Here is a 143,257-nt window from a genome sequence, read left to right on the forward strand (position 1 = left end):
AAAGTGAGGTCTCCAGCATGGTTCTGTGTTTTTTATTGCAGCACCTAGTTGCCTAGGAGTAGAGCAAATGACTGTTACATTCTCCAGAAGGCTGGAATTTTGCCATGTAGAAGTCGTAAAATGAGAAAAGGTAGCTGAGGAGTTAACTTTTAAGTTAAGCTTAAAAGTTTACTGGTAAGCTGTGGAATCTGCTGTGGGCAGAAGCAAGGATGGGCCTGATAGCAGGTGCTTGGGACAGTGAAAAGGTGGAGATCAATGGATGGAGGGTGTAGTGAGATGGAATGGTGGTTGGACTTGAGGGGCCAGAGGGGTGAGTTGGAAAGATTGGTGGATGGTTACAGCATGTAATGCCTGAAATGGATGGGTTAAAGCTATTAGTAATAACAAAGTCTGTGTCTGGGCTGAGTTAGTGTGGAGGGCAACATCATTGAAGAAGACCTCAGGACCTGAGAGTCCTGGGTCTTGGAAAATGACTTAGGATAAAAAAATCAGCAAGAATTATGATGAGGCAGTGGTAGGGATAGTGACAGTGAGACAAGGCCTCAAGTTCTCAAGGAATGAGGGGAAATGCCCTGGGGCCACAGGACATTGTGACCAGATGGTCTAGTCTGAGGATATGAATTTCTAAGCAGTGGGGATTTATGGAGGAAGGAGAGAGAATGGTTTGGGTGTGGCAATGAGGCGCAGGAGGTCACCCACCACTTCCCCTTCAGGCCCCTTGGTACAAGGGGAATGGAACAGAAAACAAACCCAACCTAAGGAAGCTATTATGGGAGAACATTCTCAGAAAGGAGCCAAATTTTAGGTAAAGAGAAAACAGGAAGCAAATAGTCAAAAAGACTGGTGGTCTTAGTCTCTTTCTATGCCAAACATTCAGCTGGGCACAAAAGAGTAAAATGTCCTGTCCTCAGAGACAGAGTAAACAAGATTGAAAAGTCAAATATATACTCTATTAGTGCTAAATATTAGGAAAAAAAATAAAGCACTGGAGAAAGATGGAAGTGTCAGTAATTGGGAACTAAAACTATAATAGATGGCCAAGAAAGGCTCCCTGAGAGGGTGACATTGGGTATTGACTTGAAGGATATGGAAAGCTGACCAGATATCTGGTAGCAAAAAGAACAGCAAGTGCAAAGGCCCTGAGGTGGGAGGATATGCAGAATATCTGAGGAAAACAGGGAGTCCAGTGTGGTGGTAGCAGGTGGAGGGAGGGGGCATCATGGCAGGAGATGAGGTCAAAGGGGGAAACAGAGGGGTGGGCAGATCATGTAGAGCCCTATAGGTATAGGTAGAGCTTGGCCTCTACTCTGAGAGAGATGGGGAGCCACTGAAGGGTTTGGGACAAAGGAGAGATGTGAATTGCATTTCGATGAGAAGATTCTGGCTGCTGTATGGAGGACAAAATGGTGGGGCAAGGACTGATATAAGGAGACTCGTTAAGAAAGTTTTGCGAAAATCCAGCCAAGATTTGATGGTGGCTTGAACCAAGGCAGTCATTGGGCCATGGCCTCAGGAGCCCCGACAGCCAGTACATCCTTCCTAAGAGAAAGCAGGCAGGGTGTGAGGACCTGCGTGCAGTAAGAGGGGCACAGGTATGTTGTGGAAGTTCCTCTGATTTCTTCCGGTTCTTACTGAGTAAGGAAGCAAACTGCACGTGAGGTGGGAGAGAACATATCACGCCTTTGCAGGCACAAGAGGAGGGTGGGAGAGGAGAGAGACTAGAGCATTGGCTCTTAAATCTGAGCACGCACATCAGGCTGGACAATTGCTAATGCAGACTGCTGCCATGCCCCCCTCCCTCCCCAGGTTTCTGATTCAGTAGGTGGGGGGTGGGGCCTGACAACTGCATTTCTGACGCTGTCCGTCCAGGAACCACTTTGAGAACCACCAGCCGATAGTACAGTGGGCTAACCTGGCAGAATGGAGTGTCACTTGTGCTTAATGATGGTGGCTTCACTGAAGGCCACCAGCACAGCTGTTTTCTTGTCCAGTCACGCTCAGCTGCACTGGAGCTGGCACGGAACAGACAGGTGGGTTTAACCAGGGTTGAGGTTTAGCCAAGCGGATGCTACGAATCATAAGAAAGGCAATGGGGTTAAGGGTAGATCCAATGGAGTGGTTTGACAGATTGAGTTTGGGGCTGAAGGTGGACAATGTGGAAAGAGAGGACATGAGTCATTGGAGAGGGGGCAGGATCCCGGCCTTCAAGGATCACCCGGGGCTGAGTCCTAGAGGGAGTGAACTAGAAGCTGAGGTTATAGATGGAGCCAGACCCTAGCATGGGGTGGCCAAGGCAAGGTGATTGGAAGACAGAAGGCCATGGAATGAGAGTGTTGGAAAGTACATGTGTCTGTTGGGAATTGAAAACAGCAAGACTTAAAACAGGACCTGGTCAGAGAGCATGACGGGGAGCCAGGAGCTAAAATCCTTAAGCAATGAGATGGTGACCTGCTGGCCGGGAGGTGACTGAATGGGAGAGGTGACAAGAGCTGCGCTCCCATGACAGGAGGTTCAAAGCCAGAAGGTTTTACAGGAACGACGGTGGAGAAAGGTCTAGCAGTGACAAAGGGGAGCAAGGAGGAGCCCCCCACCTCCAGGCCCATGGAGCAGAGGCAGGAATGGCAGCACCACCACTTGAGAGAGACAGCGGCTGGGGAAGCTGAGTGCTTGGCAGAACCGGGGTCTGAGTCCTGGTTCTGGAGGCACAAATTAGAAACAGCTGGGGAAGGGCGCCTGGGATGTTCAGTCAGTGAAGCACCCAACTTTGGCTCAGGTCATGATCTCACAGTTCCTGCGTTTGAGCCCCGCATTGGGCTCCGCACTGACAGTGCAGAGCCAGCTTCAGATCCTCTGTCCCTCCCTCTCTGCCCCACCACTGCTCTCTTTGTCTCAAAAATAAATAAACATTCAAACTAAAAAACTGGAGGGGCGCCTGGGTGGCTCAGTCGGTTAAGCGTCTGACTTCGACTCAGGTCATGATCTCACGGTTTGTGGGTTCAGCCCCATGTCCGGCTCTGCTGACAGATCAGAGCCTGGAGCCTATTCCCTCTCCCTTCCCCTTCCCTGCTTGTGCTCTGTCTCTCTCTTTCAAAAACAAATAAACATTAAATTTTTTTTATAAAATAATAGAAGTAATAATAACAAATAAGTAACTGGGGAACCAGGATACCATACTACTGCCTGCACCCCACCGTCAGAGATTTTAATTTAATTAGTCTGGTGGGGTGCCTGGACTCTGGTGTGTTTCCAAGCACTGGAAGTGATTTGAATGTCCAGCCCAGGAATGACACCCAGAAGGTGAAGGAGACACTAAGGAGTCTGATGATATGGGGGGCTTTGCCCATGGCTGGGTGGGGTCCCTGTGGGCGATGGGGAGAAAATGAGGGGGCACTGGCAGGAGGATCTGAGTCTGGGGGAGGGAGGAAAGGCCTGGGCTGAAGAGGGCTCAAATCCCCAACATGGTCGTGAGGCAGATTGTGATGGCAGTGGTGAGGCTGTGAGTGGTAGGGACAGGTACGGATGGGCTCTTGCCTGGAGCCCAGCGATGTCAGTGGCCCCTTCTTTACCAGCAGTGGAGGCCTGGAGGCTGGGGGGACCGGCAGTTCTAACAGAACGTCTGCAGCTCTGGGGGCCTGCTTCCCTTCAGGCTTCCTCCTCCCCACATCCGATCCCTCAGTAGGCACTAGTGAGGCAGAGTATGCCTGTGGAGCCAGATGGTCTCAGTCCGGTCTCCTGCCCGGGTGACCTTAGGCAAATCACTCAATCTTTCTGTGCCTCAGTTTTCCTATCTATAAAATGGGACTAAGAATAATACCCATCTTCCTAGGATTTTGTGAACGTTTAGTTAATATATAGGGGGTTGCTAGAAGAACGTGGGACAAACAGTAGGCCCTATTTATGTTTGCCATTGTTCTTTGTAAAACATATCCCAAATCTTCTATTTCTCTCTATCCCCATCATTACTACACTAGTCCGAGCCACCGTCATGGCTGGGCGTCCCATTTTTACTCCCTCCCCACCAACCTACTCTCTCACAAAACTGCAGATCAATCCACGTCACTCCTTTGCTTAAAACCTTCCCATGACCTCTGCTCCATGGCATTTAGAATGATGTTCCTGGATTATGATGTCCCTCACCATCTGGCCTCCTCTCCACTCATTTCCTCACCTGCTAAATTCCTAGTTCACTCTCCTTTCTCTTCTTTATCATGCCAACCACACTCCTGCTTCAGGCCTCTGCACCAGCTGTTCCCTCCATTCCAGATTATTCTTTCCCCTAGACCATGCATGGCTGAATTCTTCTTGTCCCCAGGTCTTAGCTGAGGCTTTCCATGCCTCTGATTACTTACTTTGTTCGTGTCTATTTTAATTCTCTGCGTGGCTCTCACTACCTTCTTGTATTTTTTCTTTCTTCTTCTTTTTTAATGTCCATTCTACTTTGAGTTTCCCTTAAAGCAGAGTGAGACAAGGATTTGACTGTGGATTGGTTATTTGGAAGACATTGCCAGAATGGGGGTGAGGGTGCAGGTTGAGTATATATGCTGCTGAAGCGAGCACAGGGATGTGGGAAGAGACAGGAAGATGCAAAGTCAGCTAAGAGTGTTAGCCTTACTACTGTGGGGGAGGCACCTCTGGGAAGCTTGTAGAACACCTCATAGAGTTGTTCTGCTGAAACACGAGCATGGGAGGTGGAAACCTTTATCCACTGGCTCCCATTTCCCATTGGCTGAGGGCTGCATTTGGGGCATTAATTCCCTGACTTCCAGGTTGGGTTTACCTAAGGGCCAAGCTAATTCTGGCTGCCTGGCTGCTTTGGAGAAGGGTGGCAGCCAGAGGCCAGTCAGCACTTCCCAACACAGCTATGGCTAAATGCAGAGGTATCACGGGCTCTGGTATCTGCTGCCTGACCCATGTCCCCTTCTAGAGGGTAAGCTCTTAGTGAGGGGAGACTATCCTTTCTGTTCACTCTTGTATCCCAAGAGCCCAGCACAGTGCCAGACAGTCAGTATTTGTAAATACTAGTTGAAGGAATTTAATTCATCATTTCTTCAATCCAGGGGTAGTTACTATTGTTATCTGCATGTTTTTATTTATTTATTTTTTTAAGTAAGCTCTATGCCCAACATGGGGCTTGAACTCACAACCCTGATATGAACAGTCACATGCTCTACAGACTGAGCCAGCCAGGCGCCCATCCCTTTTTTTTTTTTTTTAAGACAGGATTCTTATGTATGTATGTATTTTTTTTTATTTTTTTAATGTGTATTTATTTTTGAGAGACAGAGAGAGAGAGAGAGAGAGAGAGAGAGACAGAGCACAAGTTGGGGAGGGGCAGAGAGAGAGAGGGAGACACAGAATCTGAAGTAGGCTCCAGGCTCTGAGCTCTCAGCACAGAGCCTGACACAGGGCTTGAACTCATCAACCATAAGATCATGACCTGAGCTGAAATTGAATGCTTAACCAACTGAGCCACCCAGGTGCCCCTGTATGTGTATATTTAAAGTAAGTTCTAGCCCCCAGCCATGTACCCCATTATCCGCATTTTTAGGTGAGAAAAGTAAAGGGCAATCTTATATACTGGGGTCACTCAGTTTACCTGTGTTACAGCTGGAATCTCAACCCAGGCAAATCTGACTTTAGACCCTAAGGTTTGAACTGCAAGCACTTCATCAGTAGTTACTTCATCTCCAGTTACTGAAGAATATTCTTAGTCTTGATCATCAAATTTCATATTGGCAGTATAATGTTATTAGGTACGTTTTACAGATTGCCTTGCTTATATGGCATAATGGCTTTCATGTTGTGTGAGGGTGTGATTTAGAGGATTAATAAGAATGAAAAATGCAAATGATTCAAAGGCCTTGGAGGGTAAGAGAAATACTTGCAACTGGCCAGGTTTGATCTACGAGTGGGTGGGGGGTTTCCTGGCAGGAACTGGAGATGTGTGCTCCATTTAAAGGGAGCCTCTATGGTGGCCCACATTTGGTGCTTTACAGTAGGGCTCAGCAAACCTTTTGTGTAAAAGACCCAATATTAAATAGGCTTTGTGAGCCATATAATCTCTGTGGCAGCTACCTACCTCTGCCATTGTGGCACAAAAATAGCCACAGAGAATATATAAACAAATGGGTGTGGCTGTGTTCCAATAAAACTTTATTTACAAAAACAAGTGACAGGCCAGATTTGGCCCTTGGGCCATAGTTTCCTGAACCCTGCCTTGTAGGACTGTAATTCAAATCTTCTGATTTTTCAAGAGAAATGGAATTGGGAATTTACGTGACATTTCCCAATTCTAAAAATATCATATAGACTGCCAGTTTGCATTCACTAATTTAGTGGCTTGCCATATTGCCTCAGAAGTTTGTGTACTTCTGTTCAGGAAATAAGACCTAATATCAACAATCATAACACATGTGGCACGTGAAAAATACTGTGACTCAAAAGAGAGAAAATTTCCTTTGGGTCGGGAAATGGTTGCTAAGACTTGAAGGAGGAGGTGGTGCTTAACCAGGGTTTAAAAGTTAGGTAATATTTTTCCATGTAAAATTTATACTGTGGGAGCATTCCCAGCGAAGGCAATGGTATGAGCAAAAATATTTGGAGTACCACAAATATTTGTTTTGACAGAGAGCAGTAGGCAACAAGGCTGGAGAGCAGAGGAGAGATCAAGAACTGCCAAGGAGGTGGGGGTCCAGTCTATAGACCTTGAGTAGAGTTCACAACTGCCTTCTGGGAAGGTTCACATCACCAGTGCCCATTTAAGATTGGAGACTGAACACAAAAACAGACACTCAGATCAATGGAACAGAACAAGGAACCCAGAAATGGACCCACAAATGTATGGCCAACTAATCTTTGACAAAGCAGGAAAGAATATCCAATGGAATAAAGACAGTCTCTTCAGCAAGTGTTGCTGGGAAAATTGGACAGTGACATGCAGAAGAATGAACCAGGACCACTTTCTTACACCATACACAAAAATAAACTCAAAATGGATGAAAGACCTAAATGTAAGACAGGAAGCCATCAAAATCCTCAAGGAGAAAGCAGGCAAAAACCTCTTTGACCTTGGCTGCAGCAACTTCTTACTCAACACGTCTCCAGAGGCAAAGGAAACAAAAGCAAAAATGAACTATTGGGACCTCTCCAAAATAAAAAGCTTCTGCACAGCAAAGGAAACAATCAGCAAAACTAAAAGGCAACCAACAGAATAGGAGAAGATATTTGCAAACGACATATCAGATAAAGGGTTAGTATCCAAAATCTATAAAGAACTTATCAAAATCAACACCCATAAAACAAATAGTCCAGTGAAGAAATGGGCAAAATACATGAATAGACGCTTCTCCAAAGAAGACATCCAGATGGCCAACCGAAACATGAAAAAATGCTCAACATCACTCATCATCAGGGAAATACAAATCAAAACCACAATGAGATACCACCTCACACCTGTCAGAATGGCTAACATGAACAACTCAGGCAACAACAGATGGTGAGGAGGATGCAGAGAGAGAGGATCTCTTTTGCACTGCTGGTGAGAATGCAAACTGGTGCAGCCACTCTGGAAAACAGTAAGGAGGTTCCTCAAAAAATTAAAAATAGAACTACCCTACTACCCAGCAATTGCACTACTAGGTATTTATCCAAGGGCTACAGGCTTGCTGTTTCGAAGGGGCACATGCACCCCCATGTTTATAGCAGCACTATCAACAATAGCCAAAGTATGGAAAGAGCCCAAATGTCCATTGATGGATGAAGGGATAAAGAAGATGTGGTATATATACACAATGGAGTATTACTCGGCAATCAAAAAGAATAAGATCTTGCCATTTGCAACTTCGTGGATGGAACTAGAGGGCATCATGCTAAGCGCAATTAGTCAGTCAGAGAAAGACAAATATCATATGAGTTCACTCATATGAGGGCTTTAAGATACAAAACAGATGAAATAAGGGAAGGGAAGCAAAAATAATATAAAAACAGGGAGGGGAACAAAACACAAGAGACTCTTAAATATGGAGAATGAACAGAGGGCTACTGGAGGGGTTGTGGAAGGGGGGATGGGCTAAATGGGTAAGGAGCATTAAGGAATCTACTCCTGAAATCATTGTTGCACTATAAGCTAACTAACTTGGATGTAAATTAAATTAATTAATTAAAAAAAAAGATTGGAGCCTGAAGGGATCAAAAATGGAAGATCAATTAAGACACTGCTGTAGGCTGAATGTTTGTATCTGCCTCCACCCCCCCCCCCCGCCCCATTGATATGTTAAAGTCCCAGTCCACAACGTGATGTCTTTTGGATGTGGGGCCTTGGGGAAGTAACTGGGTCTATGAACGATGTCATAGAGATAGAGCCCCATGGTGGAACTGGTGCTCTTATAAGAAGATGAAAGAACCAGAGCTTTCTCTTTCTGCCAGGTGAAGATATAAAAAGAAAACGCTGTCTAAAAACCAGGAAGAGGACCCTCCTCAAGAACCCAACCATGCTGGTACCTTGGCCTCAGACTTCCAGCCTCCAGAACTGTGAAAAATAAATGTCTGCTGTCTGAGTCACCAAGCCTATGGTAATGGTGTTAGAGCAGCCCAAGCTAAGACAGAGAGTGTCGTAATAAGCAGTAAAGGTTTCTTGCAATGAGCTCTGAGCTTACAACCAAATTTCTAGCTCTAAACCTAGAATCATAGAATGCCAGAGCTGGAAGGGAGCTCAGAGGTCTAACCACGTCTACCCCCCATTGACAGGCAGGGAAACTATGACCTGAGAGATGTCACCTGCTGATGGTCATGAATCAAGCTAGGGCAGAGGTTGGCCATCAAGCTGGGAACCCAGGTGCATTTGAGCAGGTATGCCAAAACGTTTTGGAAGCGTATCTCTCAGGAAGGGAAAAGAGGTCTGACTGTATATGTCCTGTAAGTTATAAAAACCCAGTATAAAATTTAAAGACAGCAGGAAGAATATTTGCAACAAATTCAATAGATGAATTCTTGTTAGTTTTAATACACAGCCAGCTCTTCCTTTAGCAAAACTCGAGTATGCCAACAGAAAGAGGGATAAAGGACAGTTTGCAGAAAAAATACAAATGACAGAGGCACTTAGCTGGCTCCGTTGGTTGAATGTCTGACTTCAGCTCAGGTCATGATCTCACAGTTCATGGGTTCCAGCCCCGCACCGAGCTCTGAGCAGCTCAGATTCTGTGTCTCCCTCTCTCTGTCTGCCCCTCCCTGGCTCGTGCTCTGTCTCTCTGAAAAATAAAAATAAACATTAAAAAAATTTTTTAAAAAACTTAAAAAAATACAAATGACTGATAATCACATTTTTAAATTCTACTCTCATTGGAGAGCAGAGAGATGTGAACTAAAACAATGTATTCCATTTCATAATCAATTTGGGGGAAATCTAATATATTCTTCTTTCCTTGTTTTGTTTGATTAATGGTGACTCAGTTTTGGGGAAGGGCCAGGGAAGCAGTCACTTTTTAACGTTGTATTGACAGGAATGTGTTTTGGTAGACTCTTCCTGGAGGTTAATTTATTATCTATTTCAGAAGCCATAAAACTGTTCATACTCTTTATCACAGCAATTTCACCTCTAGGAATATATCCTCAAGATACAATTGGAGAAGTATAAACAAAGTATGTTTTTAGAAAAAATTTTTAAGTAGGCTTCCCACCCAGTGTGGGGCTTGAACTCACAACCCTGAGATCAAGACCTGAGCTGAGATCAAGAGTCAGATGCTTCACTGACTGAGCCACCCAGGTGCCCCTGTTTTTAGGATTTTTACCTCAGTGTTGTTTATAATACACAGAGAAAAAACAGAAGCAGTGCAAAAGTTACCAATAGCTGTTAGTCATAATCTAAAATATCCAACAATAAAAAACTGGTTAAATAAATATTTATCTGTATGATAACATACCATGTAGCCAATACAAATATTTTTGAAAGATGTCTTTTTTAAATATTTATTTATTTTTGATAGGGAAAGAGAGAGGGAGAGTGTGAGTGAGGAGGGGCAGAGAGAGAGAGACAGAGGATCCCAAGTAAGCCCCGCACTAACAGCAGAGAGCCGGATGCAGGGCTCAAACTCACAAACTGTGAGATCATGACCTGAGCTAAATTCGGACTCTTAACCAACTGAACCATGCAAGCACCCCTGAAAGATATTTTTAAGGTATCTCATGAGAAATGCTAACAAGGTAACCTGGGGCACAGGAGCAGGTCACAAAACTATGTATACATATGATTACAACTTAATGACGATATGGGAATTTTGCCTCACACCCATTCAGTGCCCTGTACTCACCAGACATCGTATCACTTGATCTTCATATAACTCTGTAAAGGAGGTGCTGTTATTATCCCCGTTTTGCCAATAAGGAATTGGGATTAACTGGCTGAGAGCAGCAACTGTAAAGAAGCGAGGCCAAGATCGAAGTCTGAAGCGGTGTCACTCAGAAGCCAGCCTTAACCCAGCCGGCAGGAGGTGGAGCTAGGGTGGGGGGAGGGCAATACATCAGAAACATCCCTGGTGAGAAGATTCAGATCTTTGTATGAGTAAATGAGCACTTTCGGTCTTCAGGGGCTCAGAATGAAAATCTTGGAGGTCTTCCTGATGTCCCTGTTTCACATCCCACATCGGGTCCCTTAGCAGGGCCTCCTAGTAGCCTTAACTTCGAAATATGCTCAGAATCTGGCCCCTTCTTACCTCCTCCAGCACTGCTACCTGGAGCCTCTGATCTGGTTTTCCTTGACCCCCACTGTCTATGTGCCCCCCACCACATGAAGAATGTCACTACGTTGATATCACATGGCTGCCTGGTTCTGGTAGGAGGGTGGCGTTCAGGATCTTTTTTTTTTTAATTTTTTTTTTCTTAATGTTTTTATTTATTTTTGAGACAGAGGGAGACAGAGCATGAGCAGGGAAGGGGCAGAGAGAGAGAGAGGGAGACACAGAATCGGAAGCAGGCTCCAGGCTCTGAGCCATCAGCACAGAGCCCAATGCGGGGCTCGAACTCACAGACTGTGAGATCATGACCTGAGCCGAAGTGGGACGCTCAGCCAACTGAGCCACCCAGGCGCCCTAGGATCTTAATAATATTTTAATCACGCTTAGGAGGAGAGTGATACTTCTGTGATCAAAAACATTTTTAAATAGAAGATGGCCCAGCCCCCTCTCCCACCCCCTAGCCTCAGGGCCCCCAGACTGCGCTGCTACCCTAATTCTTGGCCCTTCAGCTCAGGTCTCTGCACACCTGGAAGCTTCAGGAGCACCTCACAGAAGGTGACCTGCTGGCATCCCGCTGCTGGCAGTCAGGACCTTCCCATCTTGAAGGCCCCACCTGCAGGCCCCAACAAGCTTGTCTGGCTGCTTTTTACTGTCCTGGTCTCAGTTTCCTTCCTGTTCATTGTCTGTTGGAGGAGGGGGGTCTGGCAGGCTCAGGGGCTTTGAAGTCAATGGCTGCTTTTATTTCCTCCTGGAGACTGGCTTGTTCTTAGGGTCTTGCTCCATTGTTCCCCACAGACTCCAAGTCAGTCTGGGAGGTTCCTTACCACACACCTATCCCAGAGTCCACAAACTAGGGCTGATGCTGGGTGTGGCCACGCGGCAATTTTTTTTTAAGCCAGTGTTTTAAAATTAAGCAATATCTCAATTTCTTCCTTCTTTTGAAAAATCTAACAGTCTAGCAATAATAGGCCCAAATTCTGAAGCTGGGACCATCAGAGGGTGTTGAAAGGGCTTCTGGTTCTGGATGTGCCACAGGCTGTTGCTTCACGGCTGTCCTACCACTCTATCCTGCTCCCCTGTACCTCCCTGGCACCTGGGCCTTTGACCCTCAAAGAAAGAAATACTTCCCTATCCCTATCTTTTTCAAAGTGGGGGTGGGGCTGGGGCTGGGGGTGGGTGTAGACCAGGAGAGCTGTGAGGCTTTTCTTCACCTCAGCAAGCTTGTCTCACTTAAACGTTGTCTTCTGGATCTCATTATGTCCCTGGGTCTGTGCGCCCCCCACGATTTCATTCCATCTCCTCCTTTGATAGAAGAAACTGAGGCCCACGGAAAGAAGGCTGCTCACCAAGTCCCCACAGTGAGTTTACACAGTGCTTGCTTCAGGCTCTAAAGAGCAACACCCTAGGAATGTTCTAGCCTGTCGGTTGTTATTCTAGGAAGGTTCTAGCCTGTTGGTTGTTATTCTGAAGGGGAAACATTAGCGAGTAGTTTGTACTTCCCCGAATGTTTCTTCTTTTCAGTCACAACATCTTTTTTTTTTAAGTTTATTTTATTTATTTTGAGAGAGAGACAGTGGGGGAGGGGCAGAGAGTGAGAGGGAGAGAGAATGAATCCCAAGCAGGCTCCAAGCTGTGAGCGCAAAGCACAACACGGGGCTGGATCTCCAACCGTGAGAACATGACCTGAGCCAAAACCAAGAGTCGAACTCTTAACCGACTGAGCCACCAGGCGCCCCACATCACAGCAGTTTTAGGGAAAGAATAGTTCCTCCTTTGTACTAATAGGAACAATAAGGCTCAAAAAGCATACATGTCTACGGTCACACAGCTCTCTCGGTCTCGTATGAAAAATGGGGACAGTAACTCCTTACCAAATGAAGCCTGAGTCAGGTGATTCCTTCAGGCCCTGTTTGTGCTGCTATCCATATGCCCCTCATTTATAAATTAAATCAGCAAACCTGTATTGAGCACCTCCTTGAAATCAGGCACTGTGCTTACTGTCCTCAAGAAGCCCACACTGTGTGAGGGCAAATAGTAATGTTGGGGAGAAAGAGGGAAAACTTTCCCCCACGTGTTGCCCGTGGAGGGAGAGGGATGGGTTCAGATTAAGAGTGATATGGCACAGAATATCTCGGGGAGGAAACATGAATGGGTGTCTTAGTCCATTTGGGGTGCTCTAACAAAATACCACAGACTGAGCCACTGATAAGCAACAGGAGTACATTTCTCACAAGTTCTGGAGGCTGGGAACCCAAAGATAAAGATGGCATCAGCGTGGTCACGTTCTGTTGGGGGCCCTCTTCCTGGGTCATGGCCAGCTCCTTCTCGCTGTGTCTTCACACCGTGGAAGGGGCTAGGGATCTCCCTTGGGTCTCTCTCATAAAGCACAAATCCCACTCATGGGGGCTCCACCAACATGACCTAATCACCCCCAAAAACCCCTCACCTCCTGATGCCATCACTGTTGGGTGTTAGGGTTTCAACATACGAATTTGAGGGAGACACAAACATTCAGACCATAGTAGTAGGTTTCCTCTGAGTTCGACTTCAGAGGGGACAGAGGTGGGAACTGGGTCAGCTATACAATTTGCAGGGCCCCATGCAAAATGAAAATGGGGGGGTCCCCTGTTCAAAAAGCAGAGAAATGTGCTGTTAAAAGCGGTAAAATATAAAGGCTTTTCTTTTCTTTGTCCATCTCTCAACTTGTCATGGGTTTTCCTAGTTGCTATTTAATTTTCTAAATAAATAAATATTTTAAATATTAACATGAGTTTTACTGTTCATCTTTATATTGTGCGATGTCACTTTTCTTTTTTTAAAACACAATTTTTTTTTTTTTTGAGAGAAAGAGGGCACGAGTGAGCAAGGGGCAGAGAGATAGGGAGGGATAGAGAATTCCATGAGGGGCAGAGAGAAAGAGTGAGAGAGAGGGAGAGAGAAAGAACCCAACAAGGCTCTGCAGTGTGGAGCCTGAAGTGGGGCTAGAGCTCACCAGATGTGGGATTTGAACACACAAATCATGAGATCATGACCTGAGCCAAGTCGGATGCTTAACTGACTGAGCCACCCAGACTCCCCTTAAACATTTTTTTTAAGTTTATTTATTTTGAGAGAGAGAGCACAGGTGCAAGCAGGGGAGGGAGAGAGAGAGAGGGAGAGAGAATCCCAAGCAGTGTCCGTGCTGTCAGCACATACCCCAACTCAGGACTTGATCTCACAGACCCTGAGATCACGACCCGAGTCAAGATCAAAAGTAGGACGCTTAATTAACTGACTGAGCCACCCAAGTGCCCTGCAGTGTCACTTTTCAATGGAATAATAAGAGTATTAACTCATATGTAGGATCCCTGAAATTATACAATTCATGTTTCATGGCTCCTATGTGGATATGTATTTAGTTCATACACTAACAGTAGTAATGCCACAGGTAGTTAACTGCTCTTACTTCACTTCTTTTTCTTTTTTTTTAAGGTTTTTTTTTTTTAATTATTTATTTTGAGAGAGACAGAGACAGTGCAAGCAGTGGAGGGGCAGAGAGAGAGAGGGAGAATCCCAAGCAGGCTCTGCACTGCCAGCACAGAGCCAGATGTGGGGCTCGAACCCACAAACTGTGAGAACCCATGAACCTGAGCCGAAACCAAGAGTTGGGCGCTCAACCGACTGAGCCACTGAGGCAGCCCTTTATTTCACTTGTTTTTGTTTATTTCTGTTCTTTGTTTTTGTTGTTGTTGTTTTGTTTTCATTTTTTAATAAAAATTGTATATATTTCAGGTGCACAACATGATGTTTTAATATTTACATACACCGTGATACGAGGGAGGACAGCAAACTACTTAACATATTCATCTCCTCGCAGAGTTACCTTTTTTGTTTTTTTAGTTGTGAGTGCACCTGAGATCTATACTCTTCCCAAAGTTTTAGTACACACTATAGTACTACTGACTATAATCACAGAGCAGTACTTTAGATCTCTAGAATTTATCCATCCCACCTAACTGCAACTTTGTACCCTTTGACCAACATCTTCCCATTTTCCCCACCTCCCTGACCCTGTTCTACTCTCTGCTTCTCTGAATTGGATTTTTTTAGATTCCACACATAAATGATACCATGTCTTTATTTGTCCTTCTGTAACTGGCTTATTTTACTTTGCATAATGCTCTCCAAGTTTATCCATGTTGTTGCATACAGCAGGATCTCCTTTTTTAAGCCTCAATAATATTCCAGCGTGTGTATGTATTCACACACTATGATTTCTTTCTTTTCAAACATTTTTTTAAAGTTTATTTTTATTTATTTTGAGAGAGAGAGATAGAAAGCAAGTGGGGGAGGGACAGAGATCCAGGGAAGACAGAATCTCATTCAGGCTCTGCCCTATCAGGACAGAGCCCGATGCAGGACTTGAACTCACTAACCATGAGATCATGACCTCAGCCAAAATCAATAGTCAGACGCTTAACCAACTGAGCCACCCAGGTGCCTCTCTTCTTTTCTTTTCTTTTTTAAGTAGGCTCTGCGCCCAGCATGGAGCGTAATGCAGGACTTGAACTCACGACGCTGAGATCAAAACCTGAGCTGATATCAAGAGTCAGATGCTTAACCAGCTGAGCCACCCAGGTGCCCCCATATTATTACAATTTCTTTATCCATTCATCCATCCACAAACAGGTTGTTTCCATGTCTTGGCTGTTGTGAATAATGCTGCAATGAACTTCTTGATACGTGCACATCTTATCAATACTCTACCTTTGGCTTGTTGATGAGTAAGGAAGGGCAGAAAGGAAAAGGACAATGGGTGGCCCCATCCCTTCCTTTTCTTTGGTGTCAAGAAATGTGGTTGCCTAATATAAGGAAGCAACACCAGTAAGGATTTGAGAGGGATCCTTAGTCATTCATGTTTCTTAAAATGCCATTGCCTTCTGTTATAGGTTGTATCGTGACCCTCCAACACCCAGTATGACAGAATGTGACCTTATTTGGAAATAGGGTCATTCCAGATGTAGTTAAGATGAGACCATACTGGAGTCGGGTGGGCCCTCGATCCTGTATCACTGACCAGTGTCCTTTCAAGAAAACTGTGAAGGTGGAGGCTGAGAGTGCAGTTATGCAGCTACAGGGCAAGGGACACCACAGATCGATGGCCACCTCCAGAAGCTAGGAAGAGGCAAGGAAGAAGAAAGGATTCTACCCAGTGTCTCAGAGGGAGCTTGGCCATGCAGACACCTTGATTTCACACTTCTTGTCTCTAGAACTAGAGAGAATAAATTTCTGTTGCTTTAAGCCACCCAGTTTGTGCACTTTGTTACAGCAGCCCTAGGAAATGGATATACCTTCTTTCTGTGTTCAAACCAAGTTCTAGTTCAAGAGAAAAGCATGGCCCCTCAGGGTTGTCTCCAGGAACTCCCATGCCTCTTAGGTCCACTGGAATTCTGTGCGCCTGGGACATGGATAACATCAGATGCTAAGGGTGGCAAGGAACAGCAGTCTTGTTGGCTCATGCGCATGTTCCGCTGTCCCCTCAGACTTCATTTACAAACACATATTCAAAGATAAAATTCTTAAGCATTTCAAGTGGTGATGGTAGAGCGTTAAAACAAGCACAAGGCCATTCTGATCACAGGCCTGTGCAACTGCATAGATCACACACCCATGAACGGACCTCCATTGAGAGGGAGATCTATTTTTTACTTTTTGATCTCCTACCTTTCTTTTTTTAATTAAAAACAGTGATATGGGCCAGCTTTACAAATGTCCTAGGTTTTGAGTTCTGTTTGCAAAATGCTGCCTTTTTATTCTTCCTGCCTGCTTCTCAGACCTAATCTGTAGAGTTGTATCTCAAGAATTTCTAGTTAAGGATCATGAAGGATTTGGCCAACATCCTTCTGACTATGTAGAGCACCCAGCTAGAAACAGTTTGAAGGCGTTGGCTTGGTTTCTGGTTAAAGACCAAAGTGGTAAACAAAGCTTATGTCTCAAGGTTTATGGCCCAGATGGCTTCTTTCTGTTCCCATAAACAGAGCCAGCCTTCATGATTTGGGTCCTAAATGAAGCAATGCAAACCATTAAAACCCAATGGAAACACCACTCAAAGTATATACCTCATGAAAAACAGAGTGCTTGAAAAATTTATATCACTGACTCCTCTGCCACTGCAGGGCAGGGTAGTTATGGCAGCAAAGGTTGGAAACAACCTAAATGTCCAGGAGAAGAAGACCAGCTACATATCTCACAGTGGATCCATTCCCTGGGACATGGGATAACTGTGCAGCTCCATGGCCACGGCCATGAAACCAAAAGGAAATAACAAGGTGCAGAGGGATGTATACCATATGCTACCACCCATGTGAGAGGAAAAAGGCATAAATGTCTATGTTATTAAATGTACAGATCACTTCTAGAAGGAAACATAAGGCACGGGTTATACTTGGGGAGGAGAATGAGGCCTGGGACCAGGGGGAGAACACATACATTTCACCATAGTATATATTTGTGAAATGACACCTTGTATGATATGAAAACAAAAAGAGAGAGAGAAAGGGAGGTTAAACTGAGCATGTGATGATATTAGATTGATTTGTCCTCTGAGGAAGATTGGAAAGGTCAGAGAAGTTTTTTTTGCCCTCATTTTATATATGGGCCAGTTATCAGTAGATATGATGCTCTTGCCCTAAATCTTTGGTTTCTAGCCTGTGAGCTTCAGAAATTGGGGGTAGGAGGGGGTTCAGTGGTTCATAGTAAGCACTTGATAAAGGTTTGGTTTTGAATGAATGAATGAAGGAGTGAACAAATGAATACTTCTTGGCATGGGTGGGGTATAGGGGGTGGGAAAGGGAACTCAGTTGCACGGTTCCCCTGCTGGCCCCAGAAGAGGCTAAGGGCACTGACATCATTTCTACCTATGGACAGCGATGCACCACCAAAACCATCAGTGCAATGTATTTTTATTCTTCAGAGATACTAGGAAAACAAGAGTCTTTGAAATGATACACAAAGGACTGCAGACTATGAATGGTTTTTAGAATCTTTTGAAAATCACTCCTGGAGAAAAGCCAACTTTCTGCCTCCCTCTCTCTCTCACTTGTCAGAACTCCTGATAACTGAGGGGTGCCTGGGTGGTTCAGTCAGTTAAGTGTCTGACTCTTGATTTTGGCTCAGGTCACGATCTCACAGTTTGAGCCCTTCGTCAGGCTCTGCACTGACAATGTGGAACTTGCTGGAGATCCTCTCTCTCCCTCTCTCTGCCCTCCTGCACATGCATGCATGTATGCTCTCTCTCTCTCTCAAATAAATAAATTAATTAATTTAAAAAAAAAAAAGAACTGCTAACAACTGAGAGCTTAAGTTTTTAGGAAAAGAGAGACTCCAAATTAGTGAATAATAAAAGCCCTTCATGTACCCTGCATAGAAATATTATAATACTGCTATGAAAAATAAAGAACAGGGACACCTGGGTGGCTCAGTCAGTTAAGTGTTCAATTCTTGCTTTTGGCTCAGGTCATGATCTCACTTTTCTTGAGATCCAGCCCCACCTTGGGGTGTCTAACAGTGTGGAGTTTGCTTGGAATTCTCTCTCCCTCCCTCTATCTGCTCCTCCCCCCCTCAAAATAAATAAACAAGTAAACTTAAAAAAATAAAGAACAGCAACAACAACAAAAAGCAAAACAATACTGAGAGTCATTTTTTTTTAAACCTTATTTATTTTTGAGACAGAGAGACTGACAGAGTGAGAGCGGAGGAGGAACAGAAAGAGATGGAGGCAGAGAATCCGAAGCAGGCTCCAGGCTCTGAGCTGTCAGCACAGAGCCTGACGCAGGGCTCAAACTCACAAACTGCAAGCAAGGTCATGATCTGAGCTGAAGTCGGATGCTTAACTGACTGAGTCACCCAGGCACCCCTGTGAGTTGTTATTCAATGGAAGGCCACTCTAGTAATTTTATCATGTGATTTTATTTTAATAACATTTACTTTTTTTCTGATTATAAGAGTAATGCATGTTTCTTGTAGAAAAGTTAGAAATACAGATATCTTAGAATAAAAAGTAAAATAGAATTTTCCATAATCCTACCACTGATTGCATAGTTAATACTTTTATAAATATTCTTCAGTTTCTTTTGCATGTGTGTTTAACCAGTCCTGTTCTAATCATGATTTATTATTTAACCAGTACCTGTTCTAATAGTTCACTACAGTAAAAAAGCATTGTGATAAAACCCCCTGTAAAGAAATCATTATACTCATCTGCTTTTTTTTTTAAATAAATTTCCAGAAGGGTGCCTGAGTGGCTCAGTCAGTTGAACATATGACTCTTGGTCATTATCTCACAGTTCATGAGTTCAAACCCCACTTTAGGCTCTGTGCTGACAGCTCGGAGCCTGCTTGGGGTTCTCTGTCTCCCTCTCTCTCTGCCCCTCCCCGCTCACACTCTGTCTCTCTCTCTCAAAATAAATAAATAAGCTTAAAAATAATTAAAGGGGAGCCTGGGTGGCTCAGCTGGTTAAGCATCGACTTTGGCTCAGGTCTTGATCTCACAGTTCGTGGGTTCAGGCCCCACGTTGGCCTCTGCTGACAGCTCAGAGCCTGGAACCTGCTTCAGATTCTGCGTCTCCCTCTCTCTCTGTCCCTCCCCCACTCGTGCTCTGTCTCTCTCTGTCTCTCAAAAATAAATAAATGTTAAAAAAATTTAATTAAAAAATAAAATAAAATGAAATTTCAAAAGTGGAATAATTAGATCAAATGATATATTAAAAAATTTTAGTAAGACCATATTTTAGTAAGATAGGATTATATTCCCAACAACACCAAACATATACTTGTCCCAAACATATACTTGTCAACCTTGCATGTTATATTTTTACATATCATCTTTACACAGGGCCATGCTAATCTTCTCTGCATTGTTCCTATTTTAGTATATGTGCTGCCAAAGCAAGCACTCGCATGTTATGTACAGATTTTTTAAATTTTTATTTATTTTGAGAAAGAGCATGAGTGAGGGAGGAACAGAGAGAGAGAGGGAGAGGGAGAGAATCCCAAGCAGATTCTACACGGTCAGCACAGAGCCTGACTTGGGGCTCGATTCCACAAACCATGAGATCATGACCTGAACCCAAATCAAGAGTCAGACGCTTTACCTACTGAGCTACCCAGGCCCCCCTCGCCTGCTGTATTTTTTTTTTAATTTTTTTCATGTTTATTTATTTTTGAGAGACAGAGACAGAGCACAAGTGGGGGAGGTGCTGAGGGAGGAAGACACAGAATCTGAAGCAGGCTCCAGGCTCTGAGCTGTCAGCACAGAGCCCGACATGGGGCTCAAACCCACAAACTGTGAGATTATGACCTGAGCCGAAGTTGGACGCTCAACCAACTGAGCCACCCAGGTGCCCCTATTTTATTTTATTTTATTTTATTTTATTTTATTTTATTTTATTTTATTTTATTTTATTTTATTTTATTTTATTTTTTAATTTTTGCCTGCTGTGTTTTTAAAAATCCTCAACAAAGATGTATCACAAAGTTTCTAAAAAAATTTTTTAATGTGTTTGTAGTGAGTACGAACATTAAAGATTTTCTTTCACATTTATTTATTTATTTTGAGAGAGAGAGAGATAGAGCACAAGTGGGGGAGGGGCAGAGAGAGGAGACACAGAATCCGAAGCAGGCGTCAGGCTCTGAGCTGTCAGCACAGAGCCCAACACAGGGCTTGAACCTGTAAACTGCGAGATCTTGACCTGAGCCGAAGTGGGATGCTTAACCAACTGAGCCACCCAGGCGCCCCAGCATGAACATTTTAAAAATGATACTAATCCTTTTGAATTCCTTCTTTCATGGCATACATGAAATTCTGAATTTTGATGTGTTTCATGTGGTAATCATTTATGAGAGGTTCAGATAGTAAGATCTACCTTTTGTCACATTTGTTAAAAACATTTTCTCCAATCTGTCATTTGTCTTTTTTGTGACATCTGATATATCTAACTCTTGCATATTTACTCGAATATATATACTCATCCTTGGCTTTCTTCCTGTGCTTCATATCTGGGCTTTCTCTTCTGAAATAATGCACCTATATTTTCTCTTAATTGTCTTGTATTTTGTTGTTGTTTGTAGTTCTTTGGGCTTGATAAAGCTAATTTATATAGGGACCCCTAAAACGGAGGCCACCCTAGTAGTCTGTGCCACATCACAAATCTAAACCTAAGTCATTCTGCATTTTTCTGGAAACACCTGGCAAGGAAACCTAATATACACCAATCACACATCTCCAAGTTAGCTTTAGCTAGTTTACCTTACCTTAGGAAATAGGACCTGCTAGCCTTATAAGGAAATCTCTAACCTCTTAATGAGTCATGCCTTGCTTCTGCATTACCTCTTCTAACATTCTATAAAACTTGTTCTTGCCCAAAATCCCTCTGGAAGAGGTCTCCACTGCTGGTGAGACACTGCACTCTCCCAATCCATGGACTGTGTTCCCTTGAATAAAGGACATCAGACTTGTTACTAAATTGTTTTGGTTTGTCATTTGGCAGGTATGTATGTATATAATATATATGTATATATAATATATAGTACATGTATATATATTATATATGTTTATTCATTTATTATAAATGTTTATTCATTTTTGAGAGAACATGCATGCATGAGCGGGGGAAGGGCAGAGAGGGTGGGGCAGACAGAGGATCTGAAGTGGTCAAGTCCAATGCGGGGGCTCAGACTCAGGAACGGTGAGATCATGACCTGAGCTGAACGCTCAACTGACTGAGTCACCCAGGCATCACTATTTTAGTTTTGTCATTTGACAGGTTCTTATATTTATTTGAATGATGACTGAAATAAATCTCTAGTTTTACTTTTACCCCCAAATTAACTAATTTCCTCAGCCTAATTTAATGAAGAATTTATCCTTTTCCACACAAAAGTGAAATGCCACATTTATCCTAAGATTGGATTTTAAGTATGTTGTATACGTTTCTAGACTTCAGTTATTCCACTGATGGTTATCCATCCACTCTTGTATTGACACCACACTATTATAATTATACCTTAGCAATATGTTTTTTTTAATTTATGTTTTATTGGGTTTTTTTTTAAATTAATCTTTACACTCGACGTGGGGCTTGAACTCATGAACCCAAGATCAAGAGTTGCATACTCTTCCGACTGAGCCAGCCAGGCACCCCAGGTTAGCAATATGTTTTAAGATTTGGTAATATAGGTCTATCTCCTCCATTTTTAAAATTTAAAATTCTTAGATTTTCTCATGGATATTCTTCCATTTGAATGTTACAGAAAGTGTTACATGTTATCTTTTCCAGCCTCATCTACCCACAATCATTAGAATTTTATTAAAGGACTAAATTTGGGTAAAGTTGGTATTTTCACCTTCTATTTCTTCAAGACTTTCTTATTATGTTTCAACTTTTATAATGTCTTCATTAAAAGCCTTTATTTCTCAGTAACTTTATTCCTAGGTATTTCACACTTTTACAAGAGTATATATACTGTATAATATACGTATTATACACTATATATATTTTACATTAAAATTGCTCTTAAACTTCAGTTGAAGCTTGTCAAAGCTGACTTTAAAATTTTTTTCCAGGTGGGTATGTGCTTTCAGGAAACCAGTCAGAAACTAAAGGCGCTTTAGTGGTGGCTATTTATTGAGTGTTCTTTTTATACCTGACATGGCAATTATCACTTCACACGAATTATCTTCTTTAATAATACAGTATCTTCAACAGGCTGGTGCAATTTTTATTCCCATTTTACACAAGAGGGTTCCCCGTCTTAGAACATGTGAGGAACTTGGCAAAAATTATCCAGTTTGTAGGTGGGTTTGAAACAAGTCTGCGAATCTCAAAAAGTATCACAAAAAAACCATCAGCCAAGAGGACAGCCCACTGTGGTGCCAATAGATCAGCTGATTAAAGGGAGTGCCTTTCCGAAAACAATCAGCTGAATTAAAAAGACAATGCTTTCCATCCACGGTACCGTTGGTTTTCCACCACTCCAAGACGCAGATCTACACTCTGCAGGAACACAATAAATACCAGTTGATTCACTGAGCCTCCTTTTGAATTCAGGACTCGTGGGTAACCAAGAGCGGCTTTTCTGGAGCGTTCGTGGGAATTGTCCGTTTAGAAATCTACCTCCCCATCTCGAGACGAGTTTTAAAAAAAAAGAAGAAGAAGAAGAAGAATTAAGAAAGAAAAAACAGGTGGAACCGACGTAAAATTGGCCACAGCAGCGCACGCGGGAGACAGAACTTTCTGGGGGCATCCTGCCCGCGCTCTTCACGCGTGGTGCGCGCAGGTGGCGCTGCGGTCCCTGAGCTCCCCGCGGAAGCCGGCGAGGAGCCCAGGAGGCCACCCAGAGCCTCCGCGAAGGTGAGAGGAAGCTTTCCACCCAAGCGGGGGAGGCGGGCGGGCAGGAAGCGGAGCCAGCGCCGGCGAAAGAAAGACTCCAATTCCCAGCCCCCCGCCCCACGGGGTGCGGGCCGCCGGCGCATGCGCGTGGCCCGGCCCCCAATTCCCCCAGCGAGGGAGGGAGGCCCCCGGCGGCCGGGAGGCTGCGAGCCGCGGCGGGACCCGAGCGCAAGCAGGGGCGCGGCGGCGACGAGGGCGAGCGGGGCTGCGGGGGCTAACGTCGAGAGCGTGGGGCGCCCCGCGCGCGCGCGCCGAGCCGCGTGCAGTCACCCGAGGGCACCGCCGGCTTGGCCCTGAGAGGGGCCTGGCACCCGCAGCCCCCCACGCCCGAAGAGGGATGCGTGAGTTTTCGCCCCGGCTCGAGGGCAGGATGTGGGAGCAGGACAAAGGCTGGGCGGCGGGGGAGGAGTTGGGGACGGCGAGCCGGTGGCCGCTGCCGGAGCTCCAGCCTTGGGTGAGCTAGCGGAGTCGGCAACTTTCTGCGCAACTTTTGCAAAAAGGAAGATAAAAATTCTGCAAGTTGTTGCAGAGTTCCAGGTGGCCCCGGCTCCCTCGAGCAGAGGGCAAGGGGGCACCGCACCCTTGGCTGGGACCGGAGGCGACCACCGGCTCCTCTCAGCGGGGTAGGAAGGGGCGCCCATTCGGGCCCTGGCCGGGGACGAGCGAGAATAGGGATGCCGCGGGTCCGAGCCGGGGAGGCGTGCTGCGGCTGCTCAAGTTGCCCGTGTCCACGCAGGGTGCGCCCTGAGAGCCCGGTAGCGTCGGATCTCTGTGCTGCATACCCGATGATGGATGAACCGTGGTGGGAAGGGCGCGTCGCCTCAGACGTCCACTGCACCCTGCGCGAGAAGGTCAGTTCCTCCCTGCCGCGGTTGTGTGGCTGGGTATTTAAAGTGCCTTTGGGTCTCGATTCGATGTCCTCCGGTCGTCCCTTGTAGGTACTGGATCTCCTGATGGCCTTGCTTTCTTCCTGCCCTTAGCCTTCTCCGGAAAATTGTGGGGGAGAAACTGGAGATTGGAAAGCTTTAACTGGTTTACTGGTTAGGAACTCAGAGATCGCGACTGTAGTCCTTAAAGCTATATTTCCCATAGTATTGCCACAAGAGATTATTTTAAATGGTACCTTTAAAAGAAACAATTATTGTGTATTCATTTTAATGTGAAATTTAAAAATGAAAATCTAGCAAGTTCTGCATAGGACAAATGATGCTGATTTCCCATTGATTGTAATGACCTAACAGTTCCTTTTAAGATAGTAGAAGTTGTGACTCAGTAGAAAGAAATGTTAGGTAAGCGAAAGTGTAAGGTATATAGAAGTTATGTCTCCCTCAAAAACAAAAACAAAAACAAAAACAAAAAAACCCCACAAGTCTCTAGGATGGAACTGAGTAAACTTTAAAAAAAAAACCAGTCTAAATGAGAGGCGACAAAACTGGGAGGCTGTGAGGAGAAAACAAACACTCCCCTGCCAGTTTGCCTCTGGGGGCAGCTGAAATGGGATCCCTGCCCTCCCCTCACCTCAAAGGAAGTGCTGATGGCCACTGAGGCAAGGGCCTGTGTGTCTTGCCTTCTGTCTTTGGGCTGAGACTGAGAAGGGTGGTTTGGGAAACAGGTGTGAAATAGAGGAGTATATTGGTTCTCTAGGGTTGCCTTGAGGAGAGGACTTAAAACAATAGGAATGTGTTCTCTCACAATTCTGGAGGCTACAAGTCCAAAGTCAAAGTGTTGGCAGAGTCATTCTGATCCCTGGCCTTTCTTGGCTTGTAGATGCCTCGTTCCAAACTCTGAGTTGGTTGTCACACAGCGTTCTATGTTTGTTTTTTCTCCTTATAAGGACACCAGTCATTGGAATAAGGTCTCCTTTAATACAGTATTTTAATTTAACTGATTACATCTGAAAAGACCCTATTTCCTAGGTGGACATGAATTTGGTGGGAAGGGGGTGGATACAATTCAACCCAATATAGGGAAGTAGAGGTCTTCCTAGTGGGGTACCTGGGTCCCTACACAGCAGGTAGTACATTTGCACCTAGTGTCTGTGGAGTTCTCCTTACAAAGTCACCAGATATTCAGGGTTGTTGTTTTTTGCCCCCTCATTAGGGAGTGGCTGTCTTCCAGCCAAATTAATATTTTTTTCTTTTGCCTGTACCTGTTAGTCTATCTCTGTCTTGTGTTGGTTACCCAGGCTGTAGCTTTTTTGGTCTTCTCCCTGGAGCAGAATGGCCAAGGTGCCACACATTCTGAGCATCTGGAGAAGAAATCTAGGTCTTAAAGTGTTAGAAGGCAGAGATAGTGGGTTGGTAGGCCAGGCAGTATAGTCCTGGTCCTTTTCTGGAGGTAGTGGCTAAATGAACTAGGAAGAACTGCCATGGAAATTGGGTTTCCTTGTTGATCATAAGATTGAGTGGTTATCAGTTCTCCTCATAGCTTGGGAGCAATGACTGGTATAATTTGTCCCTTTCTAGCAGGAAGGATTTCTGAAAGCAGTATAAACTCAACCAGCTCAGTTGGTTGATTCTCACCTGAGAATCCCCAGTCTTTTGTATGAGTGTTCTGAACACCCCTCCAGCCACTCAGAGGAGCAGGGGCGGGCGGTCCCCCATTAATTGTGCCTCACCCAAGCCATATCGCTCTTAGTTTCCTGTTGGGCTGCCTGCCTCAGAGGGAGAAGAGCTTTGTCGAGGCTTTACAGGATAGAAATGGAAAACTCAGGGGTTGATGCCTAGGGTCCTCTGTGACCTTGAAGCTGGTCTTATCAGGGCAATCCCAGGTTCCTTTGGTTTATAATGTAAATGCCCCCCCCCCATATTAACTATTTTCTTCCTTTATTTCCACTCTCTGTTCAAAGAAGCAGATGCTTTTTTTTTTTAATGTTTATTTTTTTGAGAGAGCTTGTATGTGAGCAGGGGAGGGGCAGAGAGAGAGGGGGACAGAAGATCCAAAGCGGGCTCTGTACTCACAGTGGATGACAGCCTGAAGCAGTGCTCGAACTTACAAACCTCAAGATCATGACCTGAGCCGAAACCAAGAGTTGGACGCTTAATCGACTGAGCCACCCAGGCGCCCCAGATGCTTCTTGAGACAATTTGGTTTTATGGAGAGTTTGCAGAGAAAAGTGAGGGCTAAGGGGAACCCAGCAGCCATACCAGCCTCACCTTTCTTAAGGAATGAGGGCTGGCCTTTCATTTTTCCCAGAGTAATTTTTTAGTCAACATCTATTCTAGTACTACATTTCTAACACTGTAGAACAATTTTGTGCGTGTCTGGCTCACAGTAGACACTGTTGTTTGTCAAATGTTCCCAGATAAACACAAAGCGTGTTTGTGTGTGTGCCGTTGAACTGTCATCATCGACCCGGGCGTGGTTATGCTCAGTTGACTGATGCAGGAAGCAAGGCTGGATCACCGAGCTAGTGGAAGCCCCACTTTGTCAGATGTGCCATTCCAGAATAGCATTACACTATAGTGTGTAAAATGTGACACTGTGGAAATGAACGGTGGTGTCAGATGCACACTAGTTATGGCGGTGAAACCCTGAGCTGCTTGTATGACCTCTCTAAACTTCTTTGAACCTGGCTTCCATCATCCATTCTTCCCACCACCACCAGAACTTAGATCATGTCAGTTCCCTGCTTAAAGACCTCCACTGTCATCCCATTGCTTTCAGTAAAATTCCCAGTTCTTACCTGTACCTGTAATATCTGACATAGTTGGGCCCCACCTGCTCTCATCTCTTGTCTCCTACATTGGCCTTCCCACATTGGCCTCCTTTCTCTTCCTTTAGTAAGTCGAGCTCATTTTGTGTCTCAGGGCCTTTGCACTGGCTGTTCCCTTTATTTGAAGTCTGCCTTTCCCTAATACTATTCCTCTGTGTCTATCAAAGCATCCTGTTTTGTTTCCTTTATAGTATTTACCAGCATCTGGAATTATTGCCTGTTTATTACCTTTTCCCCTACACTAGAATGTACGTTCTGCAAGAATAGTCCTGTGCCTGTCTTGTTCAGTGCCAGGTGTCCGTATCTAGAATGGAGCCTCCCTGATCTGAGTGGAGTGGTGAAAACAATGAATCTTCTTTAGTTTCCTTTTCTGTAACCTGGGGGGTGAATTTGATAGGAATGTTAGGAGTGATGAGAGGACCTAAGAACTGTGGTAGGCACATGACAGGAATTGTGCCCTCACACTTACCGATTGCTGAGTGGAAGCTGAATGCGAAACTGATAGTCCCTTTCACATAGCGTGTATGCAGAGTAAGGCTTGGGGTTTGTGACCACTTTGTGAACGCTTCACAAGTGTGACAGGTAGTCCTGATTAAGACAAGGATCATTGGGGCGCCTGGGTGGCGCAGTCGGTTAGGCGTCCGACTTCAGCCAGGTCACGATCTCGCGGTCCGGGAGTTCGAGCCCCGCATCGGGCTCTGGGCTGATGGCTCAGAGCCTGGAGCCTGTTTCCGATTCTGTGTCTCCCTCTCTCTCTGCCCCTCCCCCGTTCATGCTCTGTCTCTCTCTGTCCCAAAAATAAATAAACGTTGAAAAAAAAATTAAAAAAAAAAAAAAAAAAGACAAGGATCATTATCCCTTTGGGCCATTGGATGATGATGGGGTTGAGGCTGGGAGAGGCCTCAGTTTGCCAAAAGTCACGTACCTGGGACCCAGAAGCTAGGTGCCCTCGGCAAAATCTAAGCAGCCATGGAACCCTCCTTCCTTCCAGATCGCTCTAGAGAAGTGTCTCCCTCTGAGGCCACCTTTATCCCATGCTCAGACTTAAATTGCTCCCTTCATCATCTTTCCTGCCCTATTGCTTCTTCTAGAGCAAACTTGGAACCCCTTTCTCCAGCTACTTTCTGTTGGGGCGAAGGGCTGCCAGCCAGTACAGGGGAATCAGATTTCTTACTTGTAACACCTGTGCCCTTGAACTTCTTCATTGAACATGACGGAAGGAGAACATGATCACAGATGATCACTGTGGCCAGTGGGGACAGTGAGACTGTTGGTGATGTTTTCTGGTGACCAGGTATATGCCCTCATGAATATTCAGATTAAAGCCGAGAGCCTCCTTCCCCTCTCCCCCCCAAAAGGTGAATCCACCTTAAGTTTAAAATTAGCTTTAAAATAAAATTTTAAGCTTTAAAATTTAAGATCCCACGCTCTCAAAACCATGTGGACAAGCTCTACTTGTTTTGACCTGGTAGCTTTATCTTCCGGGGCTCCTGGGAGCCTGCATGCTAGAGGTTCCCTCCTTCATCCTGTTCACCTCCTCCTAGGATTGGGGTCATGTGGCACCTTGGGGGTCTCCTTGCCCTGCTCCAGATCTGCAGAGCAATCAGCTGCTTCCTGAAGCTTGCTTCCTTCCACACTTAGAGAACTTGAGCTGTGTGAGAACACATTTCTTGAACCAGTAGACTGATCAAGGACATTTTTACTGATTTGTGATTGAATGTATACAAAGATCTTCCTAAACACCACCAACAAAAGTGACATTTAGCGATGATAATGTTAGCGGCTACTATTTATTGAGCACTTCCTGATGCCCGCAGTGTGCCAAGCATGTCTCCATGTATTATCTCACTTCTCATATCTGCCCTAGTGCTGGGATTGACCCTGTTTTACAGATGGGAAACTACAAGACTCAGAGGGTATGAGTAACTCTGTTGAGAGCGAATAGATCATTGTATCAGAGCTTGACCGTAGATTCATTTGCAAAAACGTCGATTTTAACAAAGATTGGAAATACAAGGCAGGGGAGTCAAGGATCTTCCATCCGTGGCATTGTAGGCTCTGGCTTTAGTCGGTGTTACAATGACTCTGTAAGTTGGATTTTCTTTAAGCCACCCTGAGAAGCCAGGAGCCATGGGCTCTGGCCTTGCTTTGGGCATTGGAAGGGCTGATTGCCAGGCCAGAGCCTTCCTTATTTGGCTCTGGCACCTCACTTGTGTATGGTGGTTTTCACCTTGAAGTGATTTGGCCTTTGCTGTTGCCTCTCCCTGGGGTGGACATGATGGTGTTCTGACCTGCCAGGGCAGAGTAGAGACCCCTCTGGGCCGTCTTCTCTTGCCTGAACTCTGACAGCTGGACACGACAGAATCTCACCCCAGCTCGGTCTGCCACCCCTGGATTAAAGCCACATTGTTTTCTAATGGCTTCTAAAGCTTTCACATCCTTTTATTTTGCACTTCCAACATCAATATTTTTCCTTCTCGCTCTTCTTCCTGAATTCCTCAAATTTCTCCACTGCACGGTTGAACATTTGACTCTTCATAAAAAGTGTTGACCCAAGCCCATGCTCCACAATTTGACTAGGTCACCCCATAATTGGCTTTTCTATTCTCTTGCCCTCCTTTTGGGTTTCTGCACACTGAAGGGACAGTTCTTCCCAAATCATGAGATAAAACCAGATCTATCAATAAGAAAATGTTCTAGACACTGGTGACAGAACGTGTCTGCCCAGCTCAATTCCAGAAATGTGTCATTCAAGCCTCTCAAACCCCAAATGGCTGGTTTCGACAAGCCCTTGCCTACTGACAAGGCTGCCTTATGGTTGTGGTCTTCAAGGGAGACCCTAAGCAGCTGGCCCGCAGGGCCCCTTTCTGGAGGGAAGGGTGAGGCTTTTAGTATAAGGAGGGGTTTCCTACAGTCCCACTTGTAAGGGTGATCTGGGCTACCCCTGGGGTTGTATGCAGAAGACAGGAGATGGAGTGAGAAATGAGGTTGGGGGGCTGGATGAGACGTCATTCATGGTGGCATCCCGCTTTAAGACACCCAGATTCCAGTATCCCGACTTGTGTTCTATAGGAAGCTTGGGGACAAAAGTGAATCAGAACTGGATGTTTTCTCATGAGCCCCTCTGGTCTTAGACAACAGAAGTGCTCAGTGTGCCCACAGTGCTCACCTGAGACTTGGTCTCTGTGCACCTTATCTGTGGAAGATGCAAGTTATCTTGCAGGCTTCCTTTCATCTGCACCTCAGGATAGTGTGATCCCTGCCCCACCTGCCTCCCAGGTGTCCCAGGAGAAAATACATGGGTATGGGCCTTTGGGGCCTTGATTTTGAGGTGGAGAAGGGGGTTGGCAGGCACCCTGGTTGGCTGGGGAAGCGTATGCTAAGTAAGGAGAGGACATTTAAGGCCTTGAGCTGGCCCTGTGCCCTTGCCCTTGACTTCTTCTTTGTCTTTCTAAACCACACTGCCCCTTGGGTAAAGGGAGTACAGCCAATGATTGTCTGGAGTATCTGAGCACCTGGCAGAAAGAGGTGACACTGGGTCTGCTGTTTTCTCTCTTTTTGTTTTTTTAAAAGTTATTAAACACACACACAGACTGGGGTGGGTTGTTTTTGATTTTTTGTTTTCGTTTTCGTTTTGCTTGTTTGCTTAGGAAACTGCAAAAATAAATACAAGCAAAGAAAGTTAGTCTCACCATTTGGAAGTCATTTCTGTTGATATTTTGGTTTAGATTCTTCTGTTCCTTTGTGTGCATGTTATCATGATACAGTTTTATTTTGTTTTTGCTTTTTTTTTTTTTTTTTAGTAAAAGTGGAAAATACCTTGCCTCAAAACACTGTTCATTTCATGCATTTCTGTATCATTCTTCACCGAAATCCTGGCTATTGGACACCAGCAAAAAAAAAAAAAAAAAAAAAATTAGAAACAGGCAATTGTGCTTATTTAGAATAGGTAATATGAGAACATGGTAAAAAAAAAAAAAAACCAACTATATGAAAGGGTAGGTAGTAAATAGGCTTTCTTCCACCCTGTCTCATTCTGTGAGTTTTTCTCTCAAAGGTGCCACCAATTCCAGCTTCTTGTGAATCCTTCCAAAGTTGTTCCATGTGTAAACAAACACAAATATGGTGTGTGTTTGTGTGTTCGAACACAAGTAGTGTACTTTATACTGTGCTGTACCATTTGATTTTTTAATGTGTATATTTTAATAATTTAAATATTTTCTGTGAAACCAATGAACAGAAGCTCTGTGACCAGAAGGGATTTTTTTTTTTTTTTTGGCTTTTCTGTTCATGGTAATTATGAAGGTATATAGTAGATACTCAATACGTTTTTATTGAATGAATGGACGGACTATTTCTTTTTGGTCATTTTCTATCTAAATATATATTATGGTTCTATAACTTAATTTTTTCTTTCACTGTATATACCAAATAGCTTTCTACGTCATTAACTACTTTTCTACAGTATCATGCATCACGTTTTCTTGTGTGGATACACCAGGATTTGATTGGCTCATCTTCTTGTTGGATATTTAGGTGGAATGCTTATTCATTTTCTAAAACTGAGTTATAATCTAGAGTACAATGTACAGATCTTTTTTTTAAATTTTTTAATGTTTATTTATTTTTGAGAGAGCGTGCAAGCTGGGAAGGGGCAGAGAGAGGAGACACAGAATCGGGAGCAGGCTCCAGGCTCTGAGCTGTCAGCACAGAGCCCCATGCGAGGCTCGAACTCACAGACCGTAAGACCATGACCTGACCCGAAGCTGGACACTCAACTGACTGAGCCACCCAGATAGCTATACCTATGGTACAATGTACAGATCTTAAGTGTGCATACAGTTTACAGTGTATAGTGAGTTTTGATAAATGTGTGCATTCATGTAACTACCACCATGTTCAAGATACAGAATATTGCCAGAGCACCTAGCTGGCTCAGTTGGTGGAGCACGTGGCTCTTGATCTCTGGGTCATCAGTTTGAGCACCCCGCCCCCATTGGATAGAGAGAGAATGCTTAAATAAACAAATAAACGTAAAAAAAAATTTTTTTTTTTTACGTTTATTTACTTATTTTGAGAGGGAGAGAGAGTGAGCGAGCACATGCACAAGCAGGGGAGGGCCAGAGAGAGAGGAGAGAGAGAGAATCCTAAGCAGGCTCCATACCAGCAACACAGAGCCTGATGTGGGGCTTGAACCCACGAGCCATGAGATCTTGACCTGAGCCGAAATCAAGAGTCGCTTAACCGACCAAGCCACCCAATTGCCCCAATAAACTTAAAAACAGAATCTTAAGAAGAAAAGATGTACAACATTGCCATTGAGCTAGAAAGCTCCTCTGTGCCCCTCCTCAGTCACTCAGTCCATCCTGCTCCCAGCCCTAGGCAAGCCATCTACTGTTTGTCTCTCTGGATTGTATTTGTCTTTCCTAGAGTTTGATATACATAGAGTTACACATACGTACTCTTTTCTGTCTGCCTTTTTCTCCGTAGCATAATATGTTTGAGATGCATCCATGTTATAGCTATTAGGAGTTTATTCCTTTTTCTTGCTAAGTAATATTCCATTTGTTTATTTATACAACACAGCTCTTTCATCCATTTCTCCCTTGTCCTTTGAGGCATTTCTCGTGTACCATTTGATTTTTAAAAAAATTTTTCATATTTATTTATTTTTGAGAGACAGAGAGAAAGCACGAGTAGGGGAGGGGCAGAGAGATAGAGGGAGACACAGCATCTGAAGCAGACTCCAGGCTCTGAGCTGTCAGCACAGAGCTGGACACGGGGCTTGAACTCACAGACTGTGACATCATGACCTGAGCAGAAGTCAGACGCTCAACTGACTGAGCTTCCCAGGAGCCCCTCTCATGTACCATTTGATTTTCAATAGCGCTGTGGGGGGTGCCTGGGTGGCTCAGTTGGTTAAGTATCCGACTTTGGCTCAGGTCATGATCTCATGGTTTGTGAGTTCGAGCCCCACGTTGGGCTCTGTGCTGACAGCTCGGAGCCTGGAGCCTGCTTTGGATTCTGTGTCTTCCTCTCTCTCTGCCACTCCCCTGCTCATGCTCTGTGTGTCTGTCTCTCTCTCTCAAAAATAAATGTTTAAAAATTTTTTAAAATAAATAAATAATTAAAAGTATGGTCATGGGAATAAATTCCTAAAGTGAAATTGTTGGTCACAGGGTATAATTTTGAGAACTTTGCATATCACTGGTTAATTCCTGAAAGGTTGCACCTGTTTGCACTTCCACCAGTGGTGTGGGAGAGTGCCTGCTTCCCAGCAGCTTTGCTAAACCTAGGTATTACTGTTTTGAAAAAAATCAATGCCATTTAGTTAGGTCAAAATGGTGCCCCCTGGCTGTGTTTGAAAGGAATGGGAACCCAGAGTGGGAAAAGCACTGGAGGGGAATAAGGAGGGAACTCTGATACCTTCCCAGACCTGAGGGGCCCCATCTGCAGCAGGGAACCAGCCTGGGACCCATCTTGGGCTGGGTAAGGGCTGTTGAAGTGCCTTCTGCCCTGGCCAGAAAACTCCTAGTGCTCCCTCTTAGCCCCCTCAGTGTGTGCTGCCTCCTACCTCCAAGTGGCACTTACTTGGGACCTGACTCCTTCTGAGGCCAAATTTGAATTGTCCAGAGGCATTGGCTCCCTTAGAGGTCACTGGAGCAGGTAATGCCAGAGTCTGGACATCCTTTATGATAGAGAGATCCACACTGGTACCACGAGCTACTTATTCCAGTGACTTGGGTGGGTGGGTTGAGGGAACAAGAATGGGAAGGGATGGTCATTAGAATTGAAGCATCAGGAACTAGATTCAATTGCTGTACGGAAAAGTTGGAAAGAACCTAAATGCCCATCAGAAGGGAATTGGTTTCACTGTGGTTGGTCTAACACACTAAAATTTGTGGAGTCATTAGATGTGACATTGTGGAAGACGGCTTTGTGCTTGATGACAGTTGATTTTTCTGACCATTGCAAAAATCCCAGACAGCTCAGAGCATGTCTAATTCTTTGGAGTGTACCTCTGTTTTTTTCTTAACTTTTATGATAGAAATTTTTAAAGATACACAAAAGTAGGGAGAATAGTAAAATGAATCCCCATGTACTTTCCACTTAGCTTAGTACCTGTTTCATCTGTTCCCCAGACAACATGTGAGTTTACATATAAATATCTGCTAACAGGCTTTTTTTTAAGGTAACAACTTTGGGGATGCCTTGGTGGCTCAGTCGGTTAAGTGTCCAACTTTGGCTGAGGTCATGATCTCACGGGTTGTGGGTTCAAGCCCCGCATCAGTCTCAGTGCTGACAGCTTAGAGCCTGGAACCTGCTTTGGATTCTGTGTCTCCTTCTCTCTTTGCCCCTCCCTGACTCGAGTGCGCTCTCTCTCTCTCTCTCTCTCTCTCTCTCTCTCTCTCTCTCAAAAATAAACATTGAAAATTAAATGTAACAACTATGGCACTATCACACCTAACAAAATTAACGATTCATTAATGTCTACTATTGCCCAGTCCATATTAAGTTTCCCCATTTGTCTCAAAAATGGCTTTTATAGTTGGTTTATTCAAATCATCATCCTGATAAGGTCCATGTATTACATTTCTTAAAAATTACTCTTTAAGGGGTGCCTGGGTGGCTCAGTTGGTTGAGCATCCAGCTCCTGGTTTTGGTTCAGGTCATGATCTCGTGGTTCATGGGTTTGAGTCCTATATCAGGCTCTGTACTGACAGTGCAGAGTCTTCTTGGGATTCTCCCTCTCTCTCTCTCTCTTCTCTCTCTCTCTCTCTCTCTCTCTCTCTCTCTCTCTGCCCCTCCCTTGCTTGCTCTCTCTGTCTCTCAAAATGAATAAATAAACTTAAAATTTTTTTTAATTACTCTTAAGGTTTTAATTCTCTGATAGACTCCCTTCCCTGCACCCCTCTCCCTTCAAAGCATTTTTTCCCCATGACCTTGATTTTTGGAGAAACCAGGTCATTTGTTCTGATAAATGTCCCCTACCTTGATTTGGCCTGTTCCTTCCTAATGGTATCATTTAACTTGAGATCTCTGTTAACAATTTGGTTTATATACTTCCCTACTCTTGTGGGATTTTAGTGTGCTGTAACCTACTCTTTGTCTAGCTAGCTGTCAGCTCAAACATCGCTTCCTCAGAGAAGCCTTTCTTTACTCCCCTCCAGACAAGGTCGGGCCTGGGACCCTTGTTACATTCTCAGACCACCGTACATTATTGCTTCAGCACTCAGCATGATTTGTAATTCGACACTTATTAATGGGATTATCTGATTTAGAACCAGCCTCTCCCCTAGACAGCAGGCCCGAGAGGGCAGGCCAGGGCCGTGTCTCTTCAGCTCTGAGCAGAGTGACTGCTGCACATCACAGACACCTTATCTAGAGTCTGTGTCCTACAGCCCACACACTGCCTTCCTGGATTTCGCTGTTGAAACAGGCTTTTGGGGCAGGTAGCATGGCTCCCAGTAACTCCACCCTGCTGGTAGAGAAATGGCCTCTGAGAGCTTAAATGCTCAGCCAGGACTTCCCTATTAAGTGGGAGAGCTGGGGCTTTGAGACCGTGCGATCTGCTGTGCAGAGTGTGACTTAGGACGGGCAAAAGAATTGCAGCCAGCCTTGAAGTCAGTGATGGGGTAACACGAACTTCCCCTTGAGGGACGTGAGAAGGCGGGGGTTAGTGGGACAAGGCTGTTGGTTCTGAGTTGATAGATCTTGTTAGTCTCTCCTTTTGTGTTCATTTTCTGTTTTGAAATAATATCAAACATACAGGAGAGTTGCCAACACGGTTCACAATTGTGAACATTTCACACATTTGCCTTATCATTCTCTTCTTCCATCTTGATACTTTTTTTTTTTTCTGGAAGCAAGTTGCAGGCGTTATCCCTTAATACTTCAGGGCTTATTTTGTATGGTTACTTTTGAGATTGGCCATGAAGTGGTTTGTGGGAGAAGTGTTGTCAGACCACTAGGGATATCTTCCCAGTTGTCAGGAACCTCCCTGGAAGCCTGCTTTGGGAGGAAGGGATTTCAGCATTCTGGTGAGAAAGGAGGAAGCCCAGGGCCACAGGCAACCTTTCTAGACCATGAGTGGGGATGGCAGAATACTGGCTTATTTCCTTGGACCATCTCCATGGCCTTACTGGCAGACAGCCCCTTCAGTCAGCATTTACTGAGCCCCACGTATAACCTGTAGACCCATGGGAGGCTCTGCCAGGAGAGGCTGTGGACTCAACCACACCCTGGGGGCCTCAACATCAGTAACGATAGTCCACGTTAATGTACATTAATGGACACTTGCTTGATATACATTTCCTTCCATTATCAAAGTCCTCAGGCAGCCCCCCCAGAAGGTACTGTAATTATCCTCATTTTACAGGTGAGACTCAGGAGAATTTAGAGAGTTAAATGACTTACCTAAAGCCATGTAGCTACGAAGAGGGCAGAGCCAGGATTTGAAGGCAGGCAACCTGGCTCCAAAGCTCACACTGTGAACCACTGTACAGATGGTGACATCCCGTTGCCTAGAGACACGTGAAAAGCTTCAAAGAGGAGGTGCTGTTTGGGCTGTGTTCAAAGGATAAGCAGAAGCTTGCTAGGCAGAGAGAGGCGTGGAGGAAGTTCATCTCTCAGGGCACAGGGCAGTGAGTGATGGTCACACAGTGACTTGCAAAGGGCGGTCTAGTGAGTGGGGGAGGGGCAGGAGAGGGGTCAGGAGCATTGGCTCTGGGGATGTGGGTCTCCCAGATGTGTACACGTATCCTGCGAGCACGCACAGTGGTATGAGGAGGGAGTGCTGGATCACTGGGAAATGGCCTTGGCCTTGGAGACCTGTGTCTCCAGTGTTGGTGGTGGTCCAGAGAAATCACATCTGAACCAGGGCAGGAAGTGGAGAGATTTGAGAGTTTGAGGAAATAGAATCAAAGGACCAGTTAACAAAGGGGAGAAGGGTTTCAAGTTTCTTATGTTTTTCCATTGCTGAGCATGATGGGCCTTTGTCACAGTGAACATCATTCTTAGAAAACTCCTAGCATATGCTAGTTTCTGTGTCCTCTTTAAAGACTCCCACTGCCCACCAAGTTGATGTTTATTGGGTGCCTACAATAAGCCAGATAGTGTTAAATCCTTGATTCATATTATCTCATTGAGTATTCATGTTGCTTAAGAAAGAAAAGACAAGGAGGGACCCCTGGGTGGCTCTTGATTTTGGCTCAGGTCATGATTTCACGGTTCAAGTTTGAGTTCCACGTTGGGTTCGGTGCTGAGCATGGGGCCTGCTTAAGATTCTGTTTCTCTCTCCCTCTGTCCCTGTCCCCTGCTTTGCTCTCTCTCTCTCTCTCTCTCTCAAAAAAAAAAAAAAAAAAAAAAAAAAGACGAGTTAATTGTCCTGACCACTGACCACGGCACTAGTAGTTCCTGAACATCAGTGCATGTTCATTCTTGCATTCAACACCTATTTTTAGCAGCTGACCACATGCTAAGCACTGCCAGCTGCTGGGAATATAAGTGGTGAACAAAACAAAATTCTCTACCTTTATGGAGCATATAATGAAGCATCAGGCTCAGATGACGTGCACGTAAAGCACAGATGGATGCCCAGCTGTGTCTCCAGGAAGTCAGATACAGTAAGTCAGGAAATGGGGAATGCAGTAGACAGCTAGGGCTGCCTCAGACTGGGTGGCTGAAAACAGTAGAACTTTACTCTCTCACACTTTTGGAGTGCTCCTTGGCTTATTGCTGCATTCATGCATTCTCTGTCTCCATCTTGACCTCGTCTTCCTCCTGTATCTGCTTTTGCCTAGTCTTTCCCCTGTGTGTCTAGATGTCTCTCTTTTCTGTTCTTATAAGGATACCAGTCATTGGTTTAGGGCCCACCCTAATCCATTACAACTTTATTGTAAGTTGGTCTCATCTGTGAAGGCCCTGTTTCCAAAAGTCACATTCTGAGGTTCTGGGTAGGTAGGGGTTTGGGGGAGACATTATTCAACTCAGGACAGTGGGAAGCCTCCATTTTTCAGGGAATTCTCAGAAGATTCCAATGTCTGGGATCAAATGACCATAGTGGTAGACACCCTGGACTATATATCAGCAGGGGAATGGAGGTAGTGGTTGTGGTAGTGGTTACCTTACTGACCTGTTTCAGGCTGCATGGTAGGGTCAAGGTTCCCAGGAAAATCCCTCAGAAGGAATCTGGAAATTGGGAACGGGAAGAGTCGAGTGAAGAGCTGCTGGAGCCACAGCTTAGGAATGGTGACCCAGGAGGGAAGGGGGAAAGATCCAGGGGTTGGACCTGTTACAGAGAACCACCATGGAAGGGGGTGCATCATGACCCCTGTCCCTACATAAGAGAGCATGTGGGAGAATGAGGGGCACCCCCCATTGAGAAGATAAGGTGTGAGGGATGTGGTCAAATCAGGAAGTTGCTGAAATGAAGAATATGGGGGACAGTTTATAAAAAGACCATGAGTGTTGTCTTTGGGGGTGTTGGGAGGTCTCTGGGGCAGGACCATAGAGAGGCAGACACACATGCCTTTGGCCACAGTTGGATGCCAGCAGCTACAGCCAGACCTGTCACAGAGTATGCTCTGGACGCCAGTGGCTGTGGCTCCTGGGAACAAAGAGGCGTGTCCAGAGCTGGCCCTTTTCTGAGTTCAGGGGGCCAGTGAGAGATGTGGTGGCTGGAGATGACCTTTCTCTCTGCTGGAAGACAGGCCAGAGGTCAGCAGGAGGGGATGTCACTGGCATTGTTGGCTTTATGTGCTGCAAACCACCCTCTTGAGGGTGTCGAAATAGTGTTCTCGCAGCGATGTTGGTCCTTTACCGAAAATACCTTCTTGGGCTTTATGAAGCAATTGGGGCAGAGAGGGGAAGGAGGGTGATCCTTGAACTGTGCAGGGCCTCTGGGGTCAGAGGTGTGTACTTCTGAGGCCTCTGAAGAGCCAACTTACCCACCTCCCCTTTCTTTTTCCCTTTCAATTTGCAAGTCTCCGCTTCCTGTTGGTCACCTTGGTTACACATGATGTTTCTTCATGTCTTGCTACTCTTTGTTCTCAGGCAGACACCATCCCTCGAGCTGTTTCCCAACCAGCTGGCCCAGTGCCTGGAGGCCCAGCCTCCCTAGGGAGGCAGCAGTTGGCAGCACTGAGGATGAGCATGGCGGGAAGCACAAAGGAGACCAGTGTGGTTTTCCTTCAGCAGCTGGTGTGGGAGAGCAACTTGCCCCTGCTCTGCACCTTGGGCCACTTACAAAGTGGTTGTCACATTCAAAGCAGCACCACACCCCAGACCCAGCCAGTCCCTCTGATGTCCAAGTCCAGGATTTGCCACTAACCCACAGGGCGGCTTTGGCTATTGCACTTCTGTGCCTCATTTTTCTGGGCATCAGCCAGTGCTGGTGGTGCCACTGACTGTGCCCAGCTCAACAGGCTGAGTGCTGCGATGGAGAGCCCAGGTTGAGTTACAGCTGTCAGTAGGGCCATAGTACAGTGTGAGGGAGAAGTGGGGGCATGTGTGTGCAGAGAAGCTAGACTGGAGGCGCATCTACCAACACGTGCACATGCTCACACTTGTCTCTTGGTGGTGGCATTGCTGGTGAATTTAATTTTCTTTGTATTCATATATGTGTTTTCTAAAATTCCTACAGTAATAAAATATTTTATAACCTGTTAAGTATAACATTATTTTGGAAGGAAAACACAAACCTAAACTATCCCATAGAGTCTGCAAAGCAGTGTTATGAGCATGGAATCAGAAAGCCCAGATTCAGATCCATCACTTACAAACTGGGGGACCTTAAGCAAGTTATGTAGCTTCTCTGAGCTGTCCTTGTCCTGAGTACTGGGATGCCGATAATCCCCACCGTGTGGGCTTGTTGGAGGTGAGAGGACAGAATGCATGGAACATGGTATCTGGCAAAGGAAATACACAGAGTTTTAAAACCATATATATATATATATGCATGTATATAAAATGGAAGGTTGTATAAAGCTGTTCATCATAATGAGTGATTCCAGATACTCATGAAGACCAGACCAGAGAGGAAGTATAAGAACCTGGGGATGCTGAATTCTGTCTTTGCCTTGGTGTGGCAGTGACAGTAGACAGGTGCCTCAGTCTACACAGCAGTAGGTGGTTTCCAGGGAGGAACCAAGTCTGTGTTTACAGAGGACTGGGAATTGCCAAAATTGTAAATACATATGTAATATATTAAAATGTGTATATATATATATGTATATATGTGTATATATATATGTATATATGTATATGTGTATTGTACACATATATACACATATGTAATATATATATATATATATATATATATATATATATATATATATGAGACAGGGCAGTTGAAGGGATTTAATTTGGAGCCCGTCCATAGACCCCACAAGGCAGGGCACCCGGCTCTTGGCTGCCAGGGTGAGCTGGCATCTCTGTCGTCTTGTGCCTCTCCTAGGCTCTGAACACCATGGCTGTGTGGAAATTCTTACCAGGGCAATTCAACAGGTGAAAACTGTGGCTTTTCATCTCAGAGAGCTTTTCAGTAAACCTTTCAGCTTAGCATCATCAACTTGTTGGGAGTTGAGCCAGGGATTTTCTCTGGAGTCTCACCTTGCAGATGCATTGGAATTTAATGTCCCCAGCACACCAGTGCCCAGCTGCCAGCACCCTAAATCACCATCTCCCGGAACAAGCTCTCTGGGATGTTGTTCCTCTGCCCCCATCCCCCCTTAAAAAGGGATGGTGGTGATGGTCATCTGTGGATAAACAGATTTAACCTAGAGTTTCCTAAAACTATGTGCGTTTTTTTTCCTGAACAAATGTTTCAGGGATTCCAGTGAGCTGATATCTGATTCCTTTTTAGGAAGGAACAAAGTAGTATGCAGTATATAGTATGGCCCACAGATCCCTGTTCTTCAGGAGTATAAAATTGGGCCTGGGGTGTCATGGAACACACACTGGGAAACATTGCCTTTGAAATGACTGAGAGTAGAGTATGTAATTTAGAATTCTTGAAGTTCCCAGTCCCTTATAAAATACCACCTTTTTCCTCTGTGTTCAACCCCTGCTGCTATTGGGTAGACTGAGGCACCCCAAGGCAAGGACAGAGTTTTCTCTTTCCCCTAGAATTCAGCATCCCCAGGTTCTTACACCTCCTGGTCTTGGGGAGTATTTTGATTTGCACATTATGATAGTTTTATTCAACCTCTAAGATCCCGAGCAAACCATTTTTACTTCCCTTTTCATTTCAAGTATGTGCCATTCTCCAAATTCGAACGTTTTGTTAATTATTGAGTATTTCTTCTGTGTCAAGTATTGGAGTCACAGAGCTGAACAAGACAAACCCATCCCTTTTCTCATGATGTTTATCGTTGAGGAGTGAAGAAAGACACTCAAAGTGAATGGATGGATGGATGGATGGATGGATGGATGGATGGATGGATGGATAGATAGGTGGGGAAAAGTTCTAGGTGCTTGGGGAATATCTGAAAGGCATATGACCAGGAAGCACTGTTTTCAGAAGTGACTTTTAAGCTGAGATCTGAAGGAAGAATAGGTGAATGATGAGAAGTAAAACCATAAGGCAGTTAGAAAACAACACAGTACAAGACACCAAGTCTACAAAATGTAGACCTCCCTTCCTCCCTTCATATGAGAAAACAAGGGTGACCAGCTGAACTTTTACAGTGCACATGACCTTCAAACTCCTCTGAGGTTAGCCTCAAAATGCCGGCATAGCCTGTGTGTGAAGAGCACAAGCTGAATTTTCTCCCCCATCTGTCCTTCAGCAGTGACAAGCCAGGGTCCCTGCCCAGCAGTCCTGGCTGTGGGCTTGGGGCCTGTTTAACTGCACTTCAGCCTGGCCTCACCTGTTCTCCCAGGCACATCTGAGACCAGCCCAGGTGTAGAGTGTTTGCTACCTCTGCCAAGGGCAATGCCTCTGTGAGAAAGGGGAGAGCACTGGAGGAGCAGACACGTGCATGGAATCTTCAGAAGCCTGTCCACACAGCCTTGCCGCCACTCTGTGTATTCCAGTTTGGGCTTTGTAGGTGTTGTGAGTCACTTGTCTTCAGCCTTTTTCGGAAAGCTGTCCCTCTCAATAATCCTCTTTCTGCCTTGGAATCCCCAGACAGAGCTCTTGGTCAGCAAGGAGAGTGGTTCCTAAAGGACGCAAGCCTTTCTGGACATGTACCACCTTCCTTTCCTCTAGAATGGTGCCTCTGGTCACAGAACTGTCCCGCATCATGGTGGAATTTCCCACTCAGGGGGCAGTGTCCCCCGCATTGGTTACCCCAGGGAAGGATGCAGGGCTGGCTAAGGGAGACGGGGGTGGGACAGGGATGGCCACAGGCAGGGAGAAGCTTTCCTGCAGCTGGTGTTGGCTGAGGTGCATCTCCATTCATTTATTCAAACATTCATTCATTCATTCAGCAGATATTTTTTAGCCCTTACTGTGTGCCAGGTACCAGGGGTACAGCCCAGACCTGGAGAGAAAAATGACTCCCTCCCTCACAGAGATCACATTCTGCGGGGTGGAAGGAATAAACCCTTTATTGGACGGTCACTGCTCAGTGTAGGAACACACAGGCTGCTATGGGAGGGCAGTCGGGGAAGGCCTGTCTGGTGAGTGACCAGAACAGAGACCACAAGGATGAGAAATGGCCCAAATGCCAGAATGGGGATCTGGTGGAATCACGACACAACCTTATGATGACAAAATGCTAGGCAGCCATTGAAAATATGGTTTCTGATGCTGTCTTGAAGGGGGAGTTGGGCATACTTGTAGATTATGACTCCGTTTTGTAGAAGTTTGCACAGAGGAAAATATCTGAAGAATCCGTGTAAAGACGTGGCTCAGTCAGTTAAGTGTCTGACTCTTGATTTCAGCTCAGGTCATGATCTCACAGTTTGTGAGTTCAAGCCCCATATCAGGCTCTGAGCTGAGGGCAGAGCCTGCTTGGGATTTTTTGTCTTCCTCTCTCTTTATCCCCTCCCCCACTTGTGTGTGTGTGCACTCTCAAAAATAAATAAATAAACATTAAAAAAAGGAATCCATGTAAAACTTACTAGGACTTTTCATGAGAGATCATAAGTGATATTTGTTATTTTTTTCTACTTTAGAAAAGTTCTCAGTGAATATATCATTTATAATTAGTAAAACGGAAAAAGAAAAAAAGGTCACTACTTCTGGGTTGGACCTGGGTGGGGCCTTGCATCTTGTGAGGATGAAGTGGGATATTTAGCACAGTGCTGACATGGGGCATGTTATTATTAAAGGGCTGACTTTCTCAAAGACGTGACGTGAAGTTACCAGGGAATCCTTGGGGATACATTTTGAGCTGGGCCTTAATACAGTGGGTATCTAGTCCCTCCCTCTGTTTCTTTTCAGACTGGAAACACAGTATTGAAGTAATAAAATGTCTATACATTGAATATTTTTAAAATTTCAGTCTTTTTTTGAATATTACTTTTCAATTTATTTTTATTAAAGTGTAGTTGACATACGATGTTATTAGTTTCAGATGTACAGCATGGTAATTTGACAATTTTATACATTAAGCTGTGCTCACCATGATAAGTATTATTATCATCTGTCACCACACAATGCTATTACAGTATATTGACTGTATTCCCATGCTGTACTTTTCATCCCTGAAGCACTCTTTTTTTATGGGCATAACATTATATTAGTTTCAGGTGTACAACATAAGGATTCAATATTTGTACATTTTGGGAAATGATCGCCACAGTAAGTATAGTTAGCATTTGTCACTTCACATAGTTACATTTTTTTCTCATGATGAGAACTTTTAGGATTTATCTCTTAGCAACTTTCAAATGCAGAATACGATATTACTGTCTTCACCATGCTGTACATTATATCCTCAGGACTTATTTACTTTACAGTTGTAAGTTTGTACCTTTTCACTCCATTCACCCATTTCGCCCACCTCCCACCTCCTTGCCACTGGCAACCACCAATCTGTTCTCTGTGAGTTTGGTTTTTTTTTTTTATTTTATTTATTTATTTTTTTAAATTTTTTTTTCAACTTTTTTTATTTATTTTTGGGACAGAGAGAGACAGAGCATGAACGGGGGAGGGGCAGAGAGAGAGGGAGACACAGAATTGGAAACAGGCTCCAGGCTCTGAGCCATCAGCCCAGAGCCTGATGTGGGGCTCGAACTCAAGGACCGCGAGATCGTGACCTGGCTGAAGTCGGACGCTTAACCGACTGCTCCACCCAGGCGCCCCTGGTTTTTTTTTTTAACTTTGAATGTTTCTTTTTTAAAAAATTCAGTGTTGAAAGCATGAAAATAAAAATCACACAAGATCTCAGCCCTCCAAGATACTGCTATTAACATTTTGTTGTATATCTAATAGTTTCTTCTTGTCCATTGTTACTATTTTTTTAAAGCTTATGTATTTTGAGAGAGTGCAAGAGTGTGAGTGGGGGAGGGGCAGAGAAAGAGGAAGAGAGAGAATCCCAAGAGCAGGCTCTGCACTGTCAGCACAGAGCCCGACGTGGGGCTTGAACTCTTGAACTGTGAGATCATGACCTGAGCCAAAACCAAGAGGCTGACACTTAACCAACTGAGCCACCCACGCGCCCCTCCATTGTTATTACTTTTAAAAACCAAAATAGGGGCACCTGGGTGGCTCAGGAAGTTGGGCGTCTGACTTCGGCACAGGTCAAGATCTCGCGGTCAGTGGGTTCCAGCCCTGTGCTGGACAGCTCGGAGCCTGAAGCCTGGAGCCTGGAGCTTGGAGCCTTCTTCGGGTTCTGTGTCTTAGTCTCTCACTCTTGCCCCTCCCCTGCTCGTGCTCTGTCTCTCTCTCAAAAATAAACAAACATTAAAGATAATAATAAATAATAAAAACCAAAATAAACTTTGATAACAGAAGTGTTTTTTGGTAAGGTGGATTGCATTCCCTGCACCTGAACTCCGTCACGGCCGCTTGTCCCTGTGCCCCAGCCTGCTCATCTCTGGTTATGGCTGAGGAACTCGTGCTCTCTTGTCTGGCTCAGGTGATAAAGGGCCAGCAGCTTGTGAGGGAGAGTTTCTGGAAGCCTCTGCCTGTCCTGCTACCCCTCCTTTTCTGTGAACCTCCTCCCAGCCTTTCTGCTGTCCACAGAGATGTTGCCCCTGCCCTGCCGAGAGGAAGGTCACTCTGCCTGGCCCCGTTCCTGCCCTTCCTGCCCCTTTCCGCCCACACTGGCTGCTGAGTGCCTGCCAAGTGCCTGCCTAATCCGGGAGGGCTTTACAGGCCGCCCCTCGCAGGCTGCTCTTTTGTTTCTGGAATCCAGGCCCCTCACCAGGAGGGGTGGCTTCATGCACCCGGGCTGCTGTGGCCTTTAAGCTGACTTAGGTCAAAAGTGCCTGGGGAGGAATGCGGATCCCTAGAGCAAAGTCCTTGTAATGAAGGCCTTTTCCCCCTTAATTGGGTTACAGAAGGAATCAGCTGGGCTCTCAAACTAAACAGGGTAGGCATGCTGGCGTCCCACATTGTTGTTCATTTGCCAAGGAATCACCCTTCTCAGCGCCAGAAGCTGAGGCTGACTCCTCATTCCATTTGACTTCAGGGTTCTGTGGAGGACAAGGAGATGGGTAGGTTTCCTTCTCTGCAGAGGCCCCCAGGCCCAGCTATAAACCATCAGGTAGAAAGCTTCCCTCCACCCACCAAAGCATTCCATCCAACAGTTCCTCTGAGAGTCCAGAGAGCTTTTGACAGAGGCAGATAAGCTCAGTTTATCTGAAGTTTGATTGCCCAGCTTGAGGGAAAGGCCACTAATGCTTACTGATTGCTGTCAAGTGCCAAATATTTTACAGTTAGGGCAGTGTGACCCCCATTTTTCAAATGTGCCCCATTTTTCAAAAGTGCCTGGGGAGGAATGTGGATCCTTAGAGCAAAGCCCTTGTAATGAAGGCCTTTTCCCCCTTAATTGGGTTACAGAAGGAATCAGCTGGGCTGATGAGGGCCCAAATGAGGGCACTGGGGTTCCAAATTCACATGCCCAAGGTTAATAACTGGGGTGGACCTGAGATTCCACCCCAGAACTGCCTGACTTAACTATCTGTGCCAGACTGCTCCCCAATATGTGGGGAGAAGAGTGTATTTGATGCACCGTGGTACGTTACAGTATTCATTCTTTTTGTTTTTTAAAGGCTATGTTTTTAAAACAGTGTGAGGTTCACAGCAATATTGAACAGAAGGTACGGAGATGTTCCATGTACCAGCTGCCCCCGCATGCATGCACAGCCTCCCCCATATCCACATGCCCCACCAGAGGAGTACATTTGTTACAGTTGATGAACCTCATGACACATAAGTGTCACTTAAAGTCTTTTGTTTTTAATGTTTCTTTTTGAGAGAGAGAGGGAGGGGCAGAGAGAATCTCAAGCAGGCTCCGCACTGCCAGTGAAGAGCCTGATGCCAGGCTTGAACCCACAAACTATGAGATCATGACCTGAGCTGAAATCAAGAGGTGCTTAACTGACTGAGCCACCCAGGTGCCCCTGTCACTTAAAGTCTTTGGTTTACATTAGAGTTCAGCCTTGGTGTTGTACATTCTGTGGGTTTGGACAAATGTATAATGATGTGTATCCATCATTATAATATACGGAGTAGTTTCATTGCCCTAGAAAATCCTCTGTTTGGTCTGTTCTCTCCCTCCTCCACCCATCCCCTGGCAACCACTGATCTTTTAACCCTCTCCATAGTTTTGGCTTTTCCAGAATGTCATACAGTTGGAATCATATAGTATTTAGCCTTTTCAGATTGGATTCTTTCTCTGAGTAATGTGCATTTAAGTTTCTTTCTTGCCTTTAAAAAAATTTTTTTTTTAAGTTTTGTTTATTTTGAGAGAGAGAGAGCATTAATAGGGGAGGGCAGAGAGAAGGAGAGAGCGAGATTCCCAGGCAGGCTCCACAGAGTCCAATGTGGGGCTCAAACTCAGGAACCGATGAGGTCATGACCTGAGCTGGAGTCAGACACTTAACCAGTTGAGCCACCCAGGCGCCCCTCCTCCTTGCCTTTTCATGACTATCCATTCCTTTTTACTCCTGCAGATAGTTTTTGAGCACCTCCCTCTGGGCACTGGGCAAATGGTACAGGCAAAGTGGACTTGACCTCCATCCTCCGGAGCTAGCGTTTAGCAGGAAGACACATGTAAATAAGTACATACCTGGCCGTGAAGAATAGCATGCTAAGAGAACAAGGGGGCTTGATTTGGAATGATAAGGAGTCAGAGAAAACTTTGGAAGGGACATTTAAACCAATATCTGAGGAATGAGCAGAAATGGGGGTGAAGAGCATCGCAGATGGCTGTTCTACTTTCAGAATCCTGCCCACTTTTGACACTCAGCCTCTTCTGGGAAGCCCTATTTGCCAAATCCTTCTTGACCCGTACTGTTGCCTGTTCCAAAGGAACATAACTTTTTCTTTTTTTTTTTAATCTTTTTTTAACATTTATTCATTTTTGAGAGACAGTGACAGAGCGTGAGTGGGAGAGGGGCAGAGAGAGAGAAGGAGACACAGAATCTGAGCAGGCTCCAGGCTCTGAGCTGTCAGCACAGAGCCCAATGCAGGGCTCGAACTCACGAGCCGCGAGATCATGACCTGAGCCAAAGTCGGAAGCTCAACCCATCCAATGAGCCACCCAGGTGCCCCCTTCATAACTTTCTGTTTTATGCATGGATGACTTCCTTTGGGAATCTGCTCACGCCAGCGGACCCTTTCCTCAGGAAAGTATACAGAGGGAGCTCTCTTCTCCCAGTTGACACAGGAGAAAGTCCAGAAGGAGTTAAGCTTGGCCGAACTGAGCAATCAAGGAAGTCAGGACTCTGCATATCTGACCTGTTGTGTTTTGGGACTCTGAACTGCCTTGATGGGGGCAGTGCAGTCTGGGCCAAAGGTCACTTGTCTCATTTCCGGCAGCTGCTGCCTACTGAACACCAAGGATCTGTGACTGTGGTTGCGTCTTGTCAAGAGCCTCAGAGCCGGCTGTTTAGAGGAAATACCCAAGTAGCCTGCAGGCTTGTGGGGGCTGCCGGAGGGTGGAGGAGGAGGCTGCTTTTGCAGCTGCAGCCCCGCATTGGTTGCTGCTACCAGGTGTCTGGACATAGCCCTGGAGGAGCCTGGCTGCGAGATCTTCATGCGTAGCCACCCTACCAGTGTTTATGCCCTGCTCTAAGCCCTTCAGGGGCTCTCTGTTGCCCGCGGAGCAGGCTAGATGTCTTAGCAGGGCGCACAAGATGGGACTGCCCGCCGTCCTCACCTGCTTGTCTGGACACACCCTACCTGTTTGGCTGTTCAAGTGCCCCGATTCCCTGGATGGGACACCTGTGTAGCTTTGCCAATGCAGTTTTTCCTGCTGACCTTCCTCCCTTCCTGTATCTTCAACAGTCACTTCCTTCCAAATCCTGGCTGGATGGATCTCTCCTCCTTGAAGCCTCCACTGCTGCTCCCTACTGATGGGCTGAGGGCATTCTCCACTCACCACTGCAGTTCATTCCTCTTTCCTCCCCAGCTCTCCCCCTCCCTGCCTTTATTCCTTCCACAGCTAGTATTAGGTACCTGATGATGTTTGGACACCCCAGGGTGCTGAGAAAACAGGGATGAGCCAGAGCAGACCCAGACCCTGCCCTCAAGGAGTTTGAAATCCCACAGTGGCCCATAAATTCATCAGACAATGAAGATGAATAATACACAAGTCAAATCTTTTCTTTAAAAAAGTTAAACTGACAATAAAAGATTGTCTCTGTGATTTAAATGAAAAAAACCAGGGTGCCCCCCTGGCTCAGTTGGTGGAGCTTGCGACTCTTCATCTCGAGGTCATGAATTCGAGCCCCATGTTGGGTGTAGAGATTACTTTAAAAAAAAAAAAAAAGGTTGAGAAAAAGGTACATTGACAGTCTTGTGGTCTCAGATCCCTTGCAGGTTAAGTAAAGCCTGGGGTTTCAGGACTTTGTCAAACTCCAGTTTATGTGTAAACATGAGGGAGAGAGAGTACTTTGTTCACCTTGGAGCACCTTCCATGAGCAGAACCCTGGGGTTAGCACGAGAGATGTCCTGGGCTCAGAGCTCTGTGGGGGAACAAGCCAGAAGAGGAGAGATCCCAGCGTGAAATCTCAACGCAGGCTTCACTTTCACAGGGAAGGCCTTTCTCCCTTTGAGAAGATGGGGGCGTTCACTGCTCAGGGTTTTCCTTTGTAGTGTTTTGTCTTTGTTTTTGTTTTTTAAGGAGGCTCCATACTCAGTACGGAGCCCAACGCGGGGCTTGAACTCATGACCCTGAGATCAAGACCTGAGCTGACATCAAGAATCAGATGCTTAAGGGGCGCCTGGGTGGCTCAGTTGGTTAAGCGTCCAACTTCAGCTCAGGTCACGATCTCGCAGTCTGTGTGGTTAAGCGTCCAACTTCAGCTCAGGTCACGATCTCGCAGTCTGTGAGTTCGAGCCCCGCGTCAGGCTCTGGGCTGATGGCTCAGAGCCTGGAGCCTGCTTCCAATTCTGTGTCTCCCTCTCTCTCTGCCCCTTCCCCATTCATGCTCTGTCTCTCTCTGTCTCAAAAATAAATAAACATTAAAAAAAAAAGAAGAATCAGATGCTTAACCAACTGAGCCACCCAGGCACCCCTCCTTTGTAGTGTTGATCACCATTTGGAATTGTGTAATTGCCTTATTATTTGGTTCCCATCTCTTACTGGTCTAGAAACTCCATGAGAATGGTAAAAGGATAGCTTTATTGAAATATAATTCATATATCATAAAACTCACCCTTTGAAAGTATACAATTCAGTTGCCTTTAGCATATTAAGCATTGTGCAACCATCAACACTATCTAATTTCAGAATGTTTTCATGATCCCAAAAAGAAACCATTAGCAGTCACCCCCCCGCCCATTAACTTCCACCCATCCCTAGCTCCCAGCAACTACTAACATACTTTATGTTTGTATGGATTTGCCTATACTGGACATACCATATAAATGGGATCATACAATATGTGGCCTTTTATGACTAGCTTTTTTTCACTTAGCATAATGTTTTCAAGGGTCATTCATATTCTTTCCTTTTTATGGCCAAGTAATATTGCGTGGTGTATGGATACATTTTGTTTTTCCATTCATCAGTTGATGCACATTTGGGTTGTTTCCATTTGGAGACTGTTAGTGATGCAGGTTGGCTGCGTCCGAGGACCCAGAGGAAATCCTGCAGGACCAGCCAAGAGGGTCTTTGGCTTCTCACAGGATAGAAATTAAGCACAAGCCTTTGGGGCACCTGGGTGGCGCAGTCGGTTAAGCGTCCGACTTCAGCCAGGTCACGATCTCGTGGTCCGTGAGTTCGAGCCCCGCGTCGGGCTCTGGGCTGATGGCTCAGAGCCTGGAGCCTGTTTCCGATTCTGTGTCTCCCTCTCTCTCTGCCCCTCCCCCATTCATGCTCTGTCTCTCTCTGTCCCCCAAAAAATAAATAAATGTTGAAAAAAAAAATTTTTTTTAAAGAAATTAAGCACAAGCCGAGAGGAAGTGAGAACAGCATTTACTGAGGACATAAAGCAGATACAGACAGAGTGGGTGACTCAGAAAGGAAAGAGGTGTGAGTCTCATGTTTGCTTGGGGTCTGGGGTTTTCACTGAGGATATGGTCAATGCACGTGTCTTCTCAGGCATCCAGCAACAAAGAGAAGTGTTTAGGTGTCCTCCATCAGTCACTTATGCCCTGGAGCCAATGGTCTTGGTGAGTCAGTGGTCTTGGAAAGTGGTTCATGAGGACCCACCTCATCACTCCTTAGATGTTATCTGCTGCGCTGAATGACTCCAAAGAAATCATTAACTCCATACCCTTTATAAGGAGGACATACATTATCTGTACCATAAAGTGTGTGTAGAGTGGAGGTATAGGTCCTAGCAAGAATAGAGGCAACAAAAAAGTAGTCTTTCATGGGGTCCATTCAGTTTCCCTATCTTGTTATGAATAAAGCTGTTAGAAACATTCCTATACAAGTTTTTGTGTCTCCACGTTTTCATTTCTCTTGGGCATACAGCAAGGATTGGAATTGCTGGGTCATGTGCTTCCTCTGTGCTTCACGTTTTGAGGAACTACCAGAGTGTTCTCCACAGTGGCTGTACCATTTTACCTTCCCACCACCAGTGGATGAGAGTTCCAGTTTGTCACATCCTCACCAACACGTGTTTATTTTCTGATTTTGTTTTTCTAGTAGCAATTGTAATGGGTGTGAGGTGGTATCTCACTGTGGTTTTGATTTGCATTTCCCTAATAATTGAGTGTTGCGCATCTTTTCATGTGCTTATTGGCCATTTCCATGTCTTCTTTGCAGAAATATCTATTCAGTCCTTTGTCCATTTTGAACTACGTTGTCTTTTTATTGTTGAGTTTTGGGAATTCTTTACTCTGGATACAGCCTCTTACTGATACATGATTTCCAAACATTTTCTCCCGTTCTGTGGGTTGTCTTTTCACTTTCTTGATGTTGTCTTTTGAAGCACGAAGGTTTTACATTTTGAAGTCCAACTTAGATGATCTTGCTTCTAGTTCTGTTGCTTCTAGTCACATCAAAGAAACCATTGCCTAAGTGAAGATTTGCTCCTTTTGTAAGAGTTTGATGGTTTTAATCTTCCATTTAGATGTATGTCTATCTTATTCTAGGTTATATCCCCAGTGCCTAGAATAATGTCTGATGTATAGAAGGCACTCAATACTTACCGAGTTAAATGAATGAATTAATATATTTTGAATGAATAAATGAATGAATGAATGAACAGATATCTCTTGTCCCAGAGCTGTTGCTATCTCAGTAGAGCCACACTGAGAAAGTGGCTGAGAAAGTGGCATGATACAGACAAAGGGCTCCAGTCTGTTTTAATCTCACCCCCAGGGAACCTGCCTTTAGTAAGCTCTCACAGTTCCTTTTCTGCCAGTTCCCCCTTTCCCACTGTCCCTCAATTTTGCTTCTCTTTAGTTTCTCTACTTGACAAAATATAGCTACAGCATTTCCTAAATAAATCATATCTGGCCTACTTCGGTTAAATTGCAAATATAGCAGATATATAAGAAAATTTTTCCTGTCATTAAAAATCTTGGTTGGCTTGATATTTCTCTTGTTGGCTTATGTTGGAGAAATAAATTTGGATAACATGGCAGTGTACAAATTACAAAGTAAAAGTTGCCTCCTTGGGTGGAGGGAAATATGTTTGGAATTTACTTTTAGAAAAAAAATGTATGTGCATGCAGAGAGAGAAAATATAAAATGAAAACTGAGGAGCCTGGGTGAAGGGTATTTCAGGAGTTCTTTGTACTATTATTTTAACAGCTTTTTGTGTATTAAATATTTTTTAAATGTTTTGTTTTTTTTTTTTTAAAGAAAGAGAGAGAGAGTGCAGGGGAGGGGCAGAGAGAGAAGGAGAGAATCCCAAGCAGGCTCTGTACTACCATCACAGAGCCCGATGTGGGGCTCGAACTCATGAGCCGTGAGATCAAGACCTGATCCGAGATCAAGAGTCAGATGCTTAACCAACTGAGCCACTCAGATGCCCCATATATTAAATATTTTTTAAAATTCATCTCTCACAATCCCACCCAGAGAGGCAATTAGGCTGGGGTCCCTGAGAGGTCACTGTATGCTGGGTGTTTACATTCATTTTCTATTTAATCCTCCCCTCAGCTGTTGAGGAAGAGGCAAAGGTGAAGGCAGGGGACCATGCTGGCACGACTTGGTTGAGTAGTGCAACTGGAATTGGGATACGGGTCTCTGACCTCCAGGCCTATATTCTTTTATGGCTTATATATCTCAAATACTAATCCTCTCCCCAGGGAATGACTGGTGTCTTTGGTGCCGATTATCTCCTTCATGTGCCTCTGTCATCATATCCTTGACATTTCACGAGCCTGTGCTCACTGAGGGCAGATGGGAGATGGTCCAGGAGTTTCTGGAATAGAGGAGCTGCCATCCTAGGATTTGAAGGGTCTGGAGGGAATCACTGACCCTCACCAGCCAGCAGGCAGGCCCCTGTGTCTCGCTTTCCTGGGGCATCCGAGGCTCTCAGGAGGCAGCCCTGACCCCCCTTCTGTCCCTCCTGTCCTCCAGGAGCTGAAGCTGCCCGCCTTCCGAGCCCACTCCCCACTGTTGAAGAGCCGCCGGTTCTTTGTGGACATCCTGACCCTGCTGAGCAGCCACTGTCAGCTGTGCCCCTCGGCCCGGCACCTGGCTGTCTACCTGCTGGACCACTTCCTGGACCGCTACAACATCACCACCTCCAAGCAGCTGTATGCCGTGGCGGTCTCCTGCCTCCTGCTCGCAAGTATGTGGAAACCGCTGCTTCCCACCCACTCCCCGCCCTCCTTAGAGCCTGGGTGCTCCTGAGTCATTTTACATTTCTGAGGTCTTTGCACATCTTCTGTGTCCATCCTTTGCTGAATGCAAACTATAGTCATAATAATCAACACTTTCTTTAGCGTCTGTAATGTTCCAGGCTAAGTGATAAGGATTTTAGCATCTTGATTTTAATGCATCCACACCATGACCCAAGGAGACAGAGAGACAGATACTTGTAGTACCCCCATCTTACCGAGACATAGAGAGATTAAGAAGCTTGCCTTGGGTCATCTAGCTAGTATATAGCAGACACAGTTTGGGCCCAGAACTGCGTGGTGCCAGAACCTGTACTCTTAAGGCAGTGTCACCAGAGGCATAGGGCCTCTGAGTGTGCTATTAGGGGAATGTATGTTAGGGGAAACCCTAACAACCACTGTTCTTAGAGGTATGTAGAAATGTGACTGCTTGATTGGGGCCAACCAAGACCCATTGTGTTGTCACCAGGCCTGGACACCAGGCCTCAATCGTCCATTGAGGCCCAACAAAAAACACAGCATAGCTGTCTGTCTGTCTGCCTCAGTAGGGACTACCGCCTGACTATGCTGCTCAGGTCATGTGCTTAAAACACAGTTCTGTTATGCCATCCTGCTACTTAAAATTGCCCCCTGGTTTACCAACAATCTGAGGATAGGGATCGTCTATCAAGGTCCTGTCTGTCTGACCTCATACATTTCCCCTCTTCAGGCACTGAATCCCAGCTAAGTCCCCTCCTGTCACAGAACTTTGCCCATGCTGTCTCCTCTGCCTAGAAAGCTTCCCCACCCCACCTGTCTGGACCCAATTAAATGTCACTCAGGCCCCACATCCTTGAGAAAGCCTTCCCCCCCCCACACTCAGCAAATACACATTTCCATGGCATCATGCACTCTTAATTAACACCCACCCCTGCTACTAAACAGTAAGTTTTGGGGAGGGAAAGGAACCTAGTACATCATAAGACCTGAAAAAAATATTTGTGGAATAAAGGAAATGAATGAAGCTAGAGGTTCCTTCCGAGCTGGGCTTTCACACCTCTCCAAGGTGCCCTTAATGGAAAGGAGTGACGTGCCCCAAAGTGGCTAGCTACAATCATGACATTTCCTTGACATCTAGTATTTTCTTCTTACAATTCAGTCAGAGTTTACATTCCCCTCTACAATATGTTATCATCCTGTTTTATTATATCGGCCCCTCTCCAATCCTTGAGTCCCACTGATGCCACAAGAGGATGGTACCCATTTTCTCCTATGGCTCTGTCCTCGGCATGCTGCCCTGAACCCCTGTGGCCACGATCACCCAGTTCCAGAAGCACAGCTATAGAGTTTTAAACATTCTGTATTGTTTTCCACCATGGCACTTTCTACCTGTTATTCTAATCCCTTTGGCTGCTTTGGGTGTACAGTCTTCCAATTTGATTTTCTCTACCTTGGGCCAGCTGATTTCCTGTGTTCTACAGAGAAGTCAGTCTTGCTGGGTGGGAATCCAGTCTGCTTGCTACCTCAAAGTCCCAAAACAACATGTAGCTCTCTTCCGTCTTGGGAAGAGATGCAGGGCTTGCAAGATATCACTGTCAGCCGAGGGCAGAACGGGCATCACATTTCAGGCGGCCTAGGAGAAGTCCGCGCCATGGCCTTTGGCCTGCTGCTGTCTGTGATCTATGGGCTGCATCGAGGCCCCATGGGGGCAGGGGACTTAGATTTCCATGAGGCCATGGAGGCTGTCCTCCAGCGTCTGTCTGGGGAGCTGGGACGTGAGGCGCACACTGGAGACTCCTTTGTGCTGCCGCCGTCATGGCAGAGGGAAGAGGGCCTTTCAGACAGAGAGGCAGACACCCCCACCCACATGTCTGAGGACAGCAGCCAGCCTGGGGCAGCAGGAACGGATTTTTCAGGACACCTGCCATATGCTCAGAGGCCCAAAGAAAGAAAAGTTTCCATGACAGCCTGAAATCCTATTCATTGCTCCCTCCCCTCTCCCCAGGCTGACTATTAGCCACAAGGGGGTGGGGGGTGGTGGTCACCTTGCCTCAGGAAGTTTTGAGTTCTGCTAATTCTGTACCAGATAATTCCTAGATAAGAAGAGTAACATTTCTTGCACCCACCTGTCAGTTTTTCAGTTTTTAGAGCTGTTTCCAGATAAGAGCCTTTGCACAGATGGAACCTTCTCACCTACCTGCAGCCCCTCTGCCCCCATAGATCAAGGGTCAGTCAAGGGTCCATATCTTGGTCAGACCAGTGGAAGTCAAGGGTCAGACCAATGGAAGGAGGTGGAAAAGCAAGAGCTTATAGGTTGTTCCATGGTGGACTTGGTCTTCCTATGATTGAGTTAACTGTTCATGTAACCTACACGGGATAGAATCCTACCATAAATATAATCTAGATATAAGTATACTGTAAATATAGTAGAGCCACTGTCTTCTTTAATCTTTCATCTTTTACAGCTTCCCAGCCCCTCTTTTTGTTGTTGTTATAGCTGTTTAATTAAAAGGATAATTTGGCAGCATGGAGACCCCACAACTTCCAGGTGAATGGGCTTTGTCAGCGTGCCATAACTGTCATCCTGGTGGCCACAGCTTTATTACTTACTAGCCCCTTTCTCCACACCCAGCTGTGTGTCAAGCACTTAACACCCATGTCTCGTGGAATCCTCCCAACCAGCCTATATGGTTGTGCTGTCATCTGCCCATTCCGTAAGCTCAGAGAGGCTGAGTAACTTGCCTATGATCACACAGCTCAGGAGTTTTGTTTGTTTTTTAAATGCGGTAAAATTCATATCACAACATGAAATTTACCATTTTAGCCATTGTGAACCATACAGTTTCACGGCGTTTAGTACATCCATTCACACTGCTGTGCAACTGTTGCCTCTCTCTAGTTCCAGAACATTTTCATCCCCCTGAAAGGAACACTTGTATCCATTAAGTGGCCACTTCCCATTCCTTCCCACTCACAGCTGCTGGCAGCCATTAATCTGTGTTCTATCTGTACGGATTTGCCTGTTCTGGACATTTCGTGTGAAAGGAATCCTACAGTACATGACCTTTTGTCTGCTTTCTTTCACTTAATGTTTTCAGGGTTCATCCAAGTTGTAGCGCACATCAGTCCTTCATTCCTTGTCATGGCTGAATAACACTGTTGTATGGGCATACCACAATTTGTTTATCCATTTATCTGTTGATGGACATTTGGGTTGTTTCCACCTTTTGGCTGTTATTATTAGTGCTGCTGTGAACATTCAGTACCAGTTTTGTTTGAACACCTGTTTTCAGTTCTTTTAGGCAGAAGCCTAAGAGTGGAATTGCTGATTAGAATTGGCTCTTCGGTGTTGAACTTTTTAAGGAAACCCAGAGTTTTGCTTTTGCCTAGCTATTGCTGCTCCGAGATGACTGGGTGTTGAGTGCTTGGCCAGGGCATGAAGCAACCTGAGAAGGAGAGAGGGTGGGGAAGAAAACCAAAAAGGCAGGAGGCATGACCAGGGTGGCCTTTTTGGTAGGGCAGCATGGCCTTAAATGTGAGACGTTGTTATTACAATCAAAAAGGTATGAGATACATTTTTATTATTAAAAAATCCATGGGGCACCTGGGTGGTTCAGTTGGTTGAGCTTTCAACTTCGGCTCGGGTCGTGATCTCGCGGTTTGTGAGTTCAAGCCCCATGTCGGGCTCTGTGCTGACAGCCTGGAGCCTGCTTCGGATTCTGTGTCTCCCTCTCTCTCTGACCCTGCCCCGTTCATGCTCTGTCTCTCTCTGTCTCAAAAATAAATAAACATTAAAAAAAAAATCCAAAAGATACAGTAGTATAAAAATTCATTTCCAGGATGTCTGGGTGGCTTAATCAGTTGAGTGTCCAACTCTTGATTTCATCTCAGGTCATGATCCCAGAGGTGTGGGATTGAGCCCTGTATCAGGCTCCATGCCAAACATGGAGTTTGCTTAGGATTCTCTCTCTCCTTCTCTCTGCCCCTGTCCCACTTGTGTGTGTGTGCTCACACTCTCTCTCGCTCTCTCTAAAAGAAAAAAGAAAAAAAATTGTTTTCCCCAAACCCATAGTCCTTTTGCCACAGTTTGGTGTGTATACTTCCAGACCCAAACATATTTATGTGTTTTCATAATTGGGAAAATAAATCTATTTTTATTGACAAGGTGGTAAAAGGAATCCTAGATCACACCCATATAAACTGCCCAGTAAACAGAATTGCAAGATTCCCTTCCTTTCCCCCATTCCATTGTACTTTCTCTTCTGGACTGTGAGCCCCATCCTGCCCCTCACTGACTGCTTCTGGTATGTGAAGCGGGAAAAGTTAAGGGTGACAAGTTTGTTTCTTGGGGTAAAGTTCTGACTTTCAGGCTTTTGTAGGTGAGGCTGAGTCCTCTGCTAGCCTTCATTTCAGCCCTCCTCCTCCCCAGAAGAGGGAAGCATCAAATGTGGGGGCAGAGTATCCTTTAGCTCACAGTGAATCTGTCATGCTGTGATGCATGTACCTACAGAAAGGCTCACCTTCCCACTGCAAATTTTGTTTTAATTTTTTTAAATGTTTCTTTATTTTTGAGACATACACACACACACACACACACACACAGTGTGAGCAGGGGAGGGGTAGAGAGAGGGAGATACAGAATCCAAAGCAGGTTCCAGACTCCAAGCTGTCAGCACAGAGCCTAACTCAGGGCTCAAAACTCATGAACTGTGAGAACATGACCTGAGCTGAAGTTGGATGCTCAACCAACTGAGCCACCCAGGTGACCCCAAAATTAGAAATAGTATACTCATTTGGACAGTGAGATTCACAGAATAAAGTAAAAAATCTGCTGCTTATCCCACTCACCAAAAATACTTTCTGGGAGTAGTTTCTTATGTCTTTTTCCAAAATTGATCTACTGTAATTCCTCATAATTCAAAGATTCCATACTTGCGAATTGACTAAAATTTGTGGGGTTTTTTATTTATTTTGAGAGAGAGAGAGCAGGGGAGGGGGAGAGGGAGAGGGAGAGGGAGAGGGAGAGGGAGAGAGAGAGAGAGAGAGAGAGAGAGAGAGAGAGAATCCCAAGCACTCTCAGCACAGAGTGTTGTGGGGCTCAGACTCTCAAACCGTGAGATCATGACCTGAGCCGAAGTTGAGAGTCAGGTGCTTAACCGACTGAGCCACCCAGGTGCTCCTCACTAAAATTTATTTGTAATCTCAAAATCCATACTCACAGAACTTTGGCAGTCATTCGTGGACATGTTCAGAGGCACCCAGTGTGCACGTTCCCAGCTGAGGAACAAAGACAACGCTCTGCCTTCTTGATTCAGCGCTCGTGCTTAAAAACAAGGGTCCTTTTCTCAGTCTGTTTAGTGCCACATTTTCTCATTTTTCTGCTTGTTGGTGGTTTTACTGCTTAATACGGCCCCCAAGAAGCATAGTGCTGAAGTGCTGTCTTGCATTCCTGAGTGCAAGGCCATGATGTGCCGTTCAGACAAAACCTGTGTGCTAGATGAGGCTTGTTCAGGCGCGAGTTACAGTGCTGCAGGCTGTGGGTTCGGTGATAATGAATCAACAGTATATTGAACAGAAATACACAGAACCAGGTTCTGTGTTGATCGATTGATGAAAACATGACCAGTGGCTCACAGGAACCTAACCCTGTACTTCCCTAGGAGCCCGGTTCTGGGTTCACTAGTTCCGCCTTTCCCAGTGAATTTATGGAACACAGCTTCTGCACATAACCAGAATCAATTGTGTATTTACACAAGTGGGTTAATACCAAGAGTGCTTTCTTTGTAGCACGTCAAGAACATCTTTCCTGTCAGTCTGTCTGGGTTTACCTTACTCTTCCTTGACTGCAGAGTTCTCTGTATCATAAACACTGACGTCTGTTTGATTACTCCACTGTCGGTGGCCATTTAGATTGCCATCTGGTTTTTTCACTACTGTCAACAGTACGATGACAACTATCCTTTTCCCTGTATCTTTGTACAAGGAAGTGTGAGAAAAATGCCCAGAGATGGAAATGCTTGGGACAAAGGTGTGTGCGTTGTGTGCATGTAAGATTTTGATAGGAAGCACTAAATTGCCTCGTGAATGACAAGATCCCTTTTCTTAAATTGAACTTAATTTGTGGGAGCGTTTGGAACCACACTTCTCTACCTCAAGAAACCATCAGTAGAGGAGCAGTGTCCCTCCCCCATGCCGGCCCCCCACCTGTGTCTACTTATGGCTTTCCTTCTGTGCTCCCAGCAGGGAGTACCTTTGCATCCCTCCTGCTGCCTTGCCCTGTCCAGGATGCCCAGATGAGAAATGAGTTCCCCAGACCAATTGCTTTTAAGACTCCTCAAGCCAGAAATGAATAGTCTCATCTCTTAGCGAAGGTACCAGTGAAAACCACTGCCTACCAAGGGCTTGTGCTCTCTGGGCCTCAGGAAATTCTAGGAGTGGCCCATCTCCATCCCAGTAAAGCACCTTCACTCCCCCCTCAGTCACCCCTGCATCCTTCCCCTTTCCTCCCCCTGCTTTGATTAGCAACTGCTGCTTCTGAGAAGCAGTTTCTTTGAGAGCAGAGCAGGGGGGCGGTGAGATGGGGTCTCCCTGTTGCAGACTTGAAAGCAGTCTTAATCTCTCCTGGTGAAGGGGATGAAGGAAGGCAGTACCTTCCTGCTGGGGGAGAAGTTAAACACACCAGCTCTTCCCAAGCTGGGAATAGTCGAAATGCCCCTAGGGTACTAATCGTGGGCAGTGGATGCAAAGGGGGCCGTTTTTCCAGGTGGCCTTTTTCACCGGTGTACTTTAGACAAAGCAAAGCAGGAGATTCATTTACAGGATTAAACCCAAATCTGCAAGGAAATATGGCTGCCCCCATGCAGGAGATAATTCACGGGGGAGTGGCTAGGAGGAATCCTACATTCCTTTCCTGCCATGGTTTCCCATTTCAGAAAATGAAGATGGGTCTTACATTTGATGTGTGCACTTAATATTGACAGTCGTTTATTATTTCCTCCAAAGGCTGTGCAACATCAATGGTGCCTCTTCTAATCAGTAGCATCTTGGTGGTGGCCCCACAGCATGGGCTGGACTGGAAAAAGTGGTCTGTCACCCGAGGGCCACACCAAATACATCCGGACTTGGGGCCCTGATGTTGCAGTGCTTTGAGTGAGGACATGGTGATTTTCCATTTCCTGTTCCCATCTCTGCAGACTGGCAGGCTTAGAGCTATTTTCAGGGGAAGGATTTTGTGTGACATGTTGGTCAGGAAACTGGCTGGGCCGGAAACTCAGAAATTGTACAGTTTGCCTTAGCAAGTTTAGTGCTCAGGCCTGTTTTTCCAGGGCCTGGGGTTCTGGGATCCAAGTAGGGTTTTTCTGTGGCTGGGGAGAGTAAGAGGGAAGTCTTAAGATGCATGGGTTAATTGAAGATGCAACGTTCAGGAGCCCATGACCCCACACAGGTAAGTCATTTAAAAACAAAACAAAACAAAACATTTATTGGACCTCTGCTGTATACCAGAAGCTATATACCCATGGAGGCAGTGGCAAACAGAAGGAATATCTATAGTCCCTGCCACTGAAGATAAGTCATTCCACACACCTTTACCTCCTATGCACTGAGCCTGGGAGATAGTTGGGAGCACAAAACAAATCTAATCCCCATCCTCATGTTGCTTATGATCTGGAGGCATCTCCTAAAGAAGCAGCCTTCAAGCCAGAGATCCAGCAGGTCTCTGGAGACATGCCAAGAATGAGCCAGTGACCCTTCTAAGAAAATCTAAATGTCTTACTTTCAGGAGAATAGTCTGGCCCACATCTTAGCGGGAAGATGACCAAGACATTGACGTCAAGCACCCTGTCTGCTCTTCACACTTATCTGCAGCCTGGCTGCTGAGAGCTAGGCATTTATCTTTCTTTTCTTTTTATTTACTTTAACCTTGAACCCTCTCTGTAGTGAATACTGTGTCTTACCAGTACCTTCTCCCTTGTTACAATCAGGATTGTGTTATATGCATTCTTAATGCTGAAGAGGAAGAACTTTAGAGTCCTAATTCGTTAGTCCTCTTGCCCCCTGGGAGAGCCACTGGAGACTTTTCCAGATTATATCTCTTCCTTGTCTCACCTCAGAGACTCAGGCTGTCCGTGGTGGAGACATTTCACTCCTCCGGTCACAGCAGCCTGCCCTTCACTGAGCACCCACCACCTAGTCAGCATTAGTGGTGACACTACAGGCAGGGCAACTTTGGTTGGCTTTAAAACCACTTTCAGACCCAAAGAAACAGGCCAGCTGTTATACCCCTGGGTGGTGAGATTAGAGAGTATTTTTATGTTAGGTGTGTTTGCCTGGATCTTTTTTCTTTTCTTTTCTCTTTTCTCTCTCCTCTCCTCTCCCCTCCCCTCCCCTCCCCTCCCCTTCTCTTAAGTTTATTTATTTATTTTAGGGGTGCCTGGGTGGCTCAGTTGGTTAAGTGTCCAACTTTGGCTCAGGTCACAATCTCATGGTTCGTGGGCTCGTGCCCCGCGTCCAGCTCTGTGCCGACAGCTCAGAGCCTGGAGCCTGCTTCAGGTTCTGTCTTTTTCTCTCTTTTTGCCCCCCAATCCCCGCTTGCGCTCTGTCTCTCTCTCAAAAATAAATAAACTTTTAATATTTATTTATTTTAAAAGAGAGGAGAGAGAGCATGAGTGGGGGAGGAGAGAGAGAGAGAAAGAGAGACAGAGAGACAGAGACAGAGACAGAGAGAGAATCCCAAGCAGGCTCCACTGTCAGTGCAGAGCCTGATGCAGGACTTGATCTCACAAACCGTGAGATCATGACCTGAGCCGAAACCAAGAGCTGGACACCCAACAGACTAAACCACCCAGGTGCCCCTGCCCGGATTTTTGAGATTGTCTTTCAACGTTTATTTATTTTTGGGACAGAGAGAGACAGAGCATGACGGGGGAGGGGCAGAGAGAGAGGGAGACACAGAATCGGAAACAGGCTCCAGGCTCTGAGCCATCAGCCCAGAGCCCGACGCGGGGCTCGAACTCCCGGACCGCGAGATCGTGACCTGGCTGAAGTCGGACGCTTAACCGACTGCGCCACCCAGGCGCCCCTTGAGATTGTCTTAAAGGAGTATCTGTTGCCTCTCCCTGCCTCCTGAGTCTTTGATTTAATTATAAGCATTTCAGTGTCTAGACAGGAAAAGTGTCTTCTTTGTCACTTGACATGTTGTGGTTCCTGGAACTCTTCTAGGAAAGTGTGATTTGTGGGCACTTGTAAAGCACAGTCATACTGAGATAGTCTTGGATTAGAACAGACCCATGTTCTGGAACCTTCTCTGGCAGTTACTCTGCCAGTTCTGACTTCTAGGGTCCCATCAATGGTGTCTTCTGAGAATTTTAAAGTGTTTTTTTTTTTTTTTCCAAGCGGGAGAGTGATATTTGTTCCTTGTAGAAAATTAGAAAATAGAGAAAAATACAAAGAATAAAACAAAAATTACTTGCAAAATCACTACATTTTTTTTTCTGTAATCAAAACTTGGGGGTAGAGGGCAGATCCTGGCCCCAGTGATCAGGGAATGGTTAGTATGTTGTTTATATGCCAGACCACTGATTCTTTGTATGGATTTCCTCATTTGGTCCTCACAACAGTCTTATAAAATAGGCAGTATTATTTTCTCCGCTTGACAGAGGAGGGCTGAGGCCCACTAAGGTGACTTGCCCAAGGGTACGTGGATGGGGACCCAGGTAGCCGTCTCCCTGAGTCCTTGCTCTCAGCCACCACACAACAGCGGCCTTTGTCCTACAGCTGGATTTCTTCCTTCTGCCGCTGCAGCTGGGAGACCTGCTAGCAGGCAGCGAGGTTGCTAGGAAACTCCTGGCTCTCTTTCCTGAGCCTGCAGAGCCACATGTTAGCCAGCCTGGGTGAACACCTCAGTCCTCAGGGACATATCTCGGGTCTGGAAGCAGCTCACCTTCTAACCTTGAGGGAAGTGGCCAGAGTTGCCTCTCTTCCTCCTCCTCCTCCTCTGTGCTGCAGCAGAGGTCCAGCCAGGACCCCTGATCGCCATGCCAGTGATACTGCAGCCCAGAAGGACGTGCTATCTGCTCTTGGTGCAGCCTCAGCCCCGTCGGGCCTGGCCCACAGCAACCCCCGGTGAGCTGGGAGTGAGCATTCTGCAGAGCAGTGACCTCCATTCGTGGAGAGAACTCTGTTCCTCCACATGAAGCACGTGCTCAGTCCTGGCCCCAGCTGCCAGCCATGTACCTGACAAAGGGCCCCCACCCCACAGCCCCTGCTTTTAGACAGTGAAATTGTTTCATTTCTTTTTTTTTAATACTTTTTTTTTTTAATGTTTATTTATTTTTGAGAGAGAGGGAGACACAGAATCTAAAGCAGGCTCCGGGCTCCGAGCTGTCAGCACAGAACCCGACACAAACCACGAGATGATGACCTGAGCTAAAGTCGGACACTCAACAGACTGAGACACCCAGGTGCCCCTAGATAGTGAAATTGTTTGTAGAGAGGAGCACAAAGGAACCTGGGATCTGTTGCCACCGTGTGAAGTCATTGTACTAGTTGCTCTGTCCTGAGACAAGGAAGTTCTCGCAGCCAGAAGGGAAGCCAGTGTGTGACCCAGCTGGCCAGATGCCACCCTGACCTGAGAGGCATTTTTACAGTTTCCTCCTGAAGACAGCAACCACCCGCAGCCTCACCTCTAGTCTCTGTTTCCAAAGTTGGACCGAGGAATTGACTCAGCCAGTCAGACGTGTGCTTTCATTCATTCATTGTTTCCTTCAACATTTTATTGAGCCCTACTCTGTGCCAGAGACTGAAGATACAGCCATGGATGGAACAGCCTGCTTTTAGGGGAGAAAGGAGACAGGCCTGGGGAGGAGGGAGGCACCGTAAGGCATCGTGTGGACAGGGATCTGATCTGTGCTCCACTGTGCTCAGCACAGAGGAGGTACGAGTTTGTGGAGTCTTCTTCAGCGACCGGGACTGTAGATGTTGCTTCCACTCACACCGTCTCCCTGGGGCTGTAAGCCATGGTGAGGACCTTTCTTTGTGTCCTAAGGAAGGATGAAACTCACCCAGGGCAGATCCCAGGTCCACCTTCACGCCAGGTCTACCCGGCTGGCCCCTTTGCCCGGTGTGGCTAAGATCAGAGGCTTTTTCTCCAGGACATTTCCTAATCTCCAGATCCCTGCAGCAGGGTAAGGGCAGAGTGGGAGGGGCGCTCCCAGAGGTCTGCACAGCTTCCCACTCCCCCAAAGAGCACCCAAGCACTGCCTTTAGCTGCAGGGTTTTTGTACTCTGTCCCTGACTTTTTTTCTCCACCATATCAGATTCTATCCAGAAACTAACCTGTCATGGTCCCTATGACTGCAGTTGCACGGTTGGCCCTGAGTCAACAGAAGTTCACAAGAGCAAGATCCAGTGTTTGGGGGGAGCACTGGGCACCATTCTAACACGCTGAGCCTTCAAGCCACCTTTGCCCCATCGGCTTGTCCAGCCCTCACAGCCAGTGCATGGCCGGGCCTCTCTAGAACCACAGGTGGTTCATCAGAGTGCCCCCTGCCCTCCGTAAAAAAAAAAAAAAAAAAACAGCCTTTCAGAGGGTGCTGTCCTCAGAGTGGCTTCCTGGCTTCTCTGTCACATCACTCAAAATCTGTCTCCCATGGTTTCTCAGGAAGACACTTGCCTGCTGGACATATGAGCAGTGTGCTCTAGGGAGACAAGGAAGAAGCCCCCTTCTGGCCTCCAGTAAAATACAAAAAGCCAAAGAATTTTTTTAAGTTTATTTATTTATTTATTTTCAGAGAGAGAAGGAGAGGGGCAGGGGGAGAGAGAGAGAGAGAGACAGAGAGAGAGACAGAGAGAGAGAGACAGAGAGAGAATGCCAAGCAGGCTCCATGCTGTCAGCACGGAGCCCAGTGCAGGGCTTGAACTCACGAACTGTGAGATCATGACCTAAGCCAAGATCAAGAGTCAGGCACTTAAATGCCTGAGACACCCAGGCTCCCCAAGCCAAAGAATTTTTTAATGAAAAAGCTGGTTTAGGTGGATGGGAAGAGGGTGGTCCTTTATTCCAGAAAGTGTCCTGTTAGAGATACACTCTTCAACTTCAGTCCTCTCATTGGGAGGAAAAAGTAGGTCCTGTTGGTTGTACTGATCTGTAGCAGAAAGGCTCTGAGATTAAACTGCTAAACTAGCTTAAGCATAGAGGAGGTTGAAGACAAGAGTGTGTGTGCAGAACGGGACTGTGAGGTGGGGAGGGGGCACAACTGGCCTCACCCACATCTGTGGGAATCCCTGCACCCAGACAGATGTACTCGTTATGGAGACTCTGTGGGATTGTAGGGATCCTCATGACTCTGAGATGCTCTGGACTGTGGCGCCGTTTATTCATCATTTAAAATAAAAAGCAGTTCTTTATTCACCTTATGCCAGATGCTGTGCCACGTAAAGGGGATCTGTGATGTTCTGCAAGACACATGTGACCCCTGACCTCATGGAACACATTGCTGGATTTCCAATTCTGATTTGTCCCCTACCAGCTGGGTGATTGGAGCAGCTCACTCAATCCTTCTGAGCTTGATTCCAAGTGGGAAACACTCCCAGCCTCCCGGCGTGTTACCAGAATGTGCTGAGTTCATGACACGGAGGCCTCCCCTCCCTGGGTGCTGCCTGTGTTTCTTGGTGCCTGCTGGACTGTGGTGGCACCTGGCAGCAGAATCCCTGTGCACCCAGAATGCATGTCCTGGTTCACGCATGTTCTGTCTCTTGCTGACTAGCTCGGTGACCTGGGAAAGTCCCACGCCTGTGGAGAGGACCCATCTGGGAAAGGCTGTGGACCCCGTTGTCCCCTTTGCTTCCCTCTATGTGAACCTTGGAACCTGTAGCACCAGGGTGGAGTTCAAGGTCACAGTCCAGGGGAAGGAGGCTGGAGCCACTCTAGAGTCCAGCATAGCCTGGCCAGGGGCATGGAGTTGGGGTTGGGGAGCCTTTTCTTGAGCTTATTTCTACCCCTTTTTCGGGGCCTGTAAGAAAATGTCTTGCAGCACTAGCTACCAACTTTGGTTCATCCGTACTTACCTAACAGGACTTGAGAAGAAGATCCTGGGTCTGGGGTGCAAAGAATAAGTACCATGTTCCATAAATCATAGAACAGCAGCTGCTGTCGTTTATGGAGTACTTTCTTTGTCCTAGGATCTGTGCCAGTCACGTTACTTGTGCTATCTCCTGAGCCTCCCTACCACTCTTTGAGGTATGGGTTTCTAAGTGATGGCCCGAAATCACACATGATATTGGAGAGGGCATTCTCAACCTGTTTCCAATCAGAACCTCCCCCAGAATCTGGGCTCCCCTGGGTCACAACATTCTCAGCCCGCATTAAATATTCTCAGCTCACGTTAAATATATGTCTCTCCTGATAGCCACTTCTCTCCCCCAAGGAAGGAAGAATCTGAGGAAGAATTAGCATCAGAAAAGTCTCCATTCAGCCTGGTCCTGCCTGGGAACAAATGGGCCCATACTTCCTCCCCTGGGTACTGGGAGAAAGCTCTCCACCACAGCTTCCTGTTTCCTCTTTGGCTCCAGCCATCTCTATCTACTGCCTGGTCCTTCCCACAGTCACCTCCAAAGATACCAGGCCTACCCGGAGGGCCAGGCAAGGCTGGGAAGCCAGTGGAGTGGCCCTTTATCCCCTGACCTGCCTCCCTCACCTCCCTTTACCATCAGCACCTGACAGTAGGACAGAGGGCTCCTGAGGGGTGTGGGGCAGCCATGGGGCCTCAGTTCCTATTCACATTTTTTCTCTTTCTCAGGTAAAAGAGAGGGGAAAACTTTAAAATAGGGGAATGGCCCTTCTTGGGGAACAGTAGCTTTGCCTGTTTTTAAAAGCGTAGCATTTCTTTAGGGAAGAAGAGGAACCAGCTGTTGCTTTAAAACCTGGTTTTCTTTAGCCAGGAAACTGTGGCCTCATCCCTGAGCCTCAGTGTAGCTCCTGAATGGGCAGCAAGTAACCCCGGATGAGTGTGTAAAGAGGTGTCTTGCTGGGCATGAAGGGCTGTCTATGGGGGAGTTCACAGCAAGCAGTACGTGAAGCAGACTGTGTAGTAGTGTGTGAGCAGCCCTGGGCCTGGACATCACAGATAGGGCGGCACTGACTTTTTATAGAATCCTACTCTGCACCGTTTTGTTTAGGAATTTTTCTGAAGGCAGTATAAAGGTTGATGATTGTTGGAGATGGGTGATGTATTCTTAGGGGTTCGTTAGAACATCTCTTTTTTTTTGGTATTTTAATTTTTCCAAAATAAAACCTTTTTAAAGTTTATGTATTTATTTTTGAGAGGGAGGAAGAGTGTGAATTGGGGGAGGGACAGAGGATCCCAAGCAGGTCCTGTGTGGTCAGCACGGAGCCCAGTGCAGGACTCAAACTCCCAAACCGTGAGATCATGACCTGAGCCGAAATCAAGAGTCAGACGTTTAGCCAACTGAGCCACCCAGGTGGCCCTAAAATAAAACATTTTTTTAAGCAGTTAAAGGTACTGTTTCCCTCAGCCCTAATTCAGCAAAGTCAGGAATCCTGTTTGGTCTGGTGAAGGCTTGAATGCTAGGACCATAGGTATAAGAAGAAAAGCCAGTCTTTAGAGTAGTCTGTTCATAGAGACAGAAAATGGAATGGTGGTTACCAGAGGAGGGGGCACAGGGACAGTGAGTTACTGGGTTTCATGGGTGTACAGTTTCCGTGTTGCAAGATGAGAAGAGTTCTCGTGATTGGTTGCACAACAATGTGAATGTACTGAATGCCACTGAACTGTATGGTTAAAATGGTGAATTTTATGTTATGTGCATTTTACCACAACAAACAAAAATGCTATTAAAAAAAGAAAAGGAAAAAAAAGCCAGTCTGTGAGAGTTCCTCCTGAGGCTTGCTGGACTGACAGTGTCTTGCCACTTTGGTTGAGTCAGCCCACTTGGCTGGACTTGTGGTGGTCAGTCCAGTAATTGTGTGACATGCCAGGAATGGCTGGGGCTCTCCCGGTTGTCTGTGCATCAGAGTAGCAAGAGGACCCGGTCAGCCGGGTGTGCAAAGGGTCTTGTAGGGCATTATTTGCAGGTTTCACCACTGCCACCTACACTAAGGGTTCATGTGCCTGTGCCTGGCTGCAGACCCAGGCTGAGCGCTTCAGTAGTTTTAGGATTTTTTTTTAATCTTGTAAGTATGATGATAGGGCTCCCACTGGTCAAATTGGGAACAATGTAAACATCCAAAAAGAAAAATGTAGATAGAATGATAGAATTGTTAAAAATTCTTTTTCAACCCCAGTGTAATTACTTACTTATTCAGGAAAGAATTCTTCCTGGACGCCAAATCATTGAGTTAAAGTTTGGTGGGGGGATGCCTGGGTGGCTCGTGGGTTAAGCGTCCGACTCTCGCTTTGGGCTGAGGTCATGATCTCACAGTTTCGTGGGTTCGAGCCCCCATTGGGCTCTGTGCTGACAGTGTGGAGTCTGCGTGGGATTCTCTCTTCTCCTTCTCTCTCTGCCCCTCCCCTGCTTATGCTGTCTCTGTCTCTCTCTAAATAAATAAACTTAAAAAATAAAGGTTGTTGGGAAACAGGATATTCAGAGAGTCTGAAGGCGTCACCTCACAGATTACTTATTAATTTCACAGGAAAATGGTACCTTTAAAATGGAGAGATCTGGTGTCACCACCTTAACCAAGCGATCAAACGTAGCATCGCTATTGCCGGGACAAACTGACGTTATGTAACTCCTGATGTGATCTGGTAAGAAGGACAAAACATCACCTCTGTAGTTTCCTTGCCCAAACTGTTTTATCATGAGGAAACAGTCCAGAATATGGGACATTTTTTTTAAGTAGTCTCTAGGCCCAATGTGGGGCTTGAACTCATGACCCTGAGATCAAGAATTGCATGCCCTACTAACTGAGCCAGCCAGGTGCTCCCAAAATATAGGACATTTTAGAAGAAAACTGGCCTGGGTTTATCTAGAGTCAGTGTCATGAAAAACAAAGAATGGGACTCAAAGATATAAGGGGACACCATGTGTGAGCTTTGTTGAACCTGGATCCAAAAAAAACAAAGGTTATAATAAAAGACATTTGGGGCACCTTAGGGGAAGTCAAATGTAGATTGAATATTAGAAAATGTTATTGCCGGGCACCTGGCTGGCTCAGTCAGTGGAGCATGCAACCCTTGATTGCTCAGGGTCGTGAGTTCAAGCTCCATGCTGGGTGTGGAGCTTACTTAAAAAAAAAAAAAAAAAAAAAAAGGAGGGCGCCTGGGTGGCTCAGTCGGTTAAGCATCCGACTTCGGCTCAGGTCATGATCTCACGGTCTGTGAGTTCGAGCCCCAAGTCGGGCTCTGTGCTGACAGCTCAGAGCCTGGAGCCTGCTTCCGATTCTGTGTCTCCCTCTCTCTCTGACCCTCCCCTGTTCATGCTCTGTCTCTCTCTGTCTCAAAAATAAATAAACATTAAAAAAAAAATTTTTTTTTTTAAAAAAAAGGAAAGAGGGGCGCCTGGGTGGCTCAGTTAGTTGAGCATCCGACTTTGACTCAGGTCATGATCTCACACTCATGGGTTTGAGACCCGCGTCAGGCTCTGTGCTGACAGCTCAGAGCCTGGAGCCTTGCTTTGGATTCTGTGTCTCCCTCTCTCTCTGCCCCTCCCTCATTCGCACTCTGTCTCTCTCTCTCTCTCTCTCTCTCTCAAAATAAATAAACATAATAATAAAAAAATTTTTTGAAAGAAAAGAATGTTATTGCATTAATCCTGATGTTCTTAGAATTGGTAATGGCATCATGATTATGTAGGAAAATGACTTCAGGGCTGTACACTGTCCAGGGCTGGCTTGTCACGTCTGCAACTTCATTAAAAATGGTCCAGCAAGGGGCGCCTGGGTGGCTCAGTCGGTTGAGCTTCCGACTTCGGTTCAGGTCATGATCTCACGGTCCATGAGTTCGAGTCCCGCATCGGGCTCTGTGCTGACAGCTCAGAGCCTGAAGCCTGCTTCAGATTCTGTGTCTCCCTCTCTCTCTGCCCCTCCCCTGTTCATGCTCTGTCTTTCTCTGTCTCAAAAATAAACAAACATTAAAAGAAAAATTTTTAAAAAAGAAATAGTCCAGCAAACTCAGTATTTATACACACACACACACACACACACACACACACACGGAATAAATGTGGCTCTAAGTCAGCAGTTGGTGAATCTGGCTGAAGGGTCCTCTGTGTTCATTATTTAATCTTTTCTGTGTATTTGAAAAATTTCCAAACAAAAAGTACATTAAAGGAGTTGAAGAGAGTCTGTGGCTCTGGTGTGACTTGGAAAGATTTGGACTTCTGTCCCCCACACCTCCCAGGGGACCTGCCTGAAGACTTCCAGGCATCTGTCGTCAGTGCAGCTTGTCGATAAGGAGCAGGCAGCTGAGTGGCGGTGCTTGGTTGCAGCAATGGGGACAAAAGGCTGGCCTGCTCACAGTCATGGGAGGAGGGGAGGAAATGTCTGCCAGGCACGTGCAACACCAGGAAACTCATAAAATCTTTTCTGGCTGTGAAATGTATTGTGCTTGGGAATAGTTGCTAAGCTGGGGTCTGCTGGCCAGCAATTAAGAGCAGGGACTGTAAGGTCGTTCCTAGATGTGTGGAGCTAAGTTCTCTGAGCTTCTGGGGATCCGAATGCAACCTGCCTGGGAGGATCCAGTGCCCAACCCAGCATGAAGACTGCCCATGTGTGTGTGTTGGGTACTACTGAAGCACTTCCCATTCTGCGTGGCCATTTCATCTCCATGGGGGGCATATTCCTAAATAGGAAACAAACGGCCTGTGGAGTTTGGTGCTCTTAGGTCCAGCGCCAACTCTGAGGATTCAGACCCCACTCTGCCTGGCCCTGGCCCACCGTGTGGTGGGTCCCCAAGAAGCTTCTCCAGCCTGGGGAGAGGTGAATTCAGATTCTTCAGTAATCCATAGCCCCTTCCATTTGAGGCTAATCCTCTTGGGCCTGGTGGCTGGGAAAAAGGCAGAGCTCTGAAAGGTTTGAAAAGCTCTGAGGGCAGGGAGGAAACTAATCTCACTGAGCACATCTGCCAGTTAGAATAGATTGCTGGCTGCCAGAAATGGTGTGGAAGAGTCTTAATGCCACCCTGAGTATGATGCATGTTTTTGCTGGGCTGTGACCTTCACCTTGCCACCTTCTGCCCTGGGGAAGAAAAGAGCACTTGTATCTACTTGTATCTACTGAGTGCCTGCTAACAGTGTTGGCTTAGTTCGGCACAAGGTTCAGGTAAAATTGGACAACTTTGCAAGAAAATTTTTTCTTTTTAAGTTGTACAAAGAATATATGATCATGGGAGAAAAAATTAGGGAATATAGATAATCTGATATCATCGGAGAACAATTTAAATGGCCCTAAATTCAACTATCAACAGAGTACCTGGGCGCCTAGGTGGGTCAGTCTGTTAAGAGTCTGACTCTTGATTTCAGCCCAGGTCATGATCTCACTGTCATGAGATCTAGTCCCACCTCGGGCTCTGTGCTGAATGTGGAGCCTTCCCTCCCTCCCTCTCTCCCCCCTCACAGGGCACCTGGGTGGCTCAGTCAGTTAAGCATCCTACTCTTGGTTTTGGCTTGGGTCATGATCTCAGATTCGTGGGGTTCAAGCCCCACAATGGGCTCTGCACTGCCAGCACCGAGCCTGTCTGCAATTCTGTCTCTCCCCCTCTCTCTCTGACCCTCTCTCACTCTCTCAAAATAAGTAAACTTAAAGAAAAAGATTCTCTCTCTCTCTCTCTCTCTCTCTCTCTCTCTTCCACTTTGCCCCCTCCCCTGCTCACGCTCTCTCAAAACAAAACAAAACAAAACAAAACAAGAAAGAGAATACCATTCATTCTTTGAACGAATATTCATTGGGCAGCTACTCTGTATCAGGCACCGTGCTGGGACCTGGGGGCACAGCTGCAAATGGGTCAGACACGGTTCCTGTCCTCATGGGCTTAGGCCCATTAATGACCTATTGGTCAGGTGCTAGCCATTAATATCAATACTTGATATTAAGCAACCTGAGCATGAGAAGTGCCTTAATGACAGCCAGTGGCCTCTGAACCGACCGCTGGATGACACACAGGAAGGTGAGTGAAGGGATGAGCAATCCCAGCCGGAGGAGAGGTCCTGCATTTAGGGAGGGTGTGGGGGCTGGAGAGGCCTGGTCAGCCCTCCCCACCCCAGGATTTCCAGCCATACAGGAGGCTCTCCCGCCTTGGACAGCATTGATCTTGCCTGTCTTGCCTGAGTTGCCCATGCGTGCAAGACCAGGGAAGGTGTGAGCTGTGGAGGCGGTGCTGTGCCAGGCTTAGGCCCTGCTGGATAAGGGCTCCAGCAGCCGAGGCGCTGGGGTGGCTGTAAGCTGCATAGGAGCCGGTCAGCCATCAGTCTCCACTCTTTGCTGTTTTGTATATTTCCACTTGCTCAGTTCCTGCCCATCAAAGACCAGAGCCTCACGTCACACCATCTTTGCCCATTTAGTGGACTCTTTTAAAGCTTGCAGAGAAAATAGAGACACTGGCTTCCCAGAGTCCAATGTTTCATTTCTTGGTGACACTTTTTTGACATTTTTTTTGTTTTTTGAGAGAGACAGAGCATGAGTGGGGGAGGGGCAGAGAGAGGGAGAAACAGACTGTGAAGCCGTCTCCAGGCTCTGAGCTGTCAGTACAGAGCCTGACACGGGGCTCCAGCTTCCAAACTGTGAGATCGTGACCTGAGCCAAAGTCAGACACTTGACCAACTGAGCTACCCAGGTGCCCCTCTTGGGGACATTTTTTGAGGCCTTCCTGAGAAATGTGTTGTATCTGCTGTAAGGCAGCCTGAAGCGGCTACTTCCTCATCTCTCCTAAGAAGCATGAAAGTCTGGTGAGAACTGGGTCACAGGGTACTCACAGTTGTGCACAGGTGTGCGGACCCTTTGTCACATGCTCTCTGAACTCAGCTGGGCCACCCCACCGCCTCTTCCAACACTCACTCAGCAGTGTTCTGCTCCTGCTTAGGCTGGGCTCGGAGGCTACGGGCGACCTCACCAAAGCCAGGCCTCAGGGATCACCGTGGGGCTTGGCCAGAACAAGGACAGTGGTCGGGGAAGGCTTTCAAGGGTGAAGGGTGGGGAGAGGTTGGCAGAGTGAACAGGGGAAGGGGAAGGGTGATCCAGGCTGTGTAGATGAAGGCTCATGGGGAAGGGGGGCACGGGGCTTTCGGAGAGTGCAGTGACAGAGGCCTCAGCCAGGTGTGCGTGGTTTCCTCAGGGTGAGGTGGGTTTAGGCTGGGGGGCCTGTAGCCGCCCCACCTGCAGAGCTTTCCCCAGTGGGAGCTGCCACTGGAGCTCTCCACCACTGGTGACCGCTGGGGATTGTTCTGTAAATACCTCAGTTCCCTTGACCCTTGAAGATAACTCAAGACTCGTGTTTAATTTTTGTTTGTATCTAACTCTATGTGGCTTTATTTCATGGCATTTATTTCCAGGATCTTCCGGTATTTACTCATTGTTCCTTCAGAGGAACCTTCTGAGCCGTGTGACGTGCCTGTTTGTGGGGTTTCACATCTTTTTGCCACTGCCCATGGATATGAGTATATCCCAGTTATCTATTCCTGCCAAACAAATCATCCCTAAACTTGGTGATTTAAACAACAGTGATATGTGGGAAGCCTGAGTGGCCCAGTCGGATAAGCAACGAGCCTTCAGCTTAGGGCATGATCTCCTGGTTTGTGAGTTCGAGCCCCACGTCGGAGGGGCTCCAGCTCAGAGCCTGGAGCCTACTTAGGATTCTCTCTCACCCTCTGTCTCTCTGCTCCTCCCTCCTCTTTCTCTCTTAAAAATAAATAAATAAACACTAAAAAACAAAACAAAAAAACAGCAATGTGGGTTGCATGGGGTTTCCTCTGCTGGTTTCACCTATGCTCATTCAAACAGCGTTGGAGGGGCTGGACTAGAAGGTTCTGGATGGTCTCGTTCTCATGTCTGAGAGTTGGCGCTGGCTATCACCTGGGTTCCTCTGTTCTTGTGGCCTCTCCACCTCCAGCAGGCTAGGCTTGCTTCCTTACATGATGGTCTCAGCATGGCACTCCAAGGGAGGAAGAAGGTGGGAGTTGCATGGCCTCTTTAAAGCCTCACCTCAGAAGTCCATAGTGTTACCCCCACCCCAGTTGCATTAAGATGTAATTGACACATAATGTCATGTTAGTTTTCAAGTGTATAAAAATGACTTGATATATGTACCTATTGTACGCATGTAAGTTTAGTTGACATCCATCATCTCACACAGTTACAAATGTTTTTCTAATGATAAGAACTTTTAAGATCTCTCTTAGCAGCTGTCAAATACACAGTACAGCATTGTTAACTAGTCACCATACCGTACCTTACATCCCCGGGGCCAATTTGTAGCTGGAAGTTTGTACCTTTTGACCCCCTTCACAAGTTTCCGCCATCCCTGCCTCTGGTAGTCACCAGTCAGTTCTTTGTACCTTTGAGTTTGGCTCTTTCAGATTCTGCATGTAAGTGAGATAGATCATGCAGTATTTGTCTTTCTCTGCCTGATTTATTTCACTTAGCATAATGCCCTGAAGGTTTATCCATGTTGTCGCAAATGGCAGGATTTCCTTCTTTGTATGGCTGAATATTATTCTATTGTATATAAATACCGTGTTTTCTTTGTCCATTCATCAGTGGATACTCAGGTTGTTTCTCAGTCTTGGCTATTGTAATCAATGCTGCAGTGAACACAGGGGTACGGATAACTTCAAGATCATGTTCCCTTTCTGGCTTTCCTCCCTTTCCTGTCTTCTCCCACTTACCAGTCTTTCCTAGGCTCACCTCCTAAGCAAACTGTTTCTGAGGGAATCCAAGCTGAAAAGCTATTGACAGGGTTTGAACCCAGTACTGAGGACAGTGGAGAGCCATTGAGGGGCTTTTCTGTATGTGGGGGGACAGGATCAAATTTGCAAGGTCATTCTGACTATGGCTGTCTGACCCCATGACCAGTCCTGACATTGTGTTAGTGAGGACCAGGCAGGAGTGGAGAGAGGGCTCCCTCATCCTCCAGGCCCTCACTGCTGTTTCTAACTGCCATGGAGTGCCTTCTTTGTTCCACATGCTGGTCTGAACATGTGGTGTGCATTTTCTTGTTGTATCTGACAAAACCCTTAGGTTCCATTTTATAGATGAGGGAACTGAGGCATGGAAAGGCCTCTGTGCACAATCACCTGTGCACAATCACACAGCTGGACATGATGACTTGGGGATTTAAGCGCAGGGTTGGCAGATCCAAAATGTGTGTTTTTAGTCGCTTGGCAATGGGGCCTTTTGGCTCTCTGTGCTCCATGCCAGCACTGTCCAGGCACCGTGAGGTGGGCCTTTGCTTCCTGGGTGCAGGCAAGTGCTGTCTTCCAGTAACGTCTGCTTCTCCTGCAGGTAAGTTCGAGGACAGGGAAGACCACGTGCCCAAGCTGGAGCAGATAAACAGTACAAGGGTCCTGAACGGCCAGAACTTCACCCTCACCAAGAAGGAGCTGCTCAGCACAGAGCTGCTGCTCCTGGAAGCCTTCAGCTGGAACCTCTGCCTGCCCACGCCCGCCCACTTTCTGGACTACTACCTCTCAGCCTCCGTCAGCCAGAAGGATCGGCACTGCCACAGCTGGCCCGCCACCTGCCCCCGCAAGACCAAAGAGTGCCTCAAGGAGTATGCCCACTACTTCCTAGAGGTTACCCTGCAAGGTGCGGCCCGACGTCGGGACCCGGTAGCCCCTTCCCCCCACACACAGAGGCTGGGATCTGAGAGGCATGTCCACCCAGGGAGTCCTTGCTGACTGGGCCCATCCACCCAGATCACTCCCACTTCTCAGGGGATACACAGAGAAGGAGCTGGGATTCTCCCAAAGTACTGCCAACACCATGTAAAGGAGAAATAAAGCAGCTGATATACATACAGGCAGCCGGCACCCTACAAACTTACTGATCACCTGGTAGTTTTTCTTACAGTAACCTGGAACATTCCAAGTGATCCAAATGGGAGAGATTTGCAAGTAGGTCATTTTGGAAGAGCAGTCGTCGTACAGATAGGGTGGGGGAGGGGGTATGTTTTAGTAATAAAGTTCAGCAATAAAGTTACCCTGTTTGGGGACCTCATGTGAATCCCACTCTTCCCATTGTCTTAATATCTAGGTACTAGGTAAAATACCAGGTCAGAAATACTGTTGATACAATACCCAGTAACCCACCACAAACCAAAATGGTCCCAAGTAACAATGTAAACAGTTACAGGGGCACCCGGGTGGCTCAGTCAGTTGGGTGTCTGACTTTGGCTCAGGGCATGGTCTTGCAGTCTGTGAGTTCAAGCCCCATGTTGGGTTCTGCACTGACAGCTCAGAGTCTGGAGCCTGCTTCAGGTTCGTCTCCATCTCTGCCCCTCCCCTGCTCTCACTGTATGTCTCTTTCTCTCAAAAATAAAATAAAAACATTAAAAAAATTTAAAAAACCAATATAAACAATTACAATATCAGGCATTAATTGAGCATGTACCATGTGCCAGGCACCTTATTGTAGTGCTTTATGTATATTATGTCATTGAATTTCACAATGACTCCACATGAAAATCACTTCTGTTATTCCTGTTTTACCAATCCGTTTCCTCAACTGATGCTCAAGAGGTGAAGTAACTTACCCAAGGTCATTGCTAAGATTTGAATCTGAGGCATCTGACTCTGTAACTGTGCCTGTAACTGTAATGCCACCTGCCTTGACTCAGACTTTCACAGGCAAATGTGGAAGTTACAAAAAATCATAAACAATGTAAGACAGGATGATAATGCACAAATAACCAGTGTCATTCACACAAAGAGTGGAAATTTGAACAGTTGGCCTTTGCACATAAGTAGTGTCAGACTTTGCCATGTTGCCAGATATCTTAGTAGGACATTAAGATTCATTTCACAACATATACATATACCAGAAGATCATGTTGTGCACCTTAAATGTGCATAGTTTTTTTATTTGCCAATCATATGTCAGAAAAGCTGAGGTGGGGGAAGATTCCTCCATAAACTAAGTCAGGTGCTGGTTTTAGTTATGTATATCAAATGTTTGTGACCATTTATTCATTCAACAAATTTTTATTGGGTGCTTACTGTAAGCCAGGCTTTGTTACCATCAATAAGTAGCCTGTAGTCATGCCCCAAAACAGAAGCTTTTGAAATGCTGTGTCATTCGCCACTAACAGCCAAAGAAGAGACACATGTTTTGTGGTTCTCTTTGTAGCCCATCAGCAAGCCCCTCGCAGCCCCCCAGAAGTTAGGGCGAAATTTTGAAAAATCATTACTCTAGGCTGACACCAGAAATCCCAGACCGAGAGCCAAGGTGTTTAAGATTCAGGAATGGAACTTCATACTGTTTCTAATTTTTCATCTTGTGTGTGTATTCAGCAATGAACAGCCTTGAACCTAATCACTTGTCTGCCAGTTCTCAGGAAGCACAAGGCAGGAAGGAGGGCCACTGGGACTCCAGAGTGAGGCTCTATGAAGCCGACTTCTGTGATTCTCTTTCAGATCATATTTTCTACAAATTCCAGCCTTCTGTGGTGGCCGCAGCCTGCGTTGGGGCCTCCAGGATTTGCCTTCAGCTTTCCCCCTACTGGACCAGAGACCTACAGAGGATCTCAAATTACTCTCTGGAACATCTCAGCACATGCATTGAAATCCTGCTGGTGTAAGTTCCATCCCTGATCTTTCTTTGTTTCCAAAATAATCGAGGCACTTGCTCTGGAGACCCACCTCAGGAGATCTCTCAAAGTCAGAGGGTTAGGGTAGTTCCCTGAGCTAGTGTCTCACAGGAAGTGAGCCATTGTGACTCCTGATAGAATGAGGTTTGCAGAGTTGGTCCTTCCTATTTTGGGTAGCTTTGAATTTGTGATTTTAAGGTCAAGGAGGTGGGGAGAAGAGAAGGTGATGGACACATCCTTCTGAGTGTCTGGGCTGTTTGCTCTGAATCCCCGTGTGCCAGTCAGTCTTATGGGTGATTACACTGAGAGACTTATAATCAGCTACTTTGATCAGATGTGGCCACAAAGCTGACCTCTTAGCCAGCTACATAAGAGGCCATGGCCTCCTCGCAAGGGTCCCTGGGAAGCTCGGTGAGGACATGTTCAGTGTATCAGAGAGGGTACAAAGAGGCAGCACACACCCAACACCATGAAACTGATATTGAAGGTGCAGGTGTTCACTGGTGACCACAAGGAGGAGACAGGACAGAGAACCCCAGCCTGGCTGCTGCCCATCCCTCTTCCCCCCAGCATATGGCAGCATCTTCTCGATGCTGGCCCTACTGACCATGGGGCCAGGCCCCTGGAGAGCTGCCTCTCAGCCTCCTGATATGGGAAGCTGTGCCAGTAGCTGCCTTTGTCTCATCCCTGTGTGAACTGTCTGCCCTGCTCTCTGGGCCTTGTTTTAAAATCTTTGCTTGTAGAAGGTGCCCAGAAACAGAGCATATGGTCTGGTCTGAGTGCAGATAGGTGCCCCCAGATTCTTGGCCACCAGCCCTGCCTCTTCACCATGGTTGTGGCTCTGGGATGATCCTCTTCTCAGATCTGCAGCCTCCCTTTGCTCCTGTCTTACCTGAGCCTCTAATAGATTTGTTATTTCAAAAAGCTTTATGGGAAGCTTTTTTTTTTTTTTTTTTTTTTATGGAAATAAACCTGTTGGTTCCCTTTCCAGAAGGTGAAACTTAGACCCCAGGGGCAGCTTGCTTGGGATCTGTTTGCAGGTGCCTTGAAGGCAGAGGTGCTCATCTAAGTGCCGGGCCCTGTGCCAGATGCTGGGGATGCAGTGATGAGCAAGAGCAGAGGGCCCCCTCCCCCTGGAGCTTGTGCTCGGCACAAGGGACTAGGTGGTAACACAGAAGTTATCATCTGGGGGGTTGATCGCCGAGACAGGGCAGTACAGAGGCTTAGGGGGACAGCTAGAGTCTGGGATCAGAAGGGGTTTTCTGTAGGAGGCAGATCCGGGTGTAGGTGTGAGGCCTGAGTTTAGTCAGAGGACAGGGGAGGCAGTGCTACAGGCAGTGGGTGTGGGCTGGGTACCACCCTGAGCTCACAGCACACAGATCTCGAATCCTATTTAGCAAGGGAGGGAGGGGCACCCTCAGGTGTCTGCTGCTGTGGCCTTGGACCTCAAGTCTCACCTAGGTCCTTTCCTTTCAGAGCTTATGACAATGTCTTCAAGGATGCTGTTGCGGTCAAGAGCCAGGCCTTGGCAATGGTGCCTGGCACGCCCCCTGCCACCACCCAGGTGTTGTTCCAGCCACCCACCTACCCCACCCTGAGCCAGCCGACGACACCAGCCCTGGCGCCATTTCAGACCCCCGTGCAGGACCTATGCTTGGCCTATCGGGACTCGCTGCAGGCTCATCGCTCTGGGAGCCTGCTCTCAGGAGGCTCTGGCTCCTCCCTCCATGCCCTGTACCCCACCCTCCAGCCCCTGGACGTGTGTCCCGTGTCCCTCCCCACGCCCCTCAGCATGCAGATGGCCATCGCAGCTGAGCCCAGGCACTGCCTCACCACCACATATGGAAGCAGCTACTTCAGCGGAAGCCACGCGTTCCCCACGGGCTGTTTCGACAGATAGGGCACCTTTGGGCCACACAGGGAGCCCTTGGAGACCCACCTGGGCAGAGGACGAGGACACAGGTGAGGGGAGCTCAGCGGAGTGAGGCAGTGGGGAGGCCATCCCCACAGAGCCTCATTGTTACCCTTGAACGGAGAGGGTTCATGTTCTTTTTAAATAAAGCTGACCCCCAGCAAAACAGTCCATGACAACCTCCCCCGAGAGCATTCCTCTGGAAAGTGTCTTCCACATATGTAGCTGGGGTGCAAGGGGGTGGCTCGGCCACCACCCTCTGGAGGAGGGACCCCCTGAATTGAGAAAGACTTGGTGAGAGGCCAGGAGACTGGAAACTGGATGCAGACTGCCAGTCCACGAGCATGTTTGGTTTTTAGCATCAAAGACTTCTTTACTTCTCGCAAGTGGCAGCTACACTGAAAAAGAAGGGGACTGCATGATGTATCCTCAGGACCCCAGCAGGTGCCGCATTGGGTGCTCTTTCCCTGCCTCCATACAGAAGAGCTGTGTGTGTGTGTATGCCTAAGCGTCGGCCTTCTGAGGCACGGCAGCCGGCTGTCTTGCCTTTGTTGTCGGACCTAAAACCTTATTAGGCCTTTTAGATATCTCACATGCTGCTGCTTCCTGAAGTGACCTAGCTTTCTGTTCAGTAAGATATCTTGTTTACATAGTGTATCAGGGATTTTACGATACTTGAAAATTCCTTAGGAGAGAAAAAATGTTGATTGCCACACTGCCTGTCCCATGCAAGGGCTGTAGGTTCGGACCCAGCTTGTAACAACAAACAGGTAGTTGGGGAGAGCAACTCCCCAGGCTCTCAGTTCAAGAAGATTCCACATCTTGGATGCCGTGTTCACCTGTAGAACTTTGACAGCCACCCAGAGGAGAAGTGGTTGAAAGGTAGACAGAGGTTTACAACCAACAACCCTAACCCCGCTCCACCAGGTGCTTACGGTATGTGAGTTTGGCTAATAGGGAAGGCTAATAATGTGGAATGTTTGCTTCGTGCCAGCTAGAGTCGGGGAGCGGGGCATGGACGGGTATATGTCACAAATACAGGCAAGCAATTGGTTGGATCGAAAGCCAGTGTTTGGGCACCTACAGCAAGAGGGCCCTCAGGAAGACTCTCATAACCATGTGCAATATGTTTTTATTCTGACTCATGGCTTGTGCTAGTTGTGTTTTTTTGGTTTGTTCCGAGTCGGGGCGACACACTATTCACCCATCAGAACTGGGAGGTGTAAAGAACAACGGAGACATTTTTTTTGTTTGTTTTAAGAAGAACCCATCTTGGTTTTCTTGGCTTATTTGCCCGTCAGTGCAGGAGACTGGCTCGGGGACTATCAGGAAGGCGGCCGTGTGCTGCTGAATTGGATCCGAAGGTGATTTTCAGAGTAGATGAAGGCTTCGGTGTGGAAGCAGAATAAGAAGAGGTAACGCGAATAAGGCACCGGTGCCGCTGTGTCACATGAGTGTAGGAAGACTACACGTTTGTTTGTTGCTTTTCTCTTTTTCCTTTGCCAACCTCCTTCTATTTATGTGAGACTGGTTTGGATTCCAAGTTGTTGTGTCTGTCTGGCCTGGGACTGGGGCTTGTGAAGGGCCCCCCAGTAGAGCCTCACAGCCAGCCCAGCACGCAGAAGAAGGCGTCTTGCAATAAACAGATCACCTGCTCCTGGTCTCCGTTCTTTTCCTGGCCTTCGACTCTCAGCCAGCCCCGTCGGTGTCTCCGCTCCCGCCGAGAGGCTGTGGGGGGGTGGGCTCTACAAGACTGGCTCCTGTGGAGCTGGGCCTCTCTGGGGACACCCGGAGTAGAGCTTAACACCCCTGCCCTACCGCTAGTAGTCAGGGTTCCCCAGAGAAACAGCCCATCATATCTGAGAGATTTATTTATTTGCTATGTTTTAATGTTTATTTATTTTTGAGAGAGAATGAGCACGTGTGTGCATGAGCCGGGAAAGGGCAGAGAGAGAACAAACGAGAAAGAATCCCAAGCAGGCTCCATACTGTCAGCACAGAGCTCAACACGGGGTTCAAACCCTCAAACTGCGAGATCATGACCTGAGCCGAAATCAAGATTTGGATGTATATCCGACTGAGCTGCCCAGGCACCCCAGAGAGATTTATTTTAAGGAATTGGCTCACACAGTGGGGGCTGACAAGTTAGGAATTTGTAGGGCAGGCCAGCAGGCTGGAAATTCGGGTAAGAGTGGATGTTTCAGTTGAGTCCAAAATCTGTAGGGCAAGCCAGAAACTCAGGATTTCTGTTACAGTCTCTGAAGCAGAATTCCTTCTCCAGGAAACCTGTTTTTGGCTCTTAACAGCCTTCACCTGGCTGGATGAGGCCCACCCACGTGGAGAGGAGTCTCCTTTACTTAAGGCCTACTGATTGTTAAATGTTAGTCACATCTACAAAATGCCTTCACAGCAACATCTAGATTAGTGTCTGAACTGCCACACACCATAGCCTAGCCAAGCTACCACGTAAAATTCACCACAACCACTTACTAGCTGTCCGGAGGGAGTTGACTCAACTGTTCTGAGCCTTAGTCTTCTCACCTGTTAAAATGGGGGTGAGAACACTTGCTTCACAGGGTTCTCATGAGGATTAAGCAACATAAAGCATGTCAAAGCCAAACACAAGGTCTACTTTAAGATGTACCATTATTTTATGCACCAGTGAGAGAATTCAAGAAAAAGTCACCAACTAAGCCATGACATAGTGTTTAAGATTACTGCTGATTAAATAGTGTACTCTTATTTCAGGAACGTTAACACGTAAAAATATGTGTATCATAGAATGGATGGGCTATATATCTGCAATTATGGACAGTGTCAGACTCTTTTCTGACAGGAAGAGAGCCCTGCCCTCTACCCACCCAGGTTCCTGCAGGAGAGCCATCCTGGAGATCTGGTGTCCGTGTGGAGCTGAGTGGTTCTCACTAAGCACAGATGCCTTTAGTTAGGAAGGGGAGGTGTGGGGAGAGCTGCCCAGGGCATGAAGCTGACGTCCAGCCCCAGGAGGTGTTTGGGAACCGTGTGTGTGGGCAGGCAGGGCTGGGCTGGGGGCAGTACTCTCCATCTGCCATAATCAAGTCAGGCAAGGCAGGAAGCTAGTCTAGGTGTTGGGGACTCGACAATAAGGCAAATTCTGGGTTTACCAAGAATACCCACTTTACTGTGCCTCTGTCTTTAGGCTTCAGGTTCTCCACCTGTTAACCATAGAGATGGTTGAGTTGATGGGTAGTTTTCAAGCACTAGAGGGAAACTGAGCCATAGAGGCCCTGGGCCCCTGCCTTTCTTCAACCAGAGGGATCCACTTGTACATCTCCCACACATGGGTGTTCTGTGTTAGATTTCCTAAGTTCCCATGCTGGGCAGTAGTTCGGAAAGCTTGAAAAACAGAGATGATTGAGGTGCCTGGGTGGCTCAGTCGGTTGAGCATCTGACTCTTGATTTCGACTCAGATCATGATCTCACGGTTCGTGAGTTCAAGCCCCACACTGGGCTTTGCGCTGACAGTGAGGAGCCTGCCTAAGATTCTCTTTTCTCCCTCTCTCTCTCTCTCTCTCTCTCTCTCTCTCTCTGCCCCTCCCCCACTTGCACTATCTCTCTCTCAAAATAAAAACAAACAAAAAGAAAAGCATAGAGGTGGCTTTAAAGGCCCTGCCAGGGCTGACATCTAGTTCAGTCCAGAGATTTTCAAACCTAAGCAAGCTGCGGAATGACCTGAAATCTCCAAGAGGAGTGGGGCCTGAGAATCTGCATTTTTAGCTGGCTTCCCAGGGATTCAGATGCAGGTTTTCTTTGAAGTTCCAATAAAGGACTGAATGTGCAGGCCCTGGATTGTGGGCCCAAAAGAGAGAGTAAGGAAACCGCATCCCCGGCTGAATTTCTGCACCATCTGAGTTCCAGACCTACACTTTGTTCCATATTTAGTTGTCTGTGTTTTATGCAGTATTTCTGTGTGAAAGGTTTGGACATGCAGATCCATTTTCCTAGGAAAACTGGCTTCCCTTCAGGTTTAACATCACCAGTGCCTGGATTAGGGTTGGGGTCAAGGTTCCACAGCCCTCTGGGTTTAGAGTCCATCTCTCCAAAGCCATCTGTTCTGTCATGTGAATACTCTTCTCCCTTAATCCTTTAGATCAGTGATTCTCAGCAGAGCTCACTTTTGCCCCCTAGAGGACATTTGGCAATGCCTGGAGACATATTTGGTTGTCCCCACTGTGGTGGCTGGGGGCCAGTGGATAGAGGCCAGGGATGCTGCTCAACATCCCACAGCCTAGGAAAGCCTCCACAATAAGAACTGTCGAGCCCCAAACAACAACAGTACAAGGTTAAGAAACCTCAACTCCCGTGTCATCTCCCAAAGAGGTCTCTGTAACAACCCTACTCACTCATTACTCTTCCTTTTCTCCATAGCTGTTCAAGCCATTTGAAATGATCTTTTTAGTTTGTGAACTTGGTTTGATGGCTGTGCCCTAAGCTACTTTCCCCCCAGTAGAATATAAAGAATATTATCACCTGGTGGTGGTGGCAGTAATCATAGCAGCTGACATTTATTCAGCATTTACTATGTATGTATAAAGTGCTATGCTAAGGCGTTTGCTCATATTTTTGGTAACCATCTTAGTAACCCTACAAGGTAGGAACTGTTATTGGCTATATTTTACAGATCAGAGAATGGGGACACGGGTTATTTGCCTGAGGACAGCAGTGGGGAAGGAAGGAGACACAATTCAAAAACAGGCAGTCTGAATCTGCCCTGCCGCCTTGTAGTACCTCAGTGAAGGGTTTTGAATGAGTGAAAGGTGGCGTGACTGTCCCAGCAGGCCATCTCACTCACCTGGTGGGGAATACATAACAGAATAATGGATATAGACTCATAAGAGTTGCCAGGCGTCCATGCTCCTGATGTACTGGGTGGCAGGCCTTCTCAGAGTGTGCTCACCAGCAGACAGAGATATAGAAACAGCTTCTCGCACATCTGCCACGAGCTAATGTGATTTATGGCTCCATCTGTCTGTCCCCAGCAGGCTCTGATTTGGGAGGAGTTCCCTGAACCCCATCTGTGAAGGTGGGAGCAGGCTTGGGGCTTTCCCAGAGCATCCCCTGGGGAGGAACCTAACCTGTCTCTGGGCTGGCTCTGGCAATCCCTGGCCCTAAGTGCCTAGGAAAGAATCTAACAGCCCTCATTCACCTCATTTTTTGTTCCTCAGGGAAGACTTTTGTGACTTGAATTTCAGCAGAAAGGCCATAGCATTTTGCAGGAGTCTCAAGTCCAGATGCCCGCCAGGACCAGGCAGGTAACATAGTGAGTCCAGCTGGGTGATTGAGAGGGTGTGATGTGGTCAGTACTGTGTTGAAACCAGTGTCTCCCTAGAGGATATGGCTCCTACTCCGTTCTGGTCAATTATTGCCTTTCAAGGGTGTAAGCTCCACATTGCGGAACCTTCAGGAACCTCTAGGAAACCTATTAACTTTTCATTTAATTTAAAAATTAAAAAAATTGTTAACACAACAGAAGACAAATAAAACACATCGTAAGTTAGAGTAGTTCTTGGGCTGGAAGCATGCTACTTCTGGTATATAGACCAGAACATTAGGCCAGGAGGTCTGAGTTTGTCTGCTCTTAGCTAGATGACCTTGGGAAAAGCCACCTCTCCACTCTGACTTCTGTCTACTCATTTATAAGGTGGGAAGGGTATCACTTCAGATTTATGATAACAAAACATGGAATATATGGTATCATTATTCAACAGTGAGTTCTGTGAGAAAGAATGTGAATAAGTGGGCCTCTCCCTTCTTTGGGGATGCAGGTGAGTCTCTGAGCTTCACTTCTTCCGACCAAGCTCTAGCTTCTAAGGAAGAACTGAGCCAGTTCTGACCAGTGTTTCAGGCTGCTGCCCTTGCCCGGGATACAAGGGACAGGATACACAGGAGGTCATGCCTTCTGCAAAATGGGAGGATTGGGACTGGAGTAGTCAGTCTCCAAAGTTATGCCTGGCTGGGGAGCACTTCACAGTGACAGTTCTCCAGGTCTGGGGTGCAGCCTGCGCTATCCTCTTACCAGGACCCTCAGGAGATGTTCATGCACAGCCAGGTTTGCACGCTTCTCCCCGCTGTAAGTGCTCTGACCCTGTGTGTGCCCATTCTCCCAGTAGAACCACCAAGAGAGTCCCTTAATAGCTGTTTGGTGAGCACTTACTATGTTCCAAGGCCTGTACTTGACACTTTCCTCATACTCTCTTACTCCCCCTATTCTTTTTTTGTCCTCACAGCATCACCCAGAGCTAATATTATTATCACCATTTTCCAGATGACGATACTGGGGCTGAGGAAGGCTCAAGGTCTCAATATGGGTGAGTGGTAGGAATGGGTTTCACATTTAGAAATGCTTGAGGAGCCCATGTGACCTCCAACGCCATGTCACCCCTAGATGACACATACACACGGCCACAAAAGCCCAATCACTCAGGATCTCACTGCCCACCCCTTGCCCCAACCAGCAGCATACACTCACACTTTGGTGATTTCAGGGCAACAACTGGGTGGTGGAGCGCCACCTAGTGGTGGTCTTAAGAACCGCTCTCCAGGGGCACCTAGGTGGCTGAATTGGTTAAGCGTCCGACTTCAGCTCAAGACATGATCTCACGGTTTGTGAGTTCGAGCCCCGCATCAGGCTGTGTGTTGACAGTTCAGAGCCTGGAGCCTGCTTCGGATTCTGTGTCTCTCTCTCTGTGTGTTCCTTCCCCGCTCACTCACTGGCGCTCTCTCTCAGAAATAAATCCAAATTTAAAGATGCTTTTGAAAGTTCCTGCTCCACCAGATGAGTTTGGTGGAGGGAGACAATTGCCCTGGCAGAGTGAAAGAGATGACTCCCAAGGGTCAGGATGAAAGTCATGCCTGGGGTAAAGGGCAGCAGAACTGAGGCCTGTGGAGGGGCCTCAAACAGCATCTCAAACTATAGCATCTCAAACAGTGCAGGAAAATGATAGAGGCTTCTCTTTCTGGAAGCCAATGAACATGGGTTTTTACACTTTATCCTTGCAACTCCCCTGTGAAGGAAGGGGAGGTCTTAGGGGCCTATTTTACACATGGACAAGATAAGACACATAAATCCAGCAGCTTGCCCACGTGCCGTGAGTTAGTGAAGGAGGCAGCTAGCCCTTTCATCACACTGGTTGAGAATGACAGTGGTGATGATGGAGGTGATGGTGGTCACGGTGGCAGCAGCTAATATTTGCTTGTAGCAAATGCTTGTAGCATGTCAGCTGTATGAGGTAAGTACATTATTATCCCCATTTTCAGGTGAGGAAACAGATTCAGAGGAATGGATGAACTTAGCCCAAGGTGACACAGCTTCTAAGTGGTAGAGGAGGGATTCAAACCCTGGCAACGTGTCTCCAGCGCTAAAGCTCTTAACCAATGCCCCTTCTACTGGCTGAGGAAGCCTCCTTGCTGAGATGCCAGCAAAATGGATGCTTTGCTCCAGCACACCTCACTCCGTCTACCCTCCCAAGCTGGCCTGAGAAGCCATAGCCTCCATCAGCTGGCGATGCCCAACCCCACATTCTCCTCAGAGACTCACTCTCTGCTGTGTGACCTTGGGCAAATGGCTTCCCCTCTCTGAGTCTCTGTTTCCCTATCTGTGAAATACAGAGCTTAAACTAGTTGGGCTCTGAGGTCCTGCTATTCCAAGTCTGTGAATCTATAATGACACTGGCTTAAGAATTTCTCTCCTGCTAACAATTTGAATTTGTCCTTGAATCAGTTACCAATCTAAAAACAAACTCTCTCTCTCTCTCTCCTCTCCCTCCTCCTCCTTCTCCCTCTCCCTGCCTCCCTCTCCACCTGCCCCCTCTCTTCTCTTCTTTTCTCTTCTATCCTCTCTCGTCTCCCTTCCTCCTCCTCTCGCTTTCTCTCAATCTCTCAATTTTCAGCCTAATTATGGCTGTCTGTTATTTAGAGACTTATTATCCAAGCTCATTATGAGTAATTATTCAGTCTGGAGGGGAAACAGCAACACTGCTAGTTTAATTTAATGCTTACCTAGTTCACTTAATTAGCAATAAGTCTTGGCAAAACGATGGAATGCAAGGGGTCCTGGCTTGGTGGGGGGTGGGGGAGGCTGAATGCTGTTCTTGGGAAGATAAATAAGTTTCAGGGCAGAATGTGGGAGGAGGCAGGAGGGAGCTGCCAGCAAGCTGGGCCATGCCATCTGTCTAGACTGAGGATGGCCCATGACAGTGAAAGGTTGTACATTACACGGACTGGAAGGGCCACATGTCAGGTGACACTTATGAAGCACCTGCTGTGTGCCGGACCCTGTGTAAGGCTTTGAGCAAACCTTATTTCTAATGCCCCATATCTGGGACTTACACATTCTAGATAATTTAGATAATCGGCTCTCATAGTGAGTATGTTCTCTTTTTAGTAGCCTTGCAGTAATTCTGATTAGTCAAGGAAAACATTGCCCACTTGATGCTGTTGTGTCTGCTACATATCTCTCTTCACAGAGGGAGGCCATAGGTTCAGGGCTTTGGACTGGCAACAGGATCTCACTGTTGTTCAGCTTTGGTTTTTTTGATAGTTTTCATCTGTTCATGACAAATGATGTTGGCTTTCCATATATAGAAGTGATGTAAAGTTTCCATTGTAGCAAAAATAAGTGAATTGTCATACAGGAAAATATAGGGTAAGAAGCCAAGGTGAGGAACACTGCCAAGGGGAGAGGAGAATGGAAAAGGGTCCGTTCTGTGCTCTGGGTTAGGGATTATCTAGCCAGGAGGCAGGCCGACCCCAGTCCTCCACTCCCATGCCCTAGACAGACGCATAATCAGGCAGAGATGACCCAGATGCTGCCTCAGAATCCTGGGCTGGGCTCCAGGCACCCCCAGGAGGTCAGAATGACCCTTCTGACCACATTTCCCAGCCAGCCAAAGCCCCTCGCAGTTTTTCCAGGGCACCACTGTGCAAACCAGGACATCCCAGCCCCTTCTAGTCCCTCTTGCCCCTCCCATGGCCCCTTGGCCATCTCATACTCTCTGATTTCTCCTCAGCCCTCATTGGTCCTTCTGGTCCCCCTTTGTGCCACTAGGTAAACAGGCCCAGAAGGATGCCTCCACGGCCAATTAACAGCAGAGCCATGGCAATGCCAAAACACCTTCCTGGCTAAGCCCTGGTGTGTCCCTCCTTTGTCTGCCAGCCTTGGAGCCTAGGTCCACGGCCCTTTCCTGGAAGTGCCACACCTACTCCTACCCACCGTCTGACACCTGCCCTGTGGCCCCTGTGAGAGTCCGTGTGTTACCTTTCCCAGGTGACATCTATCTCTCTAAAGGAGCCCTGTCTCCCTACCCACAGAAAGATGGGTGGCAAGGTAGGGTGAGGGCACATGGAAGTGTGCCCACCGTGCTTCTTGAACACCACCTTTGGCTACTTCCAGGGGGGTCAGGAGTATTGCAGTCCACATTCAAGCCTCCCTCTGCCATGTTGCAGACTGTACAGGGTCTCCCAAGGTTTGGCCTATGCAGCCGTCCTGAGTCCTCTCCCACCCCCAGCGAGCTAGAAACCATCCCCAGACAGCAGAAAACAAAAAACAAAGACAAAGGTTTGGAGCAAACAATGTCTGTTCTTATCCCAGCTTTCACTGCTGGCTTCGTAGCCCCCTGGGAGCCCCGCCTGCTTGCTCAGGCCAGCCTCTTGCTCACACGCTCATAGGTTACGCCTCCGATGGTGGAGATCTGAAAGAAGCAGCGGGAACAGAGGGAGTCAGTGCAGGGGTCGCTAAGTGACATGGGGCACAGCTGGAGGAGGACTGGCCTCAGTCCCAGCCCTGAGTAGAAGTGAGCGGTTGCACCACTCCTCTGAACTTCAATTTCCCAATTTGTTACACAAGTCACTGTGCAGACTCAATGTGGCGAAAGTGCTAAACAGATGTCAGGGCTGATGTGGCTCTTTGTAGTATAACCTTCCACCTGTCTGTTCATTGAAGTTCACCCACTTCAAGCACTTGCCTTGCATTATCCCATTTAATCCTCCCAACAATGGTGTAGCGTTGTGCCCATTGTACAGATGGGAAAACTGAAGTCTAGAGGAGTCAAGTAAGCCCTCTAAGATCAAGAGGCCACAGCCTCTGCACACACAGCATTTATGGGGCACCTGTGTTCGGTGATGGGAAGATAGGGTCCCTGCCCCCAAGGAAGTGTAAGATTTCTTGAGAGAGGCAGGTGAGAGGATGCTGTTCCATGAAGCCCCACTGTGTGCTGTGTCCTGGACTTGAGGCCATCAGGGACCCAACATCGTGGGGCACATACATATCATCAATTGGTCCTGAGACCCAACAGAGGAGGCTGCCTTCTCACGGGAAGTGGGCAGGTGGCAAATGGAGTTTTGTCAAGGGCAGCAGTGTGAAGTGATGTGTGATTTGTACATGGAGCAGGATGGAGCAGAGGGGGAGCTGCAAGCAGGAAGGAGGCTGGGACTTGGTCTAGAGCCATGGTGAGAACATGGCAAGCGTTGCTGATGGTGGCCTGGAGGGGGAGGACGGATGGCCACGTAATGCACTCCCTGCTGGTGGAGGACAGAGAAGTCCAGGATGATTCCAGCCTCTGGAAATGGGAGATGTGCCCACCAAGACAGCTTCTCTGTGGTGCTTGGTCTGTGTGCATGTGCATTTGTGTGTGTGCATGCCAGTGCCCTGGTGCATACATGCATATGCACGTGTGTGTGTGTGTGTGCGTGTGTGTGTGTGTACACGTGACACACCCTGATCTCTGAGCACTGCTCACACCACACAGGCTCCATGGTCAGGAGACCTTAGGAATCAGGAGACAGGTTTGTTCAGTTTGGGGAGATCGATCCTCTTGTTGGGCACAAACCTGCTTCTGGGTCTCCTGCCCTGGGTTCTCCCCACACACCTCACAGTTTGGGGAGCTTTGCTTCTGGGAGTCAGAACCCACTGGCTGACATTTAATGTAAAAATGTGTCCAAAGCTTTTACCAGATTCTCTAAGAGATCAATTTCCATCCAGGAAAAAATGGATAATCACTTTTGATCTTTTATATATTTTTTAAAACACTGGGCATCTTTTTCATTTTTAGATTAAAAAAAAAAAAATTAGAGACCCACCAGCCTGGGAAGAGCTGGCAGAGACCTAGTCTAGAAGTCAGCCAGTGGAATCAGCCTCCAGCACAAACTAGCTGTGTGGCTTTGGACAAGTTACCTGTTGTCTCTGAACCTCTATGGCCAGTCTGTAAAATGGGAATAATGAGAGGTCATTGAGTCTCTTGGACCTCTAGACTGGGTTTGAGATGAAGAAAACAAGGGAGAGAGAGAGAGAGAGAGAGAGAAAGAGAGAGAGAGGAGAAGGGGGCAACAAGGAGGTGGCAAACCCTACCTCCCTCATCACTTCCCTTCCGGAGAGCCTTGGGAGGGTAGACTGGACCCCAGGGAGCTCTGGCCCAAGACATAGGATCACAAGGTGGGGAATGAAGTGTGGAAATGCCTGCTTTTTGCTTTTAATTTCATACCCATTTCTTTCACCTGGGGAAAATTCTGGAACCCCGGGAAGAAGTAACGGGCCTCCAATCTGTGTTTACAGAGCACTAAGTGTGGGAAGGGGCCATCCACAGATGTGTGTGTTATCCCTGACTGCATTTTTTAAAAGGATTAATTCAATGCCAATGTTTAATAGTCTGGAGATTTCACAAAGAAGTGCAAATTTCCAGCTTCTCTTGAAAACTCAGAAGGTCTAGCAGAAGGGCCTGGAGGACGTGGAACAGTATGGTGGCTGCCCTTGCAGGGCCCACCCAGACTCCCCCCTTCACCTAAACTCTGGGCTTCCACACTTGTGCTCCGGTAGTGGCAGAACCAGACTGCCAAGCATCAATTCCCAGGACTGTCGTAGAAGCTAGGTGCCCTCCAGCTCACCGCTTAGCTCCCGGTGCTTCAGTCCCCTCACCTGGAAGATGGAGATAGAACCCCCGCCTAACAGGTTGCTCTGAAGATCAAACCAGATGACGTACACCGGGTGCTCAGCACAGAGCCTGGCACACAGGACATGCTCACAGAGCCAGGACCCAGAGGCCCGGCTCTCAGGGGCCATGCTGGAGGCAGAAGAGTGTTCTCATCATTATCCCAGGAACGAGCAGGACACTCACCTCCACCAGCTTGTCACCCACGATCTCCGAGGTCTGGTGATAGTTAGGGAAGTCTGCCACTATCTTCCCACCCTCCATCTGCACGGTGGCCTGGGAGGGAAGCATAACACTGAGCCTGAGTTGGCAGACACCCCCAAATGCAGGCCAGCCCCCCAGGGAGGAAGGGCTACCTACAGCCATCGCAGCCCCCTCTGGCATTGTTTGCCTTGTAGATAGATATACGATGACCTATGTCTGAAGATAAGGGTAACAAGCACGAGTCGCTCAACCTTGCTGTGCCTCAGTTTTCTCCCCTCTAAAGTGGGGGTAGTAACTGGACCTACTTCAGAGTTATTACGAGGACTAAGCAATTTCATATGACATGTGTAAAGTGCTTGGCACGGTGCCTGGCACATGCTGAGCACACCTTGTTAGCCACGGAGTTAGTTACGATCCTCACTGATAGGACAACGATGATGTCAGCCAAGGATGTGGGTGCAGCTTCGTTTGTAATTGTAAACAACCTAAATATCTAGTCTGGACTGTCCACTGGTAAGTAACCTAAATATCTTATCAACGAGGGAGTGTTAGATGAATGGTAGGCTTTCCATACTACAAGATACTATGCAAGCATTAAAAAGAATAAGGCAAATCAGTATGTGCTGACTCAGAAAGACATCATGAGAAATGGTTGAATTTTTTTAAATACACAAGTGACAGAACATGAACGTTATGACTACTTCTTCTCCACTGGGGCAGCCTAAGGGGCAAAGTACGCACGGTCATGACTGGGGCTATAGAGAGAGGGGACCCAGAATGCACGGAAGACCTGAGGGACCAGGCTGGGTCGGATGAGGACAGTCACCTTTTACTTCTTTCTTATGTAAGATTGTGGTTTCAAACCCACATGAGTCTGATTCTAGGGTTGTCAATCTCTAGGCTACGTTGGAAGGCAGCATGAAAAAATGGTTATGCTCTCTGAAGCCAGACTGCCTGGGTGTGAAGGTGCACCCATGCTATGCAACCGGGACAAGAGGGCAAGCTGTTTAACCCCATGGCTCAGCCTAACTCCCTCATCTGTAAAATGGGATAGTAAGTGTAGCAACTTTGTAGGCCTAACTGCATTAACATATGTGAAGTATTCAGCAGGTGTCTGGGATATATTAAGTGCTTGGCACATGTTAACAACTTTTAACAATTTCGTTACAGTGTCTGTTATGGGGGTAGCATTAAAAACCAGGAGTGGTTAAGTTGCCAAGTAACACAAGTACTTAGGGGCTGGAGGATAGACTTGAGAACAGAGCCTCAGCTTGGGGTATAGCCCCAGGGGACACGCTTGAGACCAAGAAGTTAGCCAGAGGCTTGGGGAAGGAGGGAATGGCGGCCAGTGGCCTCTCACCTTGAACTTCTTGCCCCCCACAGTCTCCATGTCACATTCTTTGCCGATGGTGAACTTGTTGGTCATGGAGTGGCCGCTCGGGTAGTGCTGGGACCAGATGAAATTCTGCCCGTCCTGCTGCACCTCCGTGACAATCTTGAAGTTTCGGCCCTTTTCGATAACATCGCTGGGGAGCCCTGGCCCAGGGACAAGTAGAGCAGCTGTGTAAGAGCTGCTTACAGCTTGTGGCTTTGAGAGAGGGCTTTCCTCCCTAGTGGCAGGCTAGCGCAATGGTTAAGAACACAGATCCTAGTTCTACCATGAACCATGAGCTTGGATGAGTCAGTCACTACCTCTCTGAGCCTCAGTGTTTCCATCGACAAAGTGGGGATAATAAGGCCCATTTCACAGGGCTGTTGCAAGGTTGAAATCAAAGTGATAGTGTCTTGTAAAACTTCTGGCATATAATTGACAATAAATAACAGCTGCTCTTCTGATAGTACCGTAGCATACACAGACTGCCAAGCTCACAAAGTCCTTGAACGAATGGGACCACCAACACCGTCTCCTAAGGCTCTTACTTCACAGATTAGACGATGAAGACCTGGACCAGGAAAGGGGCTTCTCAGCATCTCAGTGGAGGCTAGCAGCAGAACCAGGTCTAGCATTCAGACTGGCTCCCTTCCATTCCACATGAGACTGTTGTAGGGGAAGCCAGGCACCGATCCTTCAGGGCCACTCGCAATAATTGACCCAGAAGGACTCTTGTCTCCCCTGTGCCCTGCTCTCAGGGCCTCTCTGGCCACTGGGAGGTAGGGCAGAGATCCCCCGGGCTGTCCCTTGACTCGTGACAATGGTGCTGTCTCAGACTTAGATAGTGCACCAAGACTTCTGCAGGATTGTCAGGACAGCTGTCCTGTGGGTTCCTCACACCCAGTGCCACAAATGGAGTGGTGAGAGGAGTGGCATCTTTGATCTCTTCCCGTAGTTCCTAGCACAGGAAGAGAGGCCCGTGTTTGTTGAATGGCCAAGTGAATGCATGGCTTTTCAAGCCTGGTCTCTATACTGACCTTTTGGTTACCTCTCCCCAGGCAGGATGTGGTGGCCCCCCTCATCATCTCATCATAGGGCCCTGGGTTCTAATGATCTCTGTCCCTATTTACAGTGTGACCTTGAGGCACCCCATCAGTAGCATCAGGCTGGCCCTTGCATATAGCAGGTGTTCAGTATACATTTGAATGAATGAATAAACCAATCAGGTCTCCACCTCACTAACTACTGGCTATGTGACCTTCGACTAGTCACTCCACTCCTCTAGGCCTCAAAGAGTTTGGGTTCCTGGCCCCAAGCTGGCTGTGACAGACCAGCCCTGGGAAGGGGTACTCATGCACTCACTCACCAAGACGCTTCATGAACTCGTCATAATTCTTCTCACTCTCGATCTCGTACTTGCCGCTGAAGGCCATTCTGCTGGAGAGCCGGAGGGCAGACAGCAGGGGGATGAGGGAGAATGGTCGTGGTGCTGAGGGGCCTGGTGCCCCAGCTTATAAACTCTTCCACATGCTGGAGCTCGGCCCCTAAGTCACCCCACCTCTCCCTCCAGCCCCTGAAGAGGAAGCACTTGCCACTTTACAACGTGGGCAGGACCTAAGAGGAGCAGAGCCCTGAGGTTAGTCACCCTGGGGAAGAGCTGGCTGTAAGCCCACTGCCGCTCCCAGCAAGGACGAGGGCAATGCCATGGCCTTTGAGGCCTCATCCGCCACTGCCATCCCACCCCCAAAACTTCCTCCTTGCTCTGCCCTCCAGCCACACTCTCGTCACCCCTTATTTACTCGTTCACCCTCTCATCCATTGACCAAAGTGCACCAAGCACCTCCTGCATGCAGGGCTGGCACTGAGGAAACACAGATCCATGAGACATATCCCCTTTCCCAAAGAGCTCCGTGTCTAGTCCTGAGACGAAACACCTGCCTGCAGAGAACCCTCAGCAGGCAGCATGTTAGTCCTGAGACAGATGCAGATGTGTGGCCTGGGGCTCCAGGAAGGAGTGAGCTCTGCAGCTGGGGTCTGGTGCATGTTTGTGTAGATGGCAATGCTGGTCCAGAAGGAACAATAGGATTTGGATGTTTATTTTCTTTTTCTCTTTTATTTATTTTTTTTAATGTTTATTTTTGAGAGAGAGAGAGAGAGAGAGAGAGAGACAGAGAGACAGAGAGACAGAGTGTGAGCGGGGGAGGGGCAGAGAGAGAATGGGAGACAGAGTCTGAGGCTGGCTCCAGGGAGCGGTCAGCACAGAACCCAATGCGGGGCTCAAACTCACGAACTGTGAAATTAAGACCTGAGCTGAAGTCCAACTAATGCTTAACTGCTTAACTGACTGAGCCACCCAGGCACCCCATGGATTTGGATATTTAAAGAAACAGGAGGGCTGGAGAACACAGGGCGATGCTATTCTAGGATGAGCAGAAGCCTTCAGCTCTTCTCTGTTTCCTCTCTCATCCTTGCTTTCTTTCTTACTGACCCTAAGTATAGCACATAAATAATAGCCATGATCACCATGTAAATACAAGAGTCCATTCTTTTTTTCTTTGCTCAGCATTAGTTTGTAAACACAGTCCCATGTTTCTATAAAGCTGCCTTTTTTTTTTAAGTTTATTTATTTTGAGAGAGAGAGAATGAGCAGAGGAGGAGCAGAGAGAGAGGGAGAGAGAGGATCTGAAGCAGGCTCTGTGCTAACAGCAGAGAGCCTGACATGGGATGTAACCCACGAACAGTAAGATCATGACCTGAGCCAAAGTCAGACACTTAACCAACTGAGCCACACAGGCACCCCCCCTTCATATGATTTTTTTAAAAAGCATCTCCTTAAACAGAAGCCCCAGGATGGGATTCCAAAATTATGGGATCTGGAAAATTCTTATAACTCTTAACATGTTTTGCCAAGTTGGGACTGTATTGGTTTGACATCCAGCTTGTCTGGGTGCTGAATTTCTTGGGATGCAGAGTTTAGACCATCTTTGGCACTTTCCCCAAACATACCGTCCCCCAACATCTCAAACTATGTCATCTTGATAATCTATTTCTTTTCTTTTTAATAAACTTTATGGCTTTTAATTTTCTGATTATAAAAGTAGTTGATGTTCACAGTAGAAAAACTGGGAAGAACAAAGGACAAATAAACTAAAAACTACCTAAATCCCACCAAAGGGCCTTATTTTTCAATTGTGAAATTAATACATACTCATTGTTTAGAAAGACAAACACTCAGGGGCACCTGTGTGGCTCAGTTGGTTAAATGTCTGACTCTTGATTTCAGCTCAGGTCATGACCTCACCGTTGGTGAGATTGAGCCCTATGTCAGGCTACACGCTTAAGATTCTCTCTCTCTCTCCTTCTCTGCCCCTCCCCCACTTGTGGTCTCACTCTCTCTCTCTCTCTCTCTCTCTCTCTCTCCTTTAAGAATAAATAAACATTTAAAAAAGACACTCAGAAACTTTTTAAAGTAAAAGTGAAAGTCCCACATCCCACTATATCTCATTTTCAAGAATCAGTTGCTGTTAAGTTCAGAATATATAGCCTTCTAGACATTTCCCACATGCATACAAATATATTTTCTTTTTAACAAAAATGAAATCCCATGATACTGTTTTATCTTGATTTTTTCCCATGGACATTAATGGATCTTATTTCTTCATGGAAACTGAAAAATATCCTATTCATTTTTTTAAAAGTGTTTTATGTTTATTTATTTTTTGAGAGACAGAAAGAGACCAAGCTGGGGAGGGGCAAGGAGAGAGGGAGAGAGAAATCCCAAGTAGGCTATGTGCTGTCAGCACAGATCCTGATGCAGGGCTCAAACTCACGAACTGTGAGATCATGACCTGAGCCAAAACCAAGAGTCGGATGCTTAACCGACTGAGCCACCCAGGTGCGCCCCCATTCATTATTAAGTGACATTCCAAATGGATAAATCAACTAAGAGTACATTATGTCACCTGATCTAGGCATGGGAAAACATGGAGCAATTGCCATCTCCCATAAACCTTGGAGGAAAATAATTTCACCGCAGTAACTGGCATGTAAGTTAGGTAGAAGGTGACAGCTGACAGGCAAGCTAGGGAGGCTTAGGGGATGGCGTATAGTCTCCTGGATTCCTCTGAGGTCTCTAGTCTTGGAGGAAGTGTGTACTTTTCAGAGTTCCACCTTCGTGCCTTGGCCTGCCTGGACTGACTGCTCACCTCTCATCTGTCTTTCCAAATTCTAACTGTCCTTCCAACTCTGCTTCCTCTAGGGATCCTTCCCTGATTCCTCCAACCTATAGAATGTCTCTTGCAGGAATCCCCATAGTGTGTACCATCTGCTTATAATGGCTCACGGGGAGACCTGGACTTTACAGTCATATGCATTAGTCTTCATGTATTAGCTCAGAGACTTCAGACACACTGCTTTCATTCACTCAGCAGACATTAGCTGAGCACCTAGTGTGTACTAGACTCTGGAACTGCCAAGTATCTGCCCTCAAGTCTCATGGGGGACTCAGGCTAGAAAACAGGGAGTTACAACCCAGCGTGATAAATGAGATAAAGGCCATAACATGGGGATATTGTAGAAAATAGAGATGTGAGCCTGACCACCTCCTAAGGATCAGGGAAAGCTGATCTGAGAAGAATTGACCAATAAGCCAAAACCTCAACCTACTCATTATTAAATGGGGATTTTAAAAAAGCCATCTTCCAGAGTTTTAATGAAATTAAATGAGTACATAAATAAGGTGCTTAGCACAGGATCTAGTATTTCATAAGTGCTCGTTGAATGATACTGTTATGCCCACTCATTGGCAATTTGTCCAGCCTTTTGAATTTGCTTGTTGTCTTGAATTAATATTTATTTATTGTAGCATTAATTTAATTCTTCACAAAGCATGTCTTTTATGGCCCAATTAGATTGTAATCCCTTCAAGTATAGAAGCTGCACTTCATACTTCCTTGTGAATGTGTACGTGAGAGACACTAGAATACCACTGATTTCATTTTATTTGTTTAGACCAGTCTGCAATAGGCTGTGAGGTTGTGTTCTGTACAGTGTGGTCCTCATCATACACTGCTAAGGGTGTGGGAGAAGAAGACTTGTGAAAAATAGAAATTCCTGGGCTCTCCGGTGCCTGGGTGGCTCAGTCAGTTAAAATGTACGACTCTTGACTTTGGCTCAGGTCATGATCTTAGGGTTCATGAGATCAGTACCACATTGGGCTCTGTACTGACAGTGCAGAACCTGCTTGGGATTCTCTCTCTCCCTCTCTCTCTGCCCCGCCCCTGCTTGTTTCTCTCTCGTGCGCGCACACTCTCTCGCTCTCTCTTTCTCTCAAAATAAATAAATAAACTTTTTTTTAAAAGAAATTCCTGGGCTCTGACCCCCAGAAGTTCTGACTTCGTAGGTCTAGGTGGGGCCCTGGAATCTGCATTTGACACACCCCCAGTGATTGTGCTGCACAGTTACCCTGAGGAGCTCTAGGCCAGGGGATGTGGGCAGCATGGACCAGACAGCCTCTCCAGGGCCCTCCAGCTTCCTTTCCCATTGACTTCCTTCTGCATGGTCGAAACTGTTTTCTCCTAAATAGCATCAAGGGCAGGACGGGTGAGGCGGGGGTGTGTGGGAAAGAACAACACTGTCACCCGGATGCCTGACTCAGCTGTGCTCCTCCTCTCCCCTTCACTGGAGTTTATGTATGCATCTGACCCTCACCCCTTCTCCACCTGCGCCCTGCCTCTTTTCCTCTTCAGCTGGGGTTCACGTATTTGTTCAGACACTCACTGAGAACTTTCCAAGAGGGATAAATGAACTCAAACTGCCTCCATATCTCAGTGAGTTTTTATGGGGCAATTGAACTAACAGAGAGAGACTCTACCCCAGTGGAGATCAAGTAGGACTCCAAGGCCAATCCCCTGGGCCACTCCAACTTCCCACCTGCACTCTGGCTCCTACCTCAAATCAGCCACCATTATTCTGAGAGTAGCTAGCCTAGAGAGTGGGAAATGCAGATGCTTTAGTCCATGGTTGGAGCAGTAGCCTTCCTCCTAACCCCCCCACCTCAGAACCTTCCAGTGCCTTGCATGGAATAAGTGACTGATCAGGGTTACACATTCCTTAATCAAACCTCCTTCCTCTTCTTTCCTCAACCCAAAATCTGAAGTGCTTCTTGGGGTTCATCCTAGAGTGTCAAGGCTAAATGGGATCTCTGAGGGCAATTTATTCCATGATGATTCTCCCAGCTCTCCTCTCAGGACTCAGCATTCCCTTGGAGCTTCCAGTCAGTACTTTGTTTACCCACAGTTGGAAGCAGAAGAGATGGAGACTCTGAGGCCAGAAGGCCTGGGTCTGAATCCCAGATCTGCCATTCACCGGCTGTGTGACCTTGGGCAAGTCATGTATCTTCCTGTATTTTTGTTTTCCCATGAGTTAATTAAATAAGTTAATCTCTGGAAAGCATTTTCTGCAGAGCCTGGCACAGACTACAGACATACCTCGTTTTGTTGCACTTTGCTTTATTGTGTTTTGCAGATACTGCATTTTTTACAAATTGAAGGTCAGGGCAACCCCAAGTCAAGCAAGTCTACCGGCCCCATTTTTCCAACAGCACTTGCTTACTTTGGGTCTCTGTCACATTTTGGTAATTCTAGCAATGTTTCAAACTTTTTCATTACCATTATATTTCTGATGGTGAGCTGTGATCAGTAATTATGACTGGAAGCCCAGACGATGGTTAGAATTTTTAGCAATAAAACGTTTTATCATTAGGGTATGTACATTGTTGTGTTTTTTTTTCAGACATAGTGCTATTGCACACTTAATAGACTAGAGCACGGTGTAAATATAACTTCTATATGTGCTAGGAAACCAAAAACTTAATTTGACTCACTTTGTTTTGATATTCGCTTTATTGCAGTGGTCTGGGACTGAACCCACATCTCTAAGAGTTGCCTGTAGGTAAGAGTGTTATGTAAATGTTGCCGTGGCAGGCTAGCTGTGTAGCTTCAGTGCTGCTGTGCCTGGCCACCAGCTTTGCAGTAACAATCAACTCCCTCTTTGCTAAGTGTCAGAAGCCCCAGGGTCCCGTCCTCATTCTTGTCTATTCTCTGAGCACTCACTTCCCTGATGAGCTTGCCCAGTCCAAGTCTTTAAGTGTCATATATATGCTGATGACTCCAGCTGTTCTCTCCGTCTCAGACCTCCTCTATGGACTTATGTCCAACTGACTACCACCTCACGTCTTATGCCATCTCAAATTTAACATGGTTAAAACCCCCTGTTCTTCAACCCTCAACAAAGCCTCCTCCTCCCCTGAACTTCTCCATCTCAGTTGATAAGAAACCCACCAGGAGCCAACATCTATCCCGAACCTGTGATGTCCTAAATGTTTTACATGAATTATCTGCTCAATTCTCTCAACCAATCGGTTAGGTAGTATCCTCATAATATACTCACCATGTAGATGAGGAAACTGAGCCTCAGAAATGTCACACTCAGGTGGTAATTAGAGACCGTAGCCTGGCTTCAGGTCCTGCCCTCATGTCGTCGTCTTTTTCTTCATCGTCTTCGTCTTTGTCTTTGTCTTCGTCTTCTTTTCTCCTGCCCTCATGTCCTCTAAATACAGCAATTGGTTTGGATGCAGCCTCCAGAACCAACTAATTCTTGTGTCGAGTGTTTGACACATGGCATCTGGAACTTCCAAGAGAGCTGTTATTATCCCTATTTACAGAAAAGAAAGTCTAAGCCCTGAAAGGTTAGATGACTTGTCCAAGGTCACACAGCTTGTTGCTGATGACACTTGGATTTGAACTCAGTTCTCTCTGACCTGAAGTGGTACTTAACACCACTATGGATCCTACCAGATCCCTGATGAAAAGCAGAATATCGGTCTCTGGTTCTAATGTCAGAATTATGACCCACGCATTCATCAATTAATTCATTCAATATACATTTACTGAGCACCAGTCTATGTGTTAAGGAGCAGAGATGCACAGCAAGAGAAAACAGTCCCCACCCCAATAAATGAAGCTCGGCCTCATAGCTCATTCCCCTTTCCCCCATGCACCCCCCTAATTTTAGCCTCACTTCCTTTCCTATCCAGCCCATTGATGCATCACTTTCTCTGCCAGGACCCTCAGTGTTCATTGGTTGGCTTCCCAGGCCCCATCCTTGGACCAAAAAACCCCTGTATTTTCACCTCCCATCTCCAGGATTGCTGATTACAATCAGAAGAAAAGGTACAGTGTAGGGAAGGGAGAGTGACACCACTACAAGTTCATGATCCTCCCTCAGCCGGGTATTGAACACTCACTAGTCTTTCCCCTCATCACTGGGTGGTTATCAACTCTTATCAAGTCTCCTACATCATCCCCACCACCCAAGTCTACCTCAGTCCCAGCCATCACTTTAATGACCGTATACAAATCCACATTATGGATATATCACAACTTAGTCAACCAGTCCTTATTGTTGACGATTAGGTTAGGTAAGAAAAAGTACATACATGAATAAGAAACACCACAATGTGGAGAACACAAAAACAAAAGCATTATTCAAGACCATGAATTAACATGAAGAGTATTATTTGAGGCAAATGGGGTGGGGCTAAAGTTCTGGTAGATGTTCATGGGTCATAAACCAGTACAGCACAGTGACCTCAGAGATGGTCCCTGGAGATTAGATGGGAAGTCCTAGACAACCTTTGGTCTTCAGGACAGCCTCTTCACTGGAGACAGTATTCACCAAACAGGGCAAACCCTTGTTTTCTGTCTCTGCTCTGTGTCTCTGACTGTTCCACTCAATTTTGAGCTGATGGAATATCTGACTGTTGTAGACACAGTCCTTGATGTTGCAAATAAAGAAACCTACTTGAACTAGACTAGGCCAAAAGAAGGGACCTATTAGGTTAAACCATACCCAATTGCTAATATTTCATCTTCTTGACCTTTAAAAACAACAGTTTTTTTGTGTGTGGTTCAACCTAATATAAGGATGTGGGGCCAACTTGGAGAGCCCACAGGGTAGAAATGGAGTTGGACAGCATGAGGAACTGGAAAGCGTCAGAACCAGTCTCCCCATTATCATATGCAGCTCCTTTCCCTGTGTCTACTTGATTCTCCCCTCTCGTCCTTTCTCTGCCCTGCCAGTGCTCACAGAGAAAAGGGCTTTCAGAGCAACCAACAGAAGCTAACTCAGGAGAGACATTGTGATTGGTCTATTGTGAGTCAGGTGTCTGCCCATGGTCTGATCATCTGTGGTCACAGAGGCAAAGGTCTTTACTGCAAGCAATGGAAACAGATATGAGCAGAAATGAAATTTATTGAAGGGATATGGATTAGGTCACAGAATTTTCAGGCTTGGTAAACAAGCGGGGACAGAAGAGGATAAACAGAAGAACCACAGCCTCAAATACATCATAGAAGTGGTTTTGTTGGGATCTTGCTCCCTGTACCACCAAAAGATGGACTGGACAGTTTGCACCCCTATCAACTGTGATACAGCTCACTGGCATTGCAGCCACCATTCCCTTGGGCAGTGGGTATGCCCCCCGCCAAGCCTTCCCCTACCCCCACCAGAATGGATTCTCTTGTCCCTGCTTCTTTGCATCACAAGCTGCAGAGGAAATGTACCTGTGGGAATGTCTGATTGGTTGAGCTCAAGTCAGGAACAGGTACCTCATTGCCACTGGTGATAAGACCATGGGGTATCTGGCCTTTGCAGCTTTGTACTGGGAAGTGGCCTTGACCCCATCTTCCACCAGAACCCATGCAGTGGGGAGTTCTCTAAACATAGAGGAGGGTGCAGACACTCCATCCCACCAAAGGGACAACTTCTCAGGTGGAGAGTGACAGTTTTTGAAAAAGGGACTGTGGAATGGGCAGTTGCCTAGATAGTGTCCACAACAGTGACCTCTCCCCCAAGGTCCTGCCTAGCTCATGTGCTGTGCCCTCCATGAAGCTTTTCTCTCCTCCCAGTCCAGTTCACCTAGGTCTCACTCTCTTCCACTTAAAACCTGCAGAGGAGGGCACGGGATTAAATTATTACCCTTGCTTTTCCGTCTGAGATTGAAACAGCTGGAGGGCAAGAAGTCTGCCTTATGCTTTTCTGTGACCTATACAGCAGCTGACTCAGGGCAGACGTGTAGTAGGGACTTTACAAGTACTTGTTAATTGACTCAGGCATTGATCAGGACTCTTCCTGATATAGGTAACAGACACTGATTCTTGGGGCACCTGGCTGGCTCAGTTGGTAGAGGACACAATTCTTGATCTCAGGGTTGTGAGTTCTAGCCCCATGTTGAGTGTAGAGATTGCTTAAAAATAAAATCTGTAAAAAAAAAAAAAAAATGCTGATTCTTAGTGATAAACAAAAAAGTAACTTCTTGGGAGAGTATGGGGTAGCTCATAGAAAGAATGGAAAAGCTAAACCACCAGCCCTCAAGATCACACTTAACACCAGGGAGCAAGAAGGAAAGACCAGTGAACCACCTTCAACCATCATCCATCCTTACAGCACACCACTCAAGACTCAAATTCCGAGCTTGGCCAACTATTGGCTGCGTCACCTGGGCAGGTCACTTAATTTCTGCACTTGGGTTTCCACAGTGGCAGAATGGGGCCAACAATTAAACCCACTTCATAGGGCCACGGGAGGATTGGATGACTCCATGCATACAGGCACTCAGAAAGCAGACCAGCACCTGCTCTTACAGAGAAAGGGGAATGCATGTTCTTACAAGAACTACAAGTCCTCTCCATGATTCCTTAGGACTGGAAAAGAAGATTGTTCATTCCCACATCTACCAGTTTAATCCTGACTGGGGCTGTAGCCAGGAAAGAGGAGGAAAAAGCGTAGGAGGTAGATCCAACAACATCCAAACAACCTCACCTCCACACTTACCACCAAAGCACCCCATGACCCTCCAAAAGTATTGCCTCGGGCCAAAGTCAGGTGCCAAAAGGTCTTCATCCAGTTCCCTATGCAATTATTCATCTTCCCCTCTCTTGCCTCTGGCTAACTGTGATTAATTCTTGTGGTGGTCACAGGAATCACTCCTAATGAATTTCTAATGAACTCATTTGGTGTTAATGCGGTGTGTAATTCCACAGGACACTCATTATAATTTAGCCTTATTAAGTCTCTAGTTATTGGGAACTAGTATTCCTCTAAGCTCATAAGTAGGAGAAAAGTAATTATCCAGAGCAGGCAGTTAAATTCGGGGATGGATTGGACATTCAGAGAAGGGCGAGAAGTGGCTACACATTTTTTTTTTTTTTTTCTCCTTGGGGTGTACTTCTCTGCAGAGAGGAACCAGCTGTGCAGGTCTTTGAGCTGAGGCAAGAGTGCCCTCCCTGATTTTATATCCCATAATTTTCAGAGCTGTGCAGGCTGCAGTCTGCTTAGTGGGATTTTTAAGGCCCACCCAAAGGTGGCCCTGCAGCCAAATTGTCCACTCGCCTATTGCTTAGGTCTGAATTTGCACCACAGGGATGGATTCCTTTGTCTTGGAGGCACTGTTGCACTTTGGAAGGTGACCTGTGCCACACCTCAGAGTTCACAATGTGGTTACTGATAAGCTATCTTATCTGATCATCATAGCATCCCAGTTACTATCATTAAACTTCTTTGACAGATAAGGAGATTGAAGTTCATAGAGGTGAAGAGACTTGCCCAAGGTCACTGGGCGCCAGAATGGAAATGGAACTCACATCTCCAGACCCCCAAGTGAGTTCTCCCTCCAGCTCACCTCTCATTTACTGCCTGGTATGCTTCTCATGTGCACATGGCTCGTATTTCACTCCTAGGTCAGCCATCCCTTGAGGATGAAGCTATTTCTATGACCCTTTTTACCTCTTTGACTGCCTTTGGTTCAGAGGGTGGGCTCCAAGGCTTTCTTGGTAAGGGCAGGGCAGGCCTCCTGAAGGCACCGAGAACATTCTCTCATGAACAAGTTGCTTCTCCCTGAAATTTTCTCTTTATTCCCAGTTTCTTACAACCACCTTTATACTTCTAGCTAAAACGTAAATTAAACTTTTCTTAAAGTCTGAAATCATTTTCTCAGGGTGATAAAAGTAACCAATGCTTTTTGCATAAAATTCAGAAAAATGCAGAAAAGTCTAAAGAACATTAAGGGTCAGGGCACCTGGGTGGCTCAGTCGGTTAAGTGTCCAACTTCAGCTTGGGTCACGATCTCGTGGTTCATGACTTCAAGCTCCATGTCAGGCTCAGTGCTGACAGCTTGGAGCCTGGAGCCTGCTTTGGATTCTGTGTCTCCCTCTCTGCTCCTTCCCCACTCAAGCTCTGTCTGTCTGTCTCTCTCTCTCAAAAATAAATAAACAAAAATTAAAAAAAAAATGTTTTTTAATGGCGTGCCTGGGTGACTCAGTCAGTTAAGCGTCAGACATCAGCTCAAGTCATGATCTCGCGGTTCATGGGTTCAAGCCCCACATGGGGCTCTCTGCTGACAGCTCAGAGCCTGGAGTCTGCTTTAGATTCTGTGTCTCCTTTTCTCTCTGCCCCTCCCCCATTTGCACTCTGTCTCTCTCTCTCTCTCTCTCTCTCTCTCTCTCTCTCAAAAATAAATATTTTAAACATAAAAAAAGCTTATACAATGCTAAAAAAAATTAAAAAGAACAAAGTTTGTTTTAAAACAAATAAAATACAATAATAAAGAACATAAGGGTCATCTGTAACCCTATCACTCAGATATAACTATTGTTTAACAGTTGGTATATATATCCTTTGAGAACTTATGATATGCACATATAAATATACATACAAACATTTTATTCACAGTGTGATTCTACTATATGTGCTACTTTGGAAATCGCTTTTTTTTTTTTTAAGATTTTATTTTTAAGTAATCTCTACACACCCACCATGGGGCCTGAACTCACAGCCCTGAGATCAAGAGTCACATGCTACACTGACTGAGCCAGCCAGACTCCCCTGGAAATTGCTTTTTATTAAACTTAGCAACATGAAATTTCTGAAAGATGAATTTACATTGTCATATAATAAAATCTAACCTAACAAGAATACTCTCGGTAACTACTCTGGGTTATGAGAAGATACAAAAGAAGGAGAATTTAGAGAATAAATCCCAAATAACCTCATCCGCAAGCCAGAAAGCAAAGGTACTTATTGCTACCTATCTTCCACAACATCTCTATTATCCATGTGCCTTATCAAGCTCTAAGTGCAAAGTCACATGGCACCAGGCACCCTGGGAGTTTAAAGGTAAACCCAGGGGCCTGATACGGCCCTTGCCCAGCTCCCCAAGCTCATTTTCTGTTATGCCCTCACTCTCTGCTGCAAACTCATCATCACTGGACACACACCACCCACCAACACACAGACACACACTCACTATGTGCTCTTTTACACCTCCTTGCGTTTACACATACTATTCTCTCTACCTGGAATACCCAGTGGTGTAATTAGTGACAGCTCACTTTTGTGCAATAACCAATTCAATTGTTTGCCTAGGAGGTAAACAAAGAGAGCTCCTTGGAGGGTGAAGCAGGTTTTGTGCAAATGTGGAAGGAAGTGCTGGGCGGGTGGGGGGAAGGTTTTCTTCCCCTCTAGGGTGGAAACAAACTCGTCCCGGCCTTCCCTGGTGCTGTATTTAGTTCAGCTCCCATGACCATGGGGCTGCTGTGCACAGTCAAGACACCTGAAACTGACTTCCTGATTCCTGGGCCGTGTTCTGGTCTGCAAGTCCCTGTTTCCTAACTCTCTCCAGAACTTTCTGTCAGTCCTGGGTGAGGTGCTGTTGGCCTCTGCCATTGGTTTCTCAGCTTGCTCCCAGCCAAATAGACCCTTGGAGCTGTGGGTATGTTCACTATGGCTATTCAGATGTGGGAAGGAATAGGTAAATTCATGTTGACATCGATGTGACCCATATGTGTGTCTGTGTGCCTATGTGTGCAAAAATGCATACTGCCCAGGTGCATTTACATCTGTGATACTGCAGTGGAAATCGCATGCATGTGTGAGAAAGTATATGTATGTACATATATACATATATCCCTATGTCTGTATGTAGGAGGATGCATGCTTTCCCTGTGTATAGGTATGTATGCATACAAAGCACAGAGCACATGTGCTCAGCTGTGGTTCTCTGTGAATGGCTTGGACCTGTTTGTATACTGGCATGTGGGAGTGTTTATTTACCGAAGGGAAGGGAGATATTGGTTGGATGCGGTAGACTACAAGTGGAAAACAAACAAAGCAAGTAAAAACCCTCAAACAATAAATAAAGTTATTATCTTACATAACAGGAGTTCCAGACGTGGGGAGGAAGGACTCTCAAGATGACTGATTGCATTGATCAAAATATCTTTAAGAACCTGTTCTTTCCACCTCTCCACTATGCTTGATTCTGTATCCTTCTGGTCACAGAGTGACTGCAATATTTCCAAATCACACACTCAGACATGAAGAATCCGGTAACAGATAAATGCGTCTTTGCTTTTGGGGTGACTTTCCTAAGAAGGAGGAAGTTGTCCCCAGAAGCCCCAATCCTACTCCCCCCACCATGCCTCATTGGCTCGAACTTGGTTACATGGTCAAAGCTAAACCAATCTCTGTTAAGAGAACTGAGACCACCAATTCCACTTAAACTAATTAGGCCCCCTCCTGGAACTAAGGATGGAATTAGCTTTTCAAAGCCCAAGGCTGCTCAGAGGAATGGCAGTCATTTGACAGAGTTTTGTCAGGAAGACAAATGTGTGGGCACCTGGCTGGATGAGTGGGTAGAGCATGGGACACTTCATCTTGAGGTCATTACTTAAAAAAATAAAAACAGGGGCTCCTGGGTGGCTCAGTTGGGTTAAGCATCTGACTCTTGATTTCGGCTCAGGTCATGATCTCATGTTTCATGAGTTCGAGCCCCACATCAGGCTTTGTGCTGACAGTGAGGAACCTGCTTGAGATTCTCTCTCTTTCTCTCTCTGCCCCTCCCCCACTCTTTCTCTCTCTCAAAAAAAAAAAAATAAATACATAAACATGAAAAAAAACAGTGTTAAAAAGGAAGACAAATGGGAATGGATGTTGGGTAGACAGTCAATAGTGTCTAGTACAAAGGTGTGTGTATGTATATGAGCATGTCTGTAAGTGTACATGAGTCTGTGTGTATATAAACATAAGTAAGTATACAATATGTATGGGTGTTTCAATTGCCTATTGTTGCATAACAAACCATTCCAAAACATAGTAGCTTAAAACAACAAAGTTTTATCAGTTCCCATGATTCTGTGGGTCAGGAATTTGGGCAAGGTGTGCCAGGGTGGTCATCTCCACATGGCATCTTCTGTGGTCACTCACAAAGCTATATTCCACGAGTAGCTGGGCTGAGCTGGAAGGTCTAAGGCTTCCCTTACACGTCTGACACAGTGTTCCTCTGCACGGTTCCTCTCTCTCCTTACATGACTAGTTTGGGCTTCCTCACAGCATAGTGGCCTCAGGAAGGGTGAATTTCTTAAATGGCAGCTGACTTCCAACAAGGTAGAAGCAAAAACTGCCAGTCATTTTGTTTTATTTTGTTTTGGGCTTTTTTTTTTTTTTTTTTTTTTTGCCAGTCCTCTTAAAACCTGGATTTAGAACTCTCAGAATGTTACTTCTACCACAAGTATTCAAGAGGAGGGAAATAGAATTTGCCTTTTGATAGGTGGGAAAGGATGCACAGGCAGAAGAGAAAAGAATCAATGGCAGCCACCTTGGGAAATGATCTACAACAGTAGGAATATATATTGAACATGAAGATAGGCGTGTGTGAGTGTGTGCATTTTTGTTTGTATGTGTGTATTAAGTCATGTGGGTAGATGTATGTAAGTGTACATGTGCCAGTTAACACATGCATGCCTGTTTATGTGCATATATGTACATGCAGATGGGTATTTGTGGAGGGATGTGCATGTACACATAAGGAGAGATGCACATGTGTATAGGGGCGACTGTCCACCTGAGCTAGGGGCTTGCACCAGTAAGGAAAGCTGGTGGAGTTGACCTGTCCTAGCTGTGGCCTTCCTGGGGAGATATGCTGAGACTGCCAGTCTTGGCCAAGGTAACAATCTAATCATTACTAGGATTTTGTCCTTGACTAGTAGGCTGTGGGTCCCAAGCCAGGCATAAGACTCAGCCTTTATCATAACCTCACTAAAACCACACTGATAGCAGTGGAGAAGGACCCTCTACAATTTTTTTTTTTTAAATTATTCCCTGAGGTTCTGGGGTTTTCTACCTAGGGAACTACTGGCTCCATGATCCCCACCCCATCCCAGCCCTGCCCTTGGAGCTGTAAACCTCATGACAGGATTTCAGAGACAGTAGTAAGCCCAAGTTTCAAGGCTGCTCACAGGGTGGCGCTGAACCCTTGGCTTCTCTTTCACAGCACGTTTCCCAGTAAAGAAACTATGATGGGACGGCAGGACAGGAAGCAAGAGGACTTGGAGGCTTGGGGCTCTCTCACCCTCTCTGCCCCTCCCCAGCTCACATACTCTCTCTCTCTACCTCTCTCTTTCGAAAATAAATAAACTTAAAAAAAAAAAAAAAAAGAGGCTGGCACTTCTGCAGCCTGAGTTCAGAGAGGTTAGGGAACACACCCACAGTGATCCAGCTCTCAAATCATAGAGTCAGGATTTGATCCTAGACTTAACACTGTGTTTCACGACCTTGACTTCCACCTCAGAAAGTCACATGGCCTGTGACTGTGCAGTGAGGGGGTTGAAAAGGAACTGGTTGGGGTAGGGCATGTGGGGACGCGGGCCCCTCTCCACGGACCATGTTCGGTTCCACTTCTTGCAGGAAAGCCTGAATCCCCAGCAATCTTCCCTATTTGGGGGGCTGGTTTTGTGTTTCAGGCTAGGCACCCTGGCGTCTGGCTGTAGGGCTTACCACAGAACAGGGTGTGCAGCGGGTTTGCTGACGGAGACGAGGCAGAGGAGCTTAGGTGAAGGGTGGGGGGAGCTGAGTAAAGACAGAGAGAGAGGCCCCAGCAGGCAGGACAGAGCCAAGGCTGGCTAACAGCCCCACACACTGCTCCCTTCTCCTGGCCCCAAGCCTCTGGCTGCCACAGATGCCGTGACCTGGAGCGCCCTCTGGTGGTGCACTCTGCAGCCTGGCCTGCGAAGGCCCATGAGGGTCTGGGTCCAGGGAAGAGGGGCTGCCCCTTTTGTCCACACTCATCTCTGGGGGACTGGCTGGCCTGCCACTATACCGGGGAGTGTCCTTCCTCGGAGGAAAGCCAGCTCAATAATAGTAACAACGAGGCACTCACAGAAAGAGTCACAAAGGGACTGCTGGAAGGAGGAAGGGGACTCTTGAAGCCATGACTGGCCCATCAGAGTTACAGGAAAGGTGTAACAAACCCCGCACGTGGCCTCCCCACTGTGACCTGGGACAGCATAGCATTTGCACCAACGACGTCTTGGCACCTTCACAGGGTTGCGGGGGTCAGCATCTGTTGCCCTATCACCAGCGGCTGGGCCAGCCTCAGCCTGTGAGCCTCCCTGAGGCAGAGGACAAAGCCTGCAATGAGACGGAGCCATAGGGTAGAAAGGGGTTCTTGAGGGGCACCTGGGTGGCTCAGTCAGTTAAGCATCTGACTTTGGCTCAGGTCATGATCTCACGGTTGGTGAGTTCGAGCCCCATGTTGGGCTCTGTGCTAACAAAACAGCTCAGAGCCTGGAGCCTGCTTCAGATTCTGTATCTCTCTGTCTCTCTTCCCATCCCCTGCTCATGCTCTGCCTCTCTCTGTCTCTCAAAAATTAATAAATGTTAAACAAAATTAATAAATTTTTTTAAAGGGGCTCTTTAGATCATCTTATCATTCGTTCCCTTGTCTATTCTAAATCTTCTTGATCCCCTACTATGTGCAGACACACAGGTCCTGAGGATACGGAAATTAACAATAGGCAAGGTCCCTGACTTCTGGGAATAGAGATCCCAGGCCAGGAGAATCAAACAACAAAGGAACAAGGTCAAAAGTGCTGGGAACACCACACAAGGGCGTGATGTGCCAGTGTCTAAGGAGGTCCTTTTCAGACTAGTAGGCAGGGAAGGCCTGGTAAGAATTTTTGGTGTAGAGACTTTAATGCTTAGGACACAGGACTGTGAATAGCGAGCAGAGAAACTTCTGGCAAAAGTTCAGCTTGTACCAAACCTGGGGTGGGGGGTGATCTCAGTATATTGCAGGAATAGAAGGAAAGACAGGGTGGGGTGAAAGAAAGAGCAAGAAGGGCTGAGGTCAGAGAGAGGGCAGGGACCACACAGGTTCCAAGGCTGTGCCAGAGACTTGATTTGATCCTGAGGGCTGAGGCTGTCATTGGAGGGCTTTGACCGTGAGGACGGTGTGATCCGATTTGCATTTTTAATAGGTCGTGCCTTTTGTCTTGTGGAGAATAAAGGATAGAGAGAATGAGGGTGAAAGCAAGGAGGCCAGCTAGGAAATGACTCCAGGTCTCCAGATATAGAGATGGTTGCTGAAATGGGGCAGGGAAGAATCATGTTCTGATGAATCTTAGGGGGCACAGTGGATAGTAGATGGTGGGAAGGACCTGCTGGTGGATTGTCTGGGAGAGGCTGGGAGAGCCGAGACCAGGCTGGGTGCCTTCCCTCCCACTCCACATCTTCTAGCCTGGGTATGGGCCCTACTGAGTCATCTCCCTCAGCTCACTTCCAGGAGGGGTGAAGGACCTTAACTCCACTGCCAGAGACCCCCAGGCCTGGATCTTGTGTGGGTGTGTTCAGACACTAGGGACCTGGGGACCCGAGGTGCTTTCAGCATTCTATAGCTCTCTCTCCCTCCTCTGCAGTCTCTCATTCTCCTCCCTGGGTCCCTCCCTTTGCCCCCCCCCCCTCCTCCTCTCACTCTGTCCCTCCCTCTCTCTCTCTCCCACACACACACACACACACACACACACACACACACACTCACACACATACACGCAGTTTACTGCAGCCTTATCAGAAGGAAGCCTCAAGCAGAAACAAGGGGTCTCCAGGGACACAGCAAGAGGCGCTGACTGTGGAGTTTTCCAAGGAGGGGGAGGCAGGCTGTGCTGCCTTCCACATTCCTTCCTCCGGTCCCTGCTGCTTCCACAGTACCCTCCTGGCTCTTGCAGCAAGAGAAGCTGTGGTTCCCAGCTAGAGGCAATTTTGTCTTGGGGCATTTGGCAGTCCCTGGAAGCATTTTTGGTTGTCACAAGTGGGGAGGGAGCGAGACAGGCATCTAGCGGGTAGAGGCCGCTGAACCTCCTACAAGGCACGTGACAGCCCCCACCATAAAGAATGGTCTGGCCCCAGATGTCAACAGTGCTGAGGGTGAAAGAAACTGCCCTAGGCTCACTGCCATCAAAAATGGAAGAGACTGTGCTCTTCCCTGGTCCTGCTGTCATCACGCTGCCATGGATCAGCTGGTGGCCATGTGGCCGTGCTGTGGCTTCCTTTTCTCCCTTAGTCTTCTCAGCCACACAGTGAGGTAGGTAGTAGTATTTGCCCAAGGTCACTCAGTCAGTGAGAGGCCTGGTATTCAGATGCTAAAGCCTGAGGTTTCACTGCCCCCTCCCTCAAGAACACATTTCACAGGGAGAGTCACTGTGGTTAGCAATGGGACACTGTTTCAAGTGAAGTCTTACTGGGAAGTCTAAAGTGTAAGAGGTAAAGTAAGACTGCCTAGGTTGAGGCAGCCTGGGAGATTATCAAAGCCCCCACACCCTCACCCCTGCACTTCCACCCTTCAAGGCCCATACCCTTGAACCTCTAAGGCCATCTCTCTACTCTGGGCCACCGTGGAGGGCTGCACGGGTTGTGCTCTGCAAAATGGGGGACACCGTTCCTGTGAGCTACCTTGTGAGGCTGGTAGGGTTAAGGGAAAGCTACGTTTAGGGCAGGGGTGGCAAATAGGTTTCATTTCGAGTGTGAACATGCATTGCTTGTTAGACAAGGTGCCATGAATAATTAATGAGGTCAGGAGCTTTGGGAAGGAGGTGTGAGGTAGCTGTGAATGCTGAGTATCTGCCTTCCCTGCTCTAAGATATAGGAAATAGGAAATTGAACTTTACTAGGAGATATCTTGCCCCTCTCCTTGCAACTCAGTGGTGAATCCAAAATGGAGCTGTCAACCCTATATTGAAAACACACATGTACACACACACACACACACACACACACACACACACTGGAGGCCCCTACCTGGCAGTCCCCAAGAAGAGCCTCCAGCAGGCCCTGGATCGGGGAACCAGCTCTGCCTCTTTCCCAGAACCCTGTCAGGTTTGATTTTTGGGTGCTTCTGACATTTGTCTTAACCTAATATTGATGTAGAATCCTATGTTTGGGCAGAGAGAGGCTGCCATTGAGATTTTTTTTTTCCACTTACTCACAACCCTTTGGTGGGGAAGGTTTGGAGCTAGAACTGGCAGAATGAGCCAGATTAAGGATGCCCCTTCACCAGGTCCCACACTGGAGTAAGATCCTCCCTCCTGAGGGCCTCAGCGTCTTCCCACCCTTTGTCACGCTGCCGAGTGGCATCTCTGGGGATCTGGCCAGGAGGACCAGAAGAGACCTTGTAATGCAGGACAGCAGGCACTGTCTGTTCTCTCTGCAGGGGGTTTCCCAGCTGCCCTGGAGCCTGGGAATCTTCCAGCCTGGGATGAATCATCCTGGCCCTCTGCCTTCACCCCGTCCATTGCTCTGCCTGGACCCAGCTACAGAGTGAGGCCACTAAGGCCAAAACTGATGTTCTCCCTTTTCTGTGGCTAGAGAGGCCAGGAGATGCAAGCTGCAGCCTCTCTAGGACACCATACCACAAAGAGAAGAGTGGTACAGGAAAGTGCTAACAGAAGCCGACCTCCAGGAGGAGAGGGAGGGAGACCCATCATGCTTTGCAATGTGTGCTACAGCGGACCTATTTCAAGAAACAATTAACAAGAGAAAGCATCAAGGGGTGGGTGGCTGGCTTGGTCATAGGCATGCTACTCTTGTTCTTGGGGTCATGAGTTCGAGCCCCATGTTGGGCATAGAGTTTACTTAAAATTTTGTTGTAAAAAAATGGTAAATCACTGAGTGAGGTGCCTGGGTGGCTCAGTAGGTTAAGTGTCCGACTTTAGCTCAGGTCATGATCTTGTGGTTCGTGAGTTCCAGCCCCGCATTGGGCTCTGTAACAGCTCAGAGCCCTGGAGCCTGCTTCAGATACTGTGCCTCCCTTTCATTCTGTCCCTCCCCTGCTCTCTCTCTCTCTCTCTCTCAAAAATAAAATGAAAACATTAAAAAAAAAACAATTTTTTTAACAGTAAGTCAAAACAAGCAAACCATATTTATGGGGCACCTGGCTGGCTCAGTAAAGCATGACACTCTTGATCTCAGGGTCATGAGTTTGAGCCCCATGTGGGGGTAAAGTTTACTTTAAAAAAAAGGAGAAGGAGAAGAAAAAGGAGGAGAAGAGAAAGCATCAGTTTGGGGCTGGATGCTAGAGCCCCTAGAGGGGAAGGTGGGCCAGGCTAACCGCAAAGAGTTAGCAGAGTCAGCCATGGCTAGATGGAGGGGCTCTGGGTCTCATCCCCTTGTCTTGGCCTCGGAAAGATGAAATTGTGCCTTCCCAAGAAATTCCTTATGTGAGTATTTGTTTGTTCAGGAAAGAGATACTTTTGAGTGCCTATTTTGTGCTTTGTACTACACCATGTGCTGGCCAAGGTCCCTCCTTCCCTGGAACAAATAGCCCTATAGAGTGTGTGTGAGGTCTAGACAGGGAAACAGGCGGACAGTGCCAAGTGGGACTGATGCGCTACCATCAAGGTGGGGTCTGATAAGCAAGGGAAGCCCTCCCAGCGGAAATGATGTGGAAACTGGGGTCCAAAGAATGAATCAAAGCCAAGGAAGGCTGGGGGCACAGGGAGACAGGCAGAGGGAGTCTGGGGGAGAGATCCAGCTCTGGGACAGAGAGAGGATGTGGATTTCTTATAGGATTTGGGAGCTGTGTGGTCTTATCTCTAGCTACCTTTGAGCCCAGACAGCTTTCAAGCAGATCCTGGGCATATGTACAGTGTCTGGTCTTCCTGTGTGTGCACATATCTCTGCCCAGGGGGCCAGTGAATCACCAACTCCGGACTGGGAATGTTTTTGTGGTTGCCTCCTGACCGTGTGCCTGACTAACACAGGGCCAGGCACATGATCAGGATCAATTTCTCTTGAAAGGTTCTGTTGCAAGTTCATGATCTCCCACTGAGAGAATAGAGATCCAGGGACAATGAGTCATTAGCTCATCAGATATTTGTTGAGCACCTACTCCATGTCAGACGTGGGCTAAGCATTGGGGACTGAGGAGAGAACAAGCAAACAAGTTTCCTGCTGGAATGGAGTTTACATTCCACTGGGGGAGGCACAAGGTGTGCAGAATATCAGATAGCACGACAGCCAGAAAGAGGACAACACAGGTCTTGTGTTAAGAGGGTGGGTGGGTGGGGTGGCCAGAGAAGCTTGGCTGGGGAGGTATCACTGGGCCATCTCCCATTTGAAAACCTGCAAGAGCTCAGGGGACGGCCGGCCGAGGACTTGACACCCTGGAGAGTCAGGGGAACAAAAGGAAAGGCACTGAGGCTGGAGCAAAGGGAATGAGGGCATGAGGGGGGTCAGGGCAGAGACAGGCAGTGACTAGATGGTAGAGCACCCTGTGGCTGATGTAAGGATTCAACTAGGAAGTCTTCCAAGGTTCTAAGCAGAGATGTGGTGAGGCTTAATCTGCCCTTTTAAAAGATCACAACAGCCCCCGGGGTGCCTGGGTGGCTCAGTCAGTTAAGTGTCTGACTTTGACTCAGGTCATGATCTCATGCTTTGTGAGTTCAAGCCCAGCATCGGGCTCACTGCTGTCAACACAGAGCCCACTTTGGATCCTTGCCCCCCTCTCTCTCTGCTCCTCCCCAACTTGCACTCTGTTTCTCTCAAAATAAATAAACTTAAAAAAAAAAGATGACAGCAGCCCCAGAGATTTGGGGTATATTTTCAAGGATAAATGAAAATAAGTTGCCAATATGTTGGACGTGGGTTGAGGGAACGGAAGAGTCCTAGAAGACTCCTGGATTTGGGGCCTATGCAACTAGTTACTCTAGCTGTTGTCATCAGAAAGAGCTCATTTCGGGGGTCAGATAGGCCCAAATTTCAGTCCTCATTTAACTTTTTCAAGCCTTGGTTTTCTCTTCTGAAAAATGACAATGAATGACAGTTGCCCACAGAGGGTGTTAATTCTTGTCCCTTGACCAAAGAGATTACAGATATCTAGAAAGATAAAGTGTCCTGTCTAAGGTCACATAGCCAGACGAAATACCTCTAAGTTTGCTCACAGGAAAGCCAGGAAGATGTATAGAGGCCCCAGAGGCCAACCTAATACCCAGTTCAAACCTCAGCTCTGAGCATTCGACTCTTGATCTCAGGGTCTTGAGTTTGAGCCTCGCATTGGGTGTAGAGATTATTAAAATAAACTTAAAAAAAAATCTCAGCTCTGAGTCTCAGTTTCCTTATCTGTGAAATGGGAATATATTTTTATTTCCTAGGCCTGAGATGATTAAATGAGATATTGCAAGGTGAGCCCTAGCACAGTGTTATCACATAGTAAGCACTCAGGAAATGGGGGGAGTGTGGGACCTGTCCTCCAAGTCCCTATGTTCTGTTGGGGACACATGTCAGCTACCACATGAAGAATAACATCATTCATGCAGTAGCTTCATCTGTGGTCTGACTTCATCCCCACAGTCATGCTGCAATTTGTCAGTATTTGGCAGATGAGAAAACAGCTCCAGCAACGCCAAAGAACCAGCCCCAAAGCTCACAAGACAAAGCCTGAGCTGTAAACAGGGGGAGTTACAAATTGATGCCAGTGGCCAAGTTGCCTGTTTTAGCGCAGTCTGCAAGCTAGGAATGGTTTCTAAGGTGTTTTTTGTTTTTTTAATGTTTATTCAGTTTTGAGAGAGAGAGAGAGAGAGAGAGAGAGAGAGAAACTGAAGCAGACTCCAGGCTCTGACCTGTCAGCACAGAGCCCAATGCGGGGCAACTCAGGAACAGTGAGATCATGACCTGAGCTAAAGTTGGAGTCTTAGCCTACTGAGCCACCCAGGCGCCCCGGCTTTTACGCTTTTAAAAAATATATAAAAAAGAATAAAATTTCTTGTAACAATTATAAGAAATTCAAATTTCAGCTGCCATTAACAAGGTCTAATGGGAACAGCCTGGCTCATTTGTTTAAAGGCTGCTTTCGCTACAAGGGCAGAATTGAGTACAACAGAGACAGTAGGGCCTAGAGAGACTAAAATTTTCACTCTCTGCCTCTTTATAGAAAGCGGGGGACGGGGTTGCAGCGGGGAGAAAGTGTGCAGACCCCTACTGGAGGGTACCCCTTCACTGCAACAGTTCTCTCCCCAAGGAGGTAGGATGGATAAATGCCATCCAAAACAACCCAGGGTCCACTTGAAGGCCTTGAGGTAAGGTATTTTCAAATCCGAAGAAGGCGCGTCATTACACAGACCGCTCTAACCTGGAGGGACCTTGGAGAAATGGAGCCCAGCCGCCTCTTTTTAGATGAGAAAAACTGAGGCCCAGAGACGGAAGGCAACCTGCCCGAGGCCACCTAGGACCCGGCAGGCATCCAGGTCGGGGGTGGGGGTGGGGGTGGGGTGGAGCTTCTCCCCGGCGGCCAGATGCGGGCCAGCTCCCGGGTGTGAGGCGCCTGGGGCCCCTGGGGCCTCTTCCGTTCAGTTGGGCCCCGAGGGGCTGCAGGTCCCAGGGCCGGGAAAGCGGGCGGCCTAGGAGGCCTCTCTCGGGCGGGAAAGGGGAGGGGCCTCGGCTCGCCCTCCGTTGCTCCCGCCTCGGCGCTGCCCCGGGGCTTGCCCTCCCGGAGCCCCGCCGGCTGTAAGGAGGGAGCGCGCTCCGCCGGGGGCTACCTGGGTCAAGGGTTCGGCCCGGCAGTCTTTTGTCTTTCTATTTTGCAAAGCACGAAGACACGCCCCGTTCCCCGGGCTCCGAGAGCAGCAGGGACGCGCGCGGCGGGGGAGCGGCCGGGGGGAGGGGGGGACAGCCCCGGGTGGGTCCCTGGAATCCGAGCCCCGCCCCAGCCGGTTCCCCTGGGGGGAGCCGGGAGGGCCGGACCCGGGAGTTCAGCAGGCTCCTTTCAGTTGCAGCCTGCAGAAATAAGAAACCGAATAGCAAACATTTATTAAGGGCGGGGCTCAGATAGGTGCGCGCAGAGTTCGTCGGTGAAACTGTTAGATCCTATGCCTCCACAAGCCCGAGCTTCCCGTGGCGTCCATCGTCCCTCACCTGGCCCTGGCTGCCACAAGGCTCTGCACGACTGATTTGACCCAGATTTCCCCCCTTCCGCGACCACCCTTCCCTCGTGCCCTCCGGAGCTGCAGTCTTCAGCAAACTGACGGATACTCAGCTTCTCCGCACGTTGCTTTCACCTTCCTGCCCTGAAACCTGCCCACCCCACCCAGGACCCCAACCTTACAACCCCTTCGTGGGAAGCTGTTAACTTTCCCACACACTGCAGTAGATCGGGGCGTGGAGGTGGGGGGTAAGGGCACTCTCTTGCTTGCTCCTCGTGGAGCTTTGCAACCCATTTCTCCTCTCTTTGCCTTCTCTACTCATTAAGTCCCGTGGACTTACTACTACCAGTCTAGACGGCCCACAACCCCGCTTGTTACTGAAGGGAAAAAAACATTCTCCTCTATCCTTCAAGCTTTAACTGCTGAACTAAGAGTTAAATCTACATGGGATAGATTAGCAGGAGACAAAACACCACAGTTTTATAACGTGTGCTCAGAGGCCCAATAGTGAAATTGAGACCCAAAGAAATGACTAAGGCATACTTTTTAGACAAAGGGAATAAGACTGAGCAATCCACCAGACAAAGAAAATTTAACTTTGGGAGCTTTAGTAAGGAATGCTAAACAGAATTCGGGCTGGGGTGGGAAATTAGTGAGAAGTAACAGGCTTGTTCATACAGCTTTCTGGGCTCTAAATTTCCCATCTCTGGATAAGGCTGTCTCTTTACCTCCTGGTATAGGGAGGGTGCCTTTCACGTGGTAGCTTTATTTCCTGCTTTAAGGGGGACAGAGAAGGGTCTGGGTGTCTCACTTGCACAGGCTGTCTCTTTGGTAACTTTTATTTAAAATCACCACTATGCCAGGGACACCTGGGTGGCTCTGACTCTTGATTTCGCCTCAGGTCATGATCTCACAGTTGGGATCTAGCCTCAAGTTAGGCTTTGCGGGGACGGCACGGACCCTGCTTAGGATTCTCTCTCTCCCTCTCTCTCTACCCTTCCCCTGCTCCTGCTCTCTCTCTCTCTCAAAATAAATATAAAACATGAAAAAAAATAAATCTTTATAATCACCAGTCTGCCAAAGTGGCCCATCTTGGGACAGCCTGCTCTTGGTCTCTACCTTACTTTCTCCTGCAAACTTCATTAAAGCGACTCTCACTGGTCAGACATCTCCCTTCCTCCTGTCACCTTCAACCCATCTCAGCCACTTCCTCCCATGGTGGTATCTTTAACCCCTATCACCAGCATTACTATTTTTTTTTAATGTTTATTTATTTTTGAAAGAGAGACAGAACCTGAGCAGGGGAGGGGCAGAGAGAGAGGGAGACACAGAATCTGAAGTGGGCTCCAGGCTCTGAGCTGTCAGCACAGAACCCGACACAGGGCTTGAACCTACAAACTGCGAGATCTTGACTTGAGCCAAAGTGGGATGCTTAATCGACTGAGCCACCCAGGCGCCCCTAAGAGGTCATCATTCTCTTTGACCAGCACCTCCTGTCCCTCCTTTTCCCTTTTCTTCCCTCCAGCATCTCGTAACTTCATCTGGACCTCCAACCTATTGTTTCTCTTAGTCACCTTCTCCCTTCCTTCCAGCACTATATCCTTCCCAGACTCGCCCTAGTATTAGTTTTGTATTACTTCCCCTTGAGTGGAATGCTTTCTTGAAAAGCTTTTGTTCTCCCACAGAAATGTCTTGGTTTTCCTTGTACTTCACTGGCTGACCCTTCTCATTCTCCGAAACAGGTTCCTCTACTAGGCATCAAAATGGCACATCCCACTCCCTCTCCTCACACATGGTCCTTGAACTCCTTCTTAAATCAAGGCACTTCTAGGTGATCCTGTCCTATGCTGTGACTTTAAGTAGCACTCACAGGCCATCACACCATCATTGATGTCTTCAGTTCTGACTTCTCTGGGGTCCGACCACTAACTTGACCCCTCCACATGGATGTCTAGTAGTCATCTCAAAGCTAACATTTAGGGATGCCTGAGTAGCTCAGTGGGTTAAGTGTCTGATTCTTGGTTTTGGCTCAGGTCATGATGTGACGGTTTGTGAGTTCGCGCCCTGCGTCTGGCTCTGGCTCTGCACTCACAACATGGAGCCTGCTTGGAGCCTCTCTCCCTCTCTCTCTGCCCCTCCCCCTCTCAAAATAAATAAACTCAAAAGAAAAAAAAAAGCTACCATTTATTCACTGAAGTGGCCCTCTGCTATTTTCATGCTGATAGGACTCTCTCCCCATGTCCCCAGTCCTATGTCTTTCCCACTGCCATCAATGGCATCCAAACACAATTAAGCCCAAACATGGTGTCATCTTTGATTCCTCTCCTCCCTTCTATGGCCACAAGCAGCCTCTCAGGAGTCCTTGTCAACTCCAAATGAGTCCTTGTCTCCAATAGGTCTGAACACTTGACCCCTAGATTATCACAACAGCCTCATCGCTGATTTCTGTTTCTTCCTCCAGCCCCTTCAGTCTATTCACACAGCAGCCAGAGTGACCTGTCAGGTCAAGCCACGCCTATGCTCAAACCCGGCTGTGTCTCCTATTTGTCTCCAAGTGAAAGTCCCTTCAGTGGCCCGCAAGGCCTAATGACCTGGGGCTCAAGACCTCTTATCATGGTCTGTTTAGGGCTGCTGTAACAAAATACTACAAACTGGGCAGCTTATCAACAACAGAAATTTATTTCTCACAGTTCTTGAGGCTGGAAGTCCAAAGACCAGGGAGCCAGAACAGTCAGGTAGGGGTCACAGACCTCTCTCTGCATCCTCACATGGCAGCAGGGGGCCAGGAATCTCTCTGGGGTCCCCTTTCTCAGGGCACTAGTGCCATTCATGAAAGCTCTGCCCTATGACCTAAGCACGTCCCAAAGCCCCCACCTCCTAATATCAGCACTCAGCACCTGGGGATTAGGATTCAACATATGAATTTTGAGGGGCCAGAACATTCAGACCATAGCCCCTCTTGGACTCCTCTCCTGCTAGTCCACTCAGCCACATGTGCCTTCCTTCCCCTTCTTCCTTCTCCATGCTCATTCCCCCACAGGGCCATTGACTGGTGGTCTCTTCTGCCTGGGAAGCTCAGTCCCTCACCTCCCACATTTGGTTCAATGTCACCTTAGTAGGGCCAAAAAGAGGCACTTTTCCTCGTAATCATAAGGTCTTCTTAGGGGCCAGAGGTGACACTGTTGTTGACAAGGGCAGGAAATTGTGTCTGTATTGCCCTCTGATGAGTACTCTGCACCTTCCAGAGTGCCTGGCACACAGGAGGCACTTTGAAAGTATTTTCAGAGTAAGTGAAACCAAATCCCCTGCAGCCTTAGGGCCTTTGCTCAGTGGTTCCTTTCCCCCAGCTCTGTGCCACTGAAACGTCAAGGTCCTCTCCCGGTGCAAAAGCCTCAGCTTCTCTTACATTTCCCTGATGACACTTATCACCTAAAATGCTTGGTGTCCGGCTCCCTGACCTGATGTGAAGTTATAGTCTCCTTTCCCAGTGGTATCTGACCACAGGGAGACAAGGTTCTCGATAAAGACTAACTCGATCACATGAACATTTGCATTACTATACTTCTCCCTGACCCTCCCAACCCAGCGCTGAATAATGAAGAGGGAGGAAAAGTCCTTTGTGTTTTTAAATCAACTCTGTTCCTAAATAACTTCTAGCAGCCACAGCCCAAAGAACCATCCATTCATACATTTGTTCTACCAACCTTTATTAGGCATCCCCATGTGCCTGGGACAATGTAAAGTGCTGTATACATTAGTTATATACACTTGATATCCATTTAATCTTTACAGCTCTATGACATAGTGTTATTACCCATTTTACAGATGAGGACATTGAGGAACATGGGAGGAAGGTCTAGAGTCTGCTAAACCTTAAGACCAGGAAGGCCTGAAATTCAGGCCAGAAATTCTAGCCAGACTCTAGACAGAGCTGACTGGATACCCTTCAGGCATCTCATACTCAACAGGTCCTTAGAACTTGACTTCTCCATACTTCTCTTCCATGGTTCATCACCCCTACTCCCACGCTTCCATCTGCCTGTCATCCCAGCAGGAAACTGGCCTCACAGATCTAATCCAGCACCAAAGCCCTCCTTATCTTTGGCAACTCCACCAAGCCAGCTTCTAGGCATCTGTCCCCACCCCGTACCCTTCCTCTGGATCCTGAGCTTTCTACATGCATCATATCCTGCAGCAGTTCCAAAGTGTCCCTCTGTCCCTCCGATGTCTTATCTTGAGCATAAAGTCCACACTCCAGTCACTTGTTGAATCTCCACTTCTAATTTTTTTTTTTCAACGTTTATTTATTTTTGGGACAGAGAGAGACAGAGCATGAACGGGGGAGGGGCAGAGAGAGAGGGAGACACAGAATCGGAAACAGGCTCCAGGCTCTGAGCCATCAGCCCAGAGCCCGACGCGGGGCTCGAACCCACGGACCGCGAGATCGTGACCTGGCTGAAGTCGGACGCTTAACCGACTGCGCCACCCAGGCGCCCCTTGAATCTCCACTTCTACCTTGCTCCTTCTACTCTCCCTAAAGCTCTGGCCCCAGCTGTGGCTCAGATTGGAGCTCTCTTATACCTCTGGGCCTCTGCTGGGCTGGGTTCCTCTCTTTGTCTGGACAAATGCTTAATTGTCCCATAAGACTCAGCTTGGTCTTCTCTATCCCCTAAGACTAGATGACGCCGTGACATCCAATGCTCATCCCTACCCTACTGGAATTGCTTGTCTGTCTGTCCTGTTCCCCAGGTAGAACGCAAGCTGCAGAAGTGCTAGGATCCATTGGTCTTGGAAACAAGGGCCTGGCAGACAGAGCAGGCGCTCAGTAGCACATTCGTTGAATGAGTTTTCACAGTTGTCCTAGTGCGGGGCTGTCACACTCATGTAGTGGAGTGGCCCACTTTGGAGTGAGATAAATGGGTTCGCGTCCTGCTTCTGACAGTATTTGTAGGGGTGACTTTAGGTGGGGTGCTTGGCTTCACTGGGCCTGGCATCTTCCACCTGGAAGATGGGATGATAGAATCATCTCCAAGTGGTTAAATTAAAATGCATGACTGGTGGGAAGAGCTTTGCAGACAATATTTATCAACTAGTGGTTCTGCCTACTTCTGCTGCTCAGCGGGATATGGTAGATGACAAAGATGAGGATTTGATGATCAGACTGCCTGGGTCCAAACATTGATTCCTCCATGATTTAGCTGTGTGACTTTGGGCAGGTTATTTAACCAACTTGAGCCTCAGTTTTGCCATAAAAATTGGGGTAATAGTGCCCCCAGGATCTCCGCAGGGTTGCCAGGAGAATAAAATGCGATGATGTATATAAAGCAGTTAGCATGATGTCCCCATAATGGGTGGCTGTATTTTTAGTCATAGCTAAAAATGTAGCACATTTGGAGATCATGACCAGAGCCAAAGTCAGACGCTTAACCAACTGAGCCACTCAGGCTCCCCTAAAGCTTGTTTTTCATACTGAATGGAGGATTTAAGGGAATCACAACATCTTGACTTTAAGAATAAACTGGCAATCAGTGAGACTGGGGGAAGGGGGAGAATAAACTTCCGATTTCCCCCTGACCAAAAAAAAAAAAAAAAAAAAAAAAAAAAAGTAGCACATTTGAGTCCTGTAATGTAGTGTGATGGGCAGGAACCCTGGGTTCTCCATAAGTGACTTAGAGACAAATTCCTTCTCTCTGCTGTTCAGTTTTCACTGAACAAAGGGTCAGCTTAACTGGCTCCCTCGAGCTCTGAAGTACCTCAATTCTGAATCCTGCCTGCTCTTTGTCACCCCTAACACTATCTGGCACCCTCTCTAAGGAAAACCTTTTCCAAGGAAAGAGGACAGTCCCTTTTTCCATCCCTCCAACTCTGCTCCTCAGCCTCATCAAAGCTGGCTTACTCTGTGACTCAACCTTCTGGGGTCCCTGTGTTTCTGGCTTCCACTGGGTGCTAATGGGTTAATCTGAGGCACTAATGGAACCCACAGGAACTCAGTGTTAGCTCACTAATGGGTCGCCCCATCTGCCCTCCCTGTAACATAATGCCTTCACCCTGGTAAAAGGCACTCAGGGATTTCCTGTTGGCTCCAATCTGCTGGTTTCTGACATATTGAAAGGCAGAGGCTGGAGAGGGAAGGAGGCAGATTGATAGAAGAGGGGACAGGATGCAGGAGGCTCTGAATCAGCAATCAGGACACCTGGGCTCCCATCACAGCACTGCCACTGACTCGCTATGTGAGCTTGCGTGAATCCATTCCCCTCTGTGAGCCTCAGTTTCCTCATATGTGGCATGTACAAGTTAAGCTGTAAATGCCTTGCTGGTGCTAACATTCTGGAATTATCCAATCCTGTCACTTTCTCAGCTGAGGGGTGAATGTCCTTCCAGCATCATTCAACCTCCACAACTATTGGGCACCTACCGTGTGCCAGTCTATGCCAGGCACTGTGGACAGGGGGTGGCAGTGTGCAAATGAGGCGCTGTCCTACCCTACGAGTTCCCAGGCCCTGTGCTGTTCTGCTACAGCTTGTCTATTCACAGCATGGAGGAGAGCAGAGAGCCCTCCATGCTTACTGAGAACCTCCTGTCTGCCAGACTGAGGGCACAGAGCAAATACAGATGGCTGCAGTTCTTCCATTCCTTTACGTTTTCTGATGACACCGTTTTCTCACCTCCTAGCCTTTGCACAAGCCATTCCCTATGCTTGGAATAGTCTTACCTCCCCTGTTCTTTGCCCATTTAACTCAATTTCTTTTTCAAGCCTTGCCTGCCTGCCTTCCTCTTTTCTTTCCCCCCTCCCTCCCCTGCTTCTTTCCTTCCTTCTTCTTTTCCTTCCTCCCTCCCTTCCTTCCTCTCTCCCTTCCCTCCTTCCTTCCTCCCTCCTTCCTTCCTCTCTCTCTTCCCTCCTTCCTTCCTTCTCTACTTACAGAGCACTTACCATATGCTAGGCTGTGCCCAGGGTTTGGGATCCAGGAGTGAACAAGACACACTCTGTCTCTGTCCCCTGGGAACTTACGGATTCTTTGGGGAGGAAACAGCCAATTAAACAATTTCACACACACACACACACACACACACACACACACAACAATACAATAAGTTGCAATGAACATGAGAGGGACAGAAACAGGGCTGAGCTAGAAGGGTGTGGGGCAGCACTCTTGCAGGTGCATGTGCATAGCTCAGAGGCAGGAAAGCAAATGGCTTGTTACGAGAATGGAAAGGCCTGTGTACTGGAGCATTGGAGGGAGGAAGGCAAGCAGGGAGGCTGGAGACAGGGCCTGGCTGGAGCAGATCAGCCTAGGACTCCTCCCTCATGTTTGGATATGTGCTCACCCTTTATTTCCCCATCACAGCAGGCATCACAATGGATCATCACTGCCTGCTCATTTCCCTGATCCCCCAAATAGACCACAAGTTCTTAAAGACAGAGACCACTTCCTGACTTCCTGTAAGTGTTGTGCCCTTTATTCGTTTTTTTTTTTTTAATGTTTAGTTTATTTATTTTTAAGAGAGAGAGCAAGCACACACTCGAGCAGGAGAGGGACAGAGAGAGGGAGAGAAAGAGAGAAAGAGAGAGAGAGAGAGAGAGAAACCCAAGCAGGCTCTACTCTGTTAGTGTCAGCATGGAGCGCGATGCGGCCTTGAACCCACAAACTTTGACATCATGGCCTGAGCCAAAACCAAGAGTAAGACACTGAACTGCCCCCGCCCCCAGGAACCCCTCTTTTTTTTGGTAAAGATTTTATTTTTTTAAAGTAATCTCTACACCCAACACGGGGCTTGAACTTACAACCCTGAGATCAAGACTTGCACACTTTACCAACTAAACCAGCCAGGCACCCCTACCCTTTATTCTTGACTCACTGAATAAAGCAAAATACTAATCATCCATAGACCTGCCAGACACTGTCTCTCCAGTCAGCTTCATGTCAGTTCATGGCACCACTGTTCATCCAGCAGCTTAAACAAAATGCCCAGGAATCATTGTGGACACTTTGATTTCCATTTCTCTCCTCCGGCTATCCAGGAAAAGACCTGTCCCCTCTATTTCTCACCCCATCCCAGATCTGCCATGACCTCTGCCCTGGCGCCAGCCTCCATGAGAGCTCTGCGGCCCTCTCTTCCATTTCCCCCATCAGCCCACTCCCCTGCTTTAAATATTGGCAAGTAATTTTTTTTTTAACTGTGCAGATTGAAAAGCAAAACAAAAACAAAAGCACAGTCACTTCCCACTGTGCTTAAAATAAAATATCCCAGCCTACAAGTCCTTGCTGGGTCCCAAGCTCCTGTCCTACACTGTCCCCTTTCCTTTTTTTTTTTTTTTTTTAATGTTTATTTTTGAGAGAGAGAGAGTGGGGTAGGGGCAGAGAAAGAGGCGGAAGAAGATCCAAAGCGGACTCTGTGCTGACAGCCGAGAGTCCATACAGGGCTTGAACCCATGAGCTGTGAGATCAAGACCTGAGCTGAAGTTTGATGCTTAACCGACAGACCCACCTAGGTGGCACTCCTCTTTGCTTTGCTAGCCACACTGCTCAGTCTCTCTCTCCTGAATTCCAAGGTTCGTTGCTGCCTCAGGATCCTTACATGTGCTGTTCCCTCTTTGTGCTCAGTTATTTGTTTATTGTCAGTCTTCTTTCTCTCAAAGGTAAATAGCATGAGAGCACTCGTCTGCCTCAATCCTAGTTATAGCCCCACAAGCCTTCAGTTACTTGGTGTTGAATGAATAAAAAGATTTACCTTTTTTATATGCCAGGCTCTGTTCCAAGCACTTTGCATGTAGGACCTGACTGAATCTCACTGTAGCAGAACCTGAGAGAGGAATGGCAGCTTGGGAAGGTGACGTGACCTGCCCAAGGTCATACAGCCAGGAAGTCATGGAGCCTGGATTCAAACAGCCTGGTGCCCCGCCCCCCCCCGCCCCACCCCCCCACCCCCAGACCACACTAGCAACTGCAATGCTACGCTGATCCCCACAGCAAACCTTCATGTTTGAATGAACAAATGAATGATTGGGCAAATGATAAACACCCGGACAGAGTGGCATGACTGAATGACAGACAATACCAGCTTTCAGAAGCTCACCATCTTCAATTTCTTGGGTCTCTGTTTTGAAGTGGGGAAAGAAGGGAGCACTCTCAGTGACTGAGGATCCTTGTGTGCGACGCACGGTATCCAATGGCCCCTGTGGTTATCTGCTCTGCCCAGAGTGACTACCGTGACAGCTTGGGCAATGGTAGCGTTGGTAGCTGTGGGCTCCCCGCCCCCCCTTACCGGGCAGCTCTGCTATCTTTTGAGAGCTGTGGCTCTGCCTGGCTGCCCACCCGCCTGCCAGCCAGAGCTTCTTAGCTCATCAATCATGCCGCCCTGCTCTGCCAGGCTGTATCTGAGGAAGACAAGTCAGCTGAAGACAGAATGGGCCTCAGGCTCTGGAGGGAATGGAAGACACTGCAGGTAGCTGGGGGAGGGGGGGGCGGTGCCCAGAGAGACAGCCAAGTCTGGCCCAATATGGGTTCTGCTAAGGATGGTCGACTGGGGTAGTAGGCAGGGGCAGGGTTCCCATTAGAAAAGCAGTGGGTGAACAGAAGAGGTGGAGAAACGGTTGGTGAGGGGCCAGGGCGGTTTCCCATTGCAACTGAAATTGAGTCTCCCTGAGTGCCCAGGGAGCTGACTGACAGCTCTGGGAAGGCGGGCGGTTCAGGAGGCGGATTCAGGGCGGCTTGGCTGCCCTCCTGCACGGCCAGCCGCCCCGGGCTCCCCGTGGCTCAGCTTCCCAGCACCCCCTGCTCCCCAGCACCCCCTGCTCCCTCTCCACTAAGGGGAGGGGAGGGGAGGGGAGTGGCGGGAGAGGTTGAGGCATCTACACCTTGGCTCCACCCTCTCCTTTCTCAGATAGGAGCCGTTTGGGATTGGGATTTGCAGTCTCTCCCCAGAGAGGTTCTGCTCAAAGTCAAGATGTCTGAGTCGAAAATTCCCTGGAGACCTCCTAGTCCAGAAAGACAAATCGGCAGGCTTTTGTTTTTGTTTTGCTTTTCAGTCTGCACAGTTAAAAAAAAAAAAGAAAGAAAGAAAGAAAAAAAAAAAAAAAGAGTTGCCAACAATGAAATAGGAATAGATTGCACATAAAAATCTGATTTCTAGTTGCCTTTAAAAAATTAAAAGATCTGGCAACTTTGGGCTGGCTTTCCCAGAGCCAAGTAGAGGCGGCTCCCAACAGACCGCACCACCATGTCTGCTCACCCTCACCCCTCTGTGTCACTGCACCGGCTTGGGGCTTGGAGTGGGCTGGGCCTTTCGAACCCTCACATATTCCACACCTCCTCCCTGAGGAAAGTGAGGCACACAGCACCGTGAGCCAGGAATGGGAGCAGGGTCCCAGGAGCGAACACCCCGGGGCTGGCAGGTCTCCCAGTTTCATATCCCAGGGCTGCCTCTTTTGAGCTGTGTTCTTGGACAACTAGCCCAAGAACTTCTCAGAGCTCCAGTTTTCTCATCTGGCAATGGAGACAATGGTGGTACCTTGTGAGGAGTAAACATGTAGCACTGCCCTTTGTATGTTTACAAGGAAAATACTCTTAATTTTGAATAGTGGTATGTATGCTAATATATGTTTCCGTTAATATCAACGCCCACCACACAGACCACTCCCACCCTTAGCAGCTTAAAACAGCATTGTATTCCTGTCTTTTGCAGTTCTGTGTGTGACCTGGTTCAGATGGGTGGTTTTTACCTGGGATCTCTGGTATGGTGGCATTGTGGTCACACAGGGGCTGGAGGTGCAGTCATTTGAACGCTCGACGGGAGCTGAACATCTCAGATGGCTTTCTCACGCACCTGGCATATGATATTAGCTATCAGCTGGAGCTCAGACGGGACTGTGGACCACAGTGTCTACATGGCACCTCTCCATGTGGCTTGGGCTTCTCCCAACATGAGTAGAGCTGGAGGCGGAGATTGTCTCAGAGGAAGCAAACAAAGAGAACCAGATGTAGCCACATGACCTTTTATGACCTAGGCTTAGAAGTCACATAGCATCACCTCTACAGTTCTTTATTGATCTAGGCAGGTGTAAACCCACTGAGATTGAGTGGGAGGGGACAGAGACTCCACCTCTCAAAGAATGTTGGGGCTATGTTTTAAAACCATCACAACACATATGTAAACTGAAAAATAAGTCTCCCTTCCACCCCATTCCCTCAGGGCTGAATTACCCTCCCTAGTAGCAACCACTAATCCACTGCCTGTGTATCTTCCCAGAGAGAGTCCACATGTACATGGACATGAGAATTTTATACATATAGAGATATCCATACTATTTACTCAGGTTATCCAAGCACTTCTCCAACTCAGGAACCAAACGGACTCAGATAGCCTCTCAGATTAGCTATTTGCTCTCAAACGCTTGCTATTTGCTATCTGAAACGAAATGCAGGAGTCAAAGATTCCAATAATGCAGCATCCCCTGCTATCGGAACCCTCACTATCTGAATTCAGAAACCAAATGGGTTTGGGTAGCAATAGATGCTTGCATAAATATACATAAAAACACTCTCCCCCACGCAAAGCGTGAGTATACGAGACATACTGTTCCGTTCCTTGCTTTTTTCACTTAACAATTTATCTTGGAGATCAGCCTGTTTCAGCAGGGTCTCATTCCCTGTAAGAGCACAGAGCATTCCATTGTTCCAATGCACCCTAATTTGTTTAATCAAATTGGCCACTTGCTTTCCCCCCCCCAGTCTTCTGCTAATCACACCCACACTACAGTAAGTAACCTTGTCCAGAAGTCTCTGTGCCCTTGGGTAAAGTTACCTGTGTGATAAATTCCTAGAGGCAGAATTCCAGGTCAAAGGGCAGGGTTCCTGTGACCATCTCTACTACATCCCAGCAGGACAGGCTCAGCCTCCACATCTCTTGCACTCTGACCTGCATCTTTTGCCCTTGCTCATGCTGTCACCTGTGGGATCCTGCTGGCTTCAAGGGCAGCAGGTGGTAGCTGCCTGCCAGCTGCCCAGTGAGGTCCTGCAGGGGCCCGCAGTGAGGAGGGGAACGAGAAGGCCCTGCAGGGACAGGGGTGATGGCCTTTGTAAAAGGAGGACGTGTGGAGCTGGGAGGCACCTCACCCACTTATTTGCCTCCTGATTTCCAGCAGGAATTGTGTCTGTTTCTCTCAGACCCCAAAGTGGCTACTGAGGTGATTCGGGTTGCTCCCCCTTTAAAGAGAATGAGAGCTTGCTTCCTGGGGCAGGTCCTGCACCCAGCTGTGCAGAGCTGTCTGTAGAAGCTTCCAGATGTGCAAAGGCCAAGAGGAGGAGGTATTACCAGGAATCCCACTTGCTCTTCCTCTTGCTTTTCAGTGTCACAGGATGCTCACAGTTGCTGGGTTCCACTCCTGGGCTTGCCACGGCATTGAACCAGGAGTCAGGGACCTAAATTCTTGCCCCCATAGTGTGTATCTTCCATTCCCATTTATGGCACAATTATCCTTATGTGCCCTGCATTTTTGTTATTGTTGCTGTTCTCTATCTTTGAAGCCTCTTGATTCTTTTTTTTTAATTCTTTTTTTTTTTAATGTTTATTTATTTTGGGGAGAGAGAGAGAGACAGAGCCCAAGCAGGTAGAGCAGAGAGAGAGAGAGAGAGACATAGAATCTGAAGCAGACTCTAGGCTCCCACCTATCAGCACAGAGCCTGACGCCAGGCTCACACCACGAACCCTGAGATTATGACCTGAGCCAAAGTCGGATGCTCAACTATTTGAGCCACCCACGCGCCCCATGTGCCCTGTATTTTGATGAGGAGGCTGTACAGCATGTATGCATGTCATTTACTGTTTGGCCTCAGATCCATTCTCTGCCCTTCCCCCGCTGGGCTCAGCATCTAGGATTGAACTACATTTCCCAGGATGCCCTACCCACTCGTTTTTCTGCGAGGTTCGGCCAATGGGAGGTCCTGGCAGATTAGAGAGCTGGGGGGGGGGGGCGGGGGATGGGCGGATGTCAGGATGTATCCCCAACACGAGCACTTCCGCAGTCTCTGGTAGTGACTCCAGAGGATGGCCCTTCCTTCAGCGTCCTGGCTCCGGGCAGCATGTCTCTTGGGCTGAAGTGACATCTACTCAGCCCTGGGCAAATAGTGATCTCCTACAGGTGTTAGTCCCTAGGTTGCCCCACCTGTCCTTGGTTTCCATCCCTGCTAGCCTCATTAAATAGTTGCCCATATATATTTTTTTTACTTATTTATTTTGAGAGAGAGAGAGAAAGAGAGAGAGGAGAGCTCATGTGCACATGCGGGGGAGGGGCAGAGAGAGAAGATCCCAAGCAGGCTCTGAGCCAGCCGTCAGTCATCGGAGTCTGACTCGGGGCTCCATCTCATGGGAGATCATGACCTGAGCCAAGATCAAATGTCCGATGCTTAAGCGACTCAGCTACCCAGGCTCCCCTGCCTGTATTAACTCCTCTTGAGCTCTGTGCTGTGAGTTTTGATTTCCTGCCTTGGACCACTACTGTTGGGTGGGTGAGCATGTGGTCAGTCAGCAGGTCTGGATTCAAATCCCAGCTCTATGAAATACTAGTTGTGAAACTGACCTCTCCGTGCCTTAGTTCCTTCATCTGTAAAGTGAGAACAATAATAGTACCTACCTCCTCAGTTTATTGTCAAGGTTAATTCAACTAATAGTTTATAAAGTGCTTAGAACACTGCTTGGATATAGTAACAACATTAATAATGTTTTGTTTTGTTTTTGTTTTTTTTGTCTCATCTAGCCCTCACAACTTCTCTGAAAGGGGCTATTATTGTCCTGATATTACGGAAACAGAAACCAGAAAGGTAAAATGACCAAGGCCACATAAATGTAGCGACATGACTCAGACTAGGCCAGTCAGACTCCAGTTTATGCCCACTCTATCCTGAAGCCAATCCAGACCACCTTCGGGGGCCAGGCTGGGGACCTTGCGCGAGGCTTCTGCAGCTCCCATCCTGACTGCCCGATACTGTGTGGTTTGGCTTTTCTGTCACCATGTCCCTCATCCCCAGCCCATTGTTGCAAACAGAAGGCCAACAGTCAGCAGCCTGTTCCCCAGGCCAGAAGGAAAGGGGTGAGTCTGTGTTCGGGGAGGGAAAGAGGTAGGTGGTGGCAAAGGAAGCACGGGGTCATTTTCACCCTCTTCGTGTGACCAATCACTGAGCCAATACTGAGCTCTGGCCTTTTCATGACAAATGACTTAAGATTTTTGTATCTGCATATAAAGGAAACCCAATTCAGTTGGCTTAAGGAAAATGCTAATGACTTGGCTCCTGGAACTGGGAAGTCCTGGAGTGGATTTGGCTGGAAACAGTGCATACTGATGTGTACTACATCATCATCACTGTCCTCATCATCATTAGCATCATCATCTTGGCTCTATTCCCTTATAAGAAGTAATCTCATCCACAGACAGACGGGCTTTCTCTAAATCCTTATTCTTTAGCCCAGGAACGTCAGGGAGAAGAGATCTTTCCCCAAGGCAAACTCTGGTTGGCCTGTGGGAGTCTTGAGTCCACCCTAGGGACCAATCACTCCTGGCCAAGAAGGGGATATCATGATTGGCTGGCATGGTCATTGCCCCACCCCTATCGCCAAGATGAGACCAAAGCTCTGTGATGGAAAGTATCAGCAGAGCACCTGGAACAATCTGGATCCCAAGGAATGGGAAATATAAAAAAAGAGTAAATGAATGAATTCGTGTTTGTGTCACCTGTTATACATTGCTTTCTTTAATCTGTACTATTATTAGCTTTATTTTTCAGAGGAACAGTTAGGCACAGAGAGGTTGAGTAAGAAGGTCACACTTAATGGCTTAGCCAGGATTAGGACCCAGGATTGCCTGCCTCCAAAAGACCTACTTTTACTTGTGGGATAGTTCCTTTCCCACAAGCCCCCCAGGGCTCAAGGACATAGGTGAGAAGGGAAGAATCTAGAAGGAGAGGGGGTGGAGAGAAGATGGCAGACTTTGCTCTGGGTCCTGCCTTCAGTGGTGTACAGTTATTATCAACAGAAAGGTCCTGCCTTCAGTGGTGTACAGTTATTATCAACAGAAAGGTCCAAGCCTTCTCTGTGGGCAAGGAGCTCAGAGATACTTGTACTCAAGGACACTGTTGCACCCCCTTGACTGAGGACCCTGGCTGGGGATCTCTTAGCTTGTTTTCTTTTCCATGGGCGTGAGTCAGGCTTTTTGCTCTGGGCTCAGGTTTGGGGCTGAGCTACAATGCTTGCTATCTTGCGTCTGTACATGCAGGAAGCTGTCCTCGGCAAAGCCAGCATGTCAAACAGCAGCCTAGCATGTCCCTAATGGGAACCCCCTGTACCTGTCCCCACTCCAACTCTATGCCAGACAGTTCCTCTGGTAGACCACAGCCTCTTCTGTCTCCTTGAGTTTGTATTTCATGCTGTTCCTTTTGCCCACCTGGAAAGCACTTCCTTCCTTACCCTCTATCCAGCTGACTCCTCAACATATGGAATTCAGTTCAGGGGTCACCGCCTTCAGGAAGCTTCTTTGACATGCCTGCTGCTCTCTTCCTGGTGTAGAGGCCTGTTCACTGTGCTTATTTTTGGCATAGCACTAATCACATTCTGATTAAATTCTTTTTACTGGTCTGTTTTCTTCATCAAATCCTAAGATCTCTGATGAAAGAACTTCATTTCTGAACACAGCTGGTGCTCCATAAGTGAGTGGTGAATTAACAAATGAATCAATAATTGATTTTTTAAAATGTTTATTTATTTTTGAGAGACAGAGAGAGCACAAGCAGGGTAGGGGCAGAGAGAGAGAAAGACACAGAATCTGAAGCAGGCTCCAGGCTCTGAGTTGTCAGCACAGAGCTCAATGCAGGAGCTCGAACTCATGGGCCATGAGATCATGACCTGAGCCGAAGTCAGACACTTAACCACCTGAGCCACCCAGGCGCCCCACAAATGAATCAACAAAGGGCAACACTGGGACCTGTGCCATTTGCTTTGCAGGTCTGGGCACTGACCATGACTGCTTAGGGTATATGTTGGGAGTACAGGCAGGGCAGGGATGTAGCCAGGACATCTGAGTCTTCATGGGCGAATCACTCTGATTTCAGGCAACCAGCACAGGTCTTCAGAGTCCCAGGTCACTTCTGGCTTCTCTCTGTCCTAAAAAATAGATGAGAAAATTTAGTTCTTAGGTAAATTATAGAGTAGCTCATAGACTTGTGTGGAATGTTGCAGTCATGGAAGCTGTTGTCAGAGGGAGATTTTTGCTTATAAAAAACTTTTCCTATACCCTCTTAGGCTCATTGTTGGGGCCTGCAAATTAAACTGAAAAAAGATCTGACCACAGAAAAAATGACTCCAGGAGGTGGTTAGAATTTGGGTTTTCATAGGCGATAGGAGGGAGAAGGGTTTATAGGAAAACAAATGACCATGAGGGAAGATAAGTTGGCCCTTAGGAGAACAGATGAGATGATAGTTTTGTGATAATGTCTGTTTAGGTGTGGTGATTCTAGTCTTGAGTTAGTCTTTCCTGGTTGCTTCCCAGAGGCGATTTATAACAATGAGTTCTTTTGAGAAGCTATGCATTTAGGGAGATAAGACATATCAGGACTTCAAATGCCTTCTACCCCAAATAATTTTGGTGCTACAGTAGCATATCATTGAAAAATTCAGGGATTATGAGGTGCCTGGCTGGCTCAGTCAGTAGAGTATGTGCTCCTTGATCTCAGGGTTGTGAGTTCAAGGTCCATGTTGGGTGTAGAGCTTGCAGAAAGAAAGAGAAAGAAAAGAAAAGAAAAGAAAAGAAAAGAAAAGAAAAGAAAAGAAAAGAAAAGAAAAGAAAAAAGAAAAGAAAGTCCAGGGATGGGATACTGCATCAGTTGAAGCTGAATCCAGGGGCTCAACCCATTTTGTCTTGAAGCTGAATCCAGGGGCTCAACCCATTTTGTCATCTCAGGTCTTGATCTCTCTCTTATATACATCAGTTAATTAATTAATCCATTCCACTCTCCCCAGCTCTAATTCTCTCCCTCTCATTCCATGCTGTCTTCTGTGATGGCTTCATTCTCAAGAAAGCTCCTCCCATGTCATGACCAGATGGTCTCCAGCAGTTCCAGATGTGCACCAAAGCAACTGTTGGCAGTTCCTTTTTTCCCAAGAGATCAAGCAAAATTCCTTCGATCGAGTCTCATTGGCCCAGCAAGGAGAAGAAATTGGCTGATGAGACACACCAGGCCTGGCACGCGTGCCTACCCTGGAGCCAGGCGGGTAGAAAGGCCAGGTCAGCCTCACCCAAACTGTATGGACTAAGAGTGGAGGAGGGGTGGTTTCTGGAAAGATGACGAGGATGCTACTAATAGGAGTGGAGTGGATTCCAGGCAAGGGAAAACCACAGATGTCCTCTATAGACAGCAAAGTCTACAGCAAGGAAAGCTGAATCATATAGTCATAGAATCACAGTTTCAGAAGGCTGGAGCTAAAAGACACCTTAAAAGTGGACTCATGCAGCCCTTTTTGTGACAGCTGCTTGCCTAGTGCCCCAGGGAGTCCCCTACTGTCCCAGGCTGATGCCTGAATCCTGGGCAGCCTGGGGTATTGAGGAAAGGGTCCCCCTGGGATTCTGCCTCCTTCCTCACTGTTTTTCTGCTGGAAGATTCTGGGTCACAGCTGCCCACCAGGGGCCTTGTTTATGCTCCTTCCCGGTGAGCTCTGGTCTCTGGCCATCTGCCAGGCTGGCAGTCAGCCACACCGACCATGGGCTATACACTCCCTCCTTGACACAGAGGCCCAGTCGGAAAGACACCCAGGGAGCTAGAAGCAAGCCAGGAAGCAGGGAGCAGTCCAGCCTGAGGCAGAGGCCTGGAGCCCTGCTCTGGCCTAGTGTGCTGAGTCTCCCCTCCCCCCACCAGCCCTGGGAGCCAGGACCCACCACTTCAACCACAACTGGAGCATCCTGTTCAGACCTGTTCAGACACTCCTGAGGCCCTGGGCCATTGTGTTTCTCCCAAGTGAGAACTGAAAGCAAGAGGAAAGCATGGTTAACCTAAACAAAGCTTTACAGAATGGAAAGGCTGGGCCTTGTCTCTCTCCCTCAACCCTCTGCTCAACAAGCAGAGGTCTGGAGGCTCAGTAGAGGCTGAGCCAAGTCTCAGAGAGATTCCTCTGTGACTCTTGCCATCCTTCCCTCCTTCATGTCCTCCTTCCCTCTTCGCTTCCCCCTTCACTTCTCACACAGAATGTTCCAGCAAAAAGGGTGCTTTAAAAACACCAACTCCAGAGATTGCAGATTGGCGGCTCATAGTTCAGAACATGTTGTATTTGGCCCTCCCACTGTTTAAGAAATATTTGAGCCAACATTTTAAAAATTGGGAGATTTCACATAAAAATTCACATGTCTAGCTTCTTTAGAAAACTAAGGTCTGTTAACCCTGGGCCTGTGTGTCCACATGGCACCAATTGTTGATGGTGAGTGTCAGCATCTCCTGTGTACAGGGAGTGGACTACAGTTCCCTCTTGTCTCCTCCACTGAGACCAAGTGCCAGTTTCCATTTTCCTTCATCCTTGGCATTTTCGTTTTTATTATTTTAGATAGTTTGCCTATCTGGCACCATCAGAAATAGGAAATGAAAGCCTGAGAGAGTGGCGTGATTTAAGGAAATCAGAAGAGAAATGTTTCTATCATTAGCTTGGCCCAGTGAACATTTGGGTTTGCAACCCCAATCTAAACAATACCCTAATTTTGCAGAAAGACTACTCTCGGCCCACAGGGTCCAGTCCCTCTCTTGACCAAGGATGCATACCCAGCCAGTAGAAAGGTATCTGCACCTGTACTTCTTGGATGGGGAGGCAGCTGTAGGTGGCTTTATGTTTCCTCCACACATACCCGCCCTCTCAGGAGGGATGAGGACAGTTTCTGAGGAAGCATCACTCTTGTCTCTGTGTTTCTGTCTTAAAGGGGGAGACTTTGCAGAGGAAACTAGCAGCCACATGACAGGTCTGGGATCCCCTGCTGTTAGAAGCCTTCCAGGAAGGAGGGGTGGGGTGGGATAGACCCAGGGCTGTCAGGAAGAGGCTGTCTGGGAGCTGAGAGCTGCCTTGTCCTCTGAGGCGCTAGGCTCTATGCAGTGGTCTTTGGGAGACAGACATCATCTCACCAGAAGGAAGAAGTTTTTATTGAATCTTGCTGTTTGGAGAATGAGCTGCCTGGGGAGGTAGAAAGTTCCCACTCCTGGAGGTGGTCAAGCAAGACTGAAGGCCATTGATGGGGATGTTGTAGGGAGATAAGAGGTAGAGGGTTTGGGTTGAGCTGAGGTTACTTTTTGGAGGTTCTCTGATAAGTATTGGAGGTTTGGGGAACCCCCTAAAATCACAAAGAGTTATGTGTCTCAGGAAAGTATTTATGGCTTTTTTTTTTTTTCAGATTCCCAAAGGCTCACCTGAACCTACAAATAGGCTATTGACCTATTGGTAGTCAGGTAGTTGGCCAAGAGGCAGGTAGTTGGCCAAAAGGAAAGACAGTGTGAAGTGAGGATCACAAGACTGCCAGTGGCCTGGGGCCAGCTCTCCATGCCATTCATTAGCCATCGGCTACATCATTCCAGTGGCCACTCACCTAACTTCTCTCTGCCTCTGTTTCTGCATCTGTAAGACAAAAATAATAATGGGACCTACTTTGTCATCTTATTTTAAAGGATAAGTGAACTTACAACAATAGTTGACACAGGGATTAGCTATTATTATTGCTAATATTCCTTTCAACTCAGATTCTACCGGAAACAGATTCATGAATTTTGAATGTATGTAACTGGCAAGCCTTATTATAGTCTTGCATTTTTGCAGGAGGTGAAGCTATGATCCTTAGGCAGGATCACTTTAATAGTGAAACTTCAATTCGTGGTGGGCAAGGAGGGAAAGCTGCATAGCTCTGCTTTGAACTTTCTTTTCCTTTTTTTTTTCTTTATTTTTTTAACTGGTTCCACGCCCAGTGTGGGGTTTGAACTCAGGACCCTGAGATCAAGAGTCACATGCTCTACTGACTGAGCCAGCCTGCTTAGAACTTTCTTAACGTGACCTTCAACTAGTTAAACTTCTTATGGCCTTAGTTTCTACATCTACAAAATGGGAGTCATGACAGCTCCTATTTCCTAGCGTTGCTTTAAAGATTAAATAACATAATTCACTTAAAGCATTCAACCAGTGTCTTGCGCATGAGAAAGCACTTGACTAACTGGGTAGGATGTTCTTTATGAGGAGCCTGTGATCACAAGGTACTGTACAAACAAAGTCTCAATTGTCATCCTGTTGGTTCTGGAGATTTATTTTTTACATATACAGGCTACCCTTTTAGAGCTAAGGCCCTTGGGGACAAGAAATGGCAGCCACCACAGATAGTGGAAAGAACATGAACCAAGAGTGGTGAGTTCCAGCCTAGGCTCCGACACTAATTGGCAGTCTCTATGCTTCATCTCAACATTTCATTTGTATGAAAATGTAGCTAAGAATTATTCAGCTGCTCCCCTCTGCTGATCACTGCTTAAGATGATTAAAGGAGACAATTTAGGGGATACAAACAAATGTATTTAACACTTCATGAAGCAGGTACTCTCTGTTCCCGAGGGTCCAGAGAACAGCAAAATGAGGCAGGATGCAGGAAGCTTTTATAGGATAAAGAATAAGGAACAAGGAAGAGAAAAATAGAAAATGAATAAGGAACAAGGAAATGAGTGTAGAGCCCAGAGTTAGCTTGGCCTTTGGGGATTGGCTGCCTGGGTATACTGCATTTCTGGTCTGCCAGACCATTTACAGGGACACAAAACTAACCTAAATTTCGGTTTGCTGACTTAGCCCCTCAGGCAGGAGTGGCTTCATGTTGGACCTAGACATTTATTTCAACAGCACACCATGCTGTCCTTTATGTGACTGATGTCATTTAATCATGGGATAACTTTGTAAAGTACCTTGTATTATTTTCATCCTATTTTACACGTGGAGAAATGGAGGTTCAGAAGTTGACTCCAGATTGCACAGGAGGTAAGGGATGGAGCTAGTTTTGGGCCCAGGGCCTATGTAGTTCACTACTAAGCTGCCTTGGTTCAACACAGTGATTTCTAAGACCTCAACACAACGTCATATGTGGCCAAGAGTGAAAATCCTAGAAAAGCCAATCTAACCCTGGGCAGTTTTATTCTCCCCCTCTATCTTATCCTCCCCATGTCTATCTTCTTCTTACTTCTTCTTCTTCTTCTTCTTCTTTTTTTTTTTTTTATTATTATTTTTATTTTGGGACAGAGAGATACAGAGCATGAACGGGCGAGGGGCAGAGAGAGAGGGAGACACAGAATCGGAAACAGGCTCCAGGCTCTGAGCCATCAGCCCAGAGCCCGACGCGGGGCTCGAACCCACGGACCGCGAGATCGTGACCTGGCTGAAGTCGGACGCTTAACCGACTGCGCCACCCAGGTGCCCCTCTTCTTCTTTTTTTTAATGTTTATTTATTTTTGAGAGAGAGAGAGAGAGAGAGAGAGAGAGATCGGGGCAGGGGCAGAGAGCGAGGGAGACACAGAATCCCAAGCAGGCTCCAAGGCTCTGAGCTGTCAACGCAGAGCCTGACATGGGGCTGGAACTCACAAACCATGAGGTCATGACCTAAGCCAGAGTCAGATGCTTAATCAGCTGAGCCACCCAGACGTCCCTCTTCTCCCTACTTCTACCCTCAGTACTTGGGGGTTTTGCCTGGACACTAGTTTCCAGCAAAGAGGTGCTGCTACAAAACGCCCTCATTTTATTTACTCTTCCTTTTGAGGCCCTGGAGATACGAACTACTCCAGGTCCACATAGCTAAATACATCTCCCTGAGGCTGATGGTTTCTCAAAAGTTACTGAAATAATTTACCTAAAGTGCCCATTTGTCGTGTGGTGACTTGAATAAACAGGGCTTGGTCTAATCCCGGAGTGACTGTAGAGTGCCATTTATTTCACAATCGTTTATTAAATGCTGATAATGTGCCAGATACAGCCCTAGCTGCGGGGCTCTAGCAGAGGAAGGGGGAAGAATGAAACCAACAGGGACCCACATAAACAATTTCAGGGGAGGATAAACACCAGGGGGGCGAGAACAACAGGCGAGTGACTGAGAGTGTGAAGATGTGTGGCCGGCGTGGAGAGGGCTCTCTGAGGCAATGTGGCTGCCAGCAGGTTTGAACTCTGCTATGGCCCTCATTCCTCAGAAGATCTCCAGGAGGAAGGTGATGATCCTTATTGTACTGAGGACGAATGAGACTTTAGAAGTTAAAAAACTTGCCTGACTTGCAAAGCTTAGAAGTAGCTGGCTGGGATTCCAACAACGTTCCATGCACTCCAAGTCCGTTAACTTCACCGGCGTTGTGTTGACTTCACTATAAAATGAGTGGGGTCAGAACAAAAACAAAAACAAAAACAGAATAAAAAAAAAAATAAAATGAGTCAGTTAGAGTAAGATGACTCCTTAAGGACTTTCTCTAAACTCATATATATAGGAAAATAAAATAAAATACAATCATATATGCAGGGGAGCCTGGGTGGCTCAGTCAGTTAAGCGATTGACTCTTGATTTCAGCTCAGGTCGCAATCTCATGGTAGGTGAGATCAAGCCCCACATCCAGCTCTTCACTGACAGTGCAGAGCCTGCTTGGGATTCTCTCTCTCTCCTCTCTCTGCCCCTTCCCCCTGCTCTCATGCATGCATGTGCTCTCTCTCAAATAAATAAACTTAAAAAAATAATAAAATCATATATGAAAAGAATGGACAAAGGAGATCTGGTGGCAGCCAATACCCCTAAGAGCAGGTGCTCTATTTTCCCTCGATGCAAGGAATAAAACACTAATTATGACAAGAGAACTGGGGAGGCCAGGCTTACTTATGTTCTGCCTGTGCACTGGGGTTTCAGGATATCAGTGGTTTAGCAGCTGCTGGAACAGGTCATCAGTCAAGAGACCAAATGCAAATGCCTCCCACCCCGAAATTCCTGCCTTGTGAAGACAAAGGACTTCAGACAGTCTCAGGGAAGGGCTCACCCAGGGGGACCACCAGCAGCTCATGCTAAGGGTGTGGAGCCTTTTTCTAGAGATTTACAAGCTGGTGGTTTCAGGCTCACAGGAGCTGCAGTTTTGGCCTCCCCAAGCTTCCCCCTCCAACTCTATAGCAAAATCAATTCCAGTGTCACCTCAGCTGTGAAAGGGTCTCTGACCAGACCATAGGCGGGGTTGGTCTGCTTGCCTGCTCCTGCTTCCTTAGCTCGGCTTCCTCCCTTTATTAGAATACCGCTAGGAAAAAAGTGATAATAATGAATATTTATTAGACCCTGTCCTAAGAGGCTTTATAAAATGATCTCATTTAATTCTTTTTGCTGTGGTGGTGGTAGTAAAATATAACATAAAATTTACCATTTTATCTATTTTGTTTTTACTACTGAAACAATTTTATTTTATTTTATTTTTTTACCTTTTAAATTCAAGTATAATTAACATACAGTGTTATATTAGTTTCAGGTGCACAATATAATTCAACAATTTTATACATTACTCAGTGCTCATCAGGATAAGTGTACTTTTAATCCCCTTCACCTATTTCACCGATCCCTCCACGCACTCTAAAAACTACCAGTTTGTTCTCTATATTTAGGAGTCTGTTTTCTTTTCTTTTCTTTTTTCTTTTCTGGTTCGTATCCTTTTTTTGTTCATTTGTTTTGTTTCCTAATTCCACGTATGAGTGAAATCATATGGTATTTATCTTTCTTTGTCTCATTTCACTTAGCATTACACCCTCTAGATCAATCCATGTTGTTACGAATTGCAAGATCCCATTTTTTGTGACTAATATTCCATTGGGTGTGTGTATATATGTATTTATTTATATCTATAAATTGTATCTATATGAATTATTATTATATATATAAATTATATATCTATGGATGGATACTTGCATTGCTCCCATATCTTGACTATTGTAATAATGCTGCAATAAACATAGGGGTGCATATTTCTTTTCAAATTAGTGTTTTCATTTTCTTTGGGTAAATACCCAGCAGTGGAAATATTGGATCATATGGTAATTCTATTTTTAATTTTTTGAGGAACCTCTATGTTTTCTACAGGAAAACCTGTTTTACACAGTGGCTGTGCCAATGTACATTCCCACCAACACAGCACAAAGGTTCCTTTTTCTCCACATCCTTGCCAACCTTGTTATTTCTTGTGTTTTTGGTTGTAACCATCTGACAGGTGTGAGGTGATATCTCATTGTTGTTTTGATTTGCAATTCCCTGATGATGGGTGATGTTGAGCATCTTTTCATGTATCTTTGGCCATCTATTTCTATGTCTTCTTTGGAAAAATATCTATTCGTGTCCTCTACCCATTTTTAATTGGATTATTTGTTTTTGTTTGTTTGTTTGTTTTTGGTATTGATATGTGTAAGTTATTTATTTGGATATTAACCCTTTATCAGATACATCATTTGCAAATATCTTCTTTCATTTAGTAGGTTGTCCTCCATTTTAACTATTTTTA

General features: G+C 46.9%; 2 protein-coding genes and 1 non-coding gene across 3 annotated transcripts; 1 reads left to right on the forward strand and 2 right to left on the reverse strand.

Moving 5' to 3' along the window:
- Positions 1-19,548: 19,548 nt before the first annotated feature.
- Positions 19,549-19,660, reverse strand: LOC122496506. Its single transcript, XR_006300837.1, has one exon. It is a non-coding gene; the product is annotated as a U6 spliceosomal RNA (small nuclear RNA).
- A 3,662-nt stretch (positions 19,661-23,322) lies between these two features.
- CCNJL (cyclin J like) lies at positions 23,323-81,536 on the forward strand. The gene is made up of 6 exons (XM_043596856.1): positions 23,323-23,496; positions 23,892-24,006; positions 52,976-53,189; positions 75,668-75,970; positions 77,797-77,956; positions 79,446-81,536. The coding sequence occupies exons 2-6, from the start codon at positions 23,941-23,943 to the stop codon at positions 79,867-79,869; spliced, it is 1,167 nt and encodes a 388-aa protein (XP_043452791.1). The 5' UTR covers positions 23,323-23,496; positions 23,892-23,940; the 3' UTR covers positions 79,870-81,536.
- A 7,941-nt stretch (positions 81,537-89,477) lies between these two features.
- On the reverse strand, positions 89,478-94,968 carry FABP6 (fatty acid binding protein 6). The gene is made up of 4 exons (XM_043568413.1): positions 94,784-94,968; positions 93,406-93,581; positions 92,028-92,117; positions 89,478-89,609 (listed from the first exon to the last, which is right to left on the reverse strand). Exons 1-4 carry the CDS (start codon positions 94,848-94,850, stop codon positions 89,556-89,558), a joined length of 387 nt encoding a protein of 128 aa, XP_043424348.1. The 5' UTR covers positions 94,851-94,968; the 3' UTR covers positions 89,478-89,555.
- Positions 94,969-143,257: the final 48,289 nt, after the last annotated feature.

Source organism: Prionailurus bengalensis, chromosome A1, assembly GCF_016509475.1.
Source record: "Prionailurus bengalensis isolate Pbe53 chromosome A1, Fcat_Pben_1.1_paternal_pri, whole genome shotgun sequence".
NCBI lineage: Eukaryota > Metazoa > Chordata > Mammalia > Carnivora > Felidae > Prionailurus > Prionailurus bengalensis.

Coding starts and splice junctions, on each gene's coding strand:
- CCNJL (XM_043596856.1), top strand. CDS start 23,941: ATGATGGATGAACCGTGGTGGGAAGGGCGCGTCGCCTCAGACGTCCAC. Junction 24,007..52,975: donor ACTGCACCCTGCGCGAGAAG/GTCAGTTCCTCC, acceptor CCTGTCCTCCAG/GAGCTGAAGCTGCCCGCCTT. Junction 53,190..75,667: donor CTCCTGCCTCCTGCTCGCAA/GTATGTGGAAAC, acceptor CTTCTCCTGCAG/GTAAGTTCGAGGACAGGGAA.
- FABP6 (XM_043568413.1), bottom strand. CDS start 94,850: ATGGCCTTCAGCGGCAAGTACGAGATCGAGAGTGAGAAGAATTATGAC. Junction 93,582..94,783: donor CGAGTTCATGAAGCGTCTTG/GTGAGTGAGTGC, acceptor TCCCTGGGCCAG/GGCTCCCCAGCGATGTTATC. Junction 92,118..93,405: donor TGGGGGGCAAGAAGTTCAAG/GTGAGAGGCCAC, acceptor CTTCCCTCCCAG/GCCACCGTGCAGATGGAGGG.